We start from the raw sequence: 144,179 nt of genomic DNA, 5'->3' as shown, positions 1-144,179 counted from the left end.
GTCATCATCAGTTTTGTGGCTGTTTTGCAAGAGAAATACTGATTTATGACCATTTATTTAAATGTTCCGAGACATGTTTCACCAAGAGAGGAAGTATTGTGAGGGTGGGTCAGGTTAGGACTTATTTTTATATTATATTTGATTTTAAAAAATGTCATATTGACCGTCTCTTTTATTTTGTGATTTCTTTATTTTATTTGCATTGCTTTTATACAGATATTTTCATTACAGTTTGTGAAATTATAGTTCATAGATGATAATAAATAAAATGTTTTGTTATCAACATCATGATAACAAAAATGCATAAATTAGTATTGCAGTGTAATACATGCAATTTAAACACAATTAAAATATCCCCAGTGTCTAGACAAATCTCAATACATATGCTACCATGCCCACATAGTTACTGTATTTACATATTACCATCACATAGTTAGGAATACCAAACTGTAATAGAAAGATAGAATAAGAATAAAGAATGCTGAACTTAATAGTGATGTATGTGTATATATATGTATATATATATATATATATATATATATATATATATATATATATGATTAGATAAACTAAATTAGTCATACTTCAGAGTCGCTACACTATTCACATAATGTAAAGAAATGCTAATACGATTATAATGAATTGCTCTCCTCTGTTCCAGTGAAATTCATAGATATTTAAACATACAGAACCCACAGAGCTTTCTTTTCCCTTTTCTTCCTTTAGCAAATCTAAGTTTAATTAACTTTTTTATCCCTATACATTATTTAACCATCCACTCAACACTGATTCACCTTTAGTGTTATTTATTCCCTTGCGGAGCAAATTAAAATGAGAATACAGTCAAGCCATGTGAATCACAGAGCATGTATAAAAGTTGTTTGTAGATTTGGATGTTGTGTATTTTTTGTGCTTTTCTATAAATTGATTTGCATTCATTAGACTAAGCATCACACATTGAGTTATTGAGCTAGTATATCTATTTATCAGTTTTCTCTAACTGAAATTCCACTACTGTTTTACGTTATTTCAGTATTTACCACAATTTCAATAAAAATAAAATAAATAAATAAATAAATATATAAAAACCTTAACAAATCTCATATGAATCTAAAATAAAATATATTTTTTCCTTGATATTTTATGATATTAATATTTGTATAATTTCAATCAGAGCACAGAGTACTATTAGGAGTGAACACACAATAGATCAGGAAATTAAATGTATATTGTTATTTTTTGGACTTTGATGATGGCAATTTATTATTATTATTATTATTATTATTATTATTATTATTTAAATAACCAATAGGCTGTTAAAGGAATATTTTGGGATAAAATCTATTGACTGTATCTGTGGCATGCTGTTGATTACCACAGAATTGTTGTATGCCCATTCCATTGTAAGTTTAACTGTCAACATGTTTTTTGTTTGCTCTGCATTTTCTGCGGTATGCCATAGAGCTTATCTATTGTTTAACCTGGAATATTCCTTTAAGAGCTAACCTTGTAATTTAGAATTTCATGAGGTGAAAATTTGTTAAGGAATGTGTCAAGCTAACTGAAGTAAATCTGTATTTTAAAGAGTATAATATATATATATATATATATATATATATATATATATATATATATATATATATATACACACTACCTGTCAAAACTTTTGAAACAATTGACTGAAATGTTTCTCATTATCTTAAAAATCTTTTGATCTGAAGGCGTATGCTTAAATGTTTGAAATTAGATTTGTAGACAAAAATATAATTGTGCCACCATATTAATTTATTTCATTATAAAACTAAAATAAAAAAAATAAAAAAAATGTTTTTGAAATTGATGACTCTGGACCAAATAATAAAGAAAAGCAGCCAATAAGTGCCCAGCATAGATGGGAACTCCTTCAATACTGTTTAAAAAGCATCCCAGGGTGATACCTCAAGAAGTTGTTTGAAAAAGTGTCAAGAGTACATGTCTGCAAATTCTAGACAAAGGGTGACTACTTTGAAGATGCTAAAATATAACACAGTTTTGATTTATTTTCGATTTTGTTTAGTCACAACATAATTCGCATAGTTCCATTTATGTTATTCCATAGTTTTAATGACTTTACTATTATTCTAAAATGTGAAAAAAAATAAAAATAAATTATATTAAAGAATGAGTAAGTGTTTCAAAACTTTTGACTGGTGGTGTGTATATATATATATATATATATATATATATATATATATATATATATATATATATAAAACAGCCTGGTTTAAATGTTAATAGTATAATATAAAGCAAGTGACAAGCCATTTTCTAAAGCATGCAGGCATATAATGTTTCAATTTGCATAGAGGATATTCTGTGTTGTTTTTAACTTGAGTTTATTTTAGAGGAATGTGTCAGTAGGATTGAAATAAATAAATAAATGAAATAATTTTAATTTCTATAAAAAAAAAATTAAAAAAAAAACATTCCTTGGATATTTCACTATCTGTAAACAGCTCATGGATGTTGCATGTAAATACTGTAGCTCTCTGAGTTATCGAGAGATTACTATTTGTCATATTTCATGAAGCAGAATAGAAAGAATCTCATCATTCTGAGTGACCTTAAGCATCTACCTTGAGATATTTAATTTCAGTTATCATTAAACAATTTGTTGATCCGAGTTATCCTATCTGGACCAAAACTGAAGATACATTTCAAGGCATAATATTACTCTAACCTCAGCCTATGAAGGAAGATGTACCCAGTGTGTGTTTGTGTGTGTGTGTGTGTGTGTGTGTGTGTGTATGTGTGTGTACATGTGCCCTTGTATACACTTAAATGCTTAAGCATTTGCGTTGCGTTGTGTTTCTCTGAGGGTAGACAGAAATGAACCATATCAGGGTAGGGCTGTATGTAGACATGAGAGAGCTTGGCACATATAACATCATCCACTGTAACATTAAAAAAGCATATTTTTTATGTTTTATTTATTTGTTTTTATTTTTATTTAATTTAATTATTGAATGTATTATTATTATTATTATTATTATTATTATTAATTATTATTATTTTCAAAAGTAAAAAACAAAAAAAAACAAATGAGTGTCCTTGAGTGCCATGTGCCAAAAGTATCTCCACTGGAGAGTGTGAAAATAAAACGCAAGAAGGGAAATAAAAGGTGTGATCTTATGTATGAATGCCTCTTTTGCGTCTGTGTGAGCCTGTATTCATTTGTCCTAATTGTACAGGTGTGTACAATGTGTGCACAGGTGTGTCTGTCTGTCGGTCTATTTGTGTGTCTGATTTTTTAATTCAAACATGTCTGAATGATGAAGTTCTGGAAATTGCTGAAATCTGTCTGTGTTCATTCACTGCCATAGATGCACAGTCTGAGTGGTTGCCAGGGTGACGGGGTTCTGACCTAAAGAGGCAGGGGAGGTATTGACCCGTGTCAGAGCGTATTTGCTGTTTTTGACACGTCATCCGTGGCTTTTCACTCTGCCGCTGTCTCTCAGGTGTCTTCAAGGCTGTCTTCATCCCTGCACTGCTCCTTTGTGCCCTGCCCCTGTCTGCCTGCATTTTTTCCCTCCATCCCTCCACCCTGGCATAGAATTCTTTTCTCTCGTTTTCTGCTGGAGTTCCACTGTCTCACTCTCAGTCCTCAATCTCAGTTTTAGGGTGGGGTGGGTTAGTGCTGTGCGTGGTACGGGTGCCCCTTGTTTTCTCACCTTAGGTGGGGTGAAGACTAAAGCTAAGCCCCACACCCCATAAACATCTTGTCTGTGGTTGGGGACAGCTCAAACAATAGCCCAGCAAGAGTGGCATCCTCGATGAGATGGCCCCCTCCGTTTGACATGCACAAAGGCGCTGACCCCTCCGACGCTTCTTTCTTAATCCCACCGCAGCACCAGTACACCTCACACAACAGCTGTTGTCAGCTGAGCAGAGCTTACCCTTAAATTTCATGTCCATGTTTACGGGATCAATCATGATTACTTTAGAATACAGCCTATTTTCAAAACAGACTGGCTTTGGTAGCATTTATTATGTCGTGGCTGTCAGCGGGAAGATGCTGTTATCATGGAAGTGAAAGGGGAATACTCAAGGGTAAGAGTGGCTGACTTTTATTAACACATCTAATACAGGTCAAATGTTTACTTTATTAGTTTTATTGATTTATTTTAATTTCCTTTAAACTTTCATGCTGATATTGTGTAATACCATGAGAGTACCATGTCTATAGTGAACATACGTTTTGGAAAGGGCTACAACATTCAAACTCACACTCACACGCAACAAACACAGTGTTTGGGAATAACTAAAAAGTAGTGACATTAACTTAACTACATTTTTCAGCAGTGTTACAGTTGTTAAGCTATTTGCACAATAGTATAGCTTTTCCAGTAAGAAGCGAGATTTTCCTATAAGCAGTGGTGTAGATAATATCTAAATGATATAGTTGTCACATAAAGCAATACAACCAAGTGAGCCGAAGGAGTAATCTAACACGTTTACCTAAACCTTTCTCTCTCTTTCTCTCTCTCTCTCTCATATGTAGCATTGGGAAATCCAAATCAATGAAGGGAATTGGTTCTTAATCTAAATACAAAGGTTAAAATAAATGGTTCATTTATATTTATCATTAAGAACTCCGATTCATTTAAGTAAACCCGTTAGTTTTGGAAAGTTCATGTAAACGAGCTAGTTCCCCAAAATTATTAGTTAATTCACAGCCTTAAAGGGACTTTGATCAAAGTTACTGTCTTCTTTTTTTAAGTGAAATATATAGTTAATTGCTGATGTTTATTATTATTATTTATTTATTTTTTAGTTGTGTCAGTTATATAAAATATGGTGTTGTTTAGTTTCATTAATTTATATTCATATGCTCATAAATTCATAAGTTCAATTTAATGTTAACATAATTTTATCCATATATATATATATATATATATATATATATATATTCACAGTAGCTTCCCCAGCACTGCAAACATACAAACACACACACACATGCATTTGGTCATCATGACTGACACACATAGTCATACTATATATTGTTTGATTCTTTTTAAAAACATGTCAGCAACATGCGATATGCATGTGTTTCCAATGGTAGATGCGATACCAGCAATGTTTTACATGTGCAACTACTAACTAAGGGAAATTTTGGCATGTGATTTCAATGCTTTGACAGTCAAAGCAGGTTAAAACATGATATTCTGCTCACTTAGCACAAATGCAATAGCAGGAAAAAAAAAAAAAAAAAACATTCTGAAGGAACAGCTTTGAAATCAACTTGCTGAAATATACATTATGTTTTCATCTCTGCTCAGCTGATACACAACCATTAGAGGGCACAGTTGGCTCTCCACAGCAGGACTCCACCCCACCCCTACTGTCTCTTTCTCTATCTGTCTCTCTCTCACTCTCTTCTGTTTTCTGTTAGAGGATAGAGACTGGGGAACTGAGAGACTTTATAGAGATATGATCTGCTGCTTACATTCTATGTTTCAAATATATGCTTGTCACAAATCTCCCGCACATTTCGCAGTGGAATATACACCGCCATTGAACTAACACAGATGGAATTCAGATTTGCATTGCACTTGTGTCCCGACATGATAAAACCTGTTTACTCTTGGCCGAAACAGGCTCCAATTTATACCTAGGTGTGAAATCCTTGAGCCAAGGAGATTTGTTGTGTCGCAGCAAGATGGTGTTTGTGTCGCACACAGACACACACACTCGCGCACGCTCACACATGCTGCTTTTACATCTAAAAGCTCCACTTACCTGGTTGCTCTTGTATGGGGATATTCTCTGCACAGTGTGAAGAAGGGCTGCTTTCCCTTTTTTTTATTTTTGTTTTATTCCATTTATTTTTCCACTTCAGTCCTAATCGAGAAGGATTTAATTTCAGACTTTTACACACTGAACTTGCGAATCATTTTAATAACTAATTAATTTATTACACTTTGAATACTCACTATGTTCTTAGCATTAGCAGGACCAACTGTTTCTTAAAATGTTCCAGCCAATAAATACTACAAAGATTAATGTCTGCAGGTTGCTCATTGATTGTGTTTAGAAATGTGCATTGTTGCCGTTTCTGTTTGTTTGTTCATAGAGTAAAATGACCCACTAAGAGATAAATAAGAATCACATCGTCTTGATAGGTTTATGACATTTGACGAGTTTACAAAAGCATTGTGTTCAGATATTTTTTTTTCCCCCTCAGCTACTTTTAATTACACATACTTTGTGTCCCATCTTTGTCTTAATTGTGACTACAGCCTGTTTCATAGGGTTTTCACTAATTATTTAATTGTTGCCTCATTTGTGATAATTGGCCATCTGAACAAGAAGACATTCATGCCTGTGGCAGATTTTGGCCCATCAGAGGCACGTCTCTCTCTCTCTCTCTCTCTCTCTCTCTCTCTCTCTCTCTCTCTCTCTCTCTCTCTCTCTCTCTCTCTCTCTCTCTCTCTCTATATATATATATATATGTCTCTCTCTCTCTCACATTGTTTCAGCTTACTTATTTACTTAGACAAATAATGGGAAACTTGTGTTGTGATTACAGTTACACAAATAACAATAAAAATAAAAATAAGACACATAGCCTAGTAAGTACAATCGTAATAGTAATATATACGTTAAATAGAATGTAGAATAACAGTAATATATTACAATACTAATAATAAAGCGAGACAAAACCGTAGAAGTTTAAGACAAAAGGGACAGGTTGGCAAGGCAGAAAGTTCGCTATCACCTCATACTGTGACAGGCAAATACGTACACTGTGCTACATGGTTGTCCTTGTGTTCCCCTAATAGGTAGGGAAGGTTTTCATTGTATGACATGTTGTCAAATTTGGGATATTTCTGTTTAATTTTGTTAGGGTTCTTTTCACGGATTCCACTGAACTGTGTGCATTCAGTCAGGAAATGTAGGTCTGTCTCGATTTTGTTTTGTCTGCATTATGTGCACAACCTTTTATCTTGTGGCAGTTATGATTTTCTGTACCTGCCCTATTCTATTCCTCTGTCTAACCAAATCTCTTATTAAGTATAAACCTACTGTGCTCATAAATGTATTTTCTGCATTTAGAAGGTTTTTGTTTTCCTGTCTTTCTTTATGTATTTTTGTTGGTTCAAATGTGCCTCTCTCTACAGTATAGTAAAACTGGGGGTATATGCCCATGTTGGTGCAAATAATGTGATTGGTTGGCTCCTCCAAGTGATCGCTGGTCCTATTTTGCTCTCTTCACTACCAAATGGGTTGCTGGGGAGGGGGTCTCTAACAGAAATCACACGGCAAGCCATTGAGGCTCTGGCATTCCAGATCAGGCTATAGGAGTGGACTGTGGGGAGAGAGGGTGGTATTCAGTGTGCTGTTAAAGTAGGCCTCCATCCAGTGCCCCAACTGTGAGATGCCAAGAGATGAATAGGCCATTTTCACAATCCTTACAATTAAAATCACAGCATAATCCGTCCCGCAATCTCTTCAGCAAATATCCCTACTTCAGTTTCTTAAATTGTAGAGTATAAAGTCCAGTTACCAAGTAGATATGTGTCTAGCATTGTAATGTATTAAATCCCATTGACTCTTGCATTGAGTACAGATTGTGACTGAAATATGTTACATGTTTTAATAAAACAACTGTTAAAGGGATAGTTCACTCAAAAAATTTGTTCCAAACTCGGATTACTTTCTTTCGTCATAAAAGGAGATGTTAGGCAGAATGTTAGGGTATGTCAGTGTTGGGTAAGTTACTTAAGTTATAAGTAAATAAAGTTACTTAAAAATAGTAATCCACTAAAAATGTCTCTAAAATTGTAATAAGATTATTTTACTAATTACTTCATTGAAAAAGTAATCACAACACTAATTACTTTACTTTTAAGTTACTTTCTAAAAAGCTTTTCCGCTCAACAAATTCAAAATAATGTCTATATTTATTGTATAATTCATGTATTCTACATAAAAATAAAAAAAATAAATATTAGAAATAAGAATAACCCTATAATGCACTTAAAAGTAATTACATTAATTGAAAGTCAGCATCTGTAATCTGATTACAAGAATTTAAAATGTAACTACATTTTGACTAAAAATTATTTAGATTACATGAACTAATTACTTTGTAATTGGATCATGCATAACACTGGCCAGTGTCACTATTTGCACAATGTTTCGATACAGTAAAAGTGCATGGTGACCAACATTCTGCCTAACGTCTCCCTTTGTGTTCCAAATAAGACAGAAAGTTATAGGGCTTTGGAACAACATGAGGGTGAGTAAAAAGTATTTTTATTTTGGGGTTGAACTATCCATTTAAAGACTTTGAAAATAAAATCAGGCCTCATGTTTAACTCGTGTGATTGTTGAAAAATGGGCCAAACTCTCTCATGGGAGAATGTAAGCTCTTAATTTGCTTTGGTGGACTAGACAGTCCCAAAGGGAGATGGACTGAGAGTCATGGTGCTGTATCAGCATTCATTTATTTGTGAATGAAGACAGGACAGTCCATTTTCTAATTGCTATACATGTTTGCCACAAAAATGGAAGCCATGAGGGGGAATTGGTGTTGACATGAGATGTCTGAAAGATATACATAGAAGTAGGGTACAGCCTAGACTTTATTTTAAAACATTTAAAAATTAATAATGAGTGTCAGTTCCATAAATTGAAATATGCTTCTTTAAAGAAATATAGCCAAACATTTACTTAACGAAGGCCTTACTGAATAAATGTACTCTAACTACAGAAATGTCAATGCCCTTGACCACTAGTGTTAATGTATCTTTTATTAGTTTTTATAAAAAAATAAATAAAAACTGTCATAGTTCAAGCTAGTTGTATTTAAGGAAATTCTAGAGTCTTGCCATCTCATCCCACCTTCTTTTGACCTGTTGTGCACAGAGGGTTTTTGTGGGGCTTTTTGGCAGTTGCCCCCTCATTTTATCATTTCTTTCGCTCACATGTCCACAGCCTCTCACCTTTTATTCACTTGGACGGGTCAACAACACCTTCTTATGAGTTGCGGGGTGAAAGTGACACAAGCAATTTGCAACTGAATCTTGGCACCATTAGAGAAATAAGGCAAGTGTGATCAGTGGTATAAATAGTACTTGTTATTCTATGTAATAAGGTTACTCCTGATTGCTTCCAGGTGCACGAGGCAGACAGTAGAAGCCTAAAGGAAATCTAAGCCTTTAGCGCTTCTCCCTGCAGCGTTGGGCTGTGGAAAGCAGATTGTCATTTCAGTAATTTTTTTCTCCCTTCTTTTCTAATGCTCTGTAACTCACATGATTAACCTTCTGCGAGTCCCATCTCAGCCCGGCGTGGATCATGTTCGGTGATTGTTTCGTGCACGGTACCCTGATGCATAAAACATCCCCCATCACCAAACGCAGGGAGTTCCAGCCTAAGTTGTGAACATGTAAAAATGAAAATGATTGAAATTGAAATTGTTTTTATGGACTACTAATGAACTGAAAAAGTTTGGCTTCCGGAAAAGGGAGACAGGAAAGTGGGAGAGGAAGGAAAGGGGCAAAAAGGAAAAAGCAACAGTTCTAGTATGGGAGTAATGTTAGGAGCGCTCTCTTCATATAGTGTTCACAAGTAGATGGTGTGTGTGCTTCTCCATGCTGTCAATGGCAAGTTCAAGCAAATAAAACCGACCTGGTTTGACACCACTTTTTGTCTGCTTAAAATAATAAAAAAAATAAATGCTGACCAGCTGACTGTATATTATATCACTAATGTCACTGCTACTTACAAAGGAAAAAAAAAACATGAACTTAAAAAAATTGATTTGAGTGTTGTTGTTGTTTATGTTTGTTTGTTTTTGTGTTTTTTTTTTTTTTTTTTAGAGGTAAAAGCTAAGTGATATGAGACACATGGAACTAACACAGCTATGCAGTTAATTGGTTTCCTCGGGCAACAGTCAATTATACAGTTTAGTGGTCAACATAGAAACAGTTGGCAATATGCCTGCACTTTTCTGCACTTAAAATAAAGATTTGTTTTTATATATCTACAGCAGACATACATGTTTATACTGTATGTGAGATTCATCTGCCATCTTGTGTGGAAAAAATACATTTTGGACCGTATAATAACAAAAGTTAGTTACAATACTGTAGGCTAATTGTCTCAAAAGTGTCTTATGTAAAATGGTTGAAGGGTAAAAGTTGCTATCTGCATTTGCTAATACAGATAAATTCTAACTCTTATAGTGAAGCTAAAAACAAAATTTTTTGTTTGGAAATATAACTTTATTTATTTATTTATTTATTTAATTTTATTTTTGTATTACCTTCTACACATGAAGATTGTAGATTGCATCGTTAATGCAGAAATGCAGTTATTTTATTCTAGCTATTTAAGTTCTACAAGTTTCTACATTTGTGTTTTGTCATAGTCTGCCATGATTAGTGTTATGGAAAGTTGGATGTGAATGAGCACAAGAATAAAATGACTAGCCAAGTACTGTAGTCCTCAAAGGATATTTTGCAATTCAACAAATAGATTACAAAACAGCACGTATTCACAGTGGCCAGTCAGCCGCGATCTGGAGGCCTCAGGTCATCTGAAGCATGCAGTGAGTCGTTTGTGTGTCATCCTTTAAAAGTTTATCTCCCAACAATTCCAGGAATGAGAATAGACTGTCAGCACAATTACAGTCCAATCACATACCATTGCTCTAGAGCAGGGGTCGGCAACCTTTTTGACATGGAGTGCCATTTTTTATTTTCCTGGTCAATGGCTGTGCCGATGCCCCCATCTCCCCTAAAAAAAAAAACAACTAAAAAAATAAAAATAAATAATGTGCGCATGTATGTGATTTTTTCGAAGATTGAGTCAGTTTTTCTGATTTTAATCATTTATTTTTCATTACAAATAATATTATCAGCATAACAGTTTGAGTGAAAAATGTGTGCAAAACCCGATGATTATGATATAATCATGAACCTACATGTGAATTTTCACAGAGCATCTTGTGAAAGTGCTTTAATGAAAGAAAACCTGTCCTTTTGTACAAAATGAGTTACAGTTAATGTCACAAATTTGCTTATTTGATTACTAATCACGAATGTGTGTGTAATCTTAAATATTTCTTATATTATGTCATACATTTTTCAAAATCATGCAGAGGGGTAATCACTACAAGCAACAGCGAGAGAGGAGCAGACTATTTTACTCATATGAAGTTCCTCACACCTGCATTCCAATCTACATCTTGATGTAATCCTTCCTCATGATCACACAGCTGAATGGGTCCCTAAACACTAATAAAGTGTGATGAGACTCACATCACAAGCTGATCAACTATTTAGCCCTTTTCGGTAAATCGCACCTGCAAAATCCTAAAACTTTATTTCCAGGTTTAATTTATATTTTGAGTAGACTCTGATTTTTTAACCCCATGATGTGGGTTTATGTTTTCTCTTTTAATCGTTTAATGTAATTTTGAGTGTGACCATGGTTTAAGGAGGGTGTACCTGTATGCTGGGTTGGAAATCTCAAGGATTAATAATGGTGTTTTCCTTATTACATCACGTGTTGTTCTGAAAACAAAAATAAACAAATGAAACACGGAATGTAGGCTGTCATCCGCGCAGCCTGACTGAAGAAAAGCAGGTGAGTTCACTCGCGCGATTAACCAAAAGTGAAGCGCTGCCGGCTCATGATGTGCGAATGGCTTGCACGCGCAGCACAAGTCTCGTCACACATTAAAAGTATTTAGGCACCCATTCAGCTGATGAAAACTCACTGCGTGATCATGAGGAAGGATTACATCAAGATGTAGATTGGAATGCTGGTGCAGAATTTATGAGTGGGGGTGGTGTAGTGGACTAAAGCACTGAACTGGTAAGCAAAAAGGTTGTTGGTTCAATTCCCACAGCCACCACCATTGTGTCCATGAGCAAGGCACTTAACTCCAGGTTGCTCCAGGGGGATTGTCCCTGTAATAAGGGCACTGTAAGTTGCTTTGGATAAAAGTGTCTGCCAAATGCATAAATAAATAAATAAATAAATAAATAAAATAGTCTACTCCTCTCTTGCCATTGCCGGTCGTGCCAGTGATTACCCCTCCCAGCATTGGCACATGTGCCATAGGTTGCCGACTCCTGCTCTAGAGTTTCTTCCAAGGGATGCATAGGCTTTTTGTTCTTGACTAGTTTTACAAAAATGAGGAGGAACAAAATAAACTTTTAAAGCGGCTGAGATGTATGACTTATTTATGTCTTATGAACTGTCTTTCTTAATGTATGAGTTAATTTGTGAGATTGCAGATAAAGGCTAATACAATACTTTTGTGCTCCATTTCCCTTTGCAATAAAACATTTGCATGACTGTAGTTGTGTTTTTTTTTTGTTTTTTTTTTACTGTAAACAAAATACCAGTATAGATGAGTGATGACTGTAATCAGCTGAAAGAAGCATTCAAGTGCTGCAAATTCTCTAGACTTCCATGGATGGATTCATTGTGGAGACAAATTTGACCTCACCTCCATTTGCTCTAACTTCATGACATTTGGGGCTTATTTAATTTCTAGATCAATAATGTTTTTTTACCGTCATTCCACTGTAAAAATTATGTAAAATGAGCGTAAATATATATAAATATATACTTTATAGTTTATAGAGCTTTTAGCATAGCACTATCATGGATCAACACTCTAAATTGATAAATCTCTCTGAAGCAAGACCGCATGTCCCAAGTCACTCTTTAGGGCTGTCTTGTAAATTCACTGCTGTGCTTTGTGTGAAAGGTGCAGGATATCTCAGGCATGACGTGGAGTGATCTCTCTCTTCCTAACTCTGTCTATCTGTCTGTCTATCTATCTTCTCCTTTCCATTCTCTCTGTCAGTTTCCATAGCACTAGAGGTGAAGTGATTCGTATTTTTATAGTGGGATTCACAGGCAGTAGCCTGCACCCAGACTGGAAAACTTGAGCAGACCGAGAGGCCCTTCATTTTGAGGACTTGCATACATTTCCCACATGAGTTTGGTGGAGAAGATGACAGTTCACAACAGCCAAGGGAATAATTAAACATGGCCTCCTGAGAGTTTGTACATTCTCTCTCTCTCTCTCTCTCTCTCTCTCTCTCTCTCTCTATCTCTCTCTCTATGACTAAATAAAACATATTAATAATTTGTTTTTTTAATTACAAATTAAAAAAAATAAAACAAATATATATATATATATATATATATATATATATATATATATATATATATATATATATATATATATTATATATACACTGGTGGCCAAAAGTTTGGAATAATGTACAGGTTTTGGTCTTGTGGAAATAAATTGGTGCTTTTATTCACCAAAGTGGCATTCAACTGATCAAAATGTATAGTCAGGACATTAATAACATGAAAAATTACTATTACAATTTTATTTTATTTATTTTTTTACTTCTTAAACTACATCAAAGAGTTCTCATAAAAATCCTCCATGTGCAGCAATGACAGCTTTGCAGATCCTTGCCATTCTAGTCAGTTAGTCCAGATACTCAGGTGACATTTCACCCCATGCTTCCTGTAGCACTTGCCATAGATGTGGCTGTCTTGTCGGGCACTTCTCACATACCTTACAGTCTAGCTGATACCACAAAAGCTCAATAGGGTTAAGATCCATAACACTCTTTTCCAATTATCTGTTGTCCAATGTCTGTGTTTCTTTGCCCACTCTAACCTTTTTTTTTTTTTTTTTTTTTTTTCAAAAGTGGCTTTTTCTTTGCAATTCTTCCCATAAGGCCTGCACACCTAAGTCTCCTCTTTACTGTTGTATATGAAACTGGTGTTGAGTGGGTAGAATTCAATGAAGCTGTCAGCTGTGGACATAAGAGGCATCTATTTCTCAAACTAGAGACTCTGATGTACTTATCCTCTTGTTTAGTTGTACATCTGGCCTTCCACATCTCTTTCTGTCCTTGTTAGAGCCAGTTGTCCTTTGTCTTTTAAGACTGTATTGTACACCTTTGAATGAAATCTTCAGTTTTTTGGCAATTTAAACATTGTATAGCCTTCATTCCTCAAAACAACGATTGACTGACAAGTTTCTAGAGAAAGCTGTTTCTTTTTTGCCATTTTTGATCTAATATTGACCTTAAGACATTCCAGTCTAAACTCAAAAACAAAAACAAAGACAATGTTAAGCTTCATTTAATGAACAAAAATTAATTACCGATTCAATTGTGTTTGATATAATGGAAAGTGATTTTCTAGTACCAAATTAGCAATTTAACATGATTATTCAAGGATAAGGTGTTGGAGTTATGGCTGCTGGAATTGTGGCCTGTTTAGATTTGATCAAAAATGACTTTTTCAAATAGTGATGGTGCTGTTTTTTTAATGTCCCGAATATACTTCGTGATCACTTTGGTGAATTAAAGTACCAATTTCCTTATGAAACAGCAAAATCTATACATTATCCCAAACTTTTAGCTGCCAGTGTATATATAATATATATATATATATATACAGTGCATCCGGAAAGTATTCACAGCGCTTCACTTTTTCCACATTTTGTTATGTTACAGCCTTATTCCAAAATGGATTAAATTCATAATTTTCCTCAAAATTCTACAAACAATACCCCGTAATGACAACGTGAAAGAAGTTTGTTTGAAATCTTTGCAAATTTATTAAAAATAAAAAAACAAAAACAAAAAAAATCACATGTACATAAGTATTCACAGCCTTTGCTCAATACTTTGTTGAAGCACCTTTGGCACCAATTACAGCCTCAAGTCTTTTTGAGTATGATGCTACAAGCTTGGCACACCTATTTTTGGGCAGTTTCTGCCATTCTTCTTTGCAGGACCTCTCAAGCTCCATCAGGTTAGATGGGGAGCGTCGGTGCACAGCCATTTTCAGATCTCTCCAGAGATGTTCAATCGGGTTCAAGTCTGGGCTCTGGCTGGGCCACTCAAGGACATTCACAGAGTTGTCCCGGAGCCACTCCTTTGTTATCTTGGCTGTGTGCTTAGGGTCGTTGTCCTGTTGGAAGATGAACCTTTGCCACAGTCTGAGGTCCAGAGCGCTTTGGAGCAGGTTTTCATCAAGGATGTCTCTGTACATTGCTGCATTCATCTTTCCCTCGATCCTGACTAGTCTCCCAGTTCCTGCCGCTGAAAAACATCCCCACAGCATGATGCTGCCACCACCATGCTTCACTGTAGGGATGGTATTGGCCAGGTGATGAGCGGTGCCTGGTTTCCTCCAGACATGACGCTTGCCATTCAGGCCAAAGAGTTCAATCTTTGTTTCTCATGGTCTGAGAGTCCTTCAGGTGCCTTTTGGCAAACTCCAGGTGGGCTGTCATGTACCTTTTACTGAGGAGTGGCTACCATCTGGCCACTCTACCATACAGGCCTGATTGGTGGAGTGCTGCAGAGATGGTTGTTCTTCTGGAAGGTTCTCCTCTCTCCACAGAGAAACAGTTGAAATTTTTTTAGCTGTTTTTGCCTATGTAAAAAGATATTGAACACACATAAGTTGTCACAATAGAACCTGACATTAAACCAGTGGCATAGGCTTTGTGTGAACACATCAACCACCAAAACCACACTTCTTCTACACTTCTTCTTTTTTAAATCTAAGTCTGTATTTAATCTAGGATTGGCTTTTCAGTAAAATAAAAATTAAAGAATTATGTGGCACAAAGCAATTCATGAAACAACAAAACTTGCAAAAGGAAACATACAAAAATATCAAAACATTGTTTTGAACAACAAATAAGATCACTAGAAATTATATTAAAAGAAACTGACATTTAAAACATTTGACTACCTGCAAACAAAACCTTCTAGAGAAAACACACATTTGCACAATTGGACTTTTGACTCCAAATCTTATCGTAACTGAGATTTGACAACTAGTCCCAATCTCCCCTATACATTTAGGTGAGGTCAGTGTATTTGTATTTGTTAGATGTTTGCATTAACACAGCTCATCTGAGGTGGTGCTTCACCCTATAGTGTATTATTGTATGGTGTTGTATCGAGTTGAATAGTGTGTCATGCAGGTCTTGAGTAGATGATAGTGATTGCTGAGACTTGCTTTTCTCTTTCTTAAATCCTGAAGCTGTCAGTTGTTTGTGGTTTAAAGCTGACCAGGAGGTCTCTCCAAACCCCTCATACTATCTCCCAGCCTCCCATTGTCCATATCCCATCTCCATAGGGAGCTAATGCTCCACACTTTCTTTTCCTTCTGCCATAAACACACACACCAACACACACACACACACCACTACAAATGAGAAGAGGATATGCAAAACTGTGCCACTCAGAAAATAGCTCTCAATTAGTTCCAGATTAGGTGAATCCATGAATGATAATCAAGCCCTCACTAAGTGTGTGATCTAAGTAATATTAAAGCTTGTGTCTAATTGCCTAGCACTTTTCTGAGGGTCGGCCACTCGTTGTGACTGAAACGTCTGGTGTTTGTGTCAGGAGCTTGTCAGGTTAGCTTGAGAGCTGGCTGTAGTTCTGCTGTGCTTGGGTGGAGAGGAGAGAGATCCATCACAGTCAGTCTCGTTAGGACTACATTAATTACACCCAGAGTTTCTCTCAAAAATAAAATGAAGAGACCTTTGGTGCCAACAGAGAGAACATTTGTGGTGAACCCATAGTGTGAGACAGAACATCCATTTCCTCTTTTTTTGCTCTCTGTGGTCTTCAAGGCAATAAATGTCTCCTCTTTTTCTGTTCTCTCACTTTCCTTGCAGGTTGATCTTCTGATTCTCAGCCTTTCTGCACTGATGTCTTTGGTTCTTGACCTTCATCCATGGATTAGTTCATTTATGCTTGAGGCAGATCTAACTGACCAGATGGTATCCCTATGTGTCACTTCCTGTGTGTCAGGTAAGTGATGCCCCTATTTGAGATGACATTTAGTCACACGTTTTGCCAGGGCTCTTAGAAAGATTAACCTCAAGAACAGATCAAAACTAGGAATCTAAAGCTTTGCATGAATGAGAGACACATACAAAACAAAGATAATTGCACAAAGAAGCAGGGTAAATTAAAATATTCTTTCACCCTGTAATCCATACTGCTACGCAGAACAGTAGTAACTACACATATTTGATTTATGACCGAAATCATGCCTCTTAGGCCACATCCACACTAATCCCTTTAAGTTTGAAAACCCCGTTTTCCATTCCCTAACGCCAGTGTTTTCCAAAGTAAGCGGTTATGGAGATCGTTTTCTAAAGTCTCCATTATCGATGGAGGAAAATGCTGTTTCAATTTGCATGAGAGTTGTAAACATAAACAAAAAAAACAAAAATAAATGTTTTAAAACAGAAATGTACAGTATTAGTGTGAACGTGACTTTAGACTATGATCTGTCCCGTGACAGACAGGTTAGACTAAAAATGAAAGTCTTTTTCAAACTGTTGCCGACATATAATAATTGATATAGTGGCTGTTAGAAAACCTTTGTTTTTGAGAAAATGGCCTTTAAAGATTCCAAACAATTCTCAGAGAGTATTTGATGAAATTGGAAGATTTATTCAAACATGCATTTAATTAAGACAAAAATAACAGTAAACAAAAAATAAAAAATCCTCACAATGCGTATACACGAGAAGATCACTCTTCCATTGGCTAAAATTCTCTGAAATGACTTGTATCCACTCCGTATCTGTTGTTGCATCTCTAATAGTGATGGTATTTGAAGCTTTACATATACTGTATTCTCTTCTCTAGAGTTCTAACAATGGACATGGGATAACTTTTATTGTTTGAATTTTGTCATAACATTGACATAATTTAAAAGATGAGACTTTGCTTTATCAAAAACCATCAAGTTTTTGGCCAAATTTAAGATTTGTCTAAAAATGTCCCATTGCGACTTTGGACTTATTTTTATGGAGCGTGTCACACATATGGTATAAATGTCATCTGGCCCATCAACAGTTACAATTTAGAGTTGCTATTTGAGTTTTTACTTGTAATGTGAAGCCTAAAACTGGCAATTGTCTGTATGAATCCTTGTTGTGTTTGTGTAAGTGTGTCAGTGTGTAAAAGACATTCTTTCATCCCATCCCTCCAAGGCTTAACGGCATCATCCAATCAGCATCATGCACTGCCTAGATAAGCCAATGAGGACACGACTGAATAGTATTTCATCCATGTAATGAAAGACGTAGCACTCTATGATATTAAAATGCACTCTGTCTTTGTTCACACCAGGCCAGTGCAAGAGAGAAAAGGGGGGAGGGGGATGAAAACTAAATAAAAAATGCACTCCACCCAAAAAAAAAAAAAAAAAAAGATTTGTATTCCTCCCCATATGTCTCTGCGGGTGGGCATGCAGTGACTCTCCCTCTTCTCGCTTTGAAATCTCTGCCACTTCAGCTGCCTCCTTGAGCTTTTATCAGCATGAGACACAGCACCTCGATGAAGTAGGGCAAAGAGAGTACAGTCTACTCTCCTATTTGTCATTACCACTGCCATCTTGGCCCCTTGCGTCATATCCTTTACTTGTTTGTCCCAGTTTCCAGTGTTATGTAGCTACGTATATGCCCAGGTTAACCTGTTCCAGTTGTTAATCTTAACGATTCTTTCGACTTTTAAATTGCTTTTTTCAGTGCTTTGTTTAAATATATGGATGTTCAAACAGTATATTTTCCTCAGTTATTGACCTCTCTGGACTCTGCTCTTCAGCCGCTCCTTAGTCGTAATGGCACATATTGTTACGTTTTTTGCCCTACTAAAAGAAAGAGGGTTTTGTTGGGGTTTTGAATTATTTTTTTCACTAGATTGAATGATCTTTTTTCTTTTCTTTTTTTTTTGGTATAGAGTGGAGATAGTATTGGGCAAATTACATGCCTTTTATGCAGATAAATGGGCATTCGATAAAAGCCGCAATGTTTTTTGAAGCGGCCAGAGAGCTGGGCTGCGTTGGGTGATAACTTCATCGCAGCGTGGGGTCAGGGGTTGGAAGAGAAGCCCGGCTGAAAGGGGATTAAGAGGAGCCATCGAAGAGCTCCGGGCGTGGGCCACCTGCTGGGTAGCCCAGGCCTGGTCCACGCCTAATGTTTCTGATCAGCTATGCCATTGTCTGTGTCCCCCTCTTTCTTTTCTCCCCTCACAAGACAAAATAGGACTGCCTCCCTCTTTCCTTGAAACCAGATTAGCAGCTGGCCCTTTTTTCTGTCATCTTCTTTCTTTCCACTATTCTCACCTAAGCTCAAGGATCCGCACTCAAAATGTGAAGAAGACTTAACATGATTTTGCTCCATATATTTCCTTTTTTGATGGCGTAATGTAAGGAATATTCTACATTTGTGTCGTCACATGGAGTTCTGGAGAAACAGCCGTTATGGATTCTAAATAAACTTCTGATGCTTAAATGTATGTGTCGCCATATGTAGGTGATTAGATTGGAATTTAATTGCTCAGATCTCTTACATCAGTGAGTGTCATGCTATAATTCTTACAATTCAACTTAAACCATTTATTATATTGCAGTTCCTTATGAAGTTACCTTCCAGCTGGTTAAAAACTTGGTTTTATTTATTCGCCAAAGCTTGGCGAGTGTTAATTTTGGACCCTGGATGTGACGTTATGGAAAGGCATTAAGTGAACGTGATTTCACATGTAATTTGAAATGCTTAGTGGGTCATTAACTTTTAGCTGTGTGTGTGCACACTATTTAAATTCAAGTCAAAAAAAGAAGTTTTTAGAGTCTACTATCTGTGCCCTCATGTAACTCTTTCTTTGTTCTCCAAGGAACTAATGGAGAATCATGATGAGGGAACAGCCACTCATCAGTGTCTGTGGTCATTTTTTATTCATCTTATATATTCACACATTAGCTGCAGGGGCTTCTTGGAATTATTATTATTTTTTTTTTTTTTTTTTCTCATTTGCTGAGCCCTCCTTTTATCAATGCCAAAGAATATAAAAAGATAATAAAAAATTCATTCATTCACAAAACTCATACCTTTAAACACTCTTCTTTTATGTTATACTATGTCCAACATGTTATATTACCTAAAACGTATAAAATAAAATATTTCCCTGCACCATTTGTTCTGGCTGTGTGCTGGAACAGCTGTGGTTAGATGCCTGAATACTGATAGGGCCAATAGCACAGAGAAGTGCAGTTGCAGGAGTGCAGGTGAACGCTCTGTTTGGCAGTTGCCTGACATGTTTCTTCTCTTTAGCATGTGGAGTGCAGACAAGCTCATGAATAACAGGCCTGATGAATGGACTGAGCAGACTTAGCACTAAGTTTTCCAGCACCTGCTTCTGTATTGCACCCCACGGAGGAGTTTGTGTGTGTGTGTGTGTGTGTGTGTGTGTGTGTGTGTGTGTGTGTGTGTGTTTAAACTGTTACCAGAATAGCCATCGTGTGTACACTGACAGCAGTGCCACTTTAGACCAAATAATTCATCAGCACTTGATGAGAAATGGCCTCACGGCGTGTGTATGTATTTGAATTATGTGGCCATTCATTTCACAATCTCCTCATCCGGTAACATATTATGTCAAGTTTATTTTGATGAAGGAAGTTTATTATGTTGTCAAAAACTGTTAGAAGCTTAAAAATATCTGTGCACCAAGCTGACGTGGAAATTAATGTGCAGTATCTACTAAAATATAACCATTTCTGGGATTTTATAAACAGACCACCTAAACGTGAAAATCAGCACTTTTTAATCTGTTTTAATCTTGTTTTTGTCAGAATTTTACAGTTTTATGTACACTCAGTGGGCTTTTGGTTTATTGGTGTGTGTGTGGGCAGGTTTAAGTGGTTTACGAGGACTTTTTTTTAGGTTAGAAACTGGTAATTATTAGGGTATTATGCTATAAATGTGGTTTATGAGGACATTTCTAGTGTCCTCATAATTTAAATCGCTTAAAAAACATACTAAACAATGTTTTATTGAAAATGTAAAAATGCAGAATGTTTTTTGTGAGGGTTAGGTTTAGGGGTAGGGTTAGGGTTAGGAGATAGAATCTATAGTTTGTACAGTATAAAAATCATTATGTCTATGGAGAGTCATCATAATGATAGCAGCACCAACATGTGTGTATGTGTGCGTGTGTGTGTGTGGGTGTGTGGGTGTGTGTGTGTGTGTGTTTTTCAAATGTGGTGTTGGTGTGGTCCTCTAGCATATGTCTTGCCGCAGCTAGCTAAATATATGGAAATGTTGGCAGTACTGTAGCACTGAGGCAGAATATGACTCCATAAGAATGGTGTCTAAAAGATGGCTGTCAAAGCTCTCAGGGGCACTGTAGAGTTCCCAAGCATTATTTTCTTTAAGCAGCCAACATTATGTTCTGGAACATTCTCTCTCTCCACTCATAGTGGCTGTGGTCGACCACTCTCGGCGTGTGCCAACTACCAATAACCATATTCCAGGAAAGAGCTCCACATGTTCAATTATATAATTACATCATCACAGATTTAGACAGATGTTCCATAATACGTTTCAAATGCAATCAGCTGCACTCGTTCCCCACATAATGCATTTGGAGAAGAAAAATGATGTCCGCTGAACATAAAACAGATCATATTTGTTATGTTGGTGCTTCTGTTGCTTGCACTATTGATAGCCTTATTATTAGTGTTGCTGCGGGCTCCATTTAAGCCTAGTGTTTTTGTTAGTAACATCAATGCGTTTTTATGGTTAGTGCGTAAAATAGGCCTAAATACAGCCCTTTATCATGGCAACTTACCTGGATGTCTGCCACACATTAAACATAACCCACAGACAGCTAATTGCCTAGTTAGAAAAATCACATAATAGGAGATGGATTTTCGTATTAAAATCCTCAGCGATCACGTTCCCTAGCCTAAATTCTATTCTTATCCCCCAGTCTCAGCCACGGACCAGACTAGTCTTTCCCACTCAAATTCAGGCAGTTTTAAGGCACATCCTTCATTGCTCAGCAGACAGTGCACAAATCCCTTGAGCCCCGAGCCCAGTCCAGAGAACTTAGAATGAGTAATTGTTTACTTTAGAGACAATGTTGTAGCCTCTTGTTTAAGCTGAGCTAAAGTTGTTCTCTGGTAGTGGATAAAGAGAAAGAGTTGATGGCTTTTATTTATTTATTATATCAGCGGTTAAGACTCATAGACATAGTTTTGGTTTCACGAGTGGTTGTGTTAGGCTACGTTAGGCCATGACCCTTTCACATAACTTCCCACCTATCAGGAGACGATCCAACAAATTTAGCTAACATTATGTTAAGGTTAGAAACAAAAGTTATTAAAATAATATTAATGGAACAACCTTATGATGTTATTAGTATTCAATGGAAGTTCTCAGGAAACATTATTAGTGCAACATTGTATGCTATTTAAAATACATTTAATAAATAAGTAAATAAATAAATAAACTAATAAATAAATAGTGAAAACTGAACAATAAATTTAACATACTATTTAAAGATGCCAACTTTTAAATAATGTTCTACTCATATAAAGGAAACAGGAAATTGTCACATTACCACAAAAAAAAAAAAAAACAATCTTTGTTAATTCTGTAGCAGTGATAATATTTGCAAGGGTAATAATACAATCAATACTGCTTTACTAGAACACAATCTTTTTTTTAATGTAATTAATATTAGTAGTCTGGGTCAATAGTTAACTATTTACATTTCTGCAATTAATCTGGAAATGTTTAGTACAGTTTAATGGTGTATTAAGCATATTTTGTGTTATCAAAAAGGTTTGGCCTTATTTTATGATTAGGCCTATACAAATCCTCACGGTTAGAAAAGTGATTTTGTGAATTCTGGCTCAGATGTTCTTAAAAATAAATTGCTTTCATGAGCCTTACAATCGAGTTTGTAAACAGAGGCAAAATAATTTAAATAGCATTATTCTTTTAAAGGTCAGGTTTTTGTGCTCCATTGATGACTGATACGGCGGAATTGAAATTATATGAATGAGACTTTATTAATATGCACTCATTCCGTTCAAAACAGCATCTTGACAGCTGGAAGATAACAATGAAGATGAGCAGTTGAAGGACAATTTTGTGAATTATATCCATCCATCTCAGTCTTTTTTCAATCTTCGTTTAATCGTAGTAGTAGTCCCAAAATGAAGAAGTTGAATATTGTGATTGAGTCTGACAGGGGAATGGAAATGGGTATGAAATGTTTGAAAGGTGACCTTTACAGCCAAGACTCTTAGGACCAACCAGCATCAAGTGCCTGCTTTATTCGGAAACCCATCTCCATTTGTCACATCAAAACGTAGAAAAAAAGATAAATAAAATCTTATTCATCACAGGTAGGAGTCCTCTCTCATAGCAACCGAATATATGGCAGCTCACCTGCTCGACCAACTCCCATTGCGCATGAATCAGATAACTCCACATGCTAATCACAACAACCTGCCCCTACTGTGACTAACACAGCTGACCATGGCGTTGATGTGCGCCCCCCCCCACTCCCTTAATACACACACTCCAGTGGTCAATTACAAGCTCAGGGCAGTTCATTAAATACTAATCATTTCCTCATGAAGACAAAAACTTTCCTTTTTTTTAGCTGTCACCTTGGCTTTACAACAGATCACAATTGCTGTTTCTCTGAAGGTGTTGAGTTATGGAAACCACATGCAAAGTAGCTCCACATGGTTATGGGATATGAGCAGAGAAATTTGCAGGGCTACAAACATTCCTTGTGTATTATAAATTAGATTGCCTGTATTTGATTTTTATCAGTGGGTAAAAACAAACCTACATTCATATACAGTGAATTTATAAGAGGACCAAATATCCTCAGGGAGCAAGCTGGTCTCACTCACTGATTCACGAAACGGCATTGTAAGCAGATGTTGTTTTCAGCATGTTTGCGTGAAATTCGACATATTTTCAAGCCCTTGTTTCATTTGAATGTCATTTTAAGCATTCATGTAGTTTTATTGTTTTAGCAGTTGCAAACATTGGAAGATGCATTATGGGTCTACAGCAAGTATTATGGCTTTATAAAACAGCTCAACATATTTTTTTTTGGTCATAAACTGTGGGAAGTATCATTTAAAGGGATAGCTCACCCCAAAATTACATTTATGTTACCCTCATGTTGTTCCAAACCTGTATTATTATTATGTTTTTCTCTTCTGAAAAACACAAAGGGAAATGTTAGGCAGTATGTTAGTCTCAGTCTCCATTCAGTTTCATTACATCTTTTTTTTTTTCATACAATTAACGTTAATGCTGTCTGAGACTGTCTATTACATTTCCTTTTGTGTTCCACAGAAGAAAGAAATTCATATAGGTTTTGAACAGCAAGCGTGTGAGAAAATGGTGACATAATTTTCATTTTGGGGTAAATTATTCTTTAATGAAGATATATTTCCAGTGGTTTGCATAAGTGCTGTTTAAGACCATATGGCAAAGTTTTACCTATTGTAAACCTATTTACCTACCTTATTCAAACAGAATGAACAACTTAATAACAGGCTTTCAGGAGATAATTTTAATCATCTGTTAGACAGAAATAGGCCCAATAGAGGTGGAATCAGAAGGGTTCATCCCAGCATAGGGAAATCTCTTGAATCTTTTTGTTAAAAGTCAGCCCTGCATTTACATAATGAGACATATCACGTCAGCAGGTGGCAGATTGCATTTTTCATTCTTTGCCATGTAGTTTGAAAGGTCATCCGAAGCTCCGACACCAAGAACCTCTCTGGGTTCCTGCAAGCACGTGGAAAAGCCCCAGGATGGCCAGATTTGCCATGATAAACACAGCACTTTTAATAAGATTGTACATGTAGCATCCATGTAGGCCTTTACCTATGATGCTAAACCAGAAATCATTCCACAGCCAAAGTGTAAGCATCAAATTACCCGCTCACTCTTTCAGCCTACAACAGCCCCTCTGTGAGATGACATCACCACCAATGCATACCTGCTAGTGATTATTCTCTCCTCAAGCAAAATGCTTCCAGCCATCTATTACTGCATAGCGCCATATGAGATGAATTATTACAACTTTTTCCTTTTATATTCTGTGCCAACACACTTTAATGGGACCCCTTTCTCTACAGCCCGGTTGTTTTATTTTGCCGACCTGTAGTTTGTGCTTGAAAATTAAAACCATGGTACAGCGAAAGTGCGTCGTAGTAACATGATCTCCGTTTTCTTTTTGGCTTCCACCACGATCCCCCTCCTTTTTTTTTTTTTTTTTTTTTTTTAAATTCCTCTTTTAGAAAGCAAGCCTCTCCACAGGGAAAATTAAACAGAAACTTTATACCTCTCCTTTTTTAAAGAAATCAAATGTGCGTTCCTTCTCTAAAGTGTCAGTCAAAGTTCCACTTGGTGGTCTGGACTTGTGATTGTCTACTTAGACCGATGCCGGCAGCTATGCAGTACATGGCAATTATTTTATGAGGAAAAAGATTACAGTGTTTTTTAACAGTTAAGTAATAGTTCGTAAATGGTCATAATACCGTAGATAATATCCTATCTGAAAGCAGAACATTGTTCCTGTCCAACAGTTTTGACATAATCTTTTTTTTTTTTTTTTTTTTATTCCTCTTTTAGAAAGCAAGCCTCTCCACAGGGAAAATTAAACAGAAACTTTATACCTCTCCTTTTTTAAAGGAATCAAATGTGCGTTCCTTCTCTAAAGTGTCAGTCAAAGTTCCACTTGGTGGTCTGGATTTGTGATTGTCTTCTAAGACCGATACCGGCAGCTATGCAGTACATGGCAATTATTTTATGAGGAAAAAGATTACAGTGTTTTTTAACAATTAAGTAATAGTTCGTAAATGGTCATAATACCGTAGATAATATCCTATCTGAAAGTAGAACATTGTTCCTGTCCAACAGTTTTGACATAATCTTTTTTTTTTTTTTTTTTTGCCATTAAATGAAGCATGGCAAATTAATTCTGAATGACTTCTTTGCAAATACTTGCAATGGTTTTTAAACAGTTTTTCAAGTCAAAAAGCACACAGACAATGGAACACTTTAAATGTTTGATTAGTTGCTGAGTTTGCTTCATGTACAGTTAATTTATCATCAACTGCTGAAGTTTTAATCATCACGTCTTTGTAAAACATTTACTCAAACAGTTGAACGCAAAAAGACTTACTCCATCTGCCATTGAAGGATTTGTGTGTGTGTGTGTGTGTGTGTGTGTGTGTGTGTGTGTCTTTGTACACTAATAGACATAAACAAATAAATTAAAAAAAATCCAATAAATGAAAAAACAAAACAAAAGAAAAAACAACGGCAAGATCATGGGTTCAATTCCCAGGGAACACAAAAACTGAAGAAGAAAAAAAATTATACCTTGAATGCACTGTAAGTCACTTTGGATAAGACCTTCTGCCAAAATGCTAAATGTAAGTGTAAGTGTGTATATATATATATATATATATATATATATATATATATATATATATATATATATATATATATATATATATATATATACTGTGTGTGTGTGATAGATAGATAGATAGATAGATAGACAGATAGACAGAAGGGATGGGCATTTTGGTCATTTTGTCTAATTGAGTACTCGACTAATTACTCGTTGAGTACTCGAGGGGCAATGACATGCACATACAGTGCATCCGGAAAGTATTCACAGCGCTTCACTTTTTCCACATTTTGTTATGTTACAGCCTTATTCCAAAATTGATTAAATTCATTATTTTCCTCAATTCTACAAACAATACCCCATAATGACAACGTGAAAAAAGTTTGTTTGAAATCTTTGCAAATTTATTACAAATAAAAAAACGAAAAAAATCACATGTACATAAGTATTCACAGCCTTTGTTCAATACTTTGTTGAAGCACCTTTGGCACCAATTACAGTCTCAAGTCTTTTTGAGTATGATGCTACAAGCTTGGTACAACTATTTTTGGGCAGTTTCTCCCATTCTTCTTTGCAGGACCTCTTAAGCTCCATCAGGTTGGATGGGGAGCGTCAGTGCACAGCCATTTTCAGATCTCTCCAGAGATGTTCAATCGGGTTCAAGTCTGGGCTCTGGCTGGGCCACTCAAGGACATTCACAGAGTTGTCCCTTAGCCACTCCTTTGTTATCTTGGCTGTGTGCTTAGGGTCGTTGTCCATGTGATTTTTTTCGTTTTTTATTTTTAATAAATTTGCAAAGATTTCAAATAAACTTCTTTCACATTGTCATTATGGGGTATTGTTTGTAGAATTTTGAGGAAAATTATGAATATAATCCATTTTGGAATAAGGCTGTAACATAACAAAATATGGAAAAAGTGAAGCGCTGTGAATACTTTCCGGATGCACTGTAACGTTATATATAATAACATGTCTGACAAACGACTTTGGCTGCTGCATTGCGTCTTGTTGTTCCAGTGTATCGTCTATTCATTATTATAGCTGTTCTAAAATAATCTGTTACACAATTTACAAAAGATTGTGTAATCAAAATATAATGCATCATATTTTGTCATTATGTGAAGATTCGCTGCCCAACTCAATGAAAGAATGTGCACTACTCGTGTCTGTCTGTTCTTCCTTCAGCTTACCATAGTATCTTAGTGAGTGCACACCAGTTTTTTTAGTGACTGTCTGAACCGTCTATTTTTAAATTGCGGTTGGTTTAACAGGTGACGCCATAACCATTACGTTTTTAATATGCATGTTAAGTTGAAGTTTAGTTTTGAAGATGCTGCATTCTGTTCGATATAGCTGCGCTCTGTCTAGCTGTTTGAAACACTTGCAGCGCGTTGAGTCCATTGCCACATGCCTGGTGTGTGTGTGTGTCTCCCCAAGTGTTCACTTATGTGGGGAAAGCTGCGATGCTCCGTATTGTTGTTGCTGTGTTGATTCATGAACTGTTCCATTCAACTCGGAAATTCGGAATTCCCACCTTTCAACTGGGGAAAGTGCAATGGAATGACACTTTATGTCGGACTTCTAACTTGGAAACTCGTGCAGAAATCTTCAACTCCCATTTTGTCGAGATACAGGTGTGTGTTACTTCATGCAAACATGTCGGCACCCAGGGCAGGGAGGTTTACAGTCAGTGACAAACATTCACTTTTATTAAATAATATCCATAAATGAGTCTAAGTTCTTACATTAAATGATAATAAAAATTTTAGCAAACATTTTGCAGAGACAGGTGTTCAAAACATGGTTAATTACACTCTCTTTTGTTGATTGTAACGATAGCATTGCAGCATCGTATATCACTTTGGTTGCTATGAGACGTCACTGACAATCAGTGTACCCCTCAAAATCACAACGTAATCAATCTCAAAATTTAAAATAAGCTCCCTCTTTGACACATTTATGTTTAGTTATCAGGTAATTGTCGAATTAAGTGAGAAGTCACATCATGCATGATCACCATCGATCATCGTTTTCATAATCGATCATTGCTTCCACATCCGTGTACCCGAGTACTCCAAGTACTCGTTCCCATTCCCCAAAAGGAAAAGGTATTTTAATATTTTGATACAACAATATCAAACCCTTGTTTTGGCCAACACATATTGTAAATTATAAATTATAAAAATATGACATTTTTTTTTTACATTTATTTGTAAATTTCTGTTAAAATCTTCCTTAATAATATATAGTTGCCTGAATGTAGTGTGGCAGTGTGGTTTAATTGTATTCACTTTTTTACCCTACAGTTATTACAAAAAATCAGATTATATTAATATTGATTTTAGTTTGGAGGATAGAATTTATAAAAATAAATAAATAAATAAAAATAAATATAAATAAGAGTGTTTTGAACTAGGTATTTAAAACCAACATACAAAACCTTTGCTAGAGAAAAAACATTTGTGTAATTAAACTTTTGACTCAAAACCTTATAGTTACTGAGATTTAGCCCTTGTGACAACTTCCCACGGTCTCCCATATATATATATATATATATATATATATATATATATATATATATATATATACATATACATATATATGTATGCATAAAATCATGCAGATATGGGTCAGGAGCTTCAGTGAATGTTCACATCAACCATCAGAATGGGGAAAAAATTTTAATCTCAGTGATTTCGACCGTGGCATGATTGTTGGTGCCAGACGGGCTGGTTTGAGTATTTCTGTAACTGCTGACTCTAGAGTCTCTAGAGTTTACTCAGAATGGTGCCAAAAAACATCCATTGGATAGCAGTTCAGCGGACGGAAACGCCTTGTTAATGAGAGATGTCAATGGAGAAAGGCTACTGTAACCTCTGTACAATTGTAGTGAGCAGAATAGCATCTCAGAATGCACAACACATCGAACCTTAAGGCAGATGGGATACAACAGCGGAAGACCACATCTGGCACTTAATTAATAAAGTGCACAGTGAAAAAAAAAAAAAAAAAAAAAAAAAATATATATATATATATATACACACACACACACACATCATACATACACACGCACATACACACTGTATATTTAAAAAATGCATGTCAAATGTAAATATAGCAGCCCTTGACTATATTACAGATTTTTGCCTTTTTTGATGTGTTTGATCCAGTGAGTGAATTGGTAAAGTGCCACTGTATCGTATTTCCCACAAATTCATAAACAGGATGAGCACTTAGGTTCTTATCTAAATGGCTTCACTACTGTAAATAGAAAGTGGTTTATTGTGTCTGCTTAAACACAAACAGTGCTGAACCCACTTATTTATGTTTCATCCCCAGTCAGCAGAGATGAGATGAGATCAGTTTATAATGGCAAATGACACTTTCTGTTTCTACTTCCTGTGTTTAGACTGGGGTCCAATACATACACACACACACAATCTCTCACACGCACATCACTCACTTTACTGGCACTTTCTCATTTCCTTCTGTCCCATAATAGTTCTACCCTCAGTTGGAATCTCCCCGATATGTGCTTGAAGAATCCATCTTTGTGTGTGAGTATGTGAGCGTGTGTGTGTGTGTTCAGAACTCTTGTCTGTTTACATTTTATTGTGTTTGTGCTGTCAAAACGTCTCAATTCTGATCTGTTGCATGTATGTGCTTGTACGTTTTGTGTATATGTTTGGTCTTCTTGTGAATTGTTGCTACCAGTTCAGTGTAAAATGAGTCAACTATTCATCATGACAAATCTTAAAGGAATGTCACAGATGTCTGTAAACAGCCAAACACCCATGTATCCTGGCTGAACTAGTCCCTTCAGTCATAAAGTGATGCTGAGGATCTCACATAAAGACTCTCCTGAACTTGACTGCATTCTTTAATAGGCTACATACTGTATGGATCGACACTAAGGCACAGAATTGATTGTGCAGGTTAATGAAGAACAAAGTGTGAGGCAGACAGTTGAAATTGAGTGAGACCTCAAAATGAATGCAATCCAACAGAAAATCACATAAAAATACTGCAAAGTATCATAGTACAACAAAATAAAGAATACGCCTCCAGGGCCAAAAAGCGGTACAAAAAGAGGAGAAAGATGTCCAGGTCAAAGACTCAAAGGCTGGAATCATTGTGCAACATTTTCAATATCTGAACACTAATCTAAAAGGAAAAAAAAGAAGTAAAAATGGATGCAGTCCATCCAGTCCTGTCTGCAACATGTGCCGTAAAGGCTGGAACAGGTAAAATTAATCAGCTGTGCTTGTTGCTCTGTTCAATTTAGCTGTAGGTACAATATGGACCCATATCTCCAGATGGGGTCAGCCATGAAATATGGTGTGATATTGTCAAATTGATGGAGGTCAGAGAATAAAGGGAGTGAATTCATCATGGCTTGTGCATGATACATGGAGCAATACTGCAAAAGCGCACAGGGGCAATGCATGCATGGGTAGGGTGAATATAGTCATGTATCGCACTATTTTCTGTGCCCACTGCAAGCATATTATTAAAAAGCTCAGTTTGGCGAATTGAATGGGGCATGCTATTACACTGAAATGCTATGCCATCATCATATATGACACAGTATCTGTCAATAAAAAAATATAAAAATAAATAAAAAAATTTAAAAAAATACAAAAAATCTATGGAACCACAGAGTAGGTTCATGTTGCTGAAGCTGCAACCTTCCCCCTGTTGTAATTATTACCATATGTTTTGCAGATGACTACAGATGTTAGCATTTTCTGTTAGTTTTGTTTCAATTCCAAGTGGAAAATATTGCTAATGTGATTGTTGTAAATGCACATAAACAGTTTTATCTATCTGTCTGTACGATAGCTTACATGCACCCAATGTCTGTCACACAAACACCCTAATGTGCATTAACACTAATAGAATTTACACAGGGTAAAGATATATATATATATATATATATATATATATATATATATTACAAATTACATTGTATTACAGTATTAAAATTACAAATTTTTGTATATATATATATATATATATATATATATATATATATATATATATATATATATATATATATATATATACAAAAATTTGTTCTGCCTGTGTTCAGCTCAAGCAGAGAAATCCCCATTGGGTTAATGGGTTAGATGAATCTATATCCAGTATCTTCTATATACAGATTCTATAGATGTTCTTCTCCTTTTCATATCTGGCACTGTTAATATCTTGCAGTATCATTTTTATCTTGTCATATTTCCATCAATAGTATGCTTTAATAAAATAGTTTAATTATCGTCATGATGCACCTTTTTCATCTCATCTTCGTTATCGTTGACGAAATCAAAAAACCCTTCGTCAACGAACGTTTACGTCAGTGATTTCGATGAGATTAACACTGTACAAATGCTTACTAAAGCTGGCTCTATAGCTGATTTTTCCAATGATTTTCAGGTGTTAGCTTCATTAACATAATCACCGGCCAGGTAGAGGGAGACAGAGCACCCATTAGCACCTCTCAGCGGGAGGTATTAATCACTTGACTGTTGGGACTCCCTGCTGAGTTAATGGCTTCAAGGACTGAAAACCACATCTGTTTTGTTCGAAAAAATCATTCTGTCACAGAGAAGAACTGAAAAGATGACAAGCTGATCGGAACTTTTTTTTTTATCACACTCAGCTGCATATCATCACAAATGCTGATTTAAATCCATAGTGATTCTGTCATTCTGCAGAAATAATGCAAAAGCAACTAATGACAGATAAAAATAACATTGATGGACATTTTACAGTTTGGGGCATTTTAAAATATAACTTTATGAAAGCCAACCAAACCCTGAAGAAAATGCAATGCCCCTGTTTCAGAACATTCAAGCAAGCTGCAGGTCTGAAAATGTCCCAAATCACTCTACTGAAATTGCAATTTTACTCATGTTGTTATTTTGTCAGAGAGAGATAGTTGCGGTGAGTCGTTATGTGTGTCACCCCTCCACCATTTTAAATCACAAGTGTGTCATACCTCTGACTGAAGAGAGCGAGATCTCAGCAAAACAGTCTGCATGTGTGACACCCTCGGCCAAAACGAGTTGTTTTGAGTCTGCTAGTGTAGAACCAGCTTAACCTTTTCTGTGTAAAGTTATAGCTAATTTTACAACTTTGTTGTCATGATGAGGTAATGTCAACAGACCCTGAAATGACTGTAAAAATTACAATTTAAACAACTTTACAGCTCAAATAATGCATGCGTTTTAACAGAAGAATTAATGTAAGTGCTTTTATAAAATTATAAGCTTCACGTTTCTGCCTTTAAACTCTCCAAAAATTGGCCTTTAAACCCTCCAAAAAAAGTGCCTCACTGTATTTTCCATTTGTGCTTTTTTTAAAGAAAAGGACAGACGAGTGGAAATAATTTTTTATGGTAATCAATATTATGCCACATATCGATTGAGCTTAACTTGTATTGAACCCGGAATACCCCTATAAGATATCAATTGCAGATTACCACTTTTACCAGTATATGCTCACATGATGTTTTTAATTCTCACATCATGTATGTGATTGTGATTTTATCAATATTATTTGCACAGTTTTGTGTACACAGCTCCTCGCAAGCTTCTCTGGCACATGAACACACGTAACCCCCCATAGTGCAAAAAACAGTGATGTGCATCTGTAGAGCCCAATAGTCATGTGACACATCTGGAGGTTTCCAGTTCTATGCCCTAGTTGGCTGGAGATGAGGGGGACCTCTTAGCCTAGTGAGAGAGAGACCGAGAGAAAGAAAGGGATGACATTGACTTGTCCTAACACTTCAGTGGCTGTGTGAGCCATGCTCCCATGAAAGTGGGGGAAGGGGAGTTTTTTTACTGCCACAAATTGCAACACCATCAGTGCACCGTCCTTGTGTACATACTGTATGCCAAACTGAGACACTCCCACACTGGCAGCAGAGCTCCAGACAAAAATTAGGAGAAGGAATGGGGGACAGAGACGTGAAGGGATGCAGATATACATTAATATGTATTGTATGCCAGTTGTGCAGCAGGTGGTCTATATAAGCCTAGCCACAAACATCTCATGCTGAGCTGAGGTGTGAATATCTGTTTGTAATCTCCTATTCTGGTGCAGTGAGTTGTGTTTGCCAGCTGAGTGTCTGTCAGTGTGCAAGACAAGAGGGAAGTTTTGCATTTGTGGACACTCAGGGACAGACTGTGGACGGCTCTGTATGTAGTGAAGCATGGAGCAATGTCAAGGTCTGTCACTGCCAGTGTCTGCTGCCCACTCTGGGCCGCCCCAGAGGCACTGTCTCAGCATCAGCCATCACAAACACACACACACACACACACACACACACACACATACATACATACATACACACACACGTTCTTAAACACACATTCAGCCAGCACAAAGAAGCTGGGAAGGGAGTTGCAGTCTCACTTGAGATGCATCCTTCTTTCTTAGTGTGTGTGTGTGTGTGTGTGTGTGTGTGTGTGTGTGTTTCCAAGTTGTGTGTTTTATTAGTGCAGCAGGTGAATCTACATCCTGGACTGTACATGTCCAATCTGGACCCCCAGGTGTGTGTGCAAGGTGTGTGTTTGGAAGGTGGGCTTGTTTTGGGGTAGGTGGAAAATAGGGCTGTTTGTGTGTGAGAGGGTATTTGTGTCCTGCAGTGGGAGAAAAAGAAAAAGAGAGTGAGGGCGAGAGAGAGAGAGTGATGGAGGGTGAAAGCAGGGGGAGATGAGACACTTTGATGATGTTCATTTTGGGTTTATCTCACAGATGGTATGAATGATTTCTGTTTGGTTGGAGCTCAGCTAGAACACCAGGGGTCCTTTTATCTTTATTCCTCTTATTTATTTATTTACCTATTTTATATCCAGACTCCCTCTCTCAACCCATGTCTACCTAAATGACACAACAACACCTTTGTTTTGATTACCTTGTTAACATTTCACATCTTTGGAAATTTTGTTTCCTTTGTATTTAGAAAAGAGGCTCCACGTGGACTGATTTTGATAAGTGGGAAGCCTGCCCTGAAGAGCAAAATAAACTTGCTCGTTATTGAAAGTGGCTCCTAATGCAAAAGCTGAACTTTTTTGAGGTCAGCGGTGTTGAATTTGGCCAGTGATTGATACACGTGATAATGGTTCTTCAACGGAACAACCGATAAGGAATCTCTAAATGTTTACAATCTCTAAATTGGCTACTCTTAATTAAAATTTAAACATGCTGGTTTATGGTATACTATGGGGGTATTTACACTTGGTCACTTCATGTGTTTTTACTGATCGGATTGGTATCCGATTGAATAAGCACATTCCATTTACACTTGGTCACATCAGTGTGTCGCCGGCAAACGCACATAAATCCGATCTTCAATTCCCACGCTATATGCAAATAAAACAGAGTCACTTTCGAGAATATGCTAATGCTGGACAGCAAATTTAAAAGGTTTGATATATTATTTGATTCAAATTGACTTTTCCCAGTACGCATGTGTGAGCGATGTGTATTTCCCCCCTCTGGGCTTGTCGTAGGTAGGGTCTTTTCTGCGCTTATTGTGGTGTTCGGTTTTCAGTTTTTTTGAGCGTTCTGCATCAAATACATGAAGAAAAAAGTTATGACTCTCCAACAACTTGCATACGTTCCTTTCTTTGTTATTATTTTCATGCGCAACATGAGCCATATGCAAATACACTTTTTCCTTATGCTGACATAGCGCTGTTTGGGCGGAGTAAAATTTACATATGTGGCTAGAACTGCCAGCTGCATTTACACTTGACCGATTTTCGCCTGGAATGCGTCTCAAACCACCTCCGGGGGACAGATTATATTAACACTCACTTAATACTTTATTAGGAACACTTGGACACTTACTTATTCATGCGATTATCTAAACAGCACATCGTGTGGCAGCAGTGCAATGCATAAAATCAAGCAGATATGAGTCAGGAGCTTTAGTTAATGTTCACCTCAACCATCAGTATGGGGAATCTCAGTGATATCACTGATTTCGAACGTGACATGATTGTTGGTACCAGATGGGCTGGTTTGACTATTTCTGTAACTGTTGATCTCCTGGGATTTTCACGCACAACAGTCTCTAGAATTTACTCAGAATAGTGCGAAGGCAAAAAAAAGTTCTGCAGACAGAAATGCCCTATTGATGAGAGAGGTCAACAGCGAATGGCCAGACTGATTCAAGCTGACAGAAAGGCTACTGTAATTAAATAACCACTCTGTACAATTGTAGTGAGCAGAATAGCATCTCAGAATGCACAACATGTCGAACCTTGAGGCGGATGGGCTACAACAGCAGAAGAGCAGGTCGGGCACTTTATTGGGACCATAGTGTTCCCAATAAAGTGCTTTGTGAGTGTATATCTGTCTCGTATCTGTCTTGGAGGGCATTTACACCTGGTCTTTTTATGATCAGATAGCAATCCGATCAGTAAAAATGCATGAAGTGACCAAGTGTAAATACCCCTTATTACACTGCATAACATAGAGAGTTAAAAGAAGAGTTTTATAGAGCAGTTTACATACATGTGGTATATGCAAATGTATATATTGAAAGAGTTTTCCTAGAATCTTGAAACACGTTGTTACTTAACGTATTTGCATGACTTTGTATTGTCATTAAAATTACTAGTTGTGGTGAAATATTCTAAACAAGCTGTATAGACAAGTTTTTTATATATATATATATATATATATATATATATATATATATATATATATATATATATATTTTTAGAGGTGCTGGTAAGTATACAAATTCGGCCCTTAGTAATATGATCATCCCCAACTGAACAATTCCATTTCATATGGAATTCCAATTGAAATCTTCTGTTAAACAATAGCTGTCGAGATCTGATTTCTGCAGAGGAGCATTATAAACTCAACTGTCCTTCTGTGCAAAGGTAAAACGGGACATCGATGTTCAAAGTATGCTAAAGCCTTCAGCAAATGTCCTGGATTCAGCCGACATACAACTCTCTTGTACTTTTGTTCTGCTGGGTGTCAGCGAAATTAATAATTCATGCCATTTACAGAGTAACCCTGAAATTAATCCTGACTGAAACTTGAGGAGAAGAACTGATTACATTCATTTAGCTCAGCACATTTGACCCAAGCTTCTAAAACCCTTCAGTTTTGACAGGTGAGGTAACAACTTTTACAGGCAGTAACAACTGTATTGTTTTACTCACTGCGGTGCAAATTTACTATGAACTCTATGGCCAAAAGGTTAAAGGCGGTCTTCAAAATGTGAGAAACTGAAAATGAAAGAAATATTTTTTCACAGCTATTACACAAATAGAAACCTGCCATAGAAACAAGAATGCACTGAATTTGCATGAATTTAGCAGAGGGTAATTGAGTGCTCTCCTGGCTACATGAAGTGTGTGGGGGGGGGGCTGAGGATCTCTTAAGGTGTTTTTAACTAGAAGCTCACTGCTTGGGGTTAAGCTGGGCAGGCACCAAAACTTGCTAAAATTGCAACTGCTTACTTGTGTGTTTACCTCACTTCATAAGACTTTGTGGAAATATTTGAACTCCACCGATGTAGGTATTGGGAGCAGGTGGATGAGATGAATGGGCTTCACTTCAGTGCTGATGCCAATTTTAACTTACAAGACTGACCACACACTCATTCACCCGCAGGATAGAGGCATCCTGATTTTTAGGTGTTTTTCCCCCCTTACTGTTTATATATACAGTATGCTAGCTATCGCATTAACAGTTATTCTCTCAACACATACAGTACATGTCCTTTGTTGATTTCAGTGCACACTGTGTTAAGGTGCAGTTGCAATCTGACAGAAATCACAGCAGCTGTTCAGAGACCTTTTGGGAAATATTGGTAAATATCACACACAGTACAGTTGCAAAGTTAGCATATTAGATCATAGCCCACACCAGCACATGTCCATGTATTTTCTAGTGCTTTTAAAAAGAGAGAAAGGTACTGAATTATAATATCCTATTTGATGTATTGGTTTTGGCACTGTAATTTTTTTTACACAGGATATCAAACTGCTTTGTGCTGTCCTAGCTGCTTATTTGTTTCTGCCAACATGAGCCGTACTAACTTATACAGCTTAATATATGTGAGCAGGGGCGGAATAATAATAATTTACAGGACAAAAATATCTGTGTCAAAAAACTGCCATAATAATATTATATATTCATATTATTTTCCACTTTCAAAGAGTTAATTTTTTTAACCAACATCAGTCCTGATCATAACTACCAAATATTCATTCATTTTCAGTATTTTAACCCTTTAAATGCCAGTTTGTTTATATAATGCCACTGTTGTTTTTTATGAAAGAAAAACACAATAAAATGAATTATTGTCTATATACTAAATGCTAAGGGAATTTTTTTTTTTTTTTTTTTGGATTATCACAGTCTGGGATATGTCAATGATTAGCAACAACATTGAACACACTCAGTACCTTAGAGGACAAAAATGACCGCGTCAAAATACTGCCATAAAAATATTATATATTAATATTATTTTCAACTTCGATTTTTTAACCAACATCAGTCCTGATCATAACTACCAAATATTCATTCATTTTCAAGATTTTAACCCTTTAAATGCCAGTTTGTTTACATAATGCCACTGTTGTTTTTTACGCGCACACACACACACACACATTTCTCAATACACACATACAAAACACACTCTGACATAAATACCAACACACCCACACAATTTTAGCTGCATCATTTATTCAATTGGCTTGCAGTGCTCTATAATACAGCAAACAAAAAAATAGGAAAAAAGCATGTATTTGCTCCATAGGCTAAACATGAGAAAAATAGTGCCATCTGGTGGAAAATATAAAAAAATTACATTTTGAAGCCAGGGCTCTGGAATGAAATCATAATATCGTAGAATTCATGATTTTATGCTTTAATGGCACTGAGATCAAATATTGCAGTTTTAGTGGGTTTCAGTGGGGACATTTTTGTCCTTAAGGAGTGTAACTATTTTGTGTACACAGTGCATTATAGATGTGTTATAGGAACTGATGTTGAAATATCAAAATTCCCCAAAAAAGACACACTTTGGCAACATTTATGACGTTGGCATTAACACAGACAAAATGATTGAAAAAACAAAAACAGAAAAAGACAAAAATGTCCCGAAGGTCGCACAAGTGTTAAACAAAAATTTACACATAGTTATGTGAGTAATTGACATGACATTTTAAGCACTGTCATTAGTGTCCTGCTGTGTGACACTTTCTTCACCTAACTATTTTAAACAATATTTTATGATCTTGTATAGCTATACAGTATATACAGTACATATATAATATATTATTATTGTGCTTGTTGTTTCCACAACCTCACTAACTAAGGCAATAGTTTATTTGCACTTCTAGAAAAAAGTTGAAAGGTGATAAAGATCTTTAAAAACTTTGAAGAAATGCTGACTTGTCACAGCACCTAAAATACACACATTCCCTTGTACTTTCATGCACATTTTAAAGTTATGACAATTTTTGCATTGTGGGGCCTGTTGTCATGAACAACAGTCATTAGAAATGTCTTTCTTTTTTCTTGTTCTTTTTTTTTTTTTCTTCAACACAAAAATTTGAAATTGAGCCGGAAAAGCTAATCAATGAGCCAGTGTGTTATGGTGTGGTGTGTGTTGCGGGCCGGGTTTGGTGGGCCGCTCTGGGCCAGAAAGTCCAGGGCCACTTATTAGTCCGCCCCTGAGAATGAACTTAACATCTCGAATAAAAACCTAAATCCTGTATACGAGTCAAACCCATTAACTGGTTAAAATCAGAATCAGGCAGAGATATTATGATGACCAGGAGCTTGTGAAAGTCATTCATCAGCGTTCGGTGTTAGTCATGGATGACCCTTCATTTATCACTGATCCAATGCTGGATATAGAGACATAGCGCACTGATTGGACGCAGCGGGGGGACCACGAGCGCTTCACGAGCACCGCCGAGCCAGAGCTGAGGAAACACATGCTCTAGCGCGAATTATGCGATTCCGACCTGTCCGTGCATTTTTACTCTCACAGTGCTTGCAGGTAGACATGTACGTCCGCACTGTCGGCTTTGTTGCAGCTCTGTGAGGAGATTGTAGCGGCTGCTCGTGCAACTCAGTAAGCTCCCTGCATCCGGACGGTCACGGCTGATATTCGGCAGATACGCACATGAGCGCAGCGAGACCTACATTTATCCCCAACCGAGTGTCCGTTTATTTTTTGCTCACTCAGAGAGGAGATAGAAACTCCTGATATCTGTCAACATCAGAGTGACTCTCGCGCTCTACGCTAAGAGCCCACCGGACTATCGTTTGGAAGGGAGTTGCTGTTTAAAGCGACTGAGGAGGACTTATTTGGTCTCCGGCTCTTTCATTAGAAACATTTCTGAAGAAGTTGTCTTCGTTTGGTGAAGTTTGTTCAATGGGATGCTGAAACACATCAACAGCAGGTAGGAGCTCTGATGGCCTCAACGTGAACGCTCATTTGCACTTTTACCCTTTTTAGTCCCTGCGCGCGAATAAAACATCCTAGACCGATCAGGGTGATATTAAAGATGGAAAATGATAACACTAATTTAAAACGCGCAATTTAATATTGATTTGTGTCGATGTGTAGCCTGTTATTTCATTGCATAATGTCGAATTGCAGTGGACATCTACAATAATTAGTTAGCTGCAGAAGTAAAATATTTTAATATTTGTAATAAGCGTAAGTCTAAAGAGAGTAGTGCACAAAGGTTGTAAATCTGTTCACGTGCGGTTCATGTAAGTTTCACTTTTAAATAAGTGCACAACACGGACTTTCACCTTCGCTTTATTAACTTGATCTGTTTGAGTTCACCGCTATATTTCAGAGAAGTGTATCATATGTTTATATAAAGCCCCACCGTTCGTAATTCAATGTTATGACAATATCAGTTCTTAGTAAATAAAATAAGTATGTTTTGTTTTGCAGGCTTTCGGCTTACCAGCACCTCTAAAATAATAATAATAATAAAATAAATAAATAAATAAAAATCACTTTCACTTTAGTGGAAGCCAAACGAAAAATGTATAATAAATATATATATAAATACAGCTTCTTCTTTTTTTCTATCTCATTCTCAATATGCTGTTTTAGAGCAATAACAATAATTACTGTAATAAACATATATATTACTAAAGTGGTTAGATTGGCATTGTTAAAATATCTCAAGTATGCTGCTCAGATGATAGACACGGAGCTCGTCGCTCTTACTGCTTTATCTGAAGAGAACTGTACAGCGACAGCTTACACTCATTAACGTTCTCATTCTCAGTGTTAAAGCTGTCTTGAAGAAGCCGTTTTCCAGGAAATCTGTACAGGTTAACCTGACTGCACATAGTCAAATCATTTCTCTTTGACTCATGAGGCTCTTCACTCCGGTTTTCTTCTCAGCAGTATATGAATGCTGAAAGAATAATTAAAAACAGAGTTAACTGAACACGATTGGTGAAGCTGATAAGCAAATATTCTCGCATAACCAAGTTTTTGTAAGCACAAAAAAAAAAAAAATTTGGTTATTTAGAACGTTTTATTTTAAGATAAGCATTAATAATGCAATTTCACAAAACACTTTCTGGCCCTAGTATTTTGTCTGCGTGTGTGTTTTCTTAACTGTTTTATAAAGTCAAAAATATTATGTTATTTTGGTAAATCATGAATTTGCTATTACATTTTACTTTGGTGCCTTAAATGGCAGTATGTAGTGCATCTTAATCAGTATAATGTCACACTGATCTAAACAGTATTGAATTTGAGAAAAATCTCTAAAGCACATTAAGGAAGAATAGACTTGCCAAACATGATGCTGTGTTACGAAAAGCAATGAACACACACACACACACACACACACACACACACACACACACACACACACACACACACACAAAATAATAAAAAGGTAATCAGTTATATTTTACTTATGAATGCTACCTGTAGGTAGTGTGTGGACAGATAAAGAAGCAATAAGCCTGCATGCAAACACACAGGCTGAAAACCCTGTAGAGGGGAACATGGAACTAAGGTATAACCATGTACTGTAATTGCGCTGAAAGCTGATATAGATGATAGTGATTGGTGAAAGATTCCTGGCCTATCCTAAATGGTCTTTTGTTTAAATGTTATTGTACAATACCTTGCGCTCTAAAGTCAGCGAGTGAACAGAGCACGAACATGGCCTCCCATTGAATCATGCCTCTAGACTGGCCTCCTCTATTTCCATCAACAATCTTTATATATATATATATATATATACACACACTACCGGTCAAAAGTTTTGAAACACTCATTCTTATAATTTTTTTTTTTTCACATTTTAGAATAATAGTAAAGTCATTAAAACTATGGAATAACATAAATGGAACTATGGGAATTATGTTGTGACTAAACAAAATCCAAAATAAATCAAAACTGTGTAATATTTTAGCATCTTCAAAGTAGTCACCCTTTGCCTAGAATTTGCGGACATGTACTCTTGACATTTTCTCAACCAACTTCTTGAGGTATCACCCTGGGATGCTTTTAAACAGTATTGAAGGAGTTCCCATCTATATGTTGGGCGCTTATTGGCTGCTTTTCTTTATTATTTGGTCCAAGTCATCAATTTCAAAAACTTTTTTTTTTTTTAAATAAAATTTTAGATTTATAATGAAATAAACACATCTACATTTCAAACATTTAAGCATTCGCCTTCAGATCAAAATATTTTTAAGATCATGAGAAACATTTCGGTCAAGTGTTTCAAAACTTTTGACCGGTAGAAATATATATATATATATATATATATATATATATATATATATATATATATATATATATATATATATATATAGAGAGAGAGAGAGAGAGAGAGAGAGAGATAGATAGATAGATATATTTAAATTTTTTTTTTCTTTTTTTTTACAAATTTCTGTCTTTTGGTTGTTTTGACTGTTTGCGGCCTTTGTCTTTGCAACTTGTTACAAAGGATTTGTCGCAATGGATTTGTTTGTGCGACTTGTGACTATATTTTTTTATTATTTTTTTATATTGTATTTCTTGAGTTTAGTAAAACTTTTTCTTTCAGGTGAAACAATTCAGTAATGGCGATTTTATTATTATTATTATTATTATTTTTAAATGTGTGCAAGTGCAGTAGTTACACATTTAGTTGTTCTGTATTGTTAAGACTTTTCTGATGCAAATATGGAAAAATATCTTGTTGCAAATTATTACTAGAACAGATTCACATATGCTGAACTTGTTGTATAGTGTCATGTTTGTTGGAATGTATGCTTGTACTGTATGTTCTGTATGTGTGTTATTTTATTCTCTACACAAGCTTTATGGAATGACACATAAGAAAATGTATGCACAATGAGAGAAAAGTGTATTATGAGGAATGTATTATTAAAACAAGGAGATTTTTAGCATACGTGTGTGTGTGTGTGTGTGTGTGTGTGTGTTTATGTGCTGAGATTCAGGAGACCACTGACTAATCTGAAGGGTAGTCGTAATACATTTTTGATGTTGCCTTGAACTTGACCTTCGTTTAGTTGAGAGGGTCGGGGGAGGGGGAAGCAAACGGACAACACAAAAATAAACTAAAACTGATTTTATTATTTCACATTAAATTTGGAGTGATTGATAGGAGCACTTTCAAACTTTGAAGTGTCATTTATATCATGACAGAAACAGCTATTTTTTTTTTTTTAAAGACAGGTCACAGTGTATGGGATGGAGAAAGTGTCCGCATGTTTGATCGCACATCAAATAAAGCAGCAAGATGTCACATATAATGGCCCTCTTTCCCTCATAAAGGCCAGTACAGATGTTATTGGCTGGGGGTTGTCATGGTAATGGGATTCACACAGGCTGGATTGATTGACAAACCTGTCCAGAGCAACCATATGTTTTGTGGTCTCTTTTGTGACTGCCTTCACACCTGCTTAAAACTCAGCATACATATCATTTCATTATTCAAAGCCCAATTTGTCAGTGTCTTTGTTTCAGTCATTCCCTGCCAATGTGAGGCATGGGAGCTAATTGCAGAAACATATATTTTCATGTAATGTGATTTTCAGCATGAAGGCAATAACTCTCTAACAAGATTAGTAATCATCAGGAGTGAAAATGATTGGAAAAGGTGAAAAGGCATTGTTGTTTTGATACTGTTGTCTTTGTTTGAGTGGATGTGTATTAGTGGAAAATGTCATGTTAGTGGTTGACCAATATATATAGCATAAGCCAATAAATCGACCGATATTTTATATTTTTACATTAAAAAATGTCCTGTTCTTCCAATTAGCTTTGCGAGCCGTGACAGTGGCGAGAATCGCCTGTTTGCATGTGAACGAGCCGTTCTCGAGCATGTGCTTGAGTGTTTTATTCTCCTTCTCTCTCCTCAACAGTTCCTTGTATCTTTTAACTGGCTTGTCTGATGATATGAAGGCAAATAACAATAAAACGTCTATTTTATAGCCTACTATCTAAACAAAACGATTGAAAATCTTTCAACGATTTAATCGCAAACCTCACAAGACTTGTGCAAATCCAGCGATTTCTTTCTGCGAAGCACGCATTCATGTGGCGCGCTCATAGATCGTCCTCTGAAATGCGTATTATATCTGTCTGGATCAAAACTGAGTCCCTCTGACTAATGAATGCTGCCCGACTGTCAGTCCATGAGACTCAAAGCAGGTCCAGACCGTGTAAACTGGAAGGGGTGCTGAATCTGCACGATAGAGCTACTTTATATTTAAAGCGCTTCAAGTACTTTATTTTAAGATTTATTTTCTATTTCTACAAAGAGACATTTTTAGTAAATATTATTGTAAATAAAAGTTCATTTAAAGTTTAGCAATATTTTTGTACATGTAATTTACTGTTATATTAAGTTAAGTGTGAAATCATGTACTGTATATCGGCATTATATCAGCCTCTCGGCTACCCCGCTCTCTAGATATTGCATCGGCCATTAAAAAACCCATACCGGTCGATCACTAATTCCTGTTTCAACACTTCCTTACTGATGGTATGGACTGATTCATCGACTTGTTAAATGTAGTCCATGAGCATTTGGGAGCCAGAATTGCATAGTTTACGCACACACTACACACACACACACATTGGACTGGAATGGCGTGTAACATTTGGAGCAGGCTCATTGCTGCCCAGCCATGCTTAAAGAGGGAGACACTGGCGTTTTTGCTGGCAACCAACACCAGCTCAAAGTTCAGTGACTTGAGTGCACATGCGAGATGATAGCCTTAGAACCACCGTGCCTCGTGCTTCTTATAGCCCCCATTCTTCTGTGTGTGTGTAGCATATAGTAGGTACTTGGTAATGCATTAGGAAGAGTGAAGTTAGTGGCAAATAATGTTTGTGACTTGTGACCCGTGACAGGATGGGATGCTATGCTAGACCTATGCAAGGCTTAATTAAAACGTCATGCAGGGAAGAAGATGATGATGCAGAGCTAAAATGAGCAGCTCGAACATATTGATGCGCTACTGTTGTTGCGCCGCTTAATTGACACTTTGAGAAATGCACCTTCACTCGTCTGTTAACAGTGGGAGTGTGCTAATATTTCAGAGAAAAAAGGAATTTTCTAGGTTGAAGACCCATCCCCTCGACCTGGACTCTTTAATGCAAAGCCGTTTCTTTCAAGTCTGTCTCTTTGATTTATGCTCAACTCGTCAATGCATTGAAAACGCTGAGAATACTTCAAATAGGATTATGCATGCACACACACACATACACACATTATTGTTGAAATCCACTCTTTAGAGACTACCAATGCTGTAAATAGTGTTTAAATGGTAAAATGGATCGCTAACTGTCTAATAATGCTATAACAGATAAACCATTCTTGTGGAAATGGGCAAAGAAATGTTCAGCTGTGTCAGACCACTGTACTGGACGTCTATACCCCTTGTCCTCAGGCATTCTAAAAGGCAATGTTCTCTTGAGGGCCATTACATTGACTTGCCAGCATACTGTTAAATGGATGGTGGTGGTTGCTTGCGTATGCCAGGAATTTGGGCAAAGTGGCACGGGTACTATAAAACAAGTCTCTCAAAAACTACAAGATCAGTCAGTGTGTTTTTATCTGAAAACAGTGGGAGAATGGGGGAATCCATTTACTGATTTTTAGAAGTGTTTTGTGTCTTCGTGGCCTTAGGTCACTGTACTTGGCTAATCTGGGTACTTTTTGGAGGGATGAAATCCGCTCACGGCCTGCCAGATATTCTTATTCTCCCCTCTTTTAAAGCAAAGAGTGGCAAATGACCTCTCCCTGTGAGCCGCTATGAAAAATTCATGGTCTCCTCCCTCTTCAAGCCATTATGTCAACATCTAAAAATACTTTATTTCACCCTGGCGCCAATGGTCAACGATAGACAAACCGCTACATTCACTATCTCAGGCTGGCAACACTTTTGGTGTTGGCAAATAAATAAATAAATAAAATTCCAGTTGCATCAAAAAGTTGGACAGATCTGTTGTGTTACTTGTGAACGTATGTCTTTTTGTGAAATATGCAGTGCAACCAACGCGAAAGACAAAGATTGTGTGAATTCTGTTGAGTGTGAAACGGTGAAATAACCGGCAGCTTTTAAGTTGGCTCCACCTCCAACCTTAAATCTGTTGTTTTTCTCTCCCTTCTTTTATCAAAAAATGTATTCGCCAACTTGTGTAAATTTCATCACATTTATTTTTGATAACGGTTATTGTACAAGGGAGCTTTGTGTTTTTATGCTGTGCTGTAGAATTTGCTGCCGGCTCTCACATAGTGCACATAATGTCCTCTGCCAACTGTCGAAATACATGTGTCAAATAAATGTAGGGTAGTAAATGAAGAATGAATTGTCAGTGGTAGTTTATTCATTGACGGATTTGTGTCTGTTTGTGTTTTTAATTGCTATGTGTACATTACTCAGCCTTCACGTCGTCTTTCAGCTCAGTTCCTTCCAGTGAGAGGAAATGATGTATGCAGTTGTGCACATATGATGTCATGTGCCTTTATCACATAGGGCTAACCTGCAAATGACCGGTGCCCTAAACACATGTCAGGGCTCAACAGTAAGGATGGCCCGCTGACCCAGGTGGGAAAGACTTTCAGGCAGTTGACAGAAATATAATGCCCAATGCATTTTCACTACAGTAAATCATTCATTTGTTTAACTTGTACATGTGTTTTTATGCCTTCAAAACTTAAACATTTGTTTTTCTGTGATGTATTTAACATTGTTTTTGTGAAATTGCTGATTTAAAGTAAATTTAAATGGCTAACATAGAATTTTTCGAAACTGCAAAATAGACTAATGATAATCTTGGAGCCGTCAATAAGAATGAGCTGAAAATTATTAACTGTTGATTTGCCAAACAGTAATGTTTAGTAAGCCATTGTTTTTCAGCAAAAGTGTGTCATGAAGCTGTATAATTTCCAGCTATTATTGCACATTTAAAACCTAGTAAATCAAAAAAATAAAAAACAAAACGTAAATTTATTATATATATATATATATATATATATATATATATATATATATATCCTTACTGTTGAGCCCTGTTTGTGATTTCAGATAACTGTGGATCGCACATTAAAGAACTGATCTATTTTACAGGGACATTATATTTAAATTATTGCTTAAATTTTTGCCCAAAATTATCATATATGCATATGTTTGTTTATTTATTTATTTTATTTATTTTACGTTTTAGCGTAAGCAAAAACTAGATTATGGAGTTTTGTAATAGATTGTAAATTCACACACTATTCCCATCTTCTACTATGACTCAATTTGATCAAATGTGTGTCCGAGTGTTGTGCTCCACTTGTAAGTACGATGTACCTGCCTGTGCATTCTCCGCGGGGCTCTGAATTTGGATTGGCTGACAGCATACCTGCTGTCAGACACATTCTTAGAGTAGGACAGGCCAATTGTCTGTGTGTCCAGACCTTACGACACAATCTTTAGGACACTTCACCTTTTAAGTTCTGCCTCATGCACTCAGCTTCACTACTGCCAGCACAATTTGAAGACTTCCCATCACAGACAGGTTACTCTTCAATGACCTCTTTAAACCCTGATTCATTGGACTCCGGAGACAGGTATGCTTTGTACTGCATATTTGCCTTTTATTACATTGTAGGGCTTTTACTAATAATAAATATGCTTGAACATTTTCACTGTCAGGATTTACTGATGTGAAGCTTGCAGGTGCATGTGTTTAAGATACTTTTATTGTCGGGAATGGATTGGCTTTTTTCTTGTTCAGTGATAATTTGCCAGGCAATAAATGATTGAAGAGAAAATACATATTTGAGCAAATTTGCGGTCATAGTTCACCAAGTGCCAGATGCTCTGATATTTTATTCTTCATTGTTCCCATTTTGATCTCATGTGTCCTCCAGTATCTTGTTTGGCATCCATATTTTATGAGTGCCCCAGTAAATAAAATGGAGGGCATTGTGTATATGCATGTGAGGATGTTTGAGGTAGGGATGTAAACATGAACCCTGCACTCCTGTGGTGGAAGAGGAGTTCACGTAAAGGTCTTTCGGGTTCTCGGTGAGGCCATCAGTCTTTCCTTTTGTCACTGATATAGCCAATCCAAACTCCCCCCGCATCTCCTTTCGGCTTTCTATGAGAGGATTCAAAATTCCTGCGGGTGCAGCTCTGTGGCCATCCCCATGTAGCCTTTTAAGTCCAGCTGCATCGTTCCACGCCAGATATGTTCATTAAGCAGAGGAGCGAGGCTTTTGTCTCCCTACGACAATAAAGACAGTGAGTGAGCGGAGTTGTTATTCAAATAACCGCCATCCCACTTGATTTCACAGCGTCTCAGGTCGAAAGGTTGTGCTTATATACAGTATATGGGGCAGTGGTGGCTCTGCGGTTAAGGCTCTGGGTTACTGATCAGAAGGTCAGGGGTTCAAGCCCCAGCACCGCCAAGATGCCACTGTTGGGCCCTTGAGCAAGGCCCTTGACCCTGTCTGCTCCAGGGGCGCCGTATCATGGCTGACCCTGCACTCTGACCCCAGCCTAGCTGGGATATGTGAAAAAGAAGAATTTCACTGTATATGTGCAAATGTATAATGTGTGATAAATAAAGAAAAATTAAAAAAAAAATTAATTATAAATTATATATATACATATATATATTTATTTATTTTTATATATCATTATATATATATATATATATATATATATATATATATATATATATATATATATATATATTATTATTATTATTATTATTATTATTATTTTTTATTATTATTTTTTTTTTTTTACTTAACCGTCTGCTATTTGTTTGGGCTAAATCACAACATAACATAAAAAATGAAATAAAAAATCCGCTCTTGTCTCTATTTTACCCAGCCTCTCTGGGACCGTTTCTTTTGTAGACATTGAAAAAATGTGTCTTGTGATATATGTTGCCTGAAAGTGCACGGCGCACCGTAATTTTCCATGCTATTTATTAGCCTTTTTTGGAGTGTTAGTTCTAGAAATTGATACAGAACAGTGCTCTTGATGGCTTTCTTTGGATTAACATCATGGAGGTAGAGAGGTCAGGATGAGGGATTCGTCTCTCTAATGGCTGTGATGAAATTTTTTGCCACTGTAATTTATGTGTGTTTCAACATAACTTTATGAGCACTTACTTTTGGAATGCAGTAACCCCCTTTTCCCATTAGTTTCAGTTTTACAGGAAGGCCCACTCAATATTGCTTTAAATACTATACGAAAACCACCAAATTATAGAATTATATTTTCCCCTAAGAGAGGAGGTAAAAGGGGGTGTCATATATAATTCATGCTGAAAGTTTTCTGTAAAAAAGGCGTCTAAATTTATGTGGCGAACGTGAGAGGTTCACTGGCTGCATTGTATGGTACAGAACATGGCAGGTAGTGTCTCTGGCCAATCAGATTCTTCCTTCCTCCATGAGAGAGAGAGATAGATAGCAGGAGGGGGTGAGAGACACATGAAAGACATAATGAAGGTTAGCGAAATGGAGAGCAATACATCTTGCACATTGAGCTTGCTACTTGTTAAAGCGACAGGGCCTAACCAGAAAGGAATTTGTTTGATGGATGAATTTTACCCATCTAATGGATACAAGCACTTGAAAAATGAAAACATCGATCCGTTCCCCAAGTTTTTTCCATCCCTCTAATGAGAATGGGTGTTACGGAAGATTTTGAGAGGGGAGAGTGGGGACCATCTTAAGCCGAGATGATTCGCAGCACATGTGTCTCGGGTTTCAGTCACAGCTGAACTGCCGCTTTCTCTATTGTATATATAACACGAGGAAGAGAGGACTCTCAGTTTGTCTCCCTATTGATGTGCAAATTCAGAATGGTTTAAAAAAGTTCCTGTCATTTTGCTGAAACCTTTTTATTTATTTTTTTAAAAAAATTTTTTTTTTTTTAACCCAGTTAGCCCCCAATTCAAAGTGAAAATATATATTTTTTTGCTTGTTGCTATGGACACAGTGGTTTAAACATGTTAGCTGAAGAAGTTGCCACCTCAAAATGTACAGTAGTACAGTTGCTTTCAAAATTGTATGAAAAATATGAATTTGCATTCTTGTGTCACTACTTGAAAACAAATGCAGATGTACTGTTAACAGTATGTGTGTGTGTGTGTGTGTGTGTGTGTGTGTGTGTGTATATATATATATATATATATATATATATATATATATATATATATATATATATTATTTTTTTTATTTTATTTTATTTATTTTTTTTTCATCATTCTTAACATCAGTTATCAGTTTTTATGACTGGAGCAGAGAGCTTCCTTAAGAAATAACAAGTTGGTAGATTGAACATGTTTGAACCCAGCCACACCTGGGCCACGCACACCCTGCTAAGTTTTGGGGAGTGACAATTGTATTTAAACGTACGAGTTAGGGGCCGTTTGACTGAATGCGTTCTTGCACTAAAGACAAAGTGCAATGAATAGAACAGATAGCAGGTGTCTCGAGACACGTTTTTAACAGTTGAAGTTCTTTTTTATTTGACACAGAGTCTAAAAAACGGGGCATCTCCTGTGCGAGACTATGAAAAAAACTGTCAGACATGGTGCAACAGTCAAAGACATCCGTCTAGCATATATTTACATAGAAAAAAAATTGAAAGAGGATAAAGTGGATAGATGCAAAACTGTGTCCCCTTTTAATCCCCTAAATTATTGTTCTTTTCTAGAATACAGAAGTCACTCCCGAAATTGCAACAGTTGACATTGCGATAAGCATAGCAATGTTTTTTTTTTTTTTTTTTTTTTTTTGTCTTGCGGCAGTTAACAAAAAACATGAATACCAACAGTTTTTTGATTTGGCTTTGGCTTTTTAATCCCTTAAACTCTTAACGCCTCCAATGGGGATGCTATATTGTGAAAAAAGTTTACGCTTGAAATGTTCAAGTCTCCGTATACATAAGTCAGGCATATGATGTATAATTTGAAAGCTTAGAATCTGAACTTTTCATAGAAAAGCATTTATGTACTTCTGCATTTATGTACTTAAAATAACAAAATAAGACCTCAAAACACTCGCATTGAAAATTTGTCCTTCACATAGCACATGAATGGACAAGTCATATATTAAATGAAAGCTCTCACTCTCAGGAATGTGACTTTACAGTTCATTTATTTGCCCTAATAGCACAGTTCGAAACATATTCAAAAGAATCACAAAGTATTTGTAAGTTATCAAATACAGATGTCTCTTTTATGCTCCGATAACTGCTGCTGTAAGCCCCAAATAGCTAAAAACTTTATTTCTGCTTTTATCATAGGAAGTTGTCTAAACAATTGCCATTGTTTACTTGTCAATGAGCTTGCTTGGCTGAATAATCCAATGTTATATCTTAGATGTCCAGAACAAAATAAGCCATCCAGAAGGAAAAGCATGCAAAACAAATCATCAGAAAATATGTTTTCGACTATAGATGATAAAATGTTTTATATCATTGCAAAGGGGAGGATCTCAGCTTTCTAATGACACCTAGATTGAGCTTCTACCACTCAGATGCCGATATACTCAATGAAAACAACGAGGGTGGTGCTTGAACTGAAAATTAGACTAAATGTCTACGTACGAGCACATCTGTGAGGGCTAAAATGCGTTAGAGCGCCACCTACGTTTCAGATCTGTATATTGTGATGGAATGTGATAGAGAAAAAAAAAATATTCTAGTGCTTTCTGCCACCTAGTGGAATAAAATGAGACTTTTGTTGATGTTGAGGGCACAGAACCAGAATTACATGTTAACAAAGTTAGGATAATAATAATTATATATATCTCTCTCTCTCTCTCTCTCTCTCTCTCTCTCTCTCTCTCTCTCTCTCTCTCTCTCTCTCTCTCTCTCTCTCTCTCTCTCTCTCTCTCTAGACAGTCATTTATAGATTGACGCTAGACCACAGGGCTGGTGGGAATAAAAAAGAGAAAGAGACAGTATTACAATTTTTGAATGAATCAAGACACACCTCTGTTTCTGTAATTTTCTAGCAACACACATCTGGTGCGTTTGGTTGCACACACATTTAGATTTACACAGATTTAAAATGAAATTACAGGTGCCACTAGCTGAATTTTTTCTGGGGTGAATTTGGTAGTAGAATGCATTTTTCACTCCTATAACTAACCAAACTCTGTGTACAAAGCAGAATTTAGCTGTAGTACCTGGTCCTAATTCCACATTTATTCATTTTTCTTTTTCTATGGATGCTTCATATGTGTTCCATTCTGTCTTTGTCATTAATCCTCATCTGTCCCAATTCAATATTTAGAGTCATGGCTCTTTCACTCTTGCAGTATGTTCCTAAAGCGCTGCATCCTTATCTGTCCCAATTGGGAGGCGATTGGCAGCGGTCACCGAGCAGAAGGGGTGAGAGTGTGAGGGCATGATGATGATGGTGAGGGCGTAGAGACGTGAGATCCAGAGCTTGCCGGGTGTGTGAGCAGGCCTGGCTGAATGTCACACACTTCGCCCCCTCCACACACACTTGCTCTGTGCTCTCATGGCAAACTGTTAATTAATTTGTAGCTTCCAGCCAGACGGGCCCAGCTCACGCAGCCAGCTGGGAGATGGTTTAGACCAAGCATGCACTCTCTGTGATGGCTCACTCTACTGGCAATGTGTGCTAGGTTACATCAGGTGTATGTGGGTAATGTCGAGCTGCATGTTTTAAGAAAATATCTGCATCAAGTGCCTACAAATCTTTACCTGTGATAAATTCCAGGAGTTCCCATGGTCATGAAAATATCAGGAAATGTTGTCTTGAATAAGTGAAATGTTGAAAAGTAATGGAAAAATCCATAGTAAATATAAATCTAAATTGTTGTAGTTTTGCTTTGCTCTTAAATATTTCATTAGCTAGTAATTGCACTTTGCAAGAGAGTGAGAGAGTAGAGTTGCCTGTAAGCCAGTTTGATACCATTAGACTGCCCTTTAAAGATCTTATTGGAGACATTTGTACACTAATATGTATGTTTAAATTTATTAATTCAAAAGATTGCTACCTGACATTCAAACTGAAATTGAAATCCACCCAGTAATTTCTATAATATATATATATATATATATATATATATATATATATATATATATATATATATATATATATATATATATATAAAATTTTATAGAAATTACTGGGTGGATTTCAATATGTATGTTTAAATCTATTCATTCAAAAGATTGCTACCTGACATACAAATTGAAATCTATATATATATATATATATATATATATATATATATATATATATATATATATATATATATAATTTGTATGTCAGGTAGCAATCTTTTTTATTTTTTTTTTTTATTTTTATTATAGTCATGAAAGTCTAGAAAGGACATAGAGAAGTCATGGGAAATTGATTGATGAAAAGGTGTAGGAATATGTTAAAAGACACTGAAGTTGTCTTGTATGTAATCATCAGAATAAGCAATTGTTCCACCGAGTAATATAATTCACTTGGTGCACTGATATTGAATTCAGCTTATGTGCGGTCACAGGTGTGTGTAAAATGGCTATTTTACAACAGCTTTGGATTTGACTCAGCCAATCAGAATTTTGAGTCGTAAATATGTTTTGTAAATACAGTCAATACCATTTTTATAAATGCCATTTTAGTAGATCAGCCAGGTGCTACTTTAATCTAACCCCAACTTGTTAGTATATCATAATTTAAAATGAAGATTAGGGTGAAAGAGACAGGGAGGTTCAGGCTGAGTTTTACAAAGTCCTTTTTGTGTCATCCATCAAGTTTTCAAACTTAGGCTTAGATCCCTTACCTAACATCCCTGCTGGTTTTCCACCTTCACTTCCTAAAGATTTAGAGGAGGTGCTGGAGTTTTTGCTGGTGCTCTCAGCACCATCCATCCATAACTAACCAGTGAAGTATAGATAATTTGATCTGCAGGGCTCAGTGACTGCTGAACTCACTCAGCTCACTGTCATTAATGACAAAGTCCCAAGCATGTGAAGAGTGAAGGACAATAGGTACTACATTGAGTCAGTTGGCTTGCGACACATTTGCATGGCACTAAGTGCATCTCAATGTAATTAAGATGGACGACATTGAAATGAGAGCGGCTATCGTTGTATGTATATTAGACTGCAGTTAGATACAGTCAGCTTCCTGAGCTGAAAGACCCCATGAAATCAAAATTAGATTTTAGTGGTGTTTAGTCCTTGTGTTTTAGCTTACACTCCTTAGTGTACTTCTAAACATTGATAAAATTAACTTTTATCAGATATATGCATTTAAATATTGCAATATTTCTCTTATGGGAGAACTGACCAACAATATTGATGACTCAATTTGCACTACACATATTTTTGTACAATCAAATGCTCTATGGAATGAGAACCGACAAGCAAGTAGCAAGTCATGGTTCATGACTGTAATGCAACTAAAGCCTATAGAGCGCAAGAGTACGGTTCTGTAAGTACAAGTTCCATTAATTTTCTCCATAGACAAATACATTTTTAACGATATTTCATTATTTGAATTTGTATTTTTAATTTTATTTTTTTATGTTTTTAATCTGGAATTCCTGCGGATCAACTACAATTCTGGTACATCCTAAAGAGAAAGATCCACCAATCAGAAAATTGCAGGGAACAAACCGCAGTAAAAGAGCCCAACAGTGACAGCCTACTTCTATGATGCACTGTGAATTATCCAATCGAATCAGTCTTCCTAGTTCCTACACTCTCAAATTACTTATTATTTATTACTTATTATTACCTAAATTACTATCCTTGTAATCAACAACTTTAAATCAATAGTTTTCTAGTTTTCTATCGTTTATAATTTGATTACGTCTTTCGCAATGCTTTATATGAATATAGTTCATTCCTCATTAAAAAAAAAGACGTTAAAGGAACATTACAGGTTCAATACAAGTTTGGCTCAATCAACAGCATTTGTGGCATAGTATTGTTTACCAAAAAAAATAATTTTGACTTTCTTTAAAAAAAAAAAAAAATAAATTGAGGCATTTACAATGGAAGTGAATGGGGGCCAATCCGTAAATGTTAAAATACTCTCTATTTCAAAAGTATAGCCACAAGACATAAACAATGTGCATGCTAACATGATTTTAGTGTGATAAAATCGCTTATGTGACTCATAGCCTATTTTACAACTTTGTTGCCATGGTGATGTAATGTCACAAACCCTAAAATGACTGTAAAAATTATGATTTAAACAACTTTACAGCTCAAATAATACATGAGTTTTAACAGAAGAATTTATGTAAGTGCTTTTATAAAATTATAAGCTTCATATTTCTGCCTTTAAACCCTCAGAAAAGTGGCCCCATTCACTTCCACTGTAAGTGCCTCACCATAACCTCGATTTTTTCTTTTCTTTAAAGAAAAGGAGTGGCGAGTCAATAATTTTTTTGTGGTAATCAACTTTATGCCACAAATGATGCCGATTGAGCTTAACTTGTATTGAACCTGGAATATTCCTTTAACTACAAAATCTTTTTTATCTGATTTTCAAATACTTCTCTGCTTCACATCAAAGTTTGTAATGTTGTGATTTACCTCTGAACCCTTCGATATGTCTTAACAAAACTTCCTGTCTCAATAAGAAAATGTCAACTCAGGAAAGAAAACTGCTTTTGTGAAGTGAAATCACAGGATCTTAAAGTGGCAAAGCTGCTCAGACCACCAATAATTACAGCTCACCTGTGATCTGACAAGCTTTTTGACAAGTAAAGCTCCAGGAATCTCAGTTTCCCACATGAATGTCAGTTGGGTTTTACAAGACCGATTATGTTCATGTCATGCGTTTTGGCACAGTCTCGTACCACAATGCATGATTTGTAACCATTGTTGCCTTATCAGTTGTTGTCATCTCTTGCCTTGCTTGTTAACCAGATGCTGCTCCTTGCACCTGGGCAAGGGTTTTGTTGAAATACATATTTTAATTTTTAAACTTAACATGTATTATTGGAATATTTTTCAAGACCCACCACCCGAGAGGAGTGGTTTAGGTGACTATGCCGTGCGTTATGAAAAGTACATATCTTCACAGAGCCTGAAGAGCTTTCAACAGCCTTTCATCATTTCTGCCCCTCCCATGAGCTTGACTGGTCTTCGCCCACGAAATGGAGTCTTCTGCTCCCCCTTCTTATTTTCTACATCTCTCTTTCCCTCTTTCTCTCTCGCTGTTGACATGGCGACGGCTTGTAAGCTACAGGTGTTCGTGCTTGCCAGAGTAATGGTGGAAATGGGCTCTTGTACTGAACAAGAGAAAATAACCACTTCACTAAACAACATTGATTCTGGAAAGTAAAAAAAAATGCATCTCATAAAGCCTGGCTGGAGGCTTGGAGGTAATGTTTGCCTCCTCTGTCTGTTTTATTTTAGTGGTAGCATTGTAATTGTGTCAAAGAGAGTGAAATAGAGAGAGACAGTGTTTCTCTGTTCTGTGTCTGGCTAAGAAACCGCTGCCCTATAGCACAGTTATATCCGCATATTAAAAGTATTAGCAAACATCTTATTGCTTAATTTGAAACACAAACAATTCTTCTCTCTTTTTTATTCTGTCTCTCTCTCTCTTACCGCACACTCTCGCTGTAGCTCTTTCACAATGAATCAAGAAGCTCCTTTGGTTGAAAACCAAAAGCAGCATGCTGTGATATATGTTGCTGTCTGTTGCGCAGCGGCAGAGACCCACGGTGCTTTAAAATAGTGTTGACATCAACATTTCTGCATTTGTTCTCAATTTAGCTTTTTTTCTCCCTTCCCCCTTTCGTTCTCCCAAGTGGGCACATTGACATTTTGAACAAAATCAGGCCTGCCACTCGGGCTCCTACAGTAGTAATTAAAGGGACGGTCTGTCATATCAGCATGCTGATTCAGTCCTAAAAGAGTCACCACTTATCCTAATTTCTGGAAGCAAGAATTGCAAGTACGCTATATATACTGTAAGTAGTTGACTGTTTATCTTTACTCAAAGGAATAGTTCACCCAAAAATGAAAGTTTTGTCACCATTTATTCACCCTAAATGTCCAAGCCTATATGAGTCTCTTTCTTTCATGGAACACAAAAGGAGATGTTACGCAGAATGTTAGCCTGTCACCATTCACTTTCACAATATGCATATTGAAAATGAATGGTGTCTGAGGCAAGCATTTTGCCCAGCATTTCCTTTTGTGTTACATGAAAAAGAAGAGAGAGAAAAAGAAAGTCATATGGGTTTAGAACAACATGAGGGTGTGTAAATGATGACAAAATGTTTATATTTGGTTGAACCTTCCCTTTAAGTGTTACCTGCAGCCATTGAGCAAAAGCTTTATATTGATTTCATCCCTTGTTAAAGGAATAGTTCATTATTATGTGTTATTCACCCAATGTCCCAATGTCGTTCCGAGCCCAATTCAACTTTTTGAAGAATATTCACATTGCTTTCTTCATACAATGACAGCTCATAGTGACCAAGTCTTTCAAGCTCCAAAAATACCAAAAAACACTATTGAAGCACTATAAAAGTATTCAATACCAATTGCATGCTACGTATATTCTATCGAAATTGTAATCACTTCCTGACGAAGCTCGCATCTAGAAGACTTGGGAAACAGTGCGCTAGTTCGAATCCCTAGTCCTGGAGTTCGCTAGTTTGAATCCCAGGGCGTGCTGAGTGACTCCAGCCAGGTATCCTAAGCAACCAAATTGGCCCGGTTGCTAGGGAGGGTAGAGTCACATGGGGTAACCTCCTCGTGGTCGCTATAATGTGGTTCGTTCTCGGTGGGGCGCATGGTGAGTTGACCATGGTTGCCGCAGTGGATGGCGTGAAGCCTCCTCACGTGCTATGTCTCCGTGGCAACACGCTCAACAAGCCACGTGATAAGACGCGTGGGTTGATGGTCTCAGACACGGAGGCAACCCGCCACCCGGACTGAGGTGAATCACTACGCGACCACGAGGACTTAAAAGCACATTGGGAATTGAGCATTCCAAATTGGGAGAGAAAAAAAAAGAAAAAAAGAAACGGAAATAGACTCATATGGGCATAGTCATATAGACCTTTTTGATACTTGTATTGTGGTTTGGTGTCCTTTTTGAAGCTTGACTGCCAGGGTCATCATGAACTGTTGTTACGTATGTGGTAAGAGCTGTGTAAAGTCACTTTAAAGATCTCTTACTTTGTTCCACAGGGAAAAATAACAGCATACATGTTTGGAATGACATGAGGGTGAGTAAATAATGTCATAATTTTCTTTTTTTCCCCTTTTTTTAATGTGAACTATTCCTTCCCTTTCTGGAATAAGGCAACTTTAAGACAAATACACCCAAGCCATACTGCAGAAAGCAATATATATAAAGTGCAATGTGTATCTTGGCTTAACACTTTTAGTGTTGTAAAAAACAGTGTCACCTGTTGAAAAAAAGACCACTGATAACACAGCTCAGACTTTCACTTGTTTTTGCTAATCTCATTTGACTTTTCCAGAGGTGACTGACATGCACTGTACCGTAGCAAGTTTTCACTCAGGGAAGGCCATTATCCCCACTCTCTTTCTTTCACTTCCTGCTCGTTCACCATCCCTGCCAAGACCCTCAAATGGATTTACTCCATTATCAAAATTCAATTTTTCCCTCCATCGCAGTGGCCCTCTCGGAGCAGCGTGGGGCATTCAACCAATCCTCCTCTCTGCCTGTCTCATCAGCATCTGCTGCAGAAGAGCAAAAAATCTTAATTGTGTTTGGTGAGAAGTGGCCACCGCATGACTAATGAGCCCCACAACCCCACTGAGAGGCAGCATTGCAGCGTGCACCCAGGCATCCGAAACCCTCTGTTGATTTTTCACCGTGGGCATTGCAGGGTCTGGGTCACACAGACGGGTTAGGCTTTCTGTACTTGGATTGCTCTATATCTGTTCTTAGGGTCTAAAGAGGTTAGGGATTATGACATGGAGGCAAAATTGACCTCCTTTACTAAATTATTTTAAGAGAAGATGTGATAAGACTGTCTAGGTATGTTTGTTCCTGTCATTGCTATCCGTTTATTCCCTTTTACCACACATGCACTTTCTGAACTATTCACTGCACCCAAAATGTTTACACACTATTGAGTTGGAAAAATCACAATCAGGCATGTATCATATGTGTTTTTAACTATAGTCAGTGATTCCAAGACTGAAATGAATAGAGTGATTCTGGCCAAGGTACAAACAAGGCAAATTGAATACCCGAGTTTTGACTAGGGATGACAATCAAACAAGTTAAAAGAGAAAATTATAGTTTCCATCAAATAAAACATCAAAATTAAAATTAGTAACACTGTCCAATGTTTTGTGATACACACATATAAATAGATCAAATTAAATAAATAAATAAAGTGTGTATGATTATGCTTAAAGATTAAAGTTATATTAAATTACAGTTACTTAAATATGCTCTATTTTTTTATTTGAATATCAAACTTCAGACCTTTTTTTATTTTTTTTATGAAAATTGTTAAGAAGCTGAAAACAATAGCTGCGTTCACCATACTGGCCAAAAGAATGTTGTTTTTAATGCAGTGGTTTTTACAGTGGCCTGTCTCATTAAGTTAATAACAAAAGAAAAAAAAAATTATATGCATGACTGTGCTAAGTTTGAAAAGTCACATCTGGTTATTAAGTGGACTTGTAATATGACATATTTCTTCCTCTCTTGCATTTAGCGGGGTAATAAATTCAACACATAAATACAAATTAATTTAGCCAGCTGTCAACAGGCTTAAAGGCTTAGAAAAAAAATAAAAAAGAAATTAAAAAAGTTTTTTTTTTTTTTTCACTCTCCCAACTAATTGACACTGTCAAATCTGAGTGAGGAAAAAAAAAGCAAATACAGCTAAAGACTAAATAAAATTATTATTGCACAAATGACTACACTGAGTTCAATTTTTACAGTTCCTTCATTTTGGGTATAACAGCTGAAATACAAATATGCCAAGCATTCAAAAAATAAATATATGAACGTAAATATATTGTATTTTTAAAATGTGATATATTCAAATATTCGATAAAATGTGATATATCTGATTCATTTATTGTAGGTCAAATGCTTTTTGCTTATATTTATTTAGTCCATGTTGAACATAAATCCAAACTTTGAGAAACATGACAGACACTAATGCAAAACTTATTTCATTCTGTTTGTTTGTATCCTAGTTCCTCATCTGGAACCAATAACTGTGTGCATGAACAGTCCTTCCATTGTTTAGGAAGACAAGAGATGTGTCTTAGACAATATGCCCTATTTTTTTTATTGTTTTTTTATCATTTTGATAATAATTTTTGCCAAGATTTTAATGCTGCTGCATTTAGAGGTTATTCATTTTGCGAAATGTCACTGTGAATAGTTAGTCAAATTGATTCAGCATTTTTTTCAGTACAACTCAATGCTCTCCATGATCATTTGTTGAAGGGTATTTATCCAATCCTGCTGAATAATAATGGTCCACTTGCTTTAATTTAATATGAGGGGCTACAGTAAATGACAAAATGAAATATTCTTATTTAAACACTTCAGAGAGCCAACATTTATTTCCCTCCTCTCAAGCTGTTTAACATAAATACCTCTTTTTTTTCTGAATAGGATTTGACCTCTAACCCTACACTTTATTTTAAAGCAGGCAAATCAGGGTAATTAGCTGAGCGCTGCCCTCGTCTTTCACAGTCTCCTTAAAACCTCCCTCTACTGAAGCTCCATTAATTGCCTTCCTTTCTCGTTCACTTATGTTGGCCCAATAGCAGAACAAACATGTTTACAATCTGAACTCACTGCACATTTCACAAAGTTTCAGCTCTCTGTTGCCAGAGCTTTTACTTCTGGATATAAATGCCGACAAGCACCCGTGTACCAGTTCTCATTTGTATGCATTTATATTGCACAGAGGATATTATTTACCTCTGGTCTGGCTGGAAACTCCAGGGAGAGTCCACCCATATGAGCTCACAGCTTATAGATAGAGTTCTCCATCTGTTTGGACAGGAGGGATAGAAGTTATGTGATTCAATGGGAAAACATAAGGGATGTCTTCCATTCTCTTTATTTGTTAGGTGAAAAAAATATATATATATATCGTTTAGGAGGAACTTTTTGATCACTTGTTTTAGCCCTGCAGTCATATCAGAAATGAGAACGTTTTGCTCCAGCAGTATTAGAGTATGCCCATCTTCTTATGGCCATACCACCCTGAGCAAGTCTGAGCTCACCTGGTCTCGGAAGCTAAGCAGTGTTGGGCCTGGTTAGTACTTGGGAGACCGCCTGGGAATACCTGGTGATGTAAGCTTAGGGGCAGTGGTGGCTTAGCGGTTAAGGCTCTGTGTTACTAAACAGAAGGTCGGGGGCCCCAGCACCGCCAAGATGCCACTGTTGGGCCCTTGACCCTATCTGCTCAAGGGGTGCCGTATAATGGCTGACCCTGCGCTCTGATCCCAGCTTAGCTGGCATATGTGAGAAAAAAAAAAAAGGAATTTCACTGTATATGTGCAAATGTATAATGTGTGACAGAAATAAAGGCTTCTTTTTCAAAGTATGCTGACCATATTTAGAGGAAAAGATACCAAACTTCATGCCATCCTCTCTTGTATGTGTGGAAATGAAGGTGTCCTGAAATACACACACTCCTCAGAAGGTGGCCAGATGGTTTCTTAAATATTGCCTGGTGAAGAAGGGAAATTGTGTAATTTTCTCTTCTGCTAGTTTTGCAACATTTGTTGTTTATTTCAGCTTGAGAAATGCCAACAGTCGCACCCAGGCGTTTTGGGGTTTTAATTGAGCAGGCCACCCAGCACTTCCACTTCTGTTTAGTCTGTCTGAAGCAGTTTACTCCTCTGATCTGAACAGCTACCAAGTTGTGAACTCAAACTCTTTGTGCCTCTTTAGCTTTGCAGGAATGGACATTTTGTGTTGATAAAAGCCAGAAAGTGTATGTGCTTGTGTGTGTGGGAGGGAGGGAGAGATCAAAATCTCGCAGCAGGCCCCTGAAAAATCTCATGTCCAAAACGTATCTCTGTTTCCCCTTATGCCTAGCCGCTAATTCCATTATCCTATTTCACAAACAGCCAGACCTGTTTACTTTTTACTTTTGACAAATTCCCTCATTATTCTGCCAATTCTTATTTTTGGAGCACGCATGGTAACAGGCACAAAGCCTTCCCACATTAGTTATGTGCCATTTATCCAGATATGCAGAAGAAAATACTGGCGGTACATCTGCAATCTCCAATCTTATGCGGATTAAGGCAGGTAATTAAGTGAAATAATTGCACACTCTTGTTTGTATAAACAATTGTTATTGTAATAATTGGCACTGGTGTTCCTCCAAAGCCCAGGATTTATTTTAGAGTGACACACAATGTGGAGCACAAGGAGTTTTATAGTGATTCACCTTCACCTTCAGAGACATTGTAGTGTACTGTACAGTACACACAAAGTGATAGTTCACACACACACAAAAAAAACAAAAACAAAAAAACAACTGTCATAATTTAATCACACTCAGGTTGTTCCAAACCCATAACTATTATTATTATTATTATTATTATTATTTTTTATATATATATATATATATTATATTTTCTTTTTTTGTTTTTTTTTGTTTTTTTTAAACTTTTTTTGGAACACAACATTTTCAGTTTCCTTACATGGAGGAAAAAAATAATAAATCACAGTGTAGGTTGGAAAAAGTATGGGAATCCCTCGGCTAATGACATCAACAAATGCTAATTAGAGTTAGGAGTTGGCAAACCTGACATCCAATTAATGAAACCATATTGGAGGTGTGGGTTAGAGCTACTTTAACTTATTAAAAGCACTCAAACATTTTGAGTTTGCTATTCACAAGAAGCACCTGCTGGCATGGACCATGCCTCACAAAAAGAGAGCTTAGAAGACCTACGATCAAAAATGGTTGCTTTGCATAAAGCTGGAAAGGGTTAAAAATTTATCTCAAAGAGCTTAGATATGTATCTGTCCGCAGTTAGAAAAATGTCTTTCATTGGAGACTATTTAGTACTTTGGCTACTCTTCCTAGAAGTGGCTGTCCAGCCAAGATGACTTAAAGGGCACACCAGCAAATGCTCAGTGAGGTTAAAAAGAACCCTAGAGCAACAACTAAAGACTTGAAGGAGTCATTGGAGGTGGTTAACATCTCTATTCATGAGTCTACTAAATGGAAAACATTAAACAGGCATGGTGTCCACGGCAGGACATAACGAAGGAAGTCGCTGCTTTCCAACAAAAAAGCATTGCTGCATGCCTGAAGTTTGCTGAATACCACCTTGACACTCCACAATGCTACTTGTAAAATGTTTTGTGGACTGATGAAACTAAGGTTGAATTGATTTGGAAGAACATGCAGCACTACGTATGACGTAAAAAGGGCACTGCATACCAACATGAAAACATCATCCCGACGGTGAAGTACGGTGGAGGGAGCATCATGATTTGGGGCTGCTTTGCTGCTTTGGGGCATGGACCGCTTGCCATCATCGAGGGAATAATGTATTCCCAAGTTTATCAAGATAACCTACAGGATAATGTCAGGGTGGCTGTGCACCAGCTAAAGCTCAGTAGAATTTAGGTGATGCAGCAGGACAATGACCCATATATATATTGGTTAGGTATAGGTTAAATCTGTGGAGGAGAGGAGAGGGCAAAGAGAGATTATAAAAGAAGAGACTGGGAGGGATCCTGAGTAAAGATGGCATGAATAGAGTGGAGAATAGGACTTTGTTGACAGCATTTATGTAATTTAATCTGACCATCTGGGGGAAAATCTAACTAATTTAAAGAGCTGGAGAGGGAGGCAGCCTCTAATCTGCTCTCACAGCCACATTGATATTCAGGAATGCACAAGTGCCACTGAAACACATAACTGAGCCTATAACAGCTAGACATTTCCAACGCTAAAAGCCCAGTTGGGAAAACTCAAAAGATACAAGCTGTTACAACAACATTTTTATTATTATTATTTTTTTTTATATATAGCTGGCAAGTGACTTAAATGTGAGGCATTTAATACTTTGATTTAATTTCCACGGCCTACCACCCTTTTTACTTCTGCCCTGTTGTTTTTTGGTTTTAAACTTAATGAGAGCAGTTGGCTTGTGTCAGTGGAGAAATATCTAATAGAATTAGAATGGTGTCCTGAATGTCAAATATATAAGGAAATAAAATCTATTACAAATACAAGTAAAGCGATGTCTAGATCTTACATTGAACTATTTATTCTTTCAGTTGAAAACTCCAAATGAAGTTTGCAAGAATCTCATAATTTGAGTGCTATTTAATGAAACAAAAAGAGTAATCAAACATTTACTTGTAGGTCTTTGTTGGTATGTTTTTTTGTTTTTTTGCATCGAGCAAGTCCTTTCATAATTTATTTTTATTGATAAGCATGTCATTTTACGAAACACAGGATTAATTGTCCTAGCACCTGTCTTGTTGTTTCTCACACCTGAGTGTGGTTTCTTACACCCCACCGGATCAGAGTATGTGAGTGGAGTGGCAATAATTTCCCCTCCACACTCAAAGCATTCTTTAATCACTCCGCTCCAGAACCACTCCAGGTTGTCCATTTCCCGCTCCTCGCTCACTCCACGCTCCTGGATTAGAGACACCCCGCTCAGTGTTCGCTCCATGGCTAAATTAGTGCCTAACTACCTCTCCACTGTGAAGTTATTTCAGTATGTTTTTAAATATCACAACCCTCCATGCAGAAGATGTATTAAATGAAAATAAATACACAATACTAGGAGAAAAGCTACAATGTGCTTCTTTGGAACACTAACATTAGCCCCAAACTAAATTAAATTATTTTTATAGATTACTTTTGAAACATGTCTGCAACATTCTCTGGATTTAATAAATAAATGATAATAATTAAAAAAAGAAAATCATTAAATTAAAAATATAAATTACCAAAAAAAAAAAAAAAACATTATTAGGCTTATGTATTATTGCTTAATTATTGCCTATTATTTTCTCTTGCACTTCTTTTAATTAACCTTGCACTATAATTCTGTGAACGAAAAAATTACATTCTCACTTTTTTAATCAAAACTAGATAAGACTATCAACACTATATGTCTAATGCAGAGTTCACTTCTAGAAATACTAGATTTAGAATTTTAAGATTTTAAATCTACCTCTTGCTGTTCGCATTTGCTGAGCTTCTTCATCTGCAAATGTATAATGCATAAATTAGCCTACGGCACTAAAATAAATTTAGATGGCAATTGATCAAAGTCAAACTATGCAATATTAACATATTGATTAGTTCAGTTGGTGTTTTAGGTCATTAAAAGTTCAATTGGTATTTAATGCGGGACATAATAGCATACAGTTAAGATTGCGATGCATTAGATTAGAATGATTATATGATTATTCAAAATATTTAATAGGGGAGAGAGATATAGGCCTCTATATGTATTACTGACCTTTAGATTTTCTCTCCACATGTGAACAAATTATCATTGTGTTTTCTGGACACTTCTTTTAGGATTTCACAATGAACCTTTGATCATGGTAATCACCTCCCCACTCGTATTCTCCTTCACCGTCCCGTCATTAATTTTCAATAAACGCCAGCTGATGTAGGAATAAAGAGGTGAGACACGAGCATGTAGTTAACTCAAGCTTTACCCCAAGCTTACCTCAATAATAGGGAGCATGAACAGTATATAGAGAGTGAAAGCGAAAGTAACCTTCATGCGGGAGGTCGAATATTACCAAGTGCTTTATGGTTATATCAGAAATTCCTTCATGCCAATACTATTTAAAACTGCTTTTTAACATGTGGTGAATTATTGCATTAAGGCCCGTTAACAGGTGTTGTGCTCATGATGGAGCATTAGTGGAGTGCTCTTGAAGCGAGCGAAAACAATGACGCTCCGATTTTTTTTAAAAACGCTCCTCGCTCCAGGCAAAATCATGCCGCTCCACTCACATACTCTGCACCGGATACACAATATTCCCCAGTGATTCCTCAGACCTGAGTAGCAACTTCAGCGTGCCCCAAATGTGCAGCTCTAAGGTGGGAATAGTGTTAGCACTTCTCTCTCTTTCATAACCTCTGGAGTGAGGTTTTCCTCACCCATCTTGCCTCCTCTCCAAATCTTAACCTTCCTCTCTTTCCTTGTTTATTTGTTTGTTTCTTTCTGTCTCTATTTCCGTATCATCATGATGGGTGAAATTAAAATATTCACTGCCCATAAATGTTTTTAACCAGCTCTGAGACTGTTTTTGTATATATGTTTTATTAAAAATAACACAGTTTTATCCATATGCCAGTGGCATTATTTAGCTGTTCCCTATCTGTCACTCACTCAACGTTGTGTTGATGTAGTGACACTAGGGGTCACTCTTGGGAGCCCCAATCACCTTTGCTATATTCAGAAAAGGCCAATGAAAATTGGCAAGTGGTATTTGCATGCCACTCCCCCGGACATACGGGTATAAAAGGAGCTGGTATGCAACCACTCATTCAGGTTTTTTTCTCTTCGGAGCCAAACGGTCATGCTCACTGAGCTGAATTCTCACGACTGTTCAATCACCTCTGCTGGATCTGACAGCGCATTTCAGCGGCTTCTCCCTCCTCTGCAATGGTGCACTGCAGAGAACGCCCCTAGGTGCTTCGGCAGAAAAAAGAGAGTATATTTTCCTGAAAGAGTATATTTCTCTAAAAGAGCGGCACACACGGAACGGCTTTTTAAAGATGCGTCTTTTTAAAGATGCTTTCCGATTGTGTGTTATTCCTGGTTGCGGTCGTTACCTCTCAACTTCAGACGATCACGATCGCTGTCTTTCTCACTGCGAGAACATGACTATGGCAACGTTGCGGTCGGGGCTTGCTTTCGTGAGAAAGCAAGCCACCCCAGCGGCTCCCCGCCTCAGTCCTTCTACCTACGGGTTTGAGGCCATCAAACTGGTCAAGATGGGTGAGGCCGACAAGACACGGTTCCTTGCTTCCCCCATCTCCCAGGCTGGCCTATTCGGCGACACCGTCGAGGACTTTGCCCAGCAGTTCTCGACGGTGAAGCAGCAGATGGAGACTATCCGGCATATCCTGCCCCGGCGCAGCTCAAGATCCCACACCCCATCTGCTCGTCGCCAAGGGCGTCCCCCTGCGGTGACTGCACTGGCTCCAGGGTCGACGAAACCCACTGCCTTGGAGCTGGTAAGAAGACCACTCCATCCCCCGGTGGAGGGCCGTGTGGAGAATCTTTTGTTGCTTTTTCATTTGATTTTGCCGCATGCTCAAGTGGCTGCGGTACCCAAAATTTCCGCAAAAGAGCGGTTTCCTCCTTCCATGGGTCACATACCCGGTGTGCATGGTCGTCATCACGACCACCGTCCACCTTTTTTCCCTTGCAGGATTAGTGCTCCAGTGGCGGTCTCCCCACCCCTGCGCACCCAGCTGTGGCACACATCTGCCCCCGATGTGACAGTCTCCACGGGTTGCAAGGACAAGCCTCTTCCTCCCCCGTCCTAGGTGGTCACAAGGAGCCAGGTAAATGCTTCGATGTCCTTAGATTCATGGTGTGGCACCTCGAGCTCCATCCTGCCGCAAGGCCCCACCTGCCGGTACATCCGACGACGTTGTCCCTTTGGTCCCCCTCGTGTGGAACTTGGATGCGTGGCTTGCGCTTTCCAATCCGTCGCAATGGCTGGTCCGGACCATCCGACTCGGCTACGCGATTCAGTTCACCATGTGTCCGCCCAGGTTCAGTGGTATCCACTTCACCTTGGTGAAGGACGAAAACGTTGCTACCTTGCGTGTGGAGATCACCATCCTCCTACGGAAGGGTGTGATAGAACCTGTTTCTCCGGCCAAGATGAAGAAGGGGTTTTACAGCGCCTACTTCATTGTACCGAAAAAAGGCGGTGGGTTGCGTCCAATCTTGGACCTGCGAGTACTGAACCGGGCTTTACACAGACTCCCGTTCAAGATGCTGACACAAAAACGCATTCTGGCGAGCGTCCGGCATCAATATTGGTTTGCGGCGGTAGACCTGAAGGATATGACTTTCACGTCTCTATTAAACCTAGACACAGACCCTTCCTGGGGTTGCATTCGAGGGTCAGGCATATCAGTACAAGGTCCTCCCTTTCGGCCTGTCCTTGTCCCCTCGTGTCTTCACAAAGGTCGCAGAGGCAGCTCTTGCCCCGTTAAGGGAAGTGGGCATTCGCAATCTTAACTATTTCGATGATTGGCTAATCCTAGTTCACTCTCAGGACATGTTATGTGCACACAGGGACTTGGTGCTCTCGCACCTCAGCCGACTAGGGCTTCGGGTCAACTGGGAAAAGAGCAAGCTTCTCCCGGTTCAGAGCATCTATTTTCTCGGGTTTGGAGTTGGACTCAGTCTCATTGACAGCGCGCCTCACGAATGAGCATGCACAGTCAGTGCTGATCTGTTTGAAGGCGTTCAAACAGTAAACATCGGTTCCACTGAAAATCTTTCAGAGGCTCCTGGGGCATATGGCATTCTCAGCGGTGGCCACCCCGCTCGGGTTGATGCATATGAGACCGCTTCATCACTGGCTTCAGACTCGAGTCCCGAGATGGGCATGGCCCTGCGGGACACATCGCGTGGCCATCACGCCGTCTGTCACCGTCTCTTGGACTGACCTCTCATTTCTACAGGCAGGTGTTCCCCTAGAGCAGGTCTCCAGGCGCGTCGTGGTCATGACAGACACCTCCAAAACGGGCTGGGGCGCTGTTTGCAACTGGCATGCAGCCGCCGGCTTATGGACGGGCCCGCGGCAGCGTTGGCACATCAACTGCCTCAAGTTGTTGGCAATTCTGCTCGCCCTGCGGAGGTTCCGGCCATTGATCCAGGGCAAGCACATGTTAGTTCGGACAGACAACACAGCAACGGTAGCATATGTCTCACCCGCCGTCTCCTACTCTGGAGTCAGCAGCACTTCAAGTTGCTGCGAACCACTCACATCCCGGGCGACCTCAACACTGCAGCGGACACGCTGTCATGGCAGGTTACCCTCAGGGGAGAGTGGAGACTCCACTTTCAGGTGGTCCAGCTGATTTGGAGTCGATTCGGACAGGCACAGGTAGACCACCCTGACCGGGGCACCTCTCGGCATAGGCACATCTGGCCTCCTGGCCTACGCAAATATGCATTTCCCCCAGTGAGCCTACTTGCACAGACTCTGTGCACGGTCAGGGAGGACGAGGAGCAGGTCATCCTGCTAGCACCCTACTGGCCCACCCAGACGTGGTTCTTGGACCTCATGCTCCTCGCGACAGCCCCCCCTGGCAAATTCCCCTGAGGAAGGTCCTTCTTTCTCAGGGACGGGGCACCATCTGGCACCCGCAACCAGACCTCTGGAATCTCCATGTCTGGCCCCTGGACAGGACGCGGAAGACCTAAGCGGTCTACCACCCGCGGTGGTAGACACGATCACTCAGGCTAGGGCCCCCTCTACGAGGTGCCTGTATGCTTTTAAATGGCATCTGTTCACTAAGTGGTGTTCTTCCCGACAAGAAGACCCCCAGAGATGCGCAGTCGGATCGGTGCTTTCCTTCCTGCAGGAGAGGTTGGAAGGGCAGATGTCCCCTTCCACCTTGAAAGTACATTGCTGCTGTAGCAGCACACCACGACACAGTGGACAGTAAGTCCTTAGGGAAGCACGACCTGATCATCAGGTTCCTGAGAGGTGCCAGGAGGCTGAACCCCTCCAGACCGTGCCTCGTTCCCTCATGGGACCTCTCTGTAGTTCTTCAGGGTCTACAGTGAGCCCCCTTTGAGCCTTTGCAGTCAGCTGAGCTTAAGGCACTCTCCTTGAAGACTGCCCTCCTGACTGCGCTCACTTCCATCAAGAGGGTAGGAGACCTGCAAGCTTTCTCTGTCAGCGAAACATGCCTGGAGTTCGGTCTGGGCAACTCTCACGTGATCTTGAGACCCCGACCAGGCTATGTGCCCAAGGTTCCCACGACCCCTTTTAGGGACCAGGTGGTGAACCTGCGAGCGCTGTCTCAGGAGGAGGCAGACCCAGCCCTGTCGTTGCTGTGTCCGGTGCGCGCTTTATGCATCTATTTGGATCGCACACAGAGCTTTAGGATCTCTGTGCAGCTCTTTGTCTGCTTTGGTGCACAGTGGAAAGGAAGCGCTGTCTCCAAGCAAAGGATCGCCCACTGGCTCATTGACACCATAGCTATGGCATATCACGCCCAGGACATGCGGCCCCCGGTAGGGCTACGAGCCCATTCTACCAGAGGTGTAGCGGTCTCCTGGGACCTGGCCAGGGGTGCCTCTCTAACAGACATTTGCAGGGCAGCGGGCTGGGCAACACCCAACACCTTTGCAAGGTTCTACAACCTCCGGGTGGAACCGGTTTCGTCCCTGGTAGTGGCACGCAATACAAGCGGATAAGCCCGTGATAGCCAGCCAGGTGTATTGCTTGCACATAGCGCTTTTCACCTCCTCTGAGCTGAAGACGTGCGCCATTAATTCCCAGTAGTGTTCACAAACTATGTTCCCTGGTTGACTTCCTCCGAGCCCTGTGGCAGTCGAGTTTTCGGAGAGACTCGCTGCCGGCCCAGTACACGTGCTAAGAGCCCTGTTCTGGGGTAGGTGTTCTGCATGTGGTGGTTCCCTGGCGGCCCAGTCGGATAATACCCCTTGTTTTTTTAGGGAGTGGAAAAAAAGAAGGGGAAAAGAGGCTATGACTGGGTTAGCCTCTGTCTCTATCTTTTGGGTAGTCGACTTGTCCCCAAAGGGCCATTCGACACTCATAACTATGGTGGGGGAGGTTACGTGTCGGCCTGGTGCGTTGGCTACGAGGCACACAGTTGTCTGCCCGTCACACGCCACCATTGAGTGACAGATAGGGAATGTCCTGGTTACTTGCATAACCTCCGTTCCCTGATGGAGGGAACGAGACGTTGTGTCCCTCCTGCGACAACGCTGAACTACCCGCTGAAATGGCCGGACCTTGTCTCGGCTCCTCAGCATAAAACCTGATTGAGTGGTTGCATACCAGCTCCTTTTATACCCGTATGTCCGGGGGAGTGGCATGCAAATACCACTCGCCAATTTTCATTGGCCTTTTATCAAAGACCAGAGGTGTCTCGGGCTTCCAAGAGTGACCCCTAGTGTCACTACATCGACACAACGTCTCGTTCCCTCCATCAGGGAACGGAGGTTACGCAAGTAACCAGGAAGTTTTACTTCCATGTTCCTTGCAGCAGTGATGAGTCGGTCTCTGACTCTCGGTTTTACACCTGTCACAAAAATTTGAGGACCCATAGTGATATTGTCCCTCATATTTTCATTTTGGTGGCTTAATGCAAGGAATATTCACATATGTGTTGTTCTAGAGGAAAAACCAAAATGATCTTTAGGCATTGTAGATAAACTTATGATGGTACATTTACAGTGGCTGTAAAAGTTGTTAGATGGCGTGCAAATTGCAGCATATATTTTATGTAGTATACAGTTTGAATGTCTTTAAACCATGTAATGTTGCAGTAAATACATTTACCAGCCAACTTGACTTGCTAAAGCCAATTTTTACTTGCTTTATGTGACGATAATTTAATATTAATTTTGATTCCTATGTTCTTTACAAGTGATTCTGACAATACGTGATCTCGTGAAGTTTAAAACACTCCCTTTGGCTGTCCCATGGTGTGCTGGGTGCCCTTGTCTGTTTGTAATGGTGTGGCGAGGCCTAATGAGCCTCACACAGCGGCTAACATGACAAACAGTGGGGTGCTTTCCATAACCGTGTTCGCTGTGGTGCTAAGGGCCCCACTGGCCCCTAAATGCCTTTTTACTCCTGTGGCTTTCTGTCTAAATGCTGAGGATTAATTACCCGCACCAAAAATAGAAACACTAAATGCAATATTATAAAAAAAAAAAAAAAAAAGGAAAGAGGATGGAGCAAAAAAGTAAGGAGTGGATGCTTGCCATGCACTTATGACTTATGAGGGTGAAAATGATTTTGCTTAGGGCAATGCAAGTGCGGTGCTGCATGATACAAATAAGAATGAATAAAAGTGAATGATAGTGCCGATAGTTTATTGCCAAATTTATCATGATAATTGTAAAATCCAAAATGAGTGATGACATTTTCTTTGCCATCCTCCTGTCTGTGGGCGGTTTTGAAATAAGTGTTTAAATTATCTCTCATTTCCTGTCTCTCTGTCTCTCTGTCCATCCATCCATCTGTAGATCTGATATTATTTTAAATAGCCTCTTCACATTGAGTTTATATTGTAATAATATTGGGTCATGCACAGCTGGCTTTATGCAGAGGGTTGAGTGAAGTCTATTACTCATCTAACTTCACTCCCCCCTATGCACCTTACAGTATACTCTATCCATACACAAATACCCCCTACAAGCAAGTCAAACGCCCATGCAGCCCTTCCCCACCACAACCCATTACAGCACAATCATGCGATCACAGACACAGCAATTTGAGCTAGCAGCATGTAGTGGAGCTGTTCTTCTCAAGTGCTTTGTGCCTTTGCAGGCCTATTGATTTTCATATCATATGGATGGGTTCATATCATCGGTGGTGAGGAGCTTCAGATATATCAGAGGTCAATGACACGGCTCATCTTTGAAGTCTCTGACCTGTGTTTGCAACACGCTGAATTTTAATAGTCCTTCTATTAGATCACAAAATGTTTCTTTTTATAGTTTTGAACTCTGATGGAATGGGCAGTCAGACTCTTCTATGTTGAGTGAGCTGTGTCTGGTAATTCATTCTTAAAGAGATAGTTACTCAAAAATGAAAATTCTGTCATCATTTACCTACTCACCCTTATGTTGTTCTAAACCCGTAGGACTTTATGCATTTTTTTAGCCATGTTAGGTGTAGTGGTTCCTATGGTACACATACAGTGGGAAAGTAAGCTTATTGTGAACTGGGAGTGTTGTTCTCAGCTCTGTAGCGGGTGAAAGTTTTCAAGAGGGTGTTTTATAATGAGAGCCGGAGAGCATATACATGTTTAATGTTGGCCTCTCTTCACGTAATTTCCTCTCTGATAATGCTTTCCTTTGCGCTAAAGAGCGACATTGAAAGGCGTCCACTTCAGCATTGTTTCAGCCCTCTGGAATTTTCTATAGAGGAGGAAGACTCCATTTAGTGGCTGCAGCAGCAGCCACAGTGAGAACCTTTCAGCATGGAGAGGGAAAGGGGAGAGGCACTTGGAGTGGTTAGTCTGCTGCCTGCTTTGCTGGAACACACTGTGTTGTCCTCCAGAGACCTTTCTTCTTCTCTCACTTTGTCCCTGCCTTCTCAAGAGTCTGGAGCGAGGAATTTGGCGTCTTGCAACAGACTTTCCCTGCCCTCTCAGCATTATACTGAGCCCCCCCATGAACTGATATGGAATTCGGGTTTCTTATTTTCTCCCACCAAAGTTTTCGAGCTCCCATTGTTTAGAAGTACCCTGGTCTCCGAGCCTTCTGTAAGTTTTTGTTTAAAGTGGGCTACCCTGCACCCCCCTCCCTTGGTAGTCCTTGGAAAGCCAGGTGTCTGGGATTGTCTCCAGTGCTTTACCTCAGCTAGCTAACAAGCTCCCCCTGGCCCTGGAAGAAGGCCTGCTTTCCCTGCTGTCCATTCCCATAATGCTGTTTCATTATGGTCCCTGCTGGAGCATACACAGCCATTCACAGAGCAAACTTCTGATAGCTTAACGACCGGTGCGGAAATGTTTTCTCTGAAAGATACTTTTTCCAAGTCCCTTAATTTGAGTTTACTGTACATTCAAAGCTGTTCCCTTCTGGAAACTTGCCAATGGTCCTGTGGAAACTTTCTGCCCGTAGTGTGCGAGTGTACGAGACCAGCACTTTAAGCAATTATAACTTATCAAGAGAGATTTTTCTTTGTTGTTATGGTTCATGCTGTTTGCTATTTTTCGCAGCAAGCATTGAAGTCTGACAACGCAGAGATCCATTAAAAGCCATGCAGCAGGGACATTGTGCACATTCCACAATTCGAGGGCCCTAATGGTGCCAGTTATAGCTCAAATATCAATCAGTTTCTGTTTACTGAAATGGATGATTCTCTTAGCACAAGTGACTATCCATCGCACCATTATCCTTAATGAGCAGCTGCCAGTAGACACTTTTCCCATTTGTGATTTCTTCCTCAAGAACCCCTCTTCGTCAGCCAGCAGGACACTCCCATTTTGGAACATGCATCCACTAGAATTAATTAGCCCCTAATGGTTTCTGTCATTTAATGCAAATTAGTTTTACAATTATCTTTTTGTTATCGCTCATGGAGTGCGCTGCTGTTTGCCTTTGCCCTCTGAGTGACACCGTTACTCCATTTCCACGTTTGACACTCGTTCCTCTGGGCTGCACCGCAACTCGACTACAGTCGTGCATCTTTCCCTGCGTCAAGCAGAGCGAGCCGGTCCCGTTTTATCTGCCCCGTCCATCTTGATGCTGATCTGTTTTTTATTTGTACCCCCATGTATCAGCTCCATTAATGGGAAATTGACTTTTTGTTGTTTTCTCGCTTTCCCCTGTTGTTGCTATCATAGAATGTATCTGCTGTGTCCTGAAAATGCGTTTGCACCCTGTCTGTTGACCATTCAGTGTCTGTTATTCAATCTTCAACAGAAGGTTTGGAGGAGGGATCCCAGCTGCTCGATGGCAGCACCCCTGCAGTAAACTATCAGATCCGTGCGAGGTCAAGCTCGCAATGTACTCACCTCTGCCATTGGTTTCACTCTCTACACTGCTGATGACTCAATATGGAGGCAAATGATCTCGTCTCGTGCTGTTCTCTGCCCCATGCCCCTCCTTTCTGTTATACCTTTAACACATCCACCTCCACTAAGCTTTAGTAAATAAATAATAAATAAAACACAGTTTGACCTTAAAGGGATAGTTCACCCACAAATTAAAATTATGTCATCATTTTCTTACCCAGAAACCAAACCAGAAATACTTTCTTCTGTAGAACACAAAAGGAGATGCTAGGCAGAATGTTAGCTTAAGGCCCAGATATAATTACTACGAAATCAAAGAATGAACGGGTGTGACATCATTTAGAACAAAATCTGGCCAAAAATAAGGTGTTTTTGTGTTAGTTTCTGTGGTTCCTAACAGCTTGTCTGGGCGACCCTTTAGGAAAACTTCTTACCGTGTTACTGCTATTGGTCCACGTTATCGGTAAATGTGACCTGGAGCTCCACCTATTTGAGGCCGGCAGCTAATTCCTGTTCACAGCATTTTAAATCAATTTACCTACATCTGTACGATCATTATTTTCCAAGAACACATTAAGTTTTCTTAATCGTGATATTTACCGTTAATACAGCATAAACCAGCACAAATACTTGTTGGAAGAGTGGAACCATTGTAATGTGTTTGCCCAGAGTCATTATACTGACACATACTTCACAACACACAAACACACACAACAGCAGTTCCGTGTCAGTGATAATATGATGGAGAAAGGACCTCTTATTGCTATTTGATGTTCAAAACATGCTCAGATGGGAAAATCAAGTATTTGTCTGCAATCGCTTTTCATGTGGATTTTAAAGCAACACTTTGCTGGCGTTGACGCCCTAATGTGTGTGTCATGAACGCAATAGCCACAGTCTACTGGTAGATTATTATTGTGGAGGATGAGAGTTTAAGAGATTTAATGCCCATTGCAATGAATATGTAACCTATGTGGGGACTAGTTCTTTAAATTTGTCAACCTCCCAATGGGAAACGTTTAATGTTACTTGAATTGGTGCAATTTAAGTGCATTTCTATCTTTATACTGGGGAAGGCTTTGTTTGGAAAATGTTAATAAAACATTATATTGTTACATATTGTTTTCTTTTCTTTCATAAGATGGAAAAAAAATGTATTTTGACTGGAAAAGTGTAACTAGTGTCAAATTTTAGCACTTTAAAAATCTGCGATTAACTACAAAAAATGATGTGATCTTGATTAAAAATTTTAATCGATTGACAGCACTACTGCATATATATTACTTTAAATCATCATCAAGTGGTTAAAAAAAGCATCTTTTACTGATCTAGTGTGAATTCTACTCGTAGAATGAATCATAAAGTCATTGATAACACTTTATGATAACACATTAGTTAAGGTTTTACTGAGTATACCATTGCTCAGCTGTTTCCAACTTCATTTTACCCCTGAACGAAGAACGAAGAAGTAGTTTATCAGGGCCTTTAGTTAACATTTGCTTTCATTGAAAGAAATAAATAAAAAAAGCATAGAAATTAAATGGTGGCTGAGGTTAATAACATGGGTTAGTGAATGATGACAGAAATGTATTTTTTTTTTAATTTTGGCTGAACTATCCCTTTAAAGAGCCACAAAGAATAACCTTGAACTAAAGACAATTTTTCTTCCCCTGTCTATTTGTTTAAAATCTGGCAGCCCAAGCTGACTTTACTGTATTGTGGCATGTCTATACAAAGCTAACACTGGCTACGTTTACATGTACACCAATACTCTGATTATTGCAATAATCAGAGTATAAAGATGTAACGCACTTCACAACAGGAGGGAGCGGAGGACACAGGAAACTGGGTTTTCCACTCACAGGTAAGTCTTTAATTTTAATAACTCAAAAAATGGCTTTACAGCTTAACACTTGTCACAGCACTTTTCAGTCTGTAAGTCTGGAACTCTTTCTCCTTCTTGCCGCTGGCGTGGTCCCTTATATACCGCTCTCCCCAAGCTCACTCCAATTAGAAACAGGTGTTAATCATAATATGACTCAGGTGTATGCACCCTTACCGCTTTCTCTCTCTCTGGATGGATGCTCGACCACGCCCCCACTGCCCGACTCAGGCCGGGGAGGCATCCGGCCTGTCGACCACTACCCCCCCCATTTCTGGACAGGAAGTCGGTGACAGTCATCTGCGCCTCCGGTCTGTGGACCACCTTGAATGGCTGAAGAGCCAGATACCAACGGGTACACACAAATTAGGTACAAATCTCCTATAATAGCCAGCCAGCCCCAAGAACTGTCTCACCCCCTTTTTGGTCTTGGGTCTCGGGCAGGTCGCAATCGCTGCAGTCTTGTCAATTTAGGGACGCACCAGCCTGTGGCCCAAGTGGATCCCCAGATACCGTACCTCCACCCGCCCAATCACGCACTTCTTGGGGTTTGCTGTGAGTCCTGCCCGCCGCAACGACCTTAGAACTGCCCTCAGATGCTGCATGTGCCGCTGCCAATCATTACTGTAAGTGATGATGTCATCTAAATAGGCAGCAGTGTAAGCCGGTTGCGGTCTGAGGATTCGGTCCATGAGGCACTGAAACGTAGCCGGGGCCCCAACAAACCAAATGGAAGCGTCACAAACGGTGTGGAGAAGGCAGTTTTCTCATGGGATATTGGTGTCAAGGGGATCTGCCAATAACCCTTTCAAATCCAGTGTAGAATAAAATCGAGTGGTGCCCAACCGATCGAGCAACTCATCAACACGAGGTATTGGGTAGGCATCAAATTTAGACATCATGTTGACTTTTCTATAATCCACACAGGACTGTACAGACCTGTCGCTCTTAGGAACCAGAACAACCGGGCTGGACCAATCGCTGTGGGATTCCTCTATTACCCCCATATCGAGCATTGCATCCAATTCTTTCCGGACTATTTATTTATTTTTTGTGTTCGGTCAGTCGATAGAGATGGCTACGTACCACTACCCCCAGCTCGGTCTCGATGTGGTGCTGGATGAGGTTTGTACGACCCGGCAGAGGGGAAAACACGTCTGCAAACTCCTGTTGCAACTTGGCAACCTCTGTGACTTGATATGGTGAGAGGTGGTCTCCACAAGTGACTGGGGTGATATGGTTGGGTTTCATATTCACCTCCGGCCCTTTTCTGCCCTCTCCGGAACTACCTTAGCCAAGGTCACAGGGACCGTCTCCCTCCATAATTTCAGGAGGTTGAGGTGGTATATTTGACGTGTGCCCCCTCTATTGTTCGCTTTACCTCATGATCGAGATCCCCCTCTCGTCGTGTGACCTCAAATGGTCCTTGTCACTTGGCAAGTAATTTGGAGCTCAATGTGGGGAGTAATACGAGCACTTTGTCTCCCGGTGCAAATTCCCACAGCCAAGTTCCCCTGTTATACAGTCGGCTTTGACGTTCCTGAGCTTGGAGCAAATTCTCCTGAATTAGTTGCCCCAAAGTGTGGAGTTTTGCTCTAAGATCAAGAACGTATTGGATTTCATTCTTACTGTTTGAAGCCCCTCCTCCCAAGCTTCACGTATGACATAAAGCACGCCGCGGGGGTGCCGTCCATACAACAGCTCGAACAGGGAGAACCCTGTGGAGGCTTGCGGGACCTCTCATACTGTGAATAACAGGGGATCGAGCCATTTGTCCCAATTTCTAGCATCCTCGTGCACAAACTTGCAAATCATATTTTTAAGGGTTTTATTAAATCACTCCACCAAGCCATCTGTTTGTGGATGGTAAACATTGGTGCAAATCGATTTAATACCCAACAATTCGTAAAGCTCGCGGAGTGTCCGTGACATAAATGTGGTACCTTGATCAGTGAGGATTTCTTTCGGAATCCCCACCCGGTAAATTATCTTGAAGAGTGCCTTCGCATCACTGCATGCTGAGATGTTGCGCAGAGGCACTGCTTCCGGATATCTCGTTGCATAGTCCACTAGGACTAATACAAAGTGATGTCCGCATGCTGACCGCTCCAATGGCCCGACGAGGTCCATGGCAATTTTTTCGAAGTGGACCTCGATCAGCGGAAGGGGGTGCCTTGGTGCTCTTGAGGATGCTGGTGGATTCACCAGCTGACATTCACGACATGCTGCACACCAACTGCAGACATCACTGCGAATGCCCGGCCAATAAAAACGGGCCATTAGTCGGCTCAGTGTTTTCCTCTCCCCTAAGTGACCTGCAATCGGATTATAGTGAGCCGCCTGGAACAATATTTCCCGGCGGCTCCGCGGTATTAACAGCTGTTTTGTATCTTCCTTTGTTTGCGCATCCTGCGTCACTCTATACAACCGCTCCTTTATTATCGCAAAATACGGATATGAAAGTGCAGTGTTCAGCTGGAGTTGTTGACCATCAATAACTTTCACTTGGTCGAGGGCGTGCCTGAGGGTTTCGTCTTTCGACTGCTCCAGAGGGAAATCTCCTTCGGGAAATCCCCTGAGGATGGGAGGGGACTTAGCCTCTCCCCCCTCACATCACCCTGGCGTGGAGCTGACGAAGATGGCCACGGCTCATTGGTGGATAGTGGTTTGGTTACAACCCTCGTCCACCAAGGCCTGGTGAGTACTCCCCTTGACACTTACGGGTATCCTGTACACTCCGGCCTGATCGGGGGCAGCCTGTGGAGTGTCAGGGATCCGGACCACAGTTCCTAGCTCCATCACGGTGCATTTATCCCTGAAGTGCCTCGGATCCTCACAACTCCAGCAGGCTGGCCCAGGCGCTACACCCGCACCTGCGTCAGTGGGCACATCCACCTGAGGGGGAGAGTTGTGGGGCAGTGAAGTCGCCGGGGGGGAACAAACCATCGGGGATGGTAGACCAGCTTCGGTATTCCACGCCTCCTTGGAGCTAGGATGGGCTGTGGAGAGAGAGCAGAGTGAGAGGGGAGGGAGGAGGGAGAAGAGATCAGGGAAAACACAGGGGGAGGGGAGAGAGAGTAGGAGGGCTCTTCTGCCCTCGGGTATGCCGCCATATGGTCCTCCGCCAATTGGACAGCTTCTTCCAGCGACGCCAGGCAGTGGCACTAGACCCATTCCGCTGTTCCTTTCGGTAGCCGACGGATTAGCTGCTCCAGCACCACCTGGTCGATCACTTCCTCGACGTCCAGCAGCCACTTCTGGCAGGAGTCTCGGAGCCGTTGGGTGAAGGCAAACGGGTGGCTGGTCCTCTCAAACTTCATGGTATGGAAGAGCTGGCGGTACTGTTTTGGACTGCGGCCAACCCGCTGCAGGATGGTCTGTTTCAGGTCGTCGTAAGCCAGGAGGCTAGCTGCCAGCAGTTGTTGAGCTGCAAGCTGGGTTTCCCCGGACAGCAAGGGAATGAGCCTGGCCACCCATTGAGTGTGCGGCCAACCCCAGATCTCTGTGGTGTGCTCAGAGAGGTCCAGGAAGGCTTCCGGGTCATCTTTCACCCCCTTCTTCATGAGCGTGGGCGGGGGCATGGGGGTTGTGGTGTCCAGGGTCGCAACTGCAGCTTTCTCTTGGCTAAGGAGGCTCCAGATCGCATGCCGGTCCTCTGCTTGAGCTCGAAGTATCTCGAAGAACTGGCAGTTTTGGTCTTGCCTCAGCTCAAGCAGGGAGTGTTGGTGGGTCTGGTGTAGGCCGGCGAGGGACTTGAGGATTTCTGCCGACTGCGAGGAATCCATGGGATGTACTTCCTCCAACTAGTTCCCGGGTTTGGCACCAGTGTAACACACTTCACAACAGGAGGGGAAAGAGGACACTGGGAACTGGGGTTTCCACTCACAGGTAAGTCTTTAATTTTAATAACTAAAAAAATGACTTTACAGCTTAACACTTGTCACAACACTTTTCAGTCTGTAAATCTGGAACTCTCTCTCATTTTTGCCGCTGGCGTGGTCCCTTATATACCGCTCTCCCCAAGCTCACTGCAATTAGAAACAGGTGTTAATCATAATCTGGCTCAGGTGTATGCACCCTTACCACTTTATCTCTCTCCAGACGGACATTCGACCACGCCTCTGCTGCCACAAAGGAATAATTAGATGAAGATGTTTATATGATTTGGGACAACCACTTCAATCCCGTTTACATGCTACTTACCATTACTCTGATTATTTGCTGAGAAATGTGTTTTAATGCTTTTTTATAAATTAATATTTATTACAAATTACAAGTTGTTGAAAATATATTTCTTTAAATACAGCTTGGCATATGGAAAATTAGTCAGTCAGTTTGTGAGTCTTTTTGAACGATTTATTAAAAGAACCACTTCATAAGAATCATTTTTGACTACACTCTATGCACTGTCTGTTTTGATTCACTAAAACGAATCGGTTCATAATATTCATTTGTTTGTTGGACTACACTGGTTGTTCTATCTGTTTTGATTCACTAAAAAGAATCGTTTCATAAGAGTCATTTGTGTGTGAATCGGAATACACGCGATGGATGTTGTTGTGTTTCGCCCATGAGCACAAACTCATTTCAAAGACGAGTTTCCTTCCCATTATTTTGCAGCATATGGACTTTTTATCCCAACATTCAATTCAGACTGCAAACGGACATTCACATCTCGGGGAAAATATGTTTTCTTTTATTGTGGCTATAGATGGGGATCACCACTGCTGGAAGACGGTGAATGGAACTGCCTTTTTACATGAAGCCGAAAAGTAAGTGCAGCTTCTTCTTTTTTCGCAATGTTTTCGAACCTGTGCTTGAGTGGAACATGATCTGTCTGCAGCACTGGTGCGGGCGCACGTTGGTCAGAGTGGAATAAATGCGATTAAAGCATTTACATGCCAGTATAAAGTGATTAAAATAGGAGTACTCCACATGTCTTACTGTGATTATCATTACTCTGATTATAAGCATAATCATTATGTTTGCATGAGCTACAGTTTAATCACAGTATTGCCTTAATCACATTATAATCGCATTATGAGGGTGCATGTAAACGTAGCCACTGTCTGTCCATGACACTGAAACTTAGCAGTGGTTGTCTAAATGTTTATGGTGGAGGATAATATTTTAGGTGTGATATGGGGGTGGATCTGAGCACCATGTGACTCTCTATTCTCCTCCAACCAGAAGTCAGCAATGCTGCAGTACTAGTTGTCACTTGTTGTCACTTGGAACATAACATATGGATGCTCAGGACCTGACGGCATATGTGACGCTTGCCTGCCAAAAGCATGCTGGCACTTTTAGGGCCCTGTTTTTTTACACCATTAGTCAAATTTTCCTCTTGGCTTGGTTTAAGCAATCTCCTCTCCACTCCCTACTCTGCATTTTTTCTGCCTCTCGTGCAAGCACATCTCACCTTGTAACTAATTAGTTTTAGGCTTTATTTCATTAAAGCATCTGTTGCATCACACTGTCCATATATATTACTATAGGGGTTACAGAAGACCACATTAACAGCTCATGTTTATTCAACCTCTGTTAATCAACAGATTTAATATTTTTTATTCTGTGCTGCCTCTCTAAATCAGACTTTCAGTGGTCAAACGCATATTTGAAAATGTATTGCATCTCTGTTGATGTTGACCTTTGCTGACTTTATCGGTAAGCACTCAAACTAGGTCCGTTCTGTCCATTTAAAATGCTTGCCGCAGACTTGTATTAATGCGCTGTTTGTTTTTTGCCACTGCATTCTCATAGCGTTCTTCAGCTTGAACAGCGGTTGCATCATCATAGAACTTAATTAATGTCATAATGCACTCGCACGGCCGGGTTGTGTTGGCCATGTGTAATATGATATAAAGACATAATTGGTCTCTTCTGTTTTTAGTATTGCTTCGTTTTCCTTTACCCCCTTTGGATGGCGGTTGACAGATTAGTCATTACCTTTCAGAGGGCCCGAATTAGCGCCATGTTTAACGGCTCTAACACAATTGAATCCTTTAATGATACCCCAGAGTGCAATGTTCTTGTGTAATGATACTGGACATGTTTTTTTCTTATCCTGTCCCTCTTTATTTCTCTCTCTCTCTCACTCTTTCTCTCTCTGCCTCTCTCTCTCTCTCTCTCTCTCTCTCTACTAGTCTAATGCATTGTTGTCCTAGATAGTATATCACATTTTGATGATGGGCTACGTTAGCTGCTTAAACATGTCGGGCTTGTCCGTAACACGTGTCTGTTCTGGTCCCACTTAAAGTAATTTATCAAACACTCAAATGGGAGGGAAAGTATCAATATTAATATGATACAGTATTGATATTTACTAAATGTGTTGCTTATAAAGTTTATTAGATCAATGTTAAAAATCAACTTTTTTTGCTGTTATTTGAGAGCAGTGGAATGGAAGTCCTGATGAGAAGAGTTACAGTAGCACAGCTGTACAAATGCCCTTCCTGCATTCGAATCAAACATGTGCATTTACTACAGAGAAGAATGATTGTAATGTGACCCGTGCAATTGGCAAACAGTGTCATATGAAAGTCTCGCTTACTTCAGTCAATAACAACTGTATATAAATCACAATGTATCACAGTACTCGTAAGGCAACACACATAAAGAGTCATGATATTTTTTCACCCAAGTATACTGCAATGCAAAGGCAAAACACAGTACCTATGCATTTTCTCAAAATTAAGTTATGACCAAAATCAGGTCTCTCTGATCTTCCTTTGACAGACACAGTTGGCTGAACTCTAATCAGATTCAGATTACTCTGTTCAGATATTTATTTATTTATTTGTGGATGTGTAGTTACTGCATTTTGCCTTTGTAGGGCAGTAATGTGATAATATTGCACCACTGAATCATTGACAATTGCCATCCATGTGATGACAAGAGAAAAGGAGATCATGCAGGGTTTTGTTTGTGCAGACTCCTAAGAAGCAGCAAAGTGTCAAATTTGAAGAGATTTCCCTTCAACAGTCTATTATGATTAGCTGGAATCCACAAACTATCCACTCACTGGTCTCACAACATTGAAGTGCTCCAGAGCACACATTTACGTGCTTGATGCATTCCCATGTAACCTATCCTAAAAAAATAAAAAACATATTCATACCACCGCCAGCCCTGAAAATTTTCCTGTTTTGTGTTTGGCTCTGTCTGAGGCATAAACATCTCTTATTTATATGATTGGAGCCAGGCTTATGTTTCTCAGTCTGGAGGTTTTGAGCTGAATGTGAATAAACCTGAGCTAAACCGCAGAAGGCTGAGCTCGGTAAGGTAACTCCTGTCCCCTGCCGGTAGTGGCCGGGGTGGCGATGCCTCTGATGTCCGGCCTAATTGGTGAAGCATTCAGTACAAGCCCGTGTCGCCGTGATCGGATTTCGGCATGGGCACCGATCCTCTCCTGATCAGCTCCACATGGTTTTCTTGTCTTGACAGCGCCATGCCAATCTTCCCATCTGCTTTTCATTTTCCACCCTTCTTTATCACTGCTATCTTTTTCATGTGGACATTCTTTTATTTTTAGCCTCCTTAATGATTAAATGAAATGTTATATTCTATTCTGCCAATAGACTTTCGAGGGCATTCGAAAATTGATTCCTTTCATTTTTATGAGTTGTTTTGTTTTTTCACCCCCACAAGATTTTCCAGTTTCCCAGGTTACATCTCCTGCAATGTACATGGCACATCAGAAGTGGAGAAAAGCTTTTGTCTGAGGCTGAGCTGCCCGAGTCAACAGCTAATTTCCCCCGACGGCAGGTACATGCCAACCAGCCTCTCTAACTTTTTATTTCATTATACATGTATTGATTTGGCTGCAAACGCTCCATGTCACAGGGCGTGTCATGTAATCTCTGCAGGTCTGCTTTCTTGAGCAGACCCAAGGAGTTAAGGTATTGCTTTTGTACACACACACATATGCACACCTGCTTGGATGTCAGTCTCTAGATGGTGTGTTATTATTTCATTATACACAGACGTCTTTGTCTGACTTGGAGAATCTGAGGGCACAGCTTGTGTGTGCGTGTGCGTTTGCGTGTGTGCGTGCGCGCGTGCGCGCGCGAATAAGCTGCAGGTTACAAGAAGAACAACTTTTATGTAGTGTTTGTAATTTCCCCTATTGTATGCAAATATACGTAAATACAGCCCTACAAAGGAAAACTCAAGAACTACGGCAACAATGAAATTGAGAAAAAATTGCTTTAAAGTACTGCTGTACTGCTGTACTGCCTTAGTTTTAGTGTGAATTGTATACTGTATTTACTACTGTTTCAACACTAAACTAAGTTGAGCCAAACCTGTCTGTCACAGGGCAAATCAAATCAAATACAAAATGTGTAGTTACTGCAGTGTTTCCCCTATAAGCATTCAGCAGCGACGCACCGCCGCTACTAAATTATGAGCATCGCTGCAGTCACATGGTTCATTAATATTCATAACACTTGCTAGCCCCAGTCAGATGTGTGCTTTCTATACTGTGCACAGTTGAAGGGAGCAGGTATGAAACGAAAGGGACCCCACCACATACACACACAAATACACACACATATTCACAGCGACATCACCGTTTAGCAGTCCAACAAAGGCTGTTTGCATTTGTACAATAGAGAAGATACCCGAAGATAGCTACATACCTCTCCTAGCCCAGGGTTTCTTAAACTTAGTATGGGTATTTGTGTTGGTTTTGTATAGACCATTTTCATATGTATCAGAAAGAGTGAGGCGTGCCCACAACGTTTTATGTGGGCAAGTTCAAAGTAATGAGTCTCTTTTAATAACAAACAATATAAGACGACATCTCACGCAACAGCCCATGCAGCTCGCGAAAAAGACCAAAAAATTCAGAACAAGATGAAAAGCCGTTCAGCAAGTAAGCCAGTGAAATAGTTAGGAATTTATGAAATGGTAAAGATAAGCAAAAATATGCAAGTATACTGACTATCAAAGTGGGATAAGAAAGTTGCTTACAAACAATCCCTTTGTATTGTTGTGTGTCATGAAGTAAATTTTTCATAGCTCAATCCTAAATAAATAGAAAGACATAAGCATTATGAAAAATGGTCAGCTTGTATCTGTTCTGTTAAAACTGTTACTCACTAATGTATGAAACTTTTACCGTGGTAACCATAGTTTCTGCCAGAATATCGTAGTTACTGTGATTATTGTTACTAGGCCTATAAAACTTGAAATGGTATCACCTGTGTGAAAAGATTTCAGAATCGTTCAATCTTTTCCTGACTAATGAGTTGCCACCGATTTTAATTCTTTTATTGGTTAATACATACTGTATTTTCACTTTATTAACAATAATTGTAGTCACTGTGGTATTTTTGGCAGAACTACGGTTGCCATGGTATATGTTTTTAGGGGTTAAAAAAATATGATGCTTTCAAGTTCAAACTGGATGCAATTGATTTGATCAGTTTCACCATTGTTTTGCATGCTTGTTCAGTGTTTAATTTCAGTTAACATGTTTTTTGTTTTGTTTTTGTTTTTGTGCTCCTGTGAAAGACAAACAATATGATAATAAGTTTGAATAAGTGTAAGAACCCCTAATATGGGGTACCAACCTCACTGTGGAACAAACTTAGACTAAAATGGTGCAATTGTTGTTAGTTAAGCAATATTATATTTAGCTCAATAAAAAAAGAATTATAGAATTATACGACCATGGAGGAGCTGAGGTCAATAAAGCAAAGTACATTAGGGATGCAAACTAGTCACCTTTTATGTTAATGAGGGTTTTTTATTTTGGTGTTAATGTATAAATGCTTGCCATTTATTGTATGAGATGGGAGTCAGTCATATAGTGTAGTGATTCAGTAGTGCTGATCATTGTTATAGGTGTATGTTCTGTTAAATAGGTTTATGTTATCTATTTCTATTTATGTTTAATAAAAATAGTATTTTTCTGCATTGAGGTATTTCATTATTTGATAGTTATTAATACAGCTCCCAGTAAATAAACACACACATGACAAGACGAACATGAATAACCAATCAATAACAATTCTAAGGTCGTTTTAAACCATTCCTCCACTGACGTACATAAATATGGGTGTGGTGTTGCATCTGTGTATATATATATATATATATATATATATATATATATATATATATATATATATATAAAGAATTGCAGAATAAACAGAATAACAGCATTCTTTTTTTGGGACAAAACAGTAATACCTTAGAGCGCTATGACAGACTCATACTGTTACCATCGGCATCTCCATAGACATTTCCTGACATGTAGAAGGAGATCAATACAGTGTTTTGTTAAGTGATTGTAGTATGATTTTAAGAGGGAGAAATAAACTTTGCCTTTTTGGACAAAGTATTTGTTGCTCTCTGAGGACTTTGATAGACTTTTTTGATAATGTCTAACTGCAACAGCTTGCAGCTACATAGTGAATACTACAGAGAAAGCCAGTAAAGGTTATCCATCCATCACCACACACACACATTGATATAGCTGCACAGTGGGGCTGAGTGCTGTTGTGTGGAGGACCACAGGGCCTGAGGAAGACCCACTGCGGTTAGCTCTTGCTCTACAGTATTCTCCAGGAAAGCTTTGATATACTGATATCCCACTATGGCTGGTGCTTAGACACACAGTCCCTGGAGTAGACACCATTATACAAGACCACATGTCACAGTGTTGGGTTTAAACCAAACAATAAAGCTTGTCTTTTACCTTAAGATATCACACACCAGGATTTCTAGTCACTTTTTCAAGCTTCCTTGTGTAGCTATGGGCACTCAACCCTGAACGTCAAATTCGATGAAGTGACTTATGTGACAAGAGCAGAGTTTATTCTCTCTTTTCATCAGTGATGTAGATAACTCAAGCTTCAGGCAACAGCAGTCCCTCATGCTTTTGACATATTCATGTTTTTTAGACTGAGGTCATAGTGTAAGCCACAGAGCTCCTGAATTAGTTTCAGAGCCAGTATTCACATATTTATTTGCAGGGTTGTGAAGTACTTCTGATTCTCTCATATATGTGTAAAACTAGCTCGTAATAGGACTGTCAACTAGTGATAGACTAATATTTTAGCAATTTTCAGTAAGTCTTGTTTTGTATTGTTAAATTGTATTATATATGTTGGCCAATATATTTGCTTTCTAGATATGGGTATCTACATCTGTATCATTTATTAAAAGTCCCAATATCAGTCAACCACTTCTCAAAACCTCTGCTTTGACTTTCAGATGTCTGAGGTTTCATTTTAAAGGGACTACTTCTAGTTCTATTATAAGTGATAGTTTACAGGTTTATCTGTTGATTTGATTTTTGCTGTACAATTATTGTCTCTCTTCATGCCAACAAAGAAGAAAGTGGCTCTCCTGCATTCACTGACAAATTCTTCTTTGTGGGATTGATATCTTTAATACCTGTGAAATGAAAAATAAAGGCTAATTTAAACAGCAATCCATCTGCACACCTGGAGCGCAAACACACACATTGAGTTGCTAAATGTTAACACATGTTCACTGATTGATTATACTGACAAGCACATTAGAGGCACTTCCATACAATCACAATGCTATGTTTTTGCTCTTTTGTACAGTAATGTGATCTTTTGTCCTCCACATGACATACATCGCCCCTCCCCAAGCTATTCTATTCTATATGATTCTATATGGATATACTGTTGGCATTCCGAAGACTGCCAAGTGCTACTTCAGTCAAGGTAGCCAAGTATCCTTCATGCAATCTGAAGGCTGGGATCGCTGTTTACACAGAGTTCACTTTTTTTTTCTTTTTTTTCTTTACCTGTTTGTGTGTGCTTGTTTGTGCATGCACACTCTTGTGTTTTTAGCTTTTTTTATGGCATATTGGTGCCTTGCTCTGACAAATCTTTTTAAGCTCTTGGCCCAGATCTCCTGAAGCCCTGCCAAATTGTAGGAATCCTCCATATCTCTGTTTGTTTTGTTGCATGGCTGCCTTTCTCCATGAACAATCACAGCAACACAAGATAAATCACCTTAAAGGCAACACCTTATCCTCACCTTTATATAGATATCATCAGAGTTTATTGAGAAGTATCAGGCATTTGATTCAGGTGCAAGCGAGCAGTGTAGGGGTTTCTCTGTTTGTGGCATAACACTGGCAAACCTTTCTCAACTCTGTTTCTATTTACCTTTGCTGCAGTTTACAAACAGGAGTTTAACAATCATCAGCAATGTTCTGCTGCATTTTGAACTGGTAACACACACACACACACACACACACACACTTTCTGGCTTTCTGGACCCTTTTCCGTGAGGGAGTATCTATGACCTACCTGAAAGTGGCCCATTCCAGCACTTCCACATGTGTCAGCACTCTTTGTTCATGAGTGCAAGAGGATTAATCCATCTGCGAATTGGATGTCTTAGTGTTAAACAGGTAATTCTAAGCTTAAATACTTTTAAGCATACAGGTATCGCCTGTCAGTCTAATGTTCTATGACTTTTTGGCACTCATAATGTAGTGGAAATCTTTTTTGTACACCTCAGTACCATTGTCCCATTTAAGCAGTAGGCTGTACGAGAATGTATTTTAGCCTCTTTATTTTAGTTTGCTCAACAGAGAAAATGTAAGCGGTGGTTAAGACATTTACAGCTCCGTTTCCAGAACCAGAAGGCTATGGCCAGAATGTGTGCATTCTGTCAGTGGGTTTAGCTATAAGTGATAATGATATTGCACTTCTTTTAATTCTGTAGAAAGAGCCTTCTAGGGCTGATTCAGCATCAGTTTGACTCAGATTAGGAATGATCATAAGATCAGCGTGCAGGTCAGCAGGGCAGACCTTGGATCAGCTTTTGGGTAGTTCTGCCTCTAAATGAAGGATCTGTTTCCTATCAGACTTTTGTCAGTACTGTTTTCTAGTTTCAAACACTTTTTGTCATATTTTTTGTCTTTTGACGGAAGTGTCCTTAAAATGTAGTCAATATTTCATTGTGTCATATTCATTCATTTAATTCTATTTTAGTCTGTGTGTGTGTGTGTGTGTGTGTGTGTGTGTGTGTGTGTGTGTGTGTGTGTGTGTTATAAAATATTGTTAGTGCATTAATATTGTGGGTCACACTTTATATAAAGTGTCTTTTACAAATATTTACAAACATTAAAATACATACAATACAATGTACTTAGTGTGTAAATACATGTTGTTCTGGAAGGTTAACAGTGTAACTACAGATGTAATTAAATGCAGGTGCTTTAAATGTACGTACAATGCAACAACACATATGTACATAATAAGTACATTGTATCAAATACCTAAGTGCATAGTAGTTAAAGACACCTAATATAAAGTGGGACCATATTTTGCAGTAATATTTTTTTTTTCTCTGCATTTTAGTCAGTAGTATGTTTTAATTAAAAATTGTTTAATTATCATAATGATGCAGGTTTTTTGTATCCTCTTTGTTGTCCTTGACATAATCAACTTACAAAATATACTTAAAATTTTTATTTTGTTGACTAGATCAGCACTGGATGTTGTCCTCCAATCACACAGAGCTGCTAAGTGGCACTCTGCTTTAGGGATTACGCTTGCATGGAGCTTCAAACTTATCGATTGTTTCATGTCCTATGATAATATCTCAAAGGTGGAAAGTGGGTGTTAAATTTGCCCAAGTTTCTTGTCATCAGAAGCGGGACTGGCTCGGATCCAAGCAGTCTAGAATGAGACGTGCTGATGAGCAATTAGAAAACGGTTTACATTGTTGCAATCATCAGCCATTATCATAATCAACTTCAGAGTAAAGAGAGCCCTTTACCAACCCCATCCTGTCCTACAAAAAAGAGCACTCACTTTCACCACAAGAGGACAAAAAGAACATCCAAAAAACATTTTCTTTTTTTTAACTTTATGGTTCAAATCTAGTCTACCCTGCTGCATAAAACAGCTCTACTATGTTTTTCTGCATAACACCTTCTCATAGCCCTTATGACCAACCCTGTCACTGGCAGCACAGAAAATGAAAACAGCGGTTTGCTCTACTGCAAGACATTATTTACTATCACCTATGGGTTGTCATTCTCTTTTAAGTGTGATGTGATTTTAAGTTCTGTTTAACACTGCAGCGCTGAGATACCCTCCACTCAACCTTCCACTCAGTACATCACACTCAGTGGCCCTTTTTTTCCACGTAATGGCAGCTCCATGGTAAATTAAAGCTTAATTAAACATGCATGGCCATGATACACCATTGTGACACAATAGTTGACTGCCTCTGACCTGACAGATTCATTATCTTAAAGAGAGTTTCTCATTTTGTGATATAATCTTAGCCGGTCTGCATGGGCAACACAAATATGCATTCACTGTTTATCTCTTTTACAGTTTGCACAATAGAGAGCATGTTTAATTGAGTTTGAACAGTTTGATGTGAACTGGGAGATAAGTGTGTGCCTGTGTGTGAGAGAAAACCTCTGAGAAACACTCCTTATACTTGTTTAAACTAGGTTGGCAATTTGCCACACTATGGCAGTTCTGGCTTGGAGCAACATGAGCTGTGTAAACACAAACACATGATTTTGCCCTTTGATATACATTTACATGCAGACATACAAAAGATCATGCTGTAATTCTGCTCTTGTTTGATACGCATGCAAATATATGCACATATTTATCTGCACCCTAATACATACAGTGCTCAGTGATGTTTCAAGCCAGGACTTTACATGGCATACAACTACAAGCTGCATGATTTGAAATATATTTCATGTCTGTAGAACCAATGTTTAAAGTAATTAAAAAAAATAAAATGTTCTGTCATTATTTGCTCACCCTAATGTCGCTTCAAACCCATGTGACTTTCTTATGTGGGACACAAAAGGTGCGTTTCTAAAAAAGTGTATTTATTTATTTTATTTATTTATTTGCCATAAAGTAAGTGAATAGTGACTCAAATCAAGCTTGGAAAATGACATAAACGCCATAAACCCACAGTAAAAGTAATACAACACACTATATTATGCGATACAACGTCATGGCGTTTAATCACAAAACACAATGAGAACCAGTGATGTTCGAAATAGCTGCTATATTCACTTTGAGAGTAAAGAACAACTTAAGTTTTGTTCTGCTTATTGCAAAAAGTGATTGTATTGTTTCATAAGACTTGTGTTATAGTGTATTAGTCGTATCTATTACTTGGTTTTATTATGTGTTTTGTTTTGTTTTGTTTCGCTTTGCTTTTTGTTTTTTGCTTTGCTTTTGTGTTGTTTTGCATTGATTTTCTTTGTTTTCAAGCTTGACAGACCACTATTCACTTGCATTATGACAAATAAACCTTTTAAAGACTTTTCCTTTTGTGTTCCATGGAAGAAATAAAGTCATACAGGTTTGAAACAGCATTAGGGTAAGTATGGAATGACAGCATTTTCATTTTTATTTGATCAATTCCTTTAATATATAATGATTAGGGGGTTTGATCCCTAACCCTGAGTATGAGAAACACTACCTGAGACACTTAACTTGTGATGCAAACTCCACTAATGATTCTGAGCTCTGTTTTAAATAAAGGTAATCGCCTTAATAAACTCCTGATCTCTGATGATATAATAACCTTCATAAAGACTTAAATACATTGACAGCCTACAGCAGAGATACTGTATTGAAAAGGATTTTGGATGTTCACTGGGCAAAGGCCGTTAATGTTGTCACTGGGATTATCTTAATACTCAATAAACCAACAACGGCAAGATTAGCGTGACTGACACACCGCATATGTTTATAATGAGGGGATTTGCACCTTGGCTATTGTTTGCTTGTCAGGGGAGCGATTAAATGCCACAGGCCCAGAGACACTGCAACGGCCTGTCTCGGCAGATGGAGCCGAGAATATTCTGCTAACTCAGGTTCAGCGCAGTCTGCATCCAACAGGGGGCTCCTACATTAAGATATTTGTTCCAGTCTGGGTGGAGAAAAACATTGTTAGTAAAACAAGGCCCCTCCAATTTACATGTGCAAATTTGCCCTCATAGCTGAGAATGTCTGCAAATTTCAAAAACATACTTTAAAGGAAATGATGTAAAGTGCCGTGTTTACTAATTGCCGTGTTTCAATATGCCATTAACTTTGTGTCAGAGGCAAAGAGCTGTTTTGATAAACCTAAATGCAGTCAACTCACTAATCAAGAGTGGCTGTTTGGTGTTAAATGCTGGTTTGGAAATGAATCGCTAACTGTGTGTAGCATTTTTCACTCTAAGGGGCACTGTTCCCACTCATAAACATGACAGTTCCCACAGCTTTGCTCTGCACATGTCTGTCATGCTATTGTTGCATGGCCGTCTAATAGTGAGTTTCAAGTGGATCACGCATTTGACGTGCATCAAGTGGATGTGCTATTCATCAACACTCTACAGGTGCTGTAGAGTCTGTTTAATAAATGTAAGTTGGTCAATAAAAGCAAGGTGCCCACAAAAGGTATCTCACTCAACAGCCTTGTACTTCAGGCCCTGGATTTTGTAACGGGTATTTCAGTCACGGATGAATGTGGCATACCCACAGGCAAAATGGAGTGGTTGAACTGACATTGGTGGTTTTAGTGAGCCACTTGTCTAATGCATGCTATCCTGCAAAGGCAAATTGCAGTAATTACATATTTTGTGTAAACTTTGTCAAAACAAGTTATTACCAGTATTGGGGTATTTTAGGCCACGCCCATACTTATGCATTTTTGTTTGAAAGCTCGTTTTCTGTTTCCTTACCTCATTGTTTTCCAAAGTATGCAGTACTAGAGAGTGTTTTGAAAACACTGTTCCAGTCTGGGTGAAAAGCCTAAACATAGCAAAGTCATCATGTTTTCAAGCTAAAACATATTGATGTGAACATGGCCTCAGACTTTGATCTGTCCAGTGACACAGGTTTGGCTAAACTATGCTCAGATTCAGAGAAAACTAAGTGAAACTCTGTGGAAAAACTTTAAAGCCACTGCTGCATTTTGGCTTGGTATAGCAGCATGGCCAGTCCTCATGGACGTCCTATGTCCATGGACATTTCAGCCTCCTCTTGCATCACTACCAAAGTTTGAAGATGACAGGATGGTTACTATTTGTAAAACTTACAACTTACTCAACCTGGGACATGGACCCTTTTCATAGAATGTGACGTTGTGTCTCCGCCCTTATTTAGCAGCATCTAAATCTAACTTCTGATATTAGATTTTTAGTTTATTTATTTTTTATTCAGTGAAAATGTATAACATTATACTTTGTATTGTATTAGCCCTATAATAAGTCTTAAAAAAAAAATAATAATAAAAATAATTAATGGTAAATGTTTGCACAACGGCAAACATATTAAGTGGCATAAAGTGGTTTCGAAATGGAAACAGGCCATAGAATGTAAAGTTGTTTTTACAATAGCTCCTAAAGGCAGGAATGCTCTTTTCATGATGGTGGAACTCTTACAAACTTACCTTCCCATAGAGCAGAGGCCTCTTGAGTGGTATGAATTTATCAAATGGCCACCAGAGGACTGGGTAATCCCGTTGCCTCCAGAGAAAGACTGCAGCTGGTTACCCTTCAGTATTGGAGGGAATGTTTGCTAACCATAGCTAACATTTCCTCCTTTTAAACATACACACACAGTCCTGTGTACACACAGTTTGCCACAGTTGGCGGAGTCGGTTTGCAAAGAGGGATCAGATTATTTCCTGTTTCCATCCAACATGTTGTCAATTACGGTCCGGCGCCCAGCCTAACAGGACGCTTTAGCGTTACCAGCAAATTACCATATGCTGTTCAAACAATTAGCCCAAAGAAAACATTGTCCTCATTGATTTATCGGCCATCCTAAAGGAGAATTCTCCAAGTGGGGAGAGAAGAATGTCTCTCTGTTCATGCCGCCATCATCTGGAAGTCTTTCAGTACAGGGTTCAATGCAGAGGCACATATGTAGCAAGGCTATTTAGCACAGAACTCACCATCAACTACTAACTACCATCACCTAGATGTATTTCTATCTAAGAGATGTGTGTTTAAGTGATTTTTATCTTCTATCTGAGAGAGAAAGAACAAAAGTTCATTGGCAGTAAATACAACCCTAAAAATCCTCTCGAGCTGAAAGACTGTATATCTTAAAGGATAATGTATCATATCCATTGCAGTTAGGGCTCCTTTCCAGAGCCATTGACTCCACCGATAAGTTTGTGAACTGCTCCCAGCACACGGGGCATGAACACAGGGCCCCCACCTCACAATGCACAAAGTGTTTCACACAAAGGCTTTTTTTTTCTGTCAGTATCCCTGTCTTTGGAACTTTCTTTTAAAAGTACCTCCATACCCTAAACAGACTGAATCAGTCTGTTTCTCTCTGATCGATCAGCATTATTTTTACTCTGAGAGAAAAGAAGAGGGTGTGAAAGAACATGAACATCTACTCATCTTGTGACAAAGTACTCAAAGCATCTTACACAGTGTTAATCAACAGCTATAGTGCTTGCTGTCACTCACAAAAACCAGGAGGCAAGCTAATCAATATCAGCGTTCAGTGCTATTTTCACTGGTTGAGCTCAACTTTTGTAGCAGTCACAACACTCGTGTTGACCAGAGCCCTGCTCAGTGGCCTGGCAAGCTCAACATTATTTCAAAGTTAAACTAATGTCCAATCAGACTCTGAAGACAATACAACTCAGACAGATCTTCAACATTCCACCATTTCCACCAGAGAGCATTGGCACAAAATGAAAGATTATATTTTTTTTCCGCATGACTGACGATAACCAAAGTTGCCCAGCTACAATAAAACACTGCAACCAATGGCCACCAACTGAAGTTTTTTGTTTTCCTGCGTGTGTACAGTTTTCATTTTTGCTGGATCTAGTCCGAGCTGCCGGCCTTGCATTAAAATGATAGGATCATTGGCTTAGATTTTGGGGATTTGATATGTGGTTTCATCCTTCCTTGTGGCATTGTTTTGTGATATTGTCTTTGCTTTAGCTTAATTAGAGAGTCTGATGTTGTGTTGCTTAATTTTAAAGCTTTTTTTTTTTTTTTTTAAATGTCAGTGTGTGTGTGTGTGTGTGTGTGCTTTGTGTAACATGATGTATAAAACACCCCAAAAGGGCATGAATTGTAACGCTGTAGTGTGTTACTAGCATTATTAAATGCTATTGCAAAAATAATATTTGTTTTCAGATAGCTTTCCCAAATACTCTCCTGTCTGCCATTAATTGAACAAACAAATATTCCCTGTCCAAACCCACACCATTAGTTGGGTCGTTGCTGTGTTGGGTGGTCAGGACATTCAAACAACATAGCAATGTATTGACAGCACCACAGAGCCACAGTGTTTACATTTTGCAGGGAAATCAATCTACCTGGGATGTACATGATTAATTGAGAAATTGAGTACTCATTCTGCACCAGCTAGTCGATTTTTGAAAACACTACTCAAATATTGCAAGTTGATTTTTCTATGCACATTTGCCTACTATGAGCCACACTGAATACTGTACTTTCCCTCTGAATCTCTCACCAAATCTCACAGCTACAATTGAGTCCATTTTGTGGTGCTATGGTCTAGATGATGGCCTTTATGCAGACTTGTCTAGGTGTTGGAAGAGAGAAGATATGATGGCATTAGACTTGCCACGATATCATAATTTTCACACCGGTTCGGTGTTCGTGCTCATATCAATTAACACTGGTATTACCGCTGGTTTAATGCTAAGTGGTACTATGGGGTAATTTTCGTTAAGCAATAGCCTGCACAATAATACAAGGCAGCTTGATTTCAAACTTTGAACTTTATTTTTTTATTTATTTGAACTAAAATTCTAATGAAACTGAAAAAGTGAAGTGCAATTAAAATGTGTGTTGTTTCAAGATGGCTTTTCAACAGTTGTGAAGGGCAGCATCTCTATGGCAACGAACCTACTTCATCCGTGCATTCTCTCCATCATGAGCTACCAGTCTGGCAGGGGTGTAAATCGGACATTTCATCATGATATGATCTTATATCGATTCTTTTGGCCTGCAATCCGATATTTGTTGATACTTCAAAGTCTGCCATGATACGATTTCGATTTGATTCCATTCAGGGCCCTGTGATCGATATTCCGATATTATTTGCCTATTTTACACAATCAATAAAAAAAAAATTGCCCTCAAATGCAACCAAAATATAATTTAAATATTTTATTGAGCTCTCTGAAAAGTGCAAATTTAGTATCATACTTCAGATGTTGAAAAAAAATATACAGAAAATAATATAAAAAATAACGTCACACACAAGTTATCATCAATCGTTTGATTACATCTTATTTTTCAGTTTCAATTCAAATTACTTACATACCCATGACTTGTTTCCAACTATTCTTGCTCTCCATGGTTTTCTTGGCTACAACTTCCACAGCTGTAATGAAAAATTCTGTTACAGTTAACTGGGATAAATGTTAGTAAGGGTGTTGATGTGTAGATGTGTGAAGTCTTATAACTGATGCTAGTGCTGAGCAGGTGATTTTTCTTTCCCTCGTTAGTGCTGTTCAGAATGTCGGTGTTGCTAAGACGTTTCACATGATGGTTGAACTGCTCCATGGTACTTTAAAATAGCAAATTCTCATGTAAAATTCAAATGGGTCGCATGCACAACGATATCGTTGGAAGCCCGAATTAATCGCGCATGTGAGCCACTCTGCATTTGTCACGAGAGCTCGCATTTTAAGGAGTGCCCGGTTGATGCGCTCGCACAGATCCTGTCACTGGAGCTTGCGTTTTGTGGGAAGCCCGATTGACGCGTGCACAAGCTGCACGGATAGCAGAGCACAATTTGGCTTCAAAGACCCCGTGCACATCCGTGTACCACATGAAATTTGATATTTAGTGCTCATAAAGTGAAATGAATGTAATAAGGTTGCTTCATCGCCTGACGGAAATGCGTATGTACGTGGCTGACATGAGAGTATTTTTTTTTTCTCCCCAATTCAGCATGCCCAATTCCCAATGCACTCAAGGTCCTTGTGGTGGCGTAGTGACTCACCTCAACCTGGGTGGCGGAGGACGAATCTCAGTTGCCTTCGTGTCTGAGACCATCAATCTGCACATATTATCACGTGGCTTGGTGAGCGCGTTACCGCAGAGACCTAGCGCGCGTGGAGGCTTCATGCTATTCTCCACGGCATCCACGCACAACTCGCCACGTGCCCACCGAGAGCAAGAACCACATTATAGCGACCACGAGGAATTTAACCCAACGTGACTCTACCCACCCTAGCAACCAGACCAATTGGTTGCTTAGGAAGCCTGACTGGAGTCACTCAGTATGCCCTGGATTCGAACTTGCGACTCCAGGAGTGGTAGTCAGCGTCTTTACTTGCTGAGCTACCCAGCCCCCCACCCCCCACATGAGAGTATTAAAAAAAAGGTACATCTTAAAAAAATGTCTATATAGATATTTATGCGTTGTATCGATAACATTGGATCGTTGGTTATTGGATTGATGCATCAATCCAGATCGATGGATCGTTACACCAAAAATATATATATATATATCACAATATCCAATTACATCGTCAACCCCCCGGCTGAGGGATCGGTGAATATTCTTGGTTTCGTGATTTTGCATTGAATATTAAAAACTTAAACCAAAGACATTTCTAAATTCAAATTGCACTTCAAACGATTTGAAAAATCAATTAAAATAATGAAGTGGTAAGTGGTTTATATATATAACCACCTTTCCATTTACCATCACACAAGTATCCGTCTATGACAAACGGCGGAAAATTGCTAATACAAATTAAGATCTAAAAACAATTATAAATGTAAACATAATAATTATAATGATGATAATAATCACTTAAATATAAATCATGGTTCGAAGTGAACGTGTTTTGTATTATTTTCCTGTATGATTTAATCACAGATGTATAGGCTATATATAAAGTGACCCTGTAGAATTGCGCTCACAACAAACTGCTCTGTAGAAATAAAGCAAACTGAACTCAGAGTATCTCCTGAGCTGAAATGGTCTGAGGTCATTTGCAGCATTCTCATAGACAATACTATTCTTGCTAAATTTTTTCAGAAGACTGAAACAAACAAAGAGTGAGAACCCTTTACATATGCGTGTTCCAAGAGACTGCACGCCTCCGAACAAACAGAGCGTCAGACATGTGCATAGATGGCTTTTTTGTCATCTGTTCTTAAAACTATAATAAAGTGTGTTTCTTCAAACACGTGTCTGTGTGTCTAACAACATTTCTTGTGTAATTTCGAATCCGAAACGTCTTACAGTTTCCCACCATGCATATTATATTCGCTACCTGCAATTAAACGTCTTCTGTCAGTGCACGTACTTTGTAATTGGATACGTTGGTAAAGAACATCTGGCTTTCAATGCATTATTTAGGTTCATTTATCATGGGTCTCAAACTCTTCATTAGGCAACTATTCTTTATTTATGGCTGTTCTATTCGTTAGGCTATTGTATTGATATTGGAAGTTCCATTCATAATGTTTCCCCCTTTTACCCGGTATAAAATTTCACACCGGTGTTGTCCCTTGTACCGAGTAAAACTCAGAGGCTTGGTTGCCCTAGATGGTGCCTGTGCTTTTCAAAGCAAAGCCTAGTGTAGCACTATCAATACTTGTACTTTTTTATTCTTATTAATTTCTATTCTGTCGGTATTCGGTTCTTGTTGCAGTCATGCAAACAATGCACAAGGATCAACTTTTATGGTGGAAAAAAACTGAAGTAGTACAAGAAACCCAGAAGCCATCAGATCAGTATATGTGTATGTGCGTTAAATCTCTTAACCCGGGCAGAGCAGATTTTATAAAAAGCAAACTTTCAACACTTGTTTTTTTTCTGAATAATAACATGTGAAATTATAAAAATGCCTGCCTGTCTTGTGTGTAGATTTTGGGTTTTGTAGTTTTTGTCATTGTCTTTTGTTTAATTGGTTCTTGTGATTATTAGTCCCAGGCAGGGCTCCAGACTGTGACTAAAATGGTTGCAAATGCGACCAAAAATAATTGATTGCGACAATAATTTTAAATCGAATCGCCATTGACAACAATTGGGTTGTGTGCGTTCATATGCGGTTTCATCAGATATCATCTTGTGAGTTATTGAATATATATTTAGAGCGCCAGTGTGTCTCGCGCCACTTTTCACCTGTTCTGTTGTGATGACGTGCCCGCTGCATTGCACGCAACAACAAACCCAGCGCGAGAGAGTAGTGACCAAATGACTCTTTTGCACTGGGTCTTTTTCATAAATCACCTGGAAAAAACTGAGGGTTTGAACTCAGGAGCCTTAGCAGTTTGAATCACTTTCTCAGCGAATCAGCCATCAGTGAGCTCACGACTGGGAGTGCAGACATTTCAAAATAAGAGTACCATGCGTATTTATAATTAAAAGTCCCGTATTGTGTACCAATTTTTTTCTTATTCTGGTAATTAGTGATTGGGATTGGAGTAGCACAGTAAACTGCATCTGGGATTTCATTCAATTTCCACTCTTGTAGTCTCTGTGTCTGGGCAATTTGGTAACAGTAAAGAAAGACTAAGGTAATATTTTAAATCAATCAATCAATCAATCAATCATCTATCTATCTGCATATTATACTTTGTTATATATGTAATGTAGATTCTGAAGAGCAGTACTAAATAAAAAAAGAACTTTTATCTCTTAAATTTATATAAATTATGAAATGGGTGTGAACATTTATGAGACAAAAGAGAGTGCAAACTTATCTTCTCAACTATATACTGTATACTGTTTATTAAAACTCCTTTTATTTGGCTTTCTATCTTGTTTCTGAACAGCAATCTAAATCAAGCAGTTCTGTGATTTGGTGACTAAAAACAGCCATTTGTCTCCTTAATGTTTTAGTTTAGCAGCCAGTGGCTCCTAAGTCTTTTTTTTTTAGTCTGGAGCCCTGCCAGGTGTTCCTTGTTTCCTTGTTTGACCCTTGTGTATTTAATCCCTTGGTTTTCTTTGTCAGTTGTTTACCATTCATGGATGTAACGGTTTGTTCTGTTTTCATGTTTTAGTTTCTTAAAGTTTTTATTAAAAAGCTTGCATATATATCCTTTTTCTCTCGACTCCTTCTGGCAAACGTTACAGAACAACTGACCAATGCCATGGATCTTGCAGCTTTAGAACTCTTATCTCTTCGACGGGGAGCTAATTCCATTGAGGAGTATGTGGAGTCGTTTTGTGTGCTTACCAACATGCTAAATTGGGGAGACACTGTGTTTAAGGACATACAGTATGTTTTGGCATCAACGAGCCCATCAAGCTGGTGTTGCCAGGAAGCAGTTTTAACTGTACTTTGGAACAGTATTTAGATTATGCCTTCCTGCTAATTTCCTCCCCTTACACAGTGGGGTACTACTCCAGTCCACATGTGGCTCTCAAGATTCTCTCCTCCGAGATTCCCATTACGGAGATCCCAGTGGTTCCAGCTTCACTGGTCTCTACTTCAGTGGGCCCCAGCCCGGTGGTCCAGCTGACCACGTCTGCCACAGTCAACGAGCCAGCGCCCATGCCTGCCACGGTCAATGAGCCAGTGCCCATGCCTGCCACGGTCAGTGAGCCAGCGCCCACGCCTGCCATGGTCAACGAGCCAGCGTCTCGTCCTTCCCAGAGCAAGCGCCTGAAGCCTCAACTGTCCCAGTGCTAGTGTCCTCGGCAACAGAGGCCGTTCTCACAGCAGTGCTTATGGCCATCCGGAAGAGGAGGAGGAGAAAGAGGAGGTGGAGAAGGGCTCCTACTCCCCAGTCACTGCCAGCACTCACGACCTTGGAGGCCGTTCCCCTGTAACTGCCTGTGCTTATGACCACGGAGGTCGTTCCCCTGTCACTGCCTGTGCTCACGACCATGGAGGTTGTTTCCCTGTCACTGCCAGTGTTCACACCCATGGAGGCTTTTCCCAATTTGCTGCCAGCACTCCCAGCCACAGAGGCTGTTTCTCAGTAATGCTAGTGCTCCTGACCACGATGGTGTCAACGAGCCTGTGCAGTTCCCCGTGGATGTTGGCCTGCCTGTCCTAGTGCCACACTCCCTAGTGCCACGCTCCCTAGTGCCTTGTTCCCTTGAGCCTGTCCAGTTACCCGAGGCTGTTGACAAGCCTGTCCAGTCCCCCGAGGCTGTCCAGTCCCTCTAGTCTTCCATGCTCCCTAGTGCCACGCTCCCTAGTGTCACGCTCCCTAGTGCCTTGCTTCGAGTCCCCTAGTGCCTTGACCTCTGAGTCCCCTAGTGCCTTGCTCTCTGAATCCCCAGTGGCTCTGAACTCTGAGCCCTCCAAACCTTCCACGGCTCTGCCCTCCGAGCCTTCCATGGCTCTGCCCTCCGAGCCTTCCAAGGCACTGCCCTCCGAGCCTCCACCTCCTGCAGCTCTGCCTCCTGCTGTTCCGCCTGATCTGCCTTGGTCTCCTGGCTATCTGCCTGATCTGCTGTGGTCTCCTGGCCATCCACCTGATCATCCCTGGTCTCCTTGGTCTTCTGGCTAACTGCCTGATCTGCCCTGGCCTTCTTGGTCTCCGGGCCATCCGCATGATCAGCCCTGGTCTCCTTGGTCTTCTGGCCAACCGCCTGATCTGCCCTGGCCTTCTTGGTCTCCGGGCTGTCCGGATGATCAGCCCTGATCTCCTTGGTCTCCAGACCTTCCGCCTGATCTGACCTAGCCTGCTAAGTCTCCTGGTTCACATCGGTCTTCGGACTCCCCATTCGCTCCACCTTGGCCCCCTGGTCCGTTTTGCCCTCTCGTTTCCCCTGCGCTTTTTTGGACTGCTGGTTCCATGATGTCCTGCTCCACCCATGAAACATTTTTTGTGTAAGTGTTTATGTGTTAAGGAGCTTCAGGAGCCACTCCTTAGATGGTATATCTATGTACAACAGTATGTAGACTCTGAGTTTATATATATGCATTATCATAATGCCTTCAACATTGGTTTCTATGATTTTTTTGTTTGTTTGTTTTTTGTAATTCATATTGTCAACTTATTTTTTCCCAAAAGAAAAGCAAAGTTTGTTGAAGTTATCTTATTTTGAAACCATTCTTGGTTACGTTTGTGAATAAAACAAAATATTAAGTTCACGTACGTGTCATAATTGTTATTTTTTAACATTTTAATTTATGAGTAATCCATAACTATTTATTTATTTATTTATTTTTTTTTCTCGGTTACTCAAATAAAATTAAAAAATACTCTATAATGTCCATCCCTACAACCCTACAAATGGCTAGGTTTAGGAATGGGGAGCCTTTTTTATTCAAATCCATTTAAAAAAAAAATATATAATAATTTTCCATTAACATTTATTGAACATGCATTTTTCCACCCATGTGTATTTAGCACCGAACTAAAATACTCTGACAGTGTTTTCTGCTGCATTTTTCAGTGGCAGGGCTGCCCCTCTTTTATCTATAGTGCAAAACACACTGCACGTCCAGTGTAGTGCAGTTCCTGAAATGAATGACTCTTATGAGCCGGTTCTTTTTAGTGAATCAAAGGCTTTTTTTCTGTCAGTATCCTTGTCTTTGGAACTTTCTTTTAAAAGTACCTCCATACCTCAAACAGACTGAAGCAGTCTGATCGATCAGCATTATTCTTACTCAGAGAAAAGAAGAGGGTGTGAAAGAACATGAACATCTACTCATCTTGTGACAAAGTACTCAAAGCATCTTACACAGTGTTAATCAACAGCTAAAGAGCTTGCTGTCACTCACAAAAAACAGGAGGCAAGCTAATCAATATCAGCGTTCAGTGCTTTTTTCACTGGTTAAGCACAACTTTTGTAGCAGTCACAACACTCGCGTTGACCAGAGCCCTGCTCAGTGGCCTGGTAAGCTCAACATTATTTCAAAGTTAAACTAATGGCAAAGCAGACTCTGGAGACATACACTCAACAATACAACTCAGAAAAATCTTCCACATTCCACCATTTCCACCAGACAGCATTGGCACAAAATGAAAGATAAAAAAATTTTCCGCATGCCAAAGTTGCCCAGCTGCAATAAAAAACTGCAACCAATGGCCGCGAACTGAAGTTTTTGTTTTTCTTGTGTGTACAGTTTTCATCTTTGCTGGATCTAGTCCGAGCTGCTGGCCTTGCATTAAAATGACAGGATCATTGGCTTTGATTTTCGGGATTTAATGTGTGGTTTCATCCTTCCTTGTGGCATTGTTTTGTGATATTGTCTTTGTTTTAGCTTATTTTGAGCATCTGATGTTGTGTTGCTTAATTTCAAAGCTTAGAGTTTATATATTTATAGGCATTATCATAATGCCTTCAGCACTGGTTTCTATGATGCTATTTTATATTTATCGATTTGTCATTTAATATATATATATATTGTAATGCATACTGTTAAATTCATTTTTCCCAGAAGAAAAGCATAATTTGTTGAAGTTACCTTATTTTGAAACCAGTCTTGGTAACGTTTGTGAATGAAACAAAATAAAAAATTTCAAGTACGTGTCATACTTTTTTTAACATTTTAATTTACCATTTAAATTAGACCGAGTAAACCATTATGTTTTTTATTTATTTTTATTTGTCAGTTTGAGTACTCAAATAAATGACTCTAAGATGTCTATCCCTACAACCTACGAATGGTAGGTTTGGGAATGTTTTTTTTTTTTTTCTCTCTCTTCAAATCCATTTATTTCTTTATTTTATGTTCATTACTTTCTGTTCCATTAACATTTATTGAACATGCATTTTTCCGCCCATGTGTATGGAGCACCGTACTAAAATACTCTGACAGTGTTTCCTGCTGCACTATTCAGTGGCAGGGCTGCCCCTGTTATCTATAAAGTAAAACACACTGTGCAACCAGTGTAGTGCAGTTCCCTAAGACTCCCTTCTTTTGAATCTACAGTGCGAAACACACAGCGCGACCAGTGTAATGTGGTTCTTGAAAATAATGACTCTTATGAGCCGATTCTTTCTAGTGAATCAAACTTAAGTCATTACCAAATCGAAGCAAACCAAGAACTAGTACTGCGCTAAGTAATGATATACTTAAGGCTCCTGACACCTAAATCAGGCAGGTACGATTCTGACTGGTGGATAATTTGACAATTAGTAGTTAAAGGAAGAGTTCACCCAAAAAGGAAAATTCTCTCATCATTTACTCACCCTCATGCCATCCCAGATATGTGACTTTCTTTCTTCTGCAGAACACAAAGATTTTTAGAAGAATATCTCAGCCCTGCTGGTCCATACAATTCAAGTGAATGGTAGCCAGAACTTTGAAGCTCCAAAAATAACATAAATCACATAAATCTCCACTTTCACTTTCAAAATGTGAAAGAATGTGAAATTTGACATATATGGTAAAATAAATGACTTAAATATTGATCTGTTTCTCACCCACACTAGTCATATCACTTCTGAAGATATGGATTTAACCACATGAGAGAATTTTCATTTTTGGGTGAACTACCCCTTTTAAGATAGACCTACACATTACAAGTTTTATTGTAATCAGTGGATTTTTTATTTTAATTTTTTTCAAAATAACATTTTATTTAATATATAGTTACATTTGTACCCATAAATATTAGATTGCATTTATGCCTCTAAAATGTCTTTGAAAAGTAATTAAAAAGTCTGTTTAAACATGTCTTTTTGCAAGAATTGATATATATAAGCTCTGTTGAAATCTGAAATGATCTAATCATTTGGCTACAGACTGCTAATAAAAATTGCATTACTTGTTTCCAAATATTTTTCTCTTAAGTAAGAATCGTTAATGGAACCATTAAGGAATCGTTAAGAGGAATCGGAACCAGAATTGCTAAATTCCTTATTATTCTCATCATTAAGAGGAATCAGAACCAGAATTGCTAAATTCTTTATTATTCTCATTAAGCTGGCTTACTTATAGTTGTCTCTGAATATTAAGCTGGTATAGGAAAAAGTATTTTCACATCGAAAAAGCCATTATTTTATGTTTTCTTTCACTTTTTCTTTTCCAGCACACCACAAATGTAAAAGCGTCCAGATTGCTGTGATTTGCTCTAGGCCTGTAGTTATTAACATTTTATTCAGCTCTCTCTTGTCCATCCCTAATGGAAGCGGCCTGGCCATGTTGGCAGCATCCTCGGTGAGGTCCAAGCTTGAAGGCGTAGCACTCTGAATGTGTGAATTTGTCAGAGTTTAATGAGAGTCCTCCCAGTGCTCTGCCACAGCTTCCTCTGCTGTTGACATTTGTCCACCCACCAGTGTCTGGGCTTTAATGACCCTTTCCATGTCAGACGAGTGATTTTCACTCACACAGAGGCATACACTGGACATTTTGTCGAGAATTGGGTCCTCAAAGTGGATTGAGTCTTCATGCTTTATATTTAGGTGTGAAAGGTGAGCCAGGTGTGTCTTTGCAGACTGTGTTTTGTGTGTGTGGCTCTGTGCTGGTGGATGTTGGGTTCTGTGACATTGATTGTTCATACTAGCTGCTTTTAGATTAGTTTCCTCTTCTGGCTTCTAACACTATGTTTTCCCAGTCCTTTTTTCTGCCATGTTTTTGGACATGACTGAGGCATGTCAGGCAAGAGGCATGTTTTTCATTAAAGCTTGTTAACAGAGTGACTGAGCTTGCAGTGCTCCACCATAGCCCCCCAAGTAATGGACCCACCATCTCTCTATCTCTCTTCTTCCAGTTTGTATACATTGCTTCAGCCTTCTTTAAAGGTTTATTTTATAGCCTGTATGGTCTCCCTTGAGTAAACATCCCCAGTGAGCAGAATGCCAGTCTACATTTCACACACACACACACACACACACACACACACACACACACACACACACACACACACACACACATACATAGACACAGAACAGAACAAAACACAAATTGCTTTACAAAAACAACCATATTAATCTCTGTTTGTGGTGAACACATTTACTGGAGAATCTCTCTCTCATACACACACTCACACAGGCACATTTTGTGGGAAATGAGTCTTAAGTATATGTGCATTGCAAATAAATGAACATAGCTTGTGATTTGTGTTCTCACCTCATTTGCTGTTAGTGTGTGTGTGGTGTGTGTGTGGGGGGGGAGCAGGTTTAAGTGATTTACGAGGACTTTTTTTAGGTTACTAACTGGTAATTACAAGGGTATTATGCTAGAAATGTTGTTTATGAGGACAGTGTCCCTATAATGCAAATCGTTTAAAAAACATACTAAAAGATGTTTTATTGAAAATGTAAAAATGCAGAACGTTTTTTGTGAGGGTTAGGTTTAGGGGTAGGGTTAGGGTTAGGGGATAGACTCTATAGTTTGTACAGTATAAAAATCATTATGTCTATGGAGAGTCCTCATAATGATAGCTGCACCAACGTGTGTGTGTGTGTGTGTGTGCGCGTGTGTTTGCGCACATTTTTTATTTAATTATTCATTTATTTTTTTGTATACATGTTCCTGGTCTTATTGTGCACGATTCATCAGTACATGTTATTCCTAAGGAAAAAAAAACTAACAAAAAAAAAAAAAACAATTATATATTTATATAATTATATTATATATATATATATATATATATATATATATATATATATATATATATATATATATATATATAATAACATGCTCTGCTTCTGAAATGACTTTCCTTTTCGGCTGCCATTACAAAGCTCCTCCCTTCCAATCACCTCTCATATTACGTAAGAACACTTTTCACAGTCCAATCAATTCATGATGAATAAAGTCCTGCCTTATTATTTTTAGTCCTTGTTTAATATTTTGCTTCACTTTGGAAATATATACAGAAGTAAAATGGGTTGTGAATGCCAGTGAGATTCTCAATGTGTGTTCACATGCACTTCTGTGTGTGTGTGTGTGTGTGTGAGACATAATAATGAGGTGTGACATGTATCTAAATGTTATACTGTAATTTTTCATTTATTACATTATCAGTATTTATGTATCATGGTTATATCTATTATACATCCTTTAAATTATGCTTGTTTAAACAAAAATATCAAAATCTTTATGTCACCACAATTTACTGTATTGTATTAAAATTTGAGGATTGCAGTAATGTCTAATTAGAGGAAAGAAGAAAAGGTTCTATATACAGTAGAACCTAAAGGGGTTCTATTGCTCACTTCATATTTAGAACCTTTAAAAGGTAATATTGTAAAAAAAAAAAAAAAAAAAAAACATTTTAAGGGTTCTATCAAAAGCTGTGTTCAAATCTTTATATCAGTGCATCTGCTTAATTCAATGTTTATGGATGTGAAGTGCTCCTGGACAATTGTTTAGTCTTTTTTCATGTTTTCTAGGGACAAAGAAAAATTCATTATTTTAAAACCTGTTATCAGGTTTACTGGTCAATACACAAAATAAATATTAGGGATTCAAGTTTGAAATTACTAACCTTCTGGTGGAGAATATTGCAGGCCTGGACAAGATTTGTTGACTTTTCTTTTTCTTTTTTTTTTTTGCTTGTGGAAATAGATGTGTAAACTTTAAATAAAAAGAGTTGGGCCAAAATAAAAATAGCATACATTACTCTGCAAATTAATTAATTTATCTCACTTACCAGGGTAACTTTGCTCTCTCAGGCTTTCAGCTCAGCCGACTTTCTGTAACAGTTTAAATTTGAAAAGGGACACCAGCTGTGGTTGTCAAACATTTACCTTAAAAATACGGTGACCATGTTTCAGCCTATACAGGATGTAATTTTGATGCCTGCATATTTTGTTTCATTACCGTTTATATTATTAAATGATATAAACGTGATACACTAACATTCTGAAACTATACAAATCTGCATTTCACTTTATAATGTATTGTTAATTACTGTAGTAATTGCAGAAAGGCACATGATGACATACATTCCTTAAATAGTGGCCCTTCCTGGAGCAATTACAAGTAAACATATAGAGACAGTGTGCTCAGTGTCACTCACACAAACACAAAACACCATCAGAGTAACATGTGAAATTAAAACAATGCAATAAACGTGAACTAAAGTTCATAAAATATAACACGAAACACCCCCAAGTACATAAGTGATATTAAAAATAAGAAGGAACGTAACTATTTCCATAAAATATTATGAAATGTGATGGGTCACGCAAGGAATTCTGGGAACGCCATATTATACATGTACTCTCTTTTTAAACATAATATAAACTGTTAATTATACGGTAAAATTATCATTTTACCATATGTATTGTGTAAAGTTATTGTCATTTTACCGTATATTTTAAGGTAACTTCCCATTAACCAGTTAACTTTTTTTTTTTTACTGTAGCATTTTTACAGTCTTTTACCGTTAAAATTACAGACATTTTTTTGTCTTTCAGACCAGTGTATCGTACTGTGGTCTGAGTTATGGGCTACTGGTAAATTACTTTTTTTTTTTCTTTTCTTTTTTTTTTAAGGCATTCATAGTGCTTGTGCTGTATTTCTCTCTCTCTCTCTCTCTCTCTCTCTCTCTCTCTCTCTGTTTCTCTCTCTCTCTCTCCATAACACAAAATTAGACCCCCTCCTTTTTTCCATTTTATTATAATGAGAAACCCTCTTTCTCTATACTCAGTAGTCTGTTTACAGTCTATGATGCAAAATTGCTTGTGTGTGTGTGCATGGATTTGCATGTGGTATTTATAAAATTTTTAATTTTTTGTATTAATGGAAAGGCTTGCTATGAGTTCAAATGTTAACTGTGGATTGTGTTCTTTTGTTTGGCCACAGCTAAATCATTTTGCAATTTCCCAGTTTGCGTATGATAGAAATCATGCCACTGTGGTCAGTAATTTAGTGTTTTCTCTCCCTCGCTCTTTCTTTTTCTCCCCCTCGCCTCCCTCCTTCCTTTCTGCATTTTTGTTGTGTCTCATATGCATATGTACTCCAGTGTGAATAAAAGTGCTTACCGTTGAGATATTTCAGATGCTCTCTCCGTTTGTGATGCATCACCAGAGTGGGGCGCAGCTGCAATGCAGACTACGTGCTGTAGTGCTGAAGTGAGACAGGTCTATCGATCACGCTCACACCCTCTATACATCCAGATGAGATGTACAGTGACACACACAGTAGTCTTGAGAATGTTTCTTCCTGCCTTTTGCCGCAAATAGGCATTGTGTAAAGTGAGACTGAGTGAAGACGTAACAGTAGCCACTGTGCGTTCAGGTTACCCTGTGTTTGTGTGTCCAGGAGTGGATGTATGGGGGATTTAGAAGGGTCGCACACACTCGCTCCATCTTACTGTCAGCTTGACCTCTCAGCTGTGTCCTATCGCATCCCTGGCTGAGGAAGCACACAGGCCGTTAAAGTGTGCATGCATGTGTGTGTGTGTGTGTGTACGTTTGACGAAATGTGCTTCTCCAGCTAGTGGTAGAAAATTAAATCTGCCTGAATTCACTGAATGGCAGTATTAGTTGAGAATACCTCAGAGAGACAGATATAGTGGGATGTATATGATAGCACGTGTTAGAGTAAAAGAGAGAGCAAGAGAGAGCTTTAGGACAGGCATAATTTCCATCAGGTCTGTTCTCTAGTGTTGTAGGCTGACATTAATATCCAGTGAACAGCATGGTGGATCTGTAAAGCTTTTTTTTGTATAGGGAGGCTTCGGTATTGCACAGAGCAATGCACAATGGAAAGCTAACACGTAACCTGTCACTTCAGTCCACATGAATTCAGGTCGACTACCTGGTGACCAAGAGCTATGAAATAGTCATTCAAATGCAATTTTCTTTCCTGGAACAAAATGGCAGTAGGCTTTGTGTAATATTTGTGTTCGGAATAAAAATAAAAGGAACATGAATTTGTTGTTTGAGTGATATACATTTTGCAATATGATACAATGTATACGCACAATGTAAATTTATAAAATGTAAAGGATTGTACGTAAATGTAATTTCCAGTAGTAAGGAAAATTATTTCACAATAAATCAATGTTATGAATCTGTATTGGCACCAAGAATACAGTAACAATTTTGCAAAATAAAAATGTATTGTAAAACTTTACAATAAGGTTCTATTCGTTAACATTAGTAAATGCATTAGGTATCATGAACTTACAATGAATTATATTTTTTACTGCATTTATTAATCTTTGTTAATGTTAATTAAAATACAAATTTTCATTGTTAGTTTAAGTATTTCATAGTGCATTAACTAATGTTAACATATACAACTTTTGATTTAAAAAATGTGTTAGTATATGTTGAAATTAACATTAAACAAGATTAATAAATGCTGTAAAACATTTTGTAAGTTCATGTTGTTATATAATGTTAACAAATGAAACCTTATTGTAAAGTGTTACCATAAAAAATGTACATCAGTTTTTAAATTCATTATTATGCCTCAAAATTTCATGTTATATGGGTCATTTTGTCATTCATTTATAATTTATAATTTATATAAGTTTTAAAGCATTTAATTAAAAAAATTAATGATTTGATTAATGATTCCATATTTATCACATTATTATACGAGGATAGGGCAGAATATTTTTTTTTCTGAAATAGTTTAGCATGCCCTCGCAATACGTTTTGTGCTTTCGCAATAATTTGCATTCCTTCACAATAGGTTTTGCGTTCCCTTGCAATAGTTTTGTGTTTCCTCGCGATATGTTTTGCGTGCTCTTGCAATAAATTTATCATAGTTTTACTACAGTAACTATTATATTCATATTCATAGTGAAACCATAGTGATAATAAAGGAAAATGAAAACTATCATAATAAAAATCACAATTGTGTGGATATTTTGGTTTTATTATGCAAATACCATAGTTTAACTATGGTTAATGCACTATGAACTAACTTAAACTAACAATGACAATTTTTATTTTAATTAATATAAACAAAGATGAATAAATACTGTAAAAAAACAAATTATGTTCATTATTATTTAATGATAACTAATGCATTTACTAATGTTAACAAATGTAACCTTATAATAAAGTGCCACCAATATTGTAGACTGTAGTAACCAATTTGACGGAAAACCTTTTTTTTTTTTTTGTGATGGAAACCATGGTTTTACTATAGTAATATTTTAGTAACTATGAAAAGTAAGTTAAGTAACCATGTTTTTATTTTTTGCCAGAAACCATGGTTTTAATACAGTATACTGTATCCATATAGTAATCATGGTTTTACTATAGATTAACCATGGTTACTCTTGTGGTAACTATAGTTTGACTACAAGTACCATGTTACTTGTAGTCAAATCAAAATAACCACAAAATTTGGATTATTACCATAGTTTTTGTTTTTCTGTATTATTACTATGGCTTCACTATGAATATCAAGGTTAAAATATGGTTATTTTAGTAAAACCATGATAAATTTATTGTGAAGTAACACAAAACTATTGCGAGGGCACACAAAACTTATTGCGAGGGCACACAAAACTTATTGCGAGGACACAAAACTATTTCAGAAAAAAAAAAAATCCCGCCCTGGGGCATCCGTACTATTAGAAAATATATGTGTGAGTGCAGCCACTCACAGTATTGTGTTGGTGTCCTTTCTCAAACACACACACACACACACACACACACACATGCACGCTCTATCCCTAGATAAAACCCAAGCCTGCCAGACTCCGTTAGTTCAACTGCAAACCAAGTGTCAACACACAATCCTTCAGGGAAGCTTTCTAACACATACACATGCACACATTTCACCAAACATCACAATACAGAAGAAGAAGCCATTCTCCTGTTGTCAAAACCAAGTAAAATTCTCTCTTTCATCCATATGCCTCGACCTATAGACTTAAGGCAGCGGGGAGCGATAGAACACGGGAGACAGTGGGGCTAAGGAGAGAAAGAGAGTGAAAGGGAGATGGAGATAAAGGGCACAATTCCGCGGTTCGGCACACTGCAGGGGTGAGGCATCAAGGACCCGGGAGCTCGGCACTGTCGCTTGAGACGGCCCAGATGTGTCAAGCTCCTGTGCCTGAGAGATTTCCATCTCTTTGGCCCGTAGATCCCAGACCAGCAGGTGGACTTGCAACACACTCACACAAAACCATTTGACTGCTCTCTACATTATTTAGCTGATATAACCCCAGTGTGCCGAAGAAGACGGAGAGAATGAGGACGATGGGAATCTACATGTATGTGAGCGAAAGGAACCGTTTTTAGCTCGTAAACGAAGAGAAACGGCAAAATTACACACCACTGTGAAGCACTCCTGTGGATATTTTTTATCCTTCCCAAATTTTTCACACTTGCAAGCTCACTTGTTCTGTCAGAATCTGCCTTTCCCTCATGAGAGGAGTTTTTTTTTTTTTTTATCGTGCATGTGTGTGCTCGTACTGCGCTGTGATCTGCCTCTATTGAAATAGCTCAGTATCATGACCTACATTCCTCAGTTTGGGGACAGATATGGTGAAGTTACAAAAAAGACACTGATGAGTCGAGCTTGTTTCCTAGCTTGCTCTTGATGTAATTGGGGGACATACAACAAAACAACAATAAACTTTCCATTGTTCTCCATTATTGTTATCAAACGCTCAGGTGTCGTCCCTTTTCCTCTCATTCTCTTGTTTTTTGTTTTTGCAGCTATAGCATCTTAAGCCAAGTTTGTTGTGTTGTTTATTTGTTTGTCAGTATTATGTAAGGCTCTTAGATGGGGGTGAAGTGAAAGAGGGCATGACTCAAGGGAGGTTTAGCACAGGCTTGCTGCCGCCACATCACCCTCTGCTGTTTTAGCCCTCGGACATAATAACACCCAGCTTGGCACTGGACGCTTAAATTTGAGGTTGCTTTGTCGAACTCTAGATGTTGATGTATGTAGAGTGCCAGGGGCCTTTAGAGTGTTTGTTTGTAGAAGCAGGATTATTTTCCGTCAGGAATGTCAGAAAGGTGAGTGCTGGGGTTTGTTGATGTTTAAGCTTTGCTCGCAGCGCTCAGGGCTCCACAGAACTCAACTTGACGAATATGTGTTTGAGCTGCTTGTTTTCAATTGTTATAATCTGTGGTATGATTTTATGGAAATTGAAATGTCAGATTTCAAATTGGTATTTCATTTTTCTGTTCTCCTAGCAACATATTTTCTGTTTTCCATTTGTTTTTGTTGTTTTTTTTTTTGTTTTTGTTTTACGAGAAATCCTTACGTAAAGGGCTAATTCACACAAATATTAAAATTCATTTACTCACCCTCATGTTGTTGCAAACCCGTTTAGTGGTTTAAGACCACTAAAGCCCAAAGTATCGGTCAGATGCTGAGCGTCCGCGTACAGGATGAGTGGCGCAAATTTCGTCATCAGAATGCGCGCAGCCTGATTTTTCTAACAGCGTGTCTTTGAATGTCCAGAATACGCATCCGCCTGAAATTTTTGCACTAATTAATGGGTCCACAAGATGGCAACACTCACATTTGAGCCGTTGCTGTCACAAAGAATCGCTAGAAGATGTATTTGCCGGTAAACAATAGGAGACAAATGTGGAAACAACAACAGTGGATGTGCATATCAAGAACGCGTGTGTGAGGAGGTCTGGAGATACCTGCATTTGTATAACTCACACACAACAGCTTCCTTTCATGTTTACACACTCTACTGATTGGTTAAGTTTAGATAAGGGGCTTAATATTAATAAGTATGTCCTTAACGCCTCGTGCATGGAACTCACGCTTCCGCATTACACATCCGGGAATTTGCACGTGATGAAGTCAACCATACCAAATAGCCAACTCGTAAATTATGTATGAAGTTTCATGAGATCGGGTTGGTTATGGAGAGTGTTTTCGAAATTCTCAGTTTTCAGTGCCATTCCAGTGTGGATGAGGCATAAACGTAGTGAGTTAATGCGTTTTCAAACAAAAACGTATTAGTGTAGATGTGATCTTAGGCTACATCCACACTAATGTGTTTTTGGTTAAAAACACCTTAATTTTGCTATGTTTACACCTCTCATTCACATTTGAAAGATGTTTTCCTAGACCAAAAACGGAGACTTTTGAAAACGCTCTGTAGTCCCAATGCTCAGTATACACTGGAAAAAGATGAAATCTTTAGCTTAGGGTATAGGTCACCCAAAAATGAAAATTCTGTCATCATTTACTCTTGTACCCTCTTGTCATTCCAAACACATTATGACTACTTTCTTCTGTGGAACTGTGGAGGCCATCCCTCACTTTCCCTTACATCTATTTTTGCATTCCATAGAAGAAAAACATTCATACAGATTGGAACAAAATGAGTGTGAGTAAATAATGACAGTTTTAATTTATGGGCAAACTGCCTTTCATCAAAATGTGAAATAGAATGACTTCAGCAGACCGGAAAGTAATGGTAGCTGTATAAGGGTGACCTGACAGGCAACAGACTGATTAAAAATATCTGATGAGCCCACTCTTAGAGATGTGAAGAGTGCAGCCCGCAGTGACTGGAAAACTGTTGACACCATGTGATACCGAGTAATGAGAAGAGACAGGATGCTGCCTGTGACTCCTTTCGTAAGATGACTTTAAAAGTTTCACCTATTCCCCTTTGCTGTGAGTGTGTGTGCGTCCACATGAACTTTAAATGGAGGGATTGTTTTCCCAGGTGTGGGTAAGTGTCTTGGCAGGTTTGCTGTCTATCACAGGCCACTGCAGTGAGTTTCTGTAACACATGCATGTAACACACACCACAGTGATGTAGAGCTTTAAAACTAAAAGCCAAATAAGCCTAACAGTCTGTCTCCTCTTGAGTGTGTTCACCTGCTTCATGCGTAAATAAACCATGAGCTGTAAACATATCGAGACGACTTTTTACAGCTGCGCTTTCAAAATAGTGACATAACAACGTTTTTGCTCTTTATTTAATTTATCTGAAGAGTATATACTGGATGCTGTAACTGAGAAAGCAAATCAAGTTATTCAGGTTTTATATGGCTTGAATTACATATTTACATATATTTGTCAAAACTGCTAATCTCCAAATGCATACAAATTTCTTTTTTTTTTTTTTATTCCAAAGGAACTGGTGTCAGAGGTTCTCTACCAAAACGTCATTTGTAGGTTTGAATTAGCAATTTAGACCATCTTCAAAATGATTAAATTTACAGTATTCCTTTTGCATTAAGTGGAATCACAAAGGACTATTTTTCACTCTATGTATCCCACACTCTCTCCTCTGACTCTCTGTCTCCTTCACTGCCTCTTTCTTAGCCCTTTGCTTTCCTTGTATGCTTTTAATAAAGTTTTCTTAGGATAAATGGTCTAGGGTAAAAATGCAGCCAAACCACATGTGTTTGCCCTGAGTTCTTATCCAGGGCCCTTTCTCATGCTTCATTCTGTTAACAAACTCCACAGAAAGCCCTGAGGGTTCATGAGCTAACTACAACACTGCTGTAGTACAGTACCAGAGAAGAATAACACCGCTCTCATGCATATTCTTAATGATGTGTCCAAGCCAAATGAGTAGGTGAGCAGTAGGTCAGTCGTGGGGGGGAAATGGGGCTTTGATAACTCCTTGTGAGACTGTCACAAGAATGTAAGAGCCATAACTGATTTCATTTCACTCCCCACTCTCCTTCCTGAGAGTTTGCTTTAAAGCAACATATTGGCTCGTCAGGGCTGATGTGGGCTGCACGAACAGTTGGGTTGATTTCAATATTAACAAAAGAGCAGCGAATTGCACAGGGAAATCAACACTGCAGCTGCAAATTCCCAGACTTGAGTGTGCATTTATAGGTTGGAATCCAGGCCTGGAGCGAGGGTGGAAGAGGAAGGGGGAATCAGGGAGAATCACATCACTGTGTCCTACCGCCCGTAATGAAGCGCTCTGACAATCCATTGACCTGAGAGGGAATCTGTCTGATGTTTGATACATGACTCAGTAATACAATTACTTACTCAGGATGAATCAATGATAGATCGCAGTTGGAGGTGTGACTTTATTTTATGGAAAGAGGAAGTCGTTACTTTGTCACTGCATGAGAGGTAGTAGTTGATAATGAGTGTTAAAAAAGCTATTAGGCCACCTGATGTTTTATCTGTACATTTGTGTGTGTTTATTGGCCAGGTTTTGCTACAGTATATTAATACACTATAAATAATTGACTATTAGTGATGCTATCATTGTGGGGACATCTCAATGGTCACCACGATGAAAGCAGCTTCATAAATGGACTAAATAATGTCTTAATTGAAATCTAAATGCTTACATGTTTCTGTAAGGGTTATTTGTAGCTTTAGGGTGTAGAATATATAATTAGATTAAAGATTAGTTCACTCACAAATGAATGTTCTGTCGTCATTTGCTCTTCTTTCTTGTAACATTTATTGTAACATTTAATTTTGTCTTCCACAGAAGAAAGAAAATCATGTGGGATTGGACCAGCAAATGAATTAATTTTCACTTTTGGCTGAACTATCCCTTTAATATATTTATATATATATATATATATATATAGAAGTCAATGGAAAGTCTCCACCATTTTATAAAAACAAATGTGTGTATTTGTGTTTCCAGCCCTGTATGCTTTTAACCTTACCTGTCAATGACTTTTTCAGCACACAGCTTAGAGTATCCTCTTGGGTAATATCACACCAGCCAAATGTGTGCTGATTAGTCCCACAACACACACACTTTCATGCTCTTCAGACCATAGGGGCCGAGATCCTTATCTATTTCCTGCTTATTGGGAATGTAGGCATCATGAAATTGTATATTTACAAAATATCTGTGACCCGATACTACCAAAAGTATCCAGTATCTGCAAAGACCCAGTCCAAGTCTCCACTAAGTCTCTTCTGTACACTGATAAATTACCATTACCCTACTCCCAAAACAAAATAAATGTTTATCTCTTTCCTCACACACTAACTTAAGTGCCTGAAACTTCTCTGAAACTTTACAATTAACTTTATTCTGCATAATCCTTCATCAAGAATAGATGACAGGTAAAGACAAGCAGAAGACCTCTTGGTTCAGGGGTGAGCAAGTCATCCCTGAAGAAACAGAATGGAGAGTTCAGAGACGTTTGGCAACTTTATCTGATAATAGGCTCTAATCTGTGTATTATTCTGAGCTGCGAGGCTTTTGTTCTGCTTTTGTTCCGCAGTTATTATGCTGTCCGTAAGGTTCTGATCTCACATTATGTCTGTGTAATTGAAATAACCCTCCTCCTGAAAATCCACTTCATGTTTCCATAAAGAGAGTTGAGAAACGTAGAGAGATGTTTGTCACATTATGAGTTCTCTTGATGGTCTATATCTCTGAGGCCTCATGTAGGTCAAGAATATTGTCTTCCTCTTGGAGGAAGTATTTCTTCACCATCTCTTTTCATTATTTGTCAGTACACTCATTGCATCAGCCAAGGTTTTGTACCATGTCATGTACCATAAGAAGAGGAGTGTGGGATCTGGAGCCCCCCTTCTCCTTGTTTTTTAGGCTCCAGAACATATATAAGAGTGGTTGAGGGTAACTGGTGTGTGATACTGTAGTCTGTAGCCTGTGGCACAGACCCAAGGGAGCCCAACAATCACACTATTGTCCAGCATCTGTCTGGTTGAAAGTTGTTACCTGTTACTATCAACGAGAGTAAAAGACGCGGAAAAGCTATTTCATCAATGGCTGCATTGTGAGGGGCCTTGTTGCCTCCACCCCCCTCCTCATCAGGTCAGTAGAGAGACAGTGCAAAGCATTCTGCAAGATCCAGCCAATTAATCACCTTCCCTGATTATCAAATGATTGCACACCCAAAGACTTCCACCTGAGGTAAGGCGTATTTTCACAATTTTAACTAAGCCGGCACTAAGCGGCTTCCAGAATCTGTTGGACGAAGCAATGCCATATAAAAGCCATACTAAAATATAACAGAAAGGAAGTGCTGCATCAGAGCCAGACTAAACTTTCTCTCCATGACAATCAGCACCACATTGTTTCCTGTCAACTCACTCGGCTGAAAATCAGCAATAGGTAGCCAACACTAATAGCCTTATAGATTTGTTTGTTTTGAGAAGATACAGTTGGTCCGGCAGATAGGTTAAAGAGTTTCTTTTAATCACAGTAGATTAGTTGAAGAGATTAACAGACAGATTTATGTCACTGCTTTTACAATGAATCATGCAGTGTTAATGCATAAGAATGAGGTGATGGCTAAGCTCAAATGTCTAAAACGTTTCTAAAAACTAAAGACCACAACAACATGAATGGAGGGACTACCAAGTCTTATATATATATATATATATATAAAAATAAAATAAAATAATGCTTATTATTATTATTAGTTATTTATTTAAAAAAATACAATGTTTATTATAAGTTGTTATTATTGAAAAAATATGTAGTTATTCATAATTTAACGTTTTTATTCTGGTCTTAACAATTTATTTTTACAAAAAGAACTATCAGTTTTACGCAACTACACACATTTACTGTTGTTTGTATTCATCATTTAACTTTTTTTTTTCATCCTTTAATTGTATTATTTTAAACTTAATTCAATTCATAATTTAGCATTTAAACATTAATGACATTTGTTGTTAAAACATTTTCAGTAATTAATTAAACTTGAAAAATGGAACTGCTGTTTAATTTAAATGACATTGTTTTACTGCACTGCAAAAGTGGGCTAATTGCTGTGTAAATTAATTTATTCCACCTCTGTGCAGCATTAAATAGTCTAAGACAGATAGATAGATAGATGGATAGAAGCATCAACTTTAACTGCACTAGTTAGAATGAAGGGTGGAAAGAAAAACCTTTGACTTGTTTTGATCCAATACTTTTCATCACTTCTGTGTCCTCATGTATGAAGTATCTATTTTATTAGCATCAGGTAGTTGAAATTTTACCTGTGAGATTTAGCTTAATGTAGCAATGAATCATAGAGCATGGCAGGTCTTGTGCCCAGCTAATTTCCCTTCTATCTCTTTGAAAGTGTTGTAAATTTTAAATAATTATTAAAATGATTACCTTTGAAGTTATAATCTTGCTGTATGCCAAAAAAAGAAGCTAATTCTTCTGATGAAGGTCCCAAGAGTAAAGAATGTTCTGAAAATACCCCTCTTAAAAATTTTCAGAAACACAGAGTATAAGCTCTGTGCAAGCCGAGCCATCCTGTACTGCATCAGACGGGATCTTGTTATGAGTCTAATTTGAAGGCAAATTTTCATAACTCAAATCTCCTTTTCTGATCCCTGCTCTTTATTTGGAATCCGTTCATTATTTAACTGCCCCGTTTTTAATGTCACTTCTAACTTTGCTGTATATGCTTAGATGTCATCTGACAATGTAAATATAAATTATTAAGTGTAACTATTTTGATGCATTTTCAGTGCAAGGTAAAACATGCAGCCTTACATAGCGACGTAGTCCTTTATAATTTAATTAGCTATACAAGTGTGTGATTGACTACATTTATATGGACACCAGAAAGCGGCTTATTGAGAGAAAGTGGCGTTCTTGTATAAGCAGAATACTCTTTACTCCCATATACATGTTGCTCGGTCATTAAATAGCTTTCTCCACAGAAACTTAATTTCGCCTGCGATGCTTGTGTAGATAACAAACATGGCATCCGAGGAAGACTTTGCTATTTTGTTGTGTTGTTTCGCTTCATTTCCAGATATTCCAGAGTTGTTGCTGTGTTTGTTGTGACCTGCAGCGGAATTGCGCTGCAACAGTGGTGCTTCCCTTTTTACGTAAAACTCAGCAAGCGCATATACGCGAACGCAAGGGACAGTCAATATTTTACGTGTGTATACAAATGGGTACAGATTATAGTGTATGTGCTTTTCCCACTGTACTCCCAGAAATGTTGAATTCTTTCCACTGTGTTGACTTGTTGGGCTTCATCCTATGACGTTTGTTGTCTGGTCTGTTCATGCACATGTGCATTCCTCAAAATCGTGGTCTGTGTGTGTGTGTGTGTTTGTGTGTATCTGTGTGTATTGGCTGAAACAGCTGGATGGCTTCACTGGCTCTCACTTTCTGAGCACATACGTAGCAGCTACCGGTGTGCTGATCATCCTGTCTATTATTTCCTGAGTGGCTTATTAAATTACTCGACCTCCCTCATATAGTGGGAGCTGTCACTGTTTTGCCCTGCTCCACTCTCCTGCAGGGCTCTCTCTCTTTCTCTCTCTCTCTCTCTCTCTCTCTCTCTCTCTCTCTCTCTCTCTCTCTCTCTCTCTCTTTCTTTATTTTAATCCATCTCTCCTGTTCTCTCTTTCGCTTTACCTCTCTGTGGCCGATAACATGAGCTTGTATCAGGGCATTAATCCTTCAACTCTCTTGGGTGGGATTAATTCTCTCTTTGTGTAATTATGAACTCATTGCTCTGTTCTGATAAGAGACGGGTAGAAGGCAGGTTATTGGGTCAGACGGCCATAGAGGGACAGAGTAAATTACAGAGAGAAGCAGTGTCTCTAAGTGAAGACAATAGGACCTGGGGCCATTTGCACCAACCAGGCAACCGGGAAGTCTCACATTGTAACTGGCTCTGCACAAAATGTAATTGGTGACAGTATAGAAATTCAACAATCCACTGTATGTTCAGTGGTGCAAGAGGTTAAGCTAGCCTGGTGTCATGATATTAACTGCTTTTGCATGCCAGGTTTCAGTACAAAAAATTACTTAATAAATAAAATAATTGTCACTTGTCCCAGTATGTTGTATTAGTATTTCTTTATTACAATCTAATAATTTTATAAATAAAGTTCCTCAATATTTATGATGTACATAAAATATATTATCAAATATTTAAATATACTATATATACTATGTAGCTATACTATTCATTGGGCATCATTCATGATTCACAAGCAGAAAGAGTTTTTGTGTAAATCGTTTGTAAAGCCGATTCGTGAAAGTTTTTATATTTTTAAAACGTTAGTTGCAGTGTTGCTTTCTCCTAAAAATTATTTCGATAAGAAAAATAAACTACTTTACATAAATAAAACAAATAAAATATCACAAAATGTGAGCTCAAATATAATGTATAGCAGTCATATTTCTTAAGGCACTCTGTCAATCATTGACATCAGTACATAAAGTTTCATAGGGAGGCTTCAACTCTCTCGCCTACCTTCTGCTCATTGTGATCTTATTGAGCTCCAAAGCATGGCATGAATGTGAGTGAGGTAACTTGAAGGCGAAAAGTCATGTGAGGGGAGACGTTGCCTCCAGTTAGTGCTGATTCGTTCAATATTCTGTCAATCAACCAAAAGTACCCGCCTCTCATGCTCTCGTCCTCGCAGCGAGTCTCCGCAGATTGCTATGAATGGGACAAGCTTATGAAAGTGAAGAGACAATTTACAAAGTAAACAACCAACCTACATGGACAACACCACTTTTAGTCACGTCCAAATCAAAATGACTTGAAAAACATGAAATGGTGAGAAGGTGAGCCAGTTTTTAGTAAGTGTAGCAGGTGTCTAAGGTATTGGCAATAAATGAATTGCTGTTGGACCAGATAGATTTATCAGAAGATTTAGAGACCGTGAAGGAGGTAGCGGGTTGTGATGAGAAATAACAGACAGGCACTGAGTTGGATTTGAACTTGGAATATTATTTTGTTTCTTTTGATATAAAGTGAAAATAATTAAAAAAAAATAAAATAAAAGTAAATTACAATATCATACAAACAATATACAATAAAGATTAACAATGTAAATTTTCCCTTGAGTGCACTTTTCTTTTACCCCGAAAATATACACACAGGCCGGTATTTTCAATATCAGAATGAAATTAAAGAAAATAAAAGAAATAACTTTTCTCTCAAAATATCACCGCTGTTTCAATGTATAAGGATCTCAATATCAATCAAACTGGTTATGGGTAACCATACACCATCAATAGTTCAATGTTCTGTAAAATACTGATCAGTTTCTTCTCTTTTTCCTTATTTGTCAGTTCTCTCCAGGAAAGCTAAATAGTTCTCTAAATTGGAATTGTCTTACTTTCATAAAGCAGGGCTGATGAATGAAAGAAAGGAAATTATCCTCTTCTTTATGATTTGTTGTCCTCTTTTCTCTGTACCAATGTAGTATTTGGGTGGCTCGCCATCAAATGTGAAGTTTCGGCTCACAGGAGTAACACAAACCGTAGAACCAAGAAAATAGGAAAAACACAAGGAAGGAAAGGAAACCTGGCCTGATCACAGACCAGGGCATTCATTTAGTGGATTCAAGAATAATTTCACATCAAAGATCGAAATAACCAAATTAAACAATTACACATACAAATACAAATACCATTTTTACAAGAAATGATGTATTATAGTCATTTACCTCTATATTAATCGTTTTTTTCTTACACAGGCGCACGTGACCAACAATGGCGTCAGTGAACTGCAATGAACAACGAATAACCCCGCGGTTCACTATGACCACATTTATAACCACTTGGATTATTCGAAATACAACATGAAAAAGGGAATAAAGACTTAGTTTACTGCAACTAAATAACTAATATTGACTCAATCATCGTATTATGCAGTTTTTATACACTTTTTACCATTAATTATATTATGCTCACTCACCGAGTGAAAATGTGACTCAACAATATTCAATCGGCTTCTTCTGATACTGGATGGTACGAAATAAATGAATTTGAACACTTTTAACTACTATTTCTACACTTTTCAGAGGTTTTTAACTATATTTCTTTAACTTAGTTCACGAAGATCAGTTCACGTCTTTCCTCTGTCATGCGCAGCTCTCTTTCCTGTCGTCTCGCACGCATGCCGACACAAACACAGGGCGTGAAATGATTAAGAGCTGTCATTGGTCAAATCACTAATCAACTAAATAACTTAAATCAACTTCATTATAATTTCCGTTAATAACTTTTACATTTCTTTTCACCTTTATTAGGGAAATAGGATGTTACTAAATTATGAATTAATGAAACTTAATTCCTTTCAATTACCCATTATTTAACCAGGGTTACATTAGCACTCGCTCTTAAAAGTACAGCTCTGTTCGATCATGAAACCTACCAAGGAGTAGATGACTAATGATCCAAAAATAAGTTAAAATTTACATGAAATATGCTTGTTGCTTGTATTATTGTAGGTATTTTTTTAAGCAATAAATAATAATAATAATAAAATGCATAATAATTAATAATAAAAAAATATAATTATAATAAAATGTATAAACTTGAGTTCTTGATTTGACTTGATTTAATAAATAGTACACACACACAAAATATACAGTTAGTATTGTATGCTTATTAACAGTGTAAGATGCCAGGTATTTCATATGCCTTCTTACATAGAAATCTGATATATGGCAGTGAACATACAGTACATATAAAACTAAAAAACAAATATACAGTATATATAATATACTGCATTGCATATATATATATATATATATATATATATATATATATATATATATATATATATATATAGGCATGTTTCTATCTATCATAGCCTATTCAAATACCACTCGGATTTATTTATTTTTAGAAATATATGTTGTTGCATATATGTGTAAGTATGTGACTTTTTTATGTCATACATTTTTAACTAGGCCTACTTTTTTATATCATATATTGTGATATGTCAGATTTGTATGGGTTTTCCACACGCCACTGGTTACCACTGGTTGGGTTTTAAACACACCACTGGTTAGACACAAAATTGACACCTGCTCCTGACCATGTGTAAATTGTTCATAAACGTTTGTTTCAGGCAAACTAAGGTGGCTACATTTTGATGAAAGTGACTCAAAATTCATGAAATGTTAAAAACTTGACATGAAAAACTTAACTATTGAAAAAAGAAATGCTTGAGTAAGTGAAAGTAACATTAATAACTGATATAATTATTATTATTATTATTTTTTTAAACATATACTTAGCCTAGTTGAATCACATTTATTTAATGTATTTATATATTCAAAGTAGTTTATTTCCAACTTTTTAAACTTTGTTTCATTTTTCCAGCAGAAGTGCATGGCATAGGGCGAATACAGTAGGTCGTGGGAAGACGCAGTTTGTGTTAGATTTACTAAAAGAAATGTGTAACCTCTATCATGACTGGTTTGACAATTCCTTCAGTTGATATGAGTTTTATAATTTACGTTATACTTATTTAGTATAGGCAGCAATAAATTGCATTCACATGATAACGTACTGTATGGTGTGTTAATGCTGTTATAAATAAACATGTCGCGGGCAGATGCAAAGGACACAGTCAATACAATGAAAAAAAAAAGCCCCGCACACTATCGGACCTTGCAAATCTTTATATGAAACGTTTTTGACCATGTGTAGGACCTTCTTCAGGGATTCTGTTCATTTGTCTGAAGATTCTTATAGTTTTAAGGGGGTATATCAGTTACATCAGGAATTACAGAGAAGTTTCTCTAATGATGCAAAACTGATGCAGATAAAGTTAATGGTCATGAACATCCTTAGGTATAATATTTCCTGTTCTGTATATGCAGAATACACAAAATACGTTTTTATTATACCCATTCACATTTACTAATGGTGCAACAAACTTATGAACACACAGTCGGTTACAAACTAACTACTGTTGTAGTTACAAAGCACCTTATGTTAACTTTACATCATAATTTAAGCAAGACTTTACAACGACTGTTACAACCCAATCCAAGAGAACGGGAGAAGGGCGACAGTTTGACAATTCGACATGACACTGTGTGAGCTTAGATTGTATGACATCTCTCTCTCTCTCTCTCTCTCTCTCTCTCTCTCTCTCCCTTCCTCCCTGACTGCCTGCTGTTGCTGCTCTGTGCCATATGGAGCTTTACTGGAACTCCTCTTAGAGAGATTCATCTGGTGAATCTTTTCTTTCTTTCTCCCACTCTCTCTCTCTCTCTCTCTCTCTCTCTCTCTCTCTCTCTCTCTCTCTCTCTCTCTCTCTCTCTCATATGATGGCTTTCTCATTGAACAGATTGGCTGATGTGTCAGAGATGACTGGGTTATGCTACTGCTCAATGAGAGGAGGGAGGGAGAGAGGAGTTTCCAAAAGCTCAGTGGATCTGTTTCACTGCTCTCGCGGTGTGTGTGTTGATTAATATTTATGCAAGTGTGTACTATGTGTGCTGTAGAATGCTTTTCAATAAAGGATTAGAAATTAGAAATAAAATTATTAAAGGAACATTGATGTGTAGTTGCTATTAAATACTTTTGGGAAGCTGACGTTATATGTGGTGTGACATGCTATACTCCATCTAAAATGACTTTTTAACTGCAGTAATTATCATGAATGTAGCTTTTTTATAAACTTATAACAAATTGAAAAGAACTAAATAGAAAATTTTTAAAATTAATATTTGTCACCTTACATGACCATTTAAAATGGATTAAAACCTTGTGGTGACCAGTCACAGGACCTAAGATACACACATCTCACTTATGCATTCATACAAATTTTAACCTAAAATCTTGATGTTGATAAAAACAAAAAGTATATGGATAATGCATCAACTATCCATCAATTTGTTATTTACAGGTTTTAGACAGTTACAATGATAACATAATTTTATGATAATGCACAATCATTCTACAATTATGTATTTATTATGGGAAAAGTTGTAGAAAATATCAAATTAACTTTTCGTGATAAAAATAAAACATTGGCTGTTTCAAATCAAATATTGCCTATAATGAAAAGAATACAATTGTGGATTGTTAGATGTAGTGCTGCCTGAGTATGCTAAACATTTGCTTGAAATATTTCTGGTATATATTTCAAATATAAATGGTAAAAACTGTATATATAAAAAATAAAATATAAAAATTAAATGCATAAATAAAAAAGGGGGGTCCCAAACGTTTTTGTCAGCAGAACCCCCTGATATTTTAAATAATGTTAAGTTTTGAAAATAGTTTATGTTTATGTCATTTTTTCTATTTATTGTTATATTTAAATAAACCTTTATTATGTTCATTGTTTGTTTCTTATAATAATTAAACATTTTAATTGTAATTCACCATTGATTTTTCTAATCCAGTCACAGGTTGTTCTTCAAATACATTTCCATCAAGATCTATTTTCATTTGTCATTTTTGTTTTCATTTCCCTGGTAATTTTATAAACGTATTGTAGCTATTTCATTTATGTTTGTACATTTGAAATCTTGACATGATACTGTCACAATTTACATTTTCAATAATTCAAAATCACTTTTCAGGACTGTAGCAACTATTCTAGAGATATTTTTTTTATATTTATATTTTGAGAAATGTATACAGTTTGTTTTGAAATGGTTGGATGTTTAAAAGGATTTTAAGGATTGTTTTTTTTTTTTTTTTTTTTTTTTTTTTTTTTTATTTGTCAAATGACAGATGTTTTTAAAATTGTATAAATTATGGATTTTTCCTACGTCTTCACCATCGCACGAACCCCTGCAGTTCTGTCAAAAACCAGCAGGTGTTTGCAAACCCCCGTTTGAAAAACCCTGAGTTAAATGGAATGCAAGTGCGGTAAAAAGTAGAAAGGTTAAGCATGTTAAATTATATTAGAATCAATTGTTAGATTATAAAATAAAAATGAAGCAAAAAAAACGTTATTTTTCATTAAATGTAATGTAAAATGTAATAATCACATGTGTAGGGATGTGTGCTTGTGTTTGTGTTTCACGCTTTCCTCCAGACTGTGTGTCCTGTGTTTTTAGTGTGATGGTGTTAACACTTAGCAGGACTCGGCTTCTGTACGCAGTGTAGCTGCAGCTGAAGGAAGTGCAGTCTCTGGGTAGCTGTACAGTGTTTGTGAATGGATCAGTCTTGTCTTCATCTGAATTAGCCGTCAGTGTTAGGCCATTCCTTTGTGTTTTGTTCAGCTGCCGTCAGAGACTCACCCTCTAACCTCACTAAAACCCACTGACCGCCATTAACACACACACACACACACACACACACAAAACTCAGTCCTCCGCCATCTGGAAACAACTGGGCCCCACTTGAAACACCCGACATATATTAAGAGGAATGGGGCCAGTTTATTAGAGGCTTGTCCCACTGGTGCAGGTTTCAACTAACACTCAACACTGTTATCCTATATCAACATGATCACATACTGATACTGACAATTTTGCTGCCATACTGCCTGCTCGGGCATGTCGTATACAGACCTACTCAAATAGATACATTTGCTTTTTGTAATAGATTACCTCAGGTGTTAAACTTAATTCAGTTGATTTATGCATGTCAAGTGAAAAAAATACATAGTGGATTCCAAACAATCAACCTTAATGGTAACTAAAGGCAACAAAGATTATTGCAAAGTAAATTTCGCACTGAGCTACCTGCTCTGCCTGTGTTTTGTAAGAGCAAAATGTCTTCTAAAGCTCAAGGCTAAATTAGACGTTTTATTGAATTTTTAACATTCAGATGTGTTCTTGAAACAGTTTTTCTTGCAGGTGTGTGTGTGTTTAAGTGTGTCTGCGTTGGTCTGACTGTAGGCTGTTCATAATAGAGCTGCTAATACCCATGTTTAGAGAATGGGCTTCTCCAATTTGGAGCTGGGTGGCATCCTGTTGACAGTGTCAGCCACAAGTTACAGCCAATCACCAAGAGTCAGCATAAATCACCCGACAGAGAAAGAGAGACATATACGGTGAAGAAGGTAAACACTTCCAGCTGAAAGCATTTGGGTGTGATTTGCTGAAAGGAATGATGTCGTTTATATTGGGTGATCAGCGATGTTAAACAGACTTGCTCTCTATTTGATTTTCTCTCCCTCTCACACTGATCCCTCTTCATTCTTCTCTCTAAACACTCTTTCATCCTTCGGTTTTTCTGCTCTCTCTCTTTTTCTCTTGCTCAGAGAGATGGTCCTGAACTCCTTGTCATGGCTGCTGTACGTTTGGCATGGCATGTTTGACACAGCGCACTCTGGCAGAGTGACGCAGGGAGCCACGCTGTGAAACGCCTTTGAATGTGTCTGAAAGAACAGAGTGACAACCATTTGAACTGAAACATTTTAATGATGCCTCCATACTCTGAGTCAGAGGCCGCGGCCAGAAAGAGAGAGAAAGAAAAAAGTTTGTGCACTGCTCCAGCACTCAGGAGTTACTGCAAATCCTGCTTTGATGCCGCCAGGCCGCTGCATATTATCTCTGACTGTTCTTCAGTGAGCAGAGCTTTCATTCTGGGCGACTGGAAATTAAGTCTCCGGCTACTTTTCTTTGGACCGCTCCCCTCCATACCGCCGCAGTTCCGATGATCATGTAGCCCCTGTGAGCGGCCACTCGGTTGCAGCGTCGTTCAAAAGTTTCAGTTTCACACCACGTTCAGCCAAACCGAACCCACCTATTCCACAAGGACCCTCTGTCAACCCCTTTAAAATCCAACCCCCCCACCTACCTTGATATGTTTCCCTTTTTCTCATGTCGATCGCTCCTCTGTTTCCAGTTTACCAGCCCTCACTGTTAGTGTCTGGGTGTTCTGCTGGGTGAAAAATGCTCTTGTGCTCTTTCTCTCACTCTTTCGCTTTCTTGCCCTCTGTCTTTCACACCCTTTCTTTCTGTGTTTCTTTCCAACTTTTCAGTGAGATTGCGCCTGATGAGCTCAAGCTGTTGAGCCTGTCTCTTAGCAGATCTCAGATTATTAGCATGTGGCCTGAATGCCTTGCTCCAGCAGTTAAACCGCTCTTCTGATGGAGATAATTACTTACTGTACACACACTAATACACCCCTTTCTCAAAATACATTCCTCTCCCCCGCCATGTTAGGGTAACTCTAGGGTAACATCTCTGTACCCTGTTGATGCATGAGGTCCACTACAGTGAACTGATCTTTAAAAGCCATTTTAACCATTCTGGATGTGAAGTTACATCCAAATTCTATATGACTGTCCTACTACTTTATATGTCATTGTGTTTTAAAAAATGGCTGACCTAAGCGCCTTTGGGATATCTATCTTTATTTTTTGTTGCAGTGTAACTAGGTCTCGGCGATAAAATAATTGGATACTGATGATAAGCTATTGAGTAATTGTCTGTTTTTAGCTGATGCTCTACATCTAGATGATCGGATCAGGTACTTGTCACTAAAAACACAAGCCGTTCAGCAAAGTTATACACACGACTAGCTAACTGAATCACAGTCATAAAATCAGCCAGTTAGGATGAATTAGCTGGCTAGTGGCTACATAGCCCTGATGTAGCTATCTGGCTAATATGGTATCATTGTGTACCGAAAAAGACAACACTGACAATGCAATACAGCTTTTGACTGAATACAACAGCAACTCCGACATCAACACCATTGCTGTTTATTTATGTACTATTTACTTAAACATTATTTCACGATCCATAGCACTAGCACAGGCAAGAAAGTGTTTATTCTTCTTGTGATGTTTTTAAAAAAAAAATTATTGGTGGTTGGCAATCCGGATTATGATGCATTACCACCACCTACTGGGCTGGAGTGTGGGGCATCACAAAATCTTTCAGTGGAGTCAAACTTTCGCCAATTTCATCGAAAAGAAGTAACACATTATGTAGGATAAAATTCTAAAAACATTAATTCTCGAGGTCTATCAAACATGTGGAATGTCTTTCCTACCCCATTAATCAAATTAAATATATATCATGATAAATATCAATATCGAACAATATGAAAAAAAAAAGTATATCGTGATAATATCTTTAGCAATTTCAAGTGTAACTCTTTTAAAGTACATCATTTTAGGGGACAAAAGATTGGGAATGATTACATTCTTGTGTTAAAGTAAAAATAAACAATAATATATTTTATGTTATTTGTGATTTTTACAAATTTCAAAAGGTTATTTGCATAAACATTGTCGTTTTACCAGACACTTTCTGGCCAAAGAGACTCAAGTTTGTATGTTGTGTATGTGGCAAACACCAAGATGCACTGACTTCCTTGAATGCCAAAGCAAACAAAACCCTTCAATGCTTTGATAGAATATCTTCACATTCCAGCTCAGTTAAACCTTTTTCCACACTTGAACTTTCCCATAAATATTCTGCAATTTGTGAATACAAGTACGTGTGTTAGAGAATGAGAGAGGGACAAAAAGAAAGCTTTTCCTTTACTTGTGAGATCAAGTGAGCAGTGAACACATACAGTGCTGTACAGTTCAGCCCGGCACAGTTGCTCAACCGAAGAGTCTCAGAAAGAGAAAGAGAAACATGATGGAGAAAAGAGGGGTGGTGTTTAGTCAGGTAATCCTTTGCTATAGGAAAATGGGTCACTTCCAATTTAAACCTGATTCATTCTCTCTCTCAGTGTCTCCTGTCCGTTTCTCTCTTTCTTAATTCCACACTCCTTTCATCTCGTGGATTCAAATAGTCATAGGAAAGATTAACGGCGGGAGGGAAAAGCTGCTTTTTTGATGATGGCATTTGCGGGATAAACAAAAGATTTTGACAGCAGCTAACACTAAACCTTTTCCTCCCTTTGATCCCAATTTACAGAACTCCCTCCCTCCCTCCCTTCATTTTTCACTCTTTCACTTTGTTTTCTTTCATTCAGAACTCTTAACTTAATATACAGTTGTGCTGGTCTGGCTTGCGTTACTCCTGTTCTTAAGTTTTCATTTCATACAAGCTGGCAAAACTTAAACCTACAAACCTCCCACCAGCCAAAAAACGAAGAGAGACGGAGGAAAGATATTCTCATAAAAGTGGAAATGCCCAGCTGATGTTTCCAAGCTGTTGGGAATGATGGGAGTTCTGGCAGTGTTACGGAAGATGAATATCTTTCCCCAGTTCGTTCTTTAGTTGCCTTTTAACCTTTTGAATGAAATCATCTTCAAGTGTGCTCAGCCGGTAATTTAGTTGGCATTACCTCTGATCATTTGTCTCTTTCTTGTTCTCTTTTCCTGGCTGTAAGGATTTTTATGGGATTATTCACCCCCCCCAAAAAAATTCTAAAATCATTTAGGGTTGTTGTTCCAAACCCCAACTTTTCCATACTTTCTTTGTTCTGTGGATCACAAAAAGAGATGTTTGGCAGAATCACCATTCACTTTTATTTATTTATTTTTTTTGCATACAATGAAAGTGGATGGTGACTGATGCTATCTTTCTGCCTAACATCATCCCTGTGCATTTAGACAGAAGAAAGTGACCTATTCAAATAAAGATTAAGATTACTCTCCACACACGTTGCCACCCTCAGAGCAGGGGTAAACACTGCTCCAGATACCAGGGGCCTCGTGTATGACACACACATGCACATACATATGGACAGACACACGGGTCACTGCAGGAACTAGTTGAGGTCATTTATGAAGCCCAGAGGGACATATGCAAACATACGTAAACACGCTTGCACACATATAAAATCAGTGCATATTCATCTTTGGATGCAGCAGGTTAAAGCCATAATCCCCCATGTGGAGCCAAGTGTTACTTTTCCGCTTGACTTGATTCCTGCATCCGCTCTCACGGACCTTACAAGCACACACACACACATACACAAAATTGTTTTTATATCATTGTGGGGACTTTCCATAGTCTTCCATGCATTTTATGGATTTTATACAGATCTAACAATAATTTCTATCCCCTAAACCTAACCCTCACAGAAAACGTTTTGCATTTTTACATTTTCAAAAAAACATTGTTTATTATGTTTATTAAGCCATTTCCCTCGTGGGGACCGCTGGCTGGGCCCCCACAAAGTTGGTGATCTCAGGTTTTACTATTCTTGTGGGGACATTTGGTCCCCATGATGTAGTATAAACATGTACACACACACACACACACATCCCAGTGACCCCCGTACACAAAACAAATAGCTCTTTCAATACAGAGTGACTCATTCTACAAACACACAAAAAGACACATATGGACACTGATTGGAGTTGTTTCTGGTGGATTTCACAGTCTGGTAGGTTTTTAAAGAGTGCATTGTAGAGGGAGCTGTGAAGTGTTGTGCTTTGTTTGTTTTAATAGTGGGACAGATTAGGGAAAATTAAGGGAGAAAAAGAGACATTTCATGCACATCAACTGCAGCTGCTGTTGCCGGCTGAGGAGGTTGATATATATTTACATACAAAACAGGCCAGTGACAGTTGTGGATTTTCAAGTTCATCTGGTAGTCTCTGATTCACGTCCCCTCTGGCAGTCTAGGGACCTGTGTTGCCGCAAAGCAGACAAATTCGGAATTCATCTGTGCTGTGAAACATCATTAACACTGTTTATCATAAATAAATGTTGGACCACAACAACCTCACAGTGTCCGATGCTCAGTATGGGTTCAACATATGAGGGGAAAATGTATAGATGTAAATATTATGAGATACTGCTTATCTGATTTGTATTAGGAGACATGGTTTATAATATCCATATTTCTTCCGTACACAAACAAACCCTGCCCTGTCATATTCACTCATGCGCACACACACACACACACACACACACACACACACACACACACACACACACACATGTTGGTGCAGCTATCATTATGAGGACTCCCCATAGACATAATGATTTTTATACTGTACAAACTATAGATTCTGTCCCCTACCCCTACCCCTAAACCTAACCCTGACAAAAAATGTTTCACATTTTCAATAAAACATCATTTAATGTTTTTTAAGTGATTTGAATTATGGGGACACTAGAAATGTCCTCATAAACCACATTTATAGCATAATACCCTTGTAATTACCAGTTTGTAACCTAAAAAAAAGTCCTTGTAAACCACTTAAACCTGCCCACACACACACACACACACACACACACACACACACACACACACAAATACTTCAGTAGCATTTACAATTTTAAGTTCTCAACTCAAACATTAAAGTCTTATTTGTTTATTAGAAATTTATTTTGATTCCTAATTTTTTTCAGGTAGAATTGTTTATTTTAAATAATACTGCCTGAATTGTGCAGAACATGGTCATGCTATGTCCAATCGAGCATGACACACTAATATTGATCATTTAACATCTTTACTCTCTCTGACTGCAAACGTAAATGATCCATCAGTGGGCCTGTTTTCTTTCTCTCTTTTTTTTCTTTCTTTTTTTTCTCCAGACTCCCATGCCAATACAGCGCTCAAATTACCTCAACAGTCCTCCTGTATGAACCGTTTGCCATATTAGTGATGTCAGTGTTTTCCTGTTTTAAGGCTTGGTGCTAGTCACTGAACCGCAGCAATTTTTAATTAAGAATTTAATTACCAATAATTCAGTTGATCAGACGCTCTTAATTCATTTATGAAGGCAGAGGAAAATCAGATAATTATGGTGCTCATATTCTTCACAGACAAAAGTGCCTTTTGTTAAGCCAGCTGATAAGAATAAATATATTGTCTTCTATCAATTTCTTCACTTTTCTTACAAAAAAAAAAATAGTGTCTGTATAATCATTGAAATGATTCGAGCTAAATGTTTCTGTCATTATTTACTTTTTTTTTTTTTTTACTGCTATAAATAATTTTTTACTCTTATTTTAACGTAATTATCATATCATATCATTATATACTGTATGAAAGTCAATTATATCTCTGCAAGTTTAAACAGTTCTCTGAAAGTTTGTTGATCATGATGGTGGTGAAAATATAAATGGTGAATAAAAATTGGAGCTTCTGGGTTCAGTGTAATTCACAATTTAGGGAAAGCAGCATATGGGCCTGACAAGCAAAATACTTCAGTTCTGCTCTGATAAGCAAGATTGCATTGTCTGTGTATGTGTCTGTGGGCATCTGCCCATATTTATGAGTATAATGCCTATTCTCCATTGATTAGAGATCAAGGGTGGCAACGCCCCTTTTCAGTACAAACCAATAAGAGCGCAGATCTGTGGCGGATACACCTCAGAACACACTTTGCCATTTCAATCAGCAACAGAGTGCTTGCACACTCTCGAATTCCCCTTCACACTTAAGAGACATTGTGATTACCCCTATTCTCTGCCTTTCTCCCTTCTCTTTTCTCTCTCTCTCTCTCTCAGCCATCTGACACATTAATGTCAAAGGAAATAACCCATAACCATCTTCACCTAGTAAAACATCCCATCCTGATCCCTCTGTCTCAAACGCAGTCTTCAGATCTCTGAACCTTCCTTATAGGGAAGCTTTTTAAAATCATCCAAAAATGAAGAGAGCCTCCTCCAAGAGAGAGCAGAAGAAAGGGGAAGGGTAAAAAAATATGTATGAGCGTGAACAGCAAAGCATGCACATTGGGAGAGCTCCAAAAGAGGGCCAGCCAAGAAAGAAATTAAAGTACAGCGATTATCAGGACCCAGAATTAGAAGCAGAGGGTTTTGGACTAATAAACATTTGAAACGCACCCCAGGGCCCTCGCCATCATTTATTACTCCACCGTCTCACATTAATGTGTTTTTTTTTTTTTTACCGTTTCATCATTCATTGATTCCCAGGATGTTTTAGGTTGATTTTTTTTAATTCTTGCTGGCAGGGTTTAATGAAAGGTTGCTGCCATTTTTTTCCCTCTTCCTCTCTCAATACCTTCCGCTTTAGACGTTCTGATCCGGTGTTTTCTTTGGACTCTTAATGACTGTATTATAGTTCTCAGTGACTCTCGACGTATTCCAGGCCAACACAGAACAGTTATCAATTTACCGACACCCACTCGGTGTCCTGTCCTGACCTCTGAGTGCTGCTCTTAAGCTTATCAGCTCCCTAAACAAGCTTGCTCATCATTGATCTTACACACACACACACACTAACAATGATTCGATTCAAATATGGTCCTTTACCTTATGATTACGATGCACCATGAATATCTGAAATTTGGTCATGATTTGATTCTGTTCAATTATCTTAGAACAATTAATTAATTTCAAATATATGCAGAACAAATATTAAAACATTCAAACATTCTTAACTCAGACAGCACATACATGCACCAGATCTAAGAACTAAAGTGACAAATGCATTTACGACCAAGGATGTTTGGCTTATGCACTGAAAAAAAAATCCTGTTAAATTTACGGTAAAAAACAGGCAGCTGTGGTTGCCAGAAATTCACTGTAAAAAATACGGTAACCATGCTTCAGGCTTTACGGGATGTAATTTTGATGCCTGTATATTTTACGGTGCATTACCGTTTATATTATTAACTTATATAAACTTAATACTTTAACCTTCTGAAACTGTAAAAATCTGCTTTTCACTTTATAATGTATTGTTACTCACCGTAGTATTTACAGAAAGGCACATGATGACATGAAGGTCATCAGTAGTGGCCTTTCCAAGAGCAATGATCAATAAACATGTAGAGACAGTGCTCAGTGTCACTCACACAAACACTAAACACCATCGGGGTAACACTTGTAAACATTAACTAAACTACATCAAATATAACACAGAACACCCCAATTTAGATAAGTGATATTAAAAATAAGAAGAAACAACTATTTCCTTAAAATATAATGAAATGTGATGGGTAACACAGGGAATTCGGGGAACACCCGATTATTGGTTTTTTTTTACTGTAATTTTAACAATAATTTACCGTGCGTGCTGAGTGACTCCAGCCAGGTCTCCTAAGCAACCAGATTGGCCCGGTTGCTAGAGTCACATGGGGTAAACTCCTCGTGGTCTCTATAATGTGGTTCGTTCTTGGTGGGGTGCGTGGTGAGTTGAGCATGGTTGCCGTGGATGGCGTGAAGCATCCACACGCGCTATGTCTCCGTGGCAACGTGCTCAACAAGCCACGTGATAAGATGCGTGGGTTGATGGTCTCAGACGCGGAGACAACTGGGATTCGTCCTCCGCCACCCGGACTGAGGCAAATCACTACGCGACCACGAGGACTTAAAAAGCACATTGGCAATTGGGCATTCCAAATTGGGAGAAAAAGGGGAAAAAATCCATTAAAAAAAAATTAATAATTTACCGTAAAAAGTACATGTACTCTCTTGTTAAACATAAAATGACATGCGTTGTCTTTTTAAATATATTATAATTTTGTACTATATATTTTAAGGTAACTGCCTGTTTACAGTGTGTGTTGCTGCATATATAAACAGAAAAATAACACTAATGTTATATGCATTATGGATCTGATATGAATAAAGGATAAAATAATGCTACATAATGACTTGAATTAAAAACTGTATATTAGTAGAGTTTAAAGGCGGTTTTACATGGTATGCTGTACACCTGCAAGTTACCTAATAATTTTCAATGAGAGAGGTGAATGAAGGCAGAAATGTTTTATCTTTTCACGTCTGTCACATGTCTGATCAATTAGAGTTAACTTTAATCAACAGGCATTAAGATTTTGTGCAGTTAGTTCCCTTCAGAACAGTCTGAAATCGCTCCATATTGCCTATATAGTGCACTATGTGACATTAAATATAAAGAGAGTGAGTGAATAAGTGAGGGATGAATTCGCTCATTCAAATTTATTTAGGTTCGATTCATGGTTAACCTATTTTATTGAGAAATAACACATTTTATGAAGATATAAAGCTATATAAACATAATGCATCGTAACTGGAAAAGAAAGGGATAACGATTAACTTCATTCGGTCAAGTAGATGCAGTTATGAATAATGACGCAGAGGGCCGAACTCAGCAGCATCCATCCATTCTGCTTGCATTTTCCATTTTCATTAAGACATTATTTAGTATCTTTTATTCAACTGTATGTTATTCAATTGCTGGTCTCTGCAATATTGGCGATTTAAAGTTTTAATTATCCCCACAGTAAAGACAAACCTTGACCCACACTCACTCACTCCTTTATTCATCCATAAAAATTTTATACTACATTCAAAATCTCCAGGAAAGGCTCTTGCTCAAGTGCACACAAAAACTGAGGGAGAAATGAGTAACTCTCAGGCTGTCTCACAAAGGAAGACACACTCATGCCGTCTCATGACAGTCCAGAAGGTGGAGAGGGATTTGTGAATCCTGGGAAGATTAAGTGTACAGCTTAACACTATGTGACGCTAGTTTACACTTTTTTAAATGCTCCCCTTCCCTCCCTCCTCTTTTTGATCCCTCTGTTCCCTTTCTCTCTCTCCAGGTAGACAACAGTAAGCTCACAGTTGGGCGGAGCCTGTGGTGAGCGAGCGCTCTAGTTGGTTACCGCGTTGCGATACACTGCGTCATGCGGGCAGGATGGATGTGAAAGAACGCAGGCCCTACTGCTCACTAACCAAGAGCAGGAGAGAGAAAGAGCGCCACTACACGGGCTCATCCGGCGACAGCGAGGACTGCCGTGTGCCCACCCAGAAGTCCTACAGCTCCAGCGAGACGCTCAAGGCCTTTGACCACGACTCCTCACGTCTGCTGTACGGAGGCCACGTCAAAGAGATGGTCCACCGGGAGGCAGACGAGTACAGCCGCCAAGGTGAGTCATCTGTGCCCCTCATACCTCAGAGAGCCAGTTGTGACTTCACCCAGCTCAGAGGTCACATGTCGTGCAGCTTTAGACTGAGTAGAACAAAAAAACATGTGATGTATGTGTTGAAGTATGTGAAGAACGCACTGTTGGGCGGAACACATTCATATGATGATATATGGGATGCATAACCCAAATTATACATAATAAGAGGAAATTGAGTTTGGTTTGGCACGACTGCATGTTTTCTCTGACAAAACATTTATTTATTTTTGATTAGGAAATGAAGCAGATTCAAAACAGATTGGACCGATTTAGCACACAAACTCACTTTGCTACTGAAATAAAGCGTTGCCTCTGATTAGCGATACACAACCCCCTGGTCTCACTCTTTTATTTTCACATCTGAAGTTTCCCTTATAACATATGCCCATGTGCCCCATTGGCAATAATAAATGGCACCATAGAAACATAAACAGCATTATTGCACTGTTCGAAAGATTTCAATGTGCCCCGGTCGGCCACAGTTAGTTTTTTTTACTAATTATGAGCGCAGAGGGTGCACAACCATTCACACAACCCTCGATTTTATAAACTCTCTCACAGTCATTGAGTTCTCTCTTTGTTTGGTTTCTCTTACTTTAAGGCTTCATCAAAATATACGGCAGAAAAGGTGAGTGCTGCACTGTAGATTTAGTGCAAACGTAGATTTGGGTCAAATGTGTCCTCCCTGGGTGTTGTGATAGAGGTTAACCCTCTGTATTTGTGTGCCCTTAACGTAAGTGTTGTGTTAAGCTGAAGGTCAGCCTAGCTGTTATCAGTCACTGGAGTGCTGGAGGCTCTGTCTGTTGAGTGTGTTTATTTTAGAAAGCACAGAATGTGACACCAGATTACAGCAGGGGGTAAAGGAGCAGCCTGCCTCAAACCATTATGCAGGTTAGCTCACTCTATCATGGAGAGAAAGAGAGAGAGAGAGAGACTCCCTTTAAAAGCAAGATGTAGTCCCTTTAAAAGGCACTCGCAGATGTAGTGCAGACACCGTTAAGCTCTTGAGACTGCACTTCGGTCTTAACATGGTCTTCAACACTCCATAATCACCCAGATGCAAACGTCACCTAGCCCAGCCTCATAATCTAACCTTAGTATGCTGATTGTTCGTCATGAAACTAAATCCTCCCATGTGATTTTTATTTTTATTTGTATTATTTATTTATTTTGCCTTTAGTCCATTGCAAAATATGATAGCCAGAGAATTAATTTGTGAAATATAAAGGACCAGGCAAGCACTGAATGGTTAATTAGCCATTACACAACAATGGCAGATTGGAAAAACTGAGATCTGAAATAATGTAGCTTTGCTGGGAAGTGCTGCATGCCGTACAGTTCCATTACAAAGTTCCATAAAGGTCATTACCAGTTCATTGATTGCTTTCAAACTCAAATTAACACTTCATAAATATTTGAGCAGAAAAGCCTTAATTGCTCAATTATCTTATCCTGTACAATTTCATCTACACTAATTGGTGTTCATTTGGAATTTATTTGATTTTAATTGAACTTCAGTGGAACCCCTAATATTTTTGTAGTTTATAAACCTTATTAATTCCTGTGAATGCAGGGAATCAGTTATTTCCTTTTTTTGTATAGTCATTGTATTAAAATATGCAGCTTTTTGCAGTGATTGTCGTAATATTAAATTTAGAACTCAATAAGGTTTTCATGTGTAAATTACTTTATAATTATTTTTTAACTTATTATAAGATTAAAATAGTTTTAAATTCACTCCAGATTATTCTTCATCCTGCATGAGGTAGATAAATGTATTTTTATCTAATGAAAAAATTATAATTTTATTTCATTTTTTTTGTTTGTTTGTTTTTTTACAAAGAAAGGCCTTTTTTTTTCTTCTAATAATTAGAAATTAAATATTATACAGCCGCTTTTGAAGAGCCTTAACCATAAAAACTTATGAGGATCTGCTTGTAAACGACGAAATAAATTATCAGTTTTAAGGGAATATATTTTCGCAATATACTGTATAGTTTGCAGTAAATGTGAGGAAAGCTTTTATTTTATTTCTCTCTCTCTCTCTCTCTCTCTCTCTCTCTCTCTCTCTCTCTCTCTCTCTCTCTCTCTCTCTCTCTCTCTCTCTCTCTCTCTCTCTCTCTCTCTCTCTCTCTGGCGCTGTGGTTTTTCAGGCCTCTGTGTTTTTGGAGCCGTGCACACCTATCACCATGGCAGATAAGCACCCTACATGGAATGCAGTCTGCTCCACAGACTAGATATCATTAGATCCAGACAAAAAGAACAGGAAATTAATTATAAGTTGTAGCGCCTGCGTAAGTTGAAAGTTTTTTTCAAAATGTCTAACATGAAGTCAATTTTTTATCGGAGGATAATATTGTTTGTTATTTTTAATCATTATGGATGGATTTTTTTTTTCTTTTTTATATTTCTTTTTATTTATATTTTTTGTGTTTACATTTTTTATTTTTTTATTTAATATTATTTATATATTTTTATTTGTATTAATTTTTTAATTTTTTTTATTGTGTCTGTTTGGGAAGCATTTTAATTTGAATCAAAACAATCCTTACACAGCTTTTAATCATGCAAGTTGTTTTTAAAAAATATATATATATATTTACCCGTAGTTGTTTTTACTTTTTTTTAAGTAAAGAGGGATAATCTTTGTACATTGTGTACTTAGTGGCAGGAAAGTAGCACTTTAATAAAAAAAAAAATAAAAATAAAAAAAATAAACTGTTTTAGTTTACTTTAGTTTTATTTATAATATTTTTATACATTTTTATATAATATAATATAAAAAATATATATAACTGCAAAATTAAAACATGCTATTATTTAAAATGTGCCAATAATATTATTTAAAATGTTTTATTAGTAGTATTTATAGTGTTGTGTTTTATGTAATACAGTATTGCAATCAAGTAAATTAGTAGTATGTACCAATATTTAATACAACACAGCAAGCATTTTCTAAACATGTTTTTGTATGAGACAGCTATTTTAATATATATTTTAATGTGACTATATATGTAGTAGTAATTACTGTTGTTTTTCCTATGCATATTTAAAGTTTTAAAGCTACCAGTCAAACTGAATCTCAAACTGAAGCTATTTTCTCATCAGTGCCACATTCCCCCTTTGTGGTCTGTGTGTGTCTGCACATATACATATATGTCTGAAACTGCACCTACTCACTAACCCTAACCCTGAGCTCAAACATTTCAGTGCAAAGCTAATTAGATTTTTAATTGTGAATCTGTTGACAGCAGTATGTTACAAGTGATTTTGTTTCCCCTTCTGTCTCTTCTGTCAAGTGACATAAATAAAGTCTTACAATAAGTATTATGACATTTTGAATGCAGAAAATCAGCAATATCTAGTCATTCTTGCAGTCTCGACATGACAGGGATATAAATAACCTTTCATTTCAGTAGCGGTTTTTCCCTTGGTATGAGACTTTGCACAGCCCTAGAGACTGCAGTCAGTTCATTAAAAAAAATGTATAGAGCGTGTAAATGGCTGCTTAGATGTGTTGTCACTGTGTTCCCTCTAACAGCTAATTGCTGCAGTTTATCTGCATCCTTCCAAAATACATGCAAGAAGGTGCAGAGTGAAAACATCATCGGTCTCGCTGTGAAATGTATTTTTCAAGCTCACTTAGCACAACCGCACTTGTGGTGCTAAAGGATAATAATTAGTCAAGCCACTGCCCACCTTTCTCAGCTAGAATACTTGTTTTGGGTCTGTTTGTTGATCTGTGTTTTGCCCAGCATTATTATGTGTTTTTAGGGAGAAAATAAACGTTTTCTGGCACACAGACCATGAATATTAACTCATTCGTAATGCACTTCAAATTAGATAGATATGTAGGTACTTTATTGATCCCTTATGAAAAATAAGGGTGCATTAACAACCACTCCACAGAAAGTGCCACATATAATACAATAAATACAGGATATTAGAAGGTAAACACAAGAAGGTACACAATATACACAGAATATAGTACAAAAAATACACAAAAATGGAAATAGTAAACATTATTTTACACAATTTACACAAAAAGCCCAGTCGTCTTAAGAAGAATCTATTGGATATGATTTTGTGGATTTCCAAAATAACCATAATTCCACAGATGTGTTACTGATATGTCTAAGAAATTTATAGATATTATGTTATGACATTGCCATGTTTGCCTCAATTTTATCAAGTTTATTTTTTTGTATTTCCTACCTTCATTTTTCATTTAGACCTTTTAAGTTATGCTTTTTCACCTCCCTCCTGTCTCCTTTGAAACGTCGCCCACATTTCTATGCTCACTGCAATGCTGCCTAGTGTGTAAGTGTCACGTTTGCCTTTTCATTTGTCACTGCGTGAGAGCTAGTGTACATGTCGTGTTCATTCAGCCAACAGAAATGTAACTGGTAACTTAAATGTATATATGTGGTTGCAAAAAACGATCACGACTCACATTGTCAGTGCATTTTTAGGGCTTTGCGGAGACGACTGCTAACTCTGCAGTTTATTTTGACCATCTGATGAGACTTGATAGTCTCTTTGTTCCACACAGGGTGTTAGCTTGCCTTCTGTGTAGCATGTGTGTGTGAGAGAGTGTGTGTGTTAAAAGGAGAAGTGTTGTTTACAGAAGCTCTGCTTTCTGTCTGGGTTTTGGGTCAGTTGATACAATCTCCCATACTTAAAAAAGAGAGAGACCAAAAAAAAAAAAAAAAAAACAGAGAAAAAAGATAGATTGTGCTATTATTTTACAGCTTTTATTTTTTTCTTATCTTTTTTCTTCCCTTTTCTTTTGAGCTGTGGATATTTTCATTGCCCAACACTCCCCAAATGGCTCCCCAGATGCTAGCAAGGCCCATTTACCTGTCAGCTTGTGTTTTACCAGCGCTCTATGGGCTCTTCCCACCCCACAGAACAGGCCAACAAAGCATACCTGAGCTCCCACACACACACACACACACACACACACACACACACACGTATTTGGAAGACTCCACTCCACTTTATATTTAGGAATGTTCCATAATGTAGATGACTACAAAAAAAAATATTTTGATTATAACCACAAGGCATAAACATTATACATGTTAACATGATTTTTTTTTAATATATAAAATAATGGATTTACCCAGCTTTACGGCATTTACCAGATTACAGGGTTTAAAAGTTTGTTAAGCAATTTTATCACACAAAAATCTTGCTTACATGTATAATGTTTACATTTTATGGCTAGACTTTTGAAACATTGACTGGCTCCATTCACTTCCATTGTAAATACTGTAATTGTGTTTTTTTTTTTTTTTTTATAAATATGGGGTGATAATCAACACTTTTAGGAGGACAATTGGCAGACTATTGAACACGGAACATTCCTTTAATTGAGGAAAAAACATGGTATATTTGTATTTTTAAAGTAAAAAAAATATTTGTCACATTGCAGGGCCATTTAAAATGAGCTGGTGAGGGCAAAAAGGTGATTCAAATGGTGAAAAATGTACACAGTTTCACTTAGACATCCATATACATTTTAAACTATAATATTTGTTGATTAAGTCCATTTAAATATATAGTATATGCTCACTTTGTGTATATGTATATCCTACAGGTCAAAACTTTAACCTGAGGCAGCTGGGAATATGTGAACCAGCCACACGCCGTGGCCTGGCTTTCTGCTCAGAGATGGGCCTCCCCCACCGTGGTTTCTCTGTTGGCGCAGGCTCAGACGTTGACACTGAGAACGAGGGGATGATGTCACCGGAACGCACCATGCGCCTCTGGGGCAGGGGTGTCAAGTCCGGCCGCAACTCCTGCTTGTCCAGCCGTTCGAACTCAGTGCTGACCCTGACCGACACAGAACATGAGAACAAGTCAGACAGTGAGAACGGTGAGTGACGCCACACACCCTTTAGCATTTACAGTATGTCCCGATCCGACCAGCTCGAACAGACACTCACATCTTACATGAACAAAAAAGATCTGATTTTCTTCTAGCAACCAACACAATCAAATGTATATTATAGTATAATAGATTTCCTGTCTAAACATCTAAAAATGGCAATTGTATTCTACACACCTATATCTTGAATAATAATACCATTATCAGACTCTTTTGACTTTTGTCATGACCGGCCGCAGAGTCAATAGGTAGAACAATACATCTGCATCCTCTCTTTCTCTTTGTACCCATACCACCGCTCCCCCGGCCCTAAGGGGACCTTACAGCGGGCCAATCAAAGGCCCTTCTTTGTGTTGGGCGCTAGGAGACCTTACCTAGCCATCGTTGGAATGCTCCGCTCACATGAGTGAACACACACAAAGGCTGGTTAACAGGCCCCAGTAGTTTGAAGTCCAAATTTGATCATGCTTGAAACCTGGAGAAGTGATGGAACTGGTGATCTCTTTCTTTCTCTCTCTCTTTCTCCTTTTCCATTGGTGCTATCGTTAATTCCAACAAAGCCGCTGGGATGGTTCAAAGAATGCTCAGGTGACAGGGAAATAAACTAAGAGCTGATTCATTCAT

General features: G+C 38.2%; 1 protein-coding gene and 1 pseudogene across 1 annotated transcript; both read left to right on the top strand.

The window, feature by feature from the left end:
• Positions 1–39,716: 39,716 nt before the first annotated feature.
• On the top strand, positions 39,717–143,551 carry LOC127444333 (teneurin-3). The gene is made up of 3 exons (XM_051703626.1): positions 39,717–39,778; positions 137,300–137,626; positions 143,265–143,551. Exons 2-3 carry the CDS (start codon positions 137,395–137,397, stop codon positions 143,549–143,551), a joined length of 519 nt encoding a protein of 172 aa, XP_051559586.1. The 5' UTR covers positions 39,717–39,778; positions 137,300–137,394.
• On the top strand, positions 61,045–61,159 carry LOC127444466 (uncharacterized; annotated as a pseudogene).
• Positions 143,552–144,179: the final 628 nt, after the last annotated feature.

Source organism: Myxocyprinus asiaticus, chromosome 7 (assembly GCF_019703515.2).
Source record: "Myxocyprinus asiaticus isolate MX2 ecotype Aquarium Trade chromosome 7, UBuf_Myxa_2, whole genome shotgun sequence".
Taxonomy (NCBI): Eukaryota; Metazoa; Chordata; class Actinopteri; order Cypriniformes; family Catostomidae; genus Myxocyprinus; species Myxocyprinus asiaticus.
This window is presented reverse-complemented; position numbering and strand designations above follow the sequence as displayed.

Coding starts and splice junctions, on each gene's coding strand:
- LOC127444333 (XM_051703626.1), top strand. CDS start 137,395: ATGGATGTGAAAGAACGCAGGCCCTACTGCTCACTAACCAAGAGCAGG. Junction 137,627..143,264: donor AGACGAGTACAGCCGCCAAG/GTGAGTCATCTG, acceptor TATATCCTACAG/GTCAAAACTTTAACCTGAGG.